The 126930-nt window shown below is 39.9% G+C and overlaps 5 protein-coding genes and 1 pseudogene across 6 annotated transcripts; 3 read left to right on the top strand and 3 right to left on the bottom strand.

Annotated features, from left to right (window-relative positions):
- Positions 1–19972: 19972 nt before the first annotated feature.
- On the top strand, positions 19973–50995 carry LOC137296048 (protein jagged-1-like). Of its 2 annotated transcripts, none has more exons than XM_067827693.1 (11): positions 19973–20999; positions 34908–35062; positions 37606–37738; positions 38327–38481; positions 39094–39230; positions 39676–39801; positions 40742–41023; positions 45221–45371; positions 45839–46016; positions 46520–46632; positions 47107–50995. In XM_067827693.1, the coding sequence occupies exons 1-11, from the start codon at positions 20940–20942 to the stop codon at positions 47642–47644; spliced, it is 2028 nt and encodes a 675-aa protein (XP_067683794.1). In that variant the 5' UTR covers positions 19973–20939; the 3' UTR covers positions 47645–50995. The 2 variants fall into 2 exon arrangements, with proteins under 2 accessions (XP_067683794.1, XP_067683795.1); XM_067827694.1 differs by having other exon boundaries at positions 20573–20999; positions 40742–40957.
- A 4400-nt stretch (positions 50996–55395) lies between these two features.
- LOC137296210 (uncharacterized) lies at positions 55396–65041 on the top strand. The gene is made up of 11 exons (XM_067827944.1): positions 55396–55502; positions 56625–56770; positions 58311–58446; positions 59136–59287; positions 59907–60040; positions 60956–61084; positions 62175–62432; positions 62699–62846; positions 63018–63207; positions 63797–63912; positions 64187–65041. Exons 1-11 carry the CDS (start codon positions 55440–55442, stop codon positions 64692–64694), a joined length of 1980 nt encoding a protein of 659 aa, XP_067684045.1. The 5' UTR covers positions 55396–55439; the 3' UTR covers positions 64695–65041.
- Positions 65042–69101: 4060 nt separating this feature from the next.
- On the top strand, positions 69102–79239 carry LOC137297269 (uncharacterized). The gene is made up of 14 exons (XM_067829283.1): positions 69102–69439; positions 69697–69760; positions 70005–70326; positions 70982–70989; positions 72901–73055; positions 73702–73837; positions 74521–74672; positions 74930–75063; positions 75449–75577; positions 75947–76204; positions 76619–76766; positions 76883–77048; positions 77658–77773; positions 78168–79239. The coding sequence occupies exons 1-14, from the start codon at positions 69102–69104 to the stop codon at positions 79237–79239; spliced, it is 3198 nt and encodes a 1065-aa protein (XP_067685384.1).
- A 1950-nt stretch (positions 79240–81189) lies between these two features.
- LOC137296065 (protein jagged-1-like) lies at positions 81190–100764 on the bottom strand. Its single transcript, XM_067827718.1, has 11 exons — positions 100500–100764; positions 92178–92323; positions 91653–91791; positions 91376–91527; positions 90860–90990; positions 90466–90594; positions 87028–87285; positions 86621–86768; positions 86130–86322; positions 83230–83333; positions 81190–82998 (listed from the first exon to the last, which is right to left on the bottom strand). The coding sequence occupies exons 1-11, from the start codon at positions 100563–100565 to the stop codon at positions 82617–82619; spliced, it is 1848 nt and encodes a 615-aa protein (XP_067683819.1). The 5' UTR covers positions 100566–100764; the 3' UTR covers positions 81190–82616.
- Positions 88332–90273, bottom strand: LOC137296450 (uncharacterized; annotated as a pseudogene).
- Positions 100765–104749: 3985 nt separating the features above from the next.
- LOC137297268 (delta-like protein C) lies at positions 104750–110006 on the bottom strand. The gene is made up of 8 exons (XM_067829282.1): positions 109950–110006; positions 107814–107952; positions 107504–107655; positions 106650–106780; positions 106352–106480; positions 105933–106190; positions 105212–105359; positions 104750–104939 (listed from the first exon to the last, which is right to left on the bottom strand). Exons 1-8 carry the CDS (start codon positions 109970–109972, stop codon positions 104750–104752), a joined length of 1170 nt encoding a protein of 389 aa, XP_067685383.1. The 5' UTR covers positions 109973–110006.
- Positions 110007–126930: the final 16924 nt, after the last annotated feature.

The following is a 126930-nucleotide window of genomic DNA, read 5'->3' as shown; positions in this document are numbered from 1 at the left end:
CCGCTCTGATTGTTTGTCGTGGCAGAGTGAATGCCGTTTACTACCGTGACAACATTCTTCAGAACAACGTCGTTCCCTTCTTTCACCAGCATCAAGATCTGCACACATTTCAACATGACAATGCACGAGCCCACACTGCACGTGTTTCGATACAGTATCTGGCTAACAACAACATTCCTCTACTTCATTGGCCTGCATTGTCACCAGATTTGTCACCCATCGAACACTTGTGGGATTACATCGGCCAACGCCTCGCACGTCGTCCGCAGATCAACAACCTTGGGGAACTCGACAATGCCTTGCAGCAAGAGTGGAATGCAGTGCCTCAGGACTTTATTCAGAGACTTATCCGTTCAATGAGGAGACGTTGCACAGCTTGTGTTGCTGCTAACGGGGGTCATACACGCTACTGACTTTCCATTTTGACCCCATCTTTATTTCATTGTCAGCTGCATTAAATCTTCACTGTTTTGCTTGATTGTTCTTTGCTTCTTTTCTTTATCAAACATTGGTCTACACAAATATGTAAAATTTACATAGATTGCTCACTTCTGCTCTTAGAAATCCACAATATATATACATATATATATATGTATATATGTGTATATGTAGTCTTGTCGCATGGTCCTCGTGCATTTTATCAGCATAAGGTTTGCAGCTGGTTTCCGCAAAGTTAGTGGAGAAAGTCGTCTTCGATATAACCATACACACACACACACACACACACACACACACACACACACACACACACACACACACACACACACACACACAGACACACACACAGATATGTGTGTGTGTGTGTGTGTGTGTGTGCGCGCGCTTACAGTGACGGGTAGTATACAACAAACATCAAATAATAATGCGGGTGTGTCCCTTTTGGTAAAACGCGGTACCCAATCAGACTGCTGAATAGAAGAATCCACTTAACACAACCGCCTTTTTCGAAAACCCCCATTCTCTAATGACGTCAACATCTTCATCTGTAACATCGTTTCTCAGGTGACGTCACACCAGTCGTATGTAATGATATCATTGGAATGACGTAAAAAAGGTCAACGTGTAATGTTTGTGGTCTTATGTAAATGTGATTTCAAATGTGACTGACCTACATGTTACCAAAGGGGCATAACCCTTTCTATACCCACAGAATCGAATGTTGTTTTCGACTATATCACGAGGGTCATACCAGGTGTTCGCTTGGTGAAAAAAAGTCATAGGAAAAAATACTATGGGAAGAAAAAGTCATCAGAAAAATAACCATTATTAAACATCCTGTTCTCCAGTTATTTACTTATATTTTACTGTACTTTATGAATACTATTTCAGTTCATCGTCAGTAAAAACTAAGTCAACAAAAACGTTACAAAAACGTCTTGTCCCCCATTTTACCTGGTACTATTTCACTTTCAAGTTAATTATTCCAGTCACTGTGATGCTGTAAGCAACTGGATCTTATCAATGCAGGAGAAATTAACGTTTTCTTAGTTATTTAGTTCTTAAAGGATTGTGGGATTGATATAGTGTTATTGCAGGGGATAGTGTTGTGATCAGTTCATTCTATGACTTTACGTATTATACTTGAATAATCACATTAATTTTATAGGATAGGTTCAAATGTGGTTCAGAGAAAATTATGTAGTGACATTTATATTGTTATGACTTGTTAAATGAATGTATTAAACACGTCACAATTTAATTCTGGACTCACAAAAGTCCAGAAACTCTCAGCACTGTGGCCACTCTCTCACAGGGGATTTCGCAAAATTAAACAGGCAGCTGTTATGTATATGTGCTAAGGATGAAAAAATGAAAAAAAATTTGTCGAAAACTCAAAATTTAAACTCGCTCGCCCATGGGCACGCCCATGGGCACGCCCATGGGCGAACAGTGGCCAATGGGTAGGCCCATGGGCAGGCCCATGGGCGAAAGTGTTTAATTTCATCCAGAATAAATGTTTTGGAGGTTGTAAATGAATGAAAAAATGTTGATAAGTATCATGACACAAATTTCAGCTTGTTGTGACTTGACTCTGCTAACTGACAGCGATTTTAAAAAATCTCGCCCATGGGTGAAAAACGTATTGGCCCATGGACGAGAATAATTAATTTCATTGAAACTACATGTTTTTTACCAGGCTTTGCAGCTTTTCAATGAATGAACGTGTATTTATTATTGTCTTGACACGAAATTAAGCTTATTTTGACTTAATTCGGCTAATTTAGAGTGATTTTTCAAAACGCCTCGCCCATGGGCGAAAACCATTTGGCCCATGGGTGAAAATATTTACTTTTACTCAAAATACACCTTTTCCCATGTTTTGGAGGTTGTGAATGGATGAAAGTATGTTCATAAGTATCATGGCACAAAATTCAACCCATTTTGAATTAATTCCGTTAATTTAGAGCTATTTAACATAATCTCACCCATGGGAGAAAAACATTTTGGCCCATGGGCGAGAATATTTGCTTTTACCCCAAACCCATCTTTTCCAATATTTGGAGGATGTAAATGAATGAAAGTACATTTATGAGTATCATGACAGAAATTTCAACTCATTTTGACTTAATTCCTCTAAATGAGAGCAATTTTGAAAACTCTCGCCCATGGGAGAAAGACATTTTGGCCCATGGGCGAGAATATTTGCCTTCACTCAAAATACATCTTTTCCTGTGGTTTGGAGGTGTAAATGAATGAGGATATATCTATGAGTATCATGGCACAAAATCTAACTCATTAGGACTTAATTCTGCTAATTGAGACCGATTTTCAAAAACATCTCGCCCATGGGCGAAAAACATTGGGCCCATGAGCGAAAATATTTCCTTTTCACTCCAAATACATCTTTTGTAATGTTTTGGAGGATGTAAATGAATGAAAGTGTCATTGTGACTATCATGACACAAAATTCAACTGATTTTGACTTACTGTTGCGAGTTCAGGAAGATTTTTAAAAAATATGCCAGAATAATTACTTTTACTCAAAATACATCTTTTTCTGTGTTTTGGAGGTTGTAAATGAATGACGATATATTTGTAAGTATCATGGCACAAAATTCAACTCATTTTGACTTAATTCTGCTAATTTTGTAGCAAGTACAAAAATCTGGACTTCCACTTAAATTTTCATAGTTTTTTTTTAATTGTCTTGGGGTTGTAAATTTATGAATGAAATTGTGTTTATAAGTATCACGACAAAAAAAAATGAAATCATTCCGGTCTTAATTCGAATAATCTCGCTCGTGGACGAAAATATTTTCGTTTGCTTGTTTTCTTTATTTTGCAAACATATGGTTTAAAAATAGATGAAATTCTAATGAAAATTCAGTTTAATTTCGTGAGTTTAGTTTTATGTCGCACTCAGTAATATCCCAACAATATGGCGGCGGTTTGTAGATAATCGAGTTTGGATCAGACAATCCAGTGATCAACAGCATGAGCATCAATCTGCACAATTGGGAACTGATGACATGTGTCAGCAAAAGTCAGCGAGCCTGACCACCCGATCCCGTTATTCACCTCTTACGACAAGCATAGTCGCCTTTTATGGCAAACATGGGTTGTTGAAGCCCTCTTCTACTCCAGATCTTCACGGGTCCCGAACACAGAGCTTTACTTCCAGCAACATATACAGTACACTTAGAATGCTAAGCCTTGAGATTCTTTTGAATTTAGGTATTCAATAAATATAACAAAGTTCAACCTATATCTATGAAGCCCTAATCAAGAGTGACCAAACTCCAGTGACTATGTTGGGACACATTAATAAACGGTGTTGTGAGATCTTTAAACTGTATTGAAATATGTCTTGTCAAATTCCACTGACATTCACCAAATGTACCCACCTAGTAGTTTTAAGTGTACCTACCCAGTTTAGCATGTTTCGTTTTAATAGTGTGGTCTCCATTTTTAGTAATTCCCGTTTGCCCGTCCCGGCTTTTCTTCGTCCGAGGTTTTATGGGGTATTCTCCTATTTGTCAGACCAGAAATAATCTACAACAGGGGTAGGTCACTCCCTTGCTTTCTTTACCATTTGTACTAATTAGTATGCGCCTCCTCATGCTCCAATGCACACAGTGACCTGATTCGTCTCCATCGCAACTTAGGCTGCGTTTAACAGTACTTCAGCCAGTTTACTGTATCAGTTGAAATCTTGCAATGAATGAATGAATGAATGAATGAATGAATGAATGAAGAGCAAGAAGTATATGTGAATGAATGAAAGAAATGATAAAAGAAAGAAGTGCATATGTGAATGAATGAGAACGATATAATAAAAGAAAAAGGTACATATGTGAATGAATGAAAGAATAAATGATACACCACTGCCATCCCTTCCAAAACATGCTAAAGAACGCAAAACTATCGTTAGATCACATGTGTTAACATCAGCTTGTTATTGTCTCCCTGGTCAGACGTAACAATTGTCAGACAGGTTAAAACAACAAACTCTCTGGTTGACTGCACAGCTGCCTGTTGACGTAGTCTACCCACATCACCTACTTTTCCTGCGTAACCTTCATCTACATCACCATTCTTAATATATTGAGCAGAGAGCACAGAAGGCCCTATAGCTGTAACCACTGAACCGTGACGTCTCTCTGCTCCCAAGTTCCCAAGTGGGGGTGTCCTTTTCTACCTATTCCATTAATCTTTAACACATCTAACAAGCTCAACGCATGCATTTTTTTTACTCAAATGTGATGTTATACATATCACAAGAGTATTTTTTTATGTATTATTCAGTTGATAAATTATTATTTCATGATACATATATGTACAATATTTGGTTCGATTCTGTAACTACCCACATTATGACGTTGAGACCATTTTGTTTTATCGAGTAAAATACGATTGTATAGTTTTGAGTTTGAATCTTGGCATATTTTACCGGTTTCCACTTTTGCACTCTACCTTTTAAAAGGGGGCGTGCATATTTTGGTGGTTTTTAGTATTCCATCTATTCATTTGGATTTATTAATTTATTTGTTTTTGTTTTGTTTTGTTTTTTACTGCTAGTGGGCCTGTTAGTCTGCTTTGATAACTGTAGATTTATTCTGACGTTTGAGGAGCGGAACATGAAGTGTTGTTATCATGTATGTTATGTAATTATATTATTGGTATGGAGCGGCATTGATATGTATGTTTATGCTTGCCAATCCAGTCCCGATTTTTTGAGGAGATTGGTATAAACTATAGATTAACGTATCCATACTATTAATGTGTAATCATTATATGGGGCTATGAGGGTTTCGTAATGTAATCAAGATTGACTTTGTATTTACTTTTCTATTTTTTAAATAAATTTTCACTATTTTTGCTTCACTCGAAAAGATTTACTTTGGATTTCGTGATTGTGGTCTCTAAGTATTTTAGAAATTATGTTGTTGAGACAACTGGAACTGTTGATCTGCAGTCTTTCAAAATTCCTTTTCACGAGATATATTCTCCCTTTTTACCAGTTCTCAAAATGAACATACAGTTGTTCACACGAAGGTATCTTCCCGTAAAAGAAGTAGGACGAAACGTGAAGCATAGCAGCGCATTTGCCATAACTGAAGTTGTTAAAATGATCCTGAAAACTGTCATTTTCAACATTCACCTCGCAGGCAGTTTTATCAAGAAACTAAATAACTCATTACTAATGGAAGGAGTGAACTCAAAGCCCATTTTATTAACTGAAGTCACTGATTGAACTCGCTAACATCGATTCACTTACATTCTGGTACACGTGTCTTATTTCGTTTCCTGAGGACACACATTTTACTATTTTTATAGAAAATCCGTATAACCCGTAATCTAATCCCATAAAACAACATCGTTGTCACTACACCAAACGATTTTGACCACGACCCAAAACAAAGGTTTAACTTACAGGACTACCTGTAAGATATCCATTTCTTGATAAAGAGTTTAACAGCTACGCCGAAATGCTGCTTACCTTATAAGAAGTTGTACATCCATAGAACTTTCGTGGTTTTTTTCAAATGATCATGACCAGAACAGATATTACTTTGTCAGAGACTTCATGAGTGATTTTCAAGTTCTAATCCACACACTGATTTCCACTTTTTCATCATTTTGACTTTTATCTCAGTTTGTTGAGTATCTCAGCATAACTCGCAAAGACAATGGAAACTGAGCGGAACGATGACACATTCTGTTTCTCCCGCGTTCACTTATGTAATTTCCGCAAAGCGCCTACGACAATTTGCGCCGAAAAAGTCATGTCTCGTCCGCTGGTCTTGTTTATTGGAGTAAACAGCTGCCGCTTTCAAGTGTATTTTACTTGTCATATACAAAATTCATCCATGGATCACATTAGGTCATTAGGGGACACCAGCTTTGAAATGAACAGGTGTTCGTGAGTGTATATGGATGAAAAAGACTGATTGCGCAAGACGCGCAGCCAAATATCTCACATTCAAAGGAAATCTCGAATTGATTGTTTTATAAGGCGTCGAGCTGACCAGTTGGTTTTGGTGTTGTGTATAAACCTCCTTTGCAAGAACTTTGTCAAGCATACCTGCTTTGTCCTTTTGCAAGATATTTGCACATATTAGTCTTTGAAAGACATTGACATTTATGTGCAGGTGCTCTGGAAAACCTTGTCCGGCACGATATTCCTTCCAATTTAGTTATTGTGTGCATGCTGCATTTCAATTTTGGAAATGTGCTTAAAACATATTTTGATTCTCAAAGAATGTGGTTCGTTTTGCAAGCAAAATATTGCTTTGATTAACACTTCACCAGTACCATACAATATTACAGAATACACAAAAACGACAAATTATAGCATTGGAGTTATATATATGGAGTTATAGGAGTCCCTTTTTATCCACCGAGACAAGTCCTACACGCCCTGGTGGGGTGTGGATTCGGGGAGGGGGTAACGGAGGAGATGACCAAGACACACGTACTCCATACGCTATCACGGTCTTCCTTACTGCTTGAAGATCGACCTTTTCTCACTGTGGTCTATGATGACTTCGGTGAACGGAAAAGAACTTATTCACTGTGAAAACCAGAAAATAGTTGAATCCGTCCACGAATTTATCATAAAACACAAAGCTTGATTTTTAATTTTTTAACAGGAAACTAATTAACTTGTCAAAAACCTTCTCACAAATGTTCAGTGTTTCTACAAAGAGCTAGTCAGACACAACGAACCATAACTCTATTTTTCATGTTTACTTATATGATAGATGTATTTGATGAAATGATATGTATGTATATGTTATTATATGATAGTTCATATGGATGACGACACATGCTTCATTTATATTTTGTATTATATGCTGTATGGGTGAGGTACAGTAAAGCTTGTTCACCAGTCCCAATCAGAGTTACAAAACACACAAATATACAACAACATGGAGATGTGTGGAGAAAATAGAGGCATATGGAGAACAGCAATGTCATAACTGAACAGAAATCATTCCCTCTATTAGGCCGTGTGGGATTAGTTAAACAAAGAAATCTAGTCGACCATGCTCCTAATCCTCTTACTCCTTAAACAAACGACTTGCCTGAGCTGTCTAAAATTGAAATGAAATTTTTGTAAATTCGATGTTGCGGGTATTACGGGTAAGGAGGTAATCAGGTGTCAACACTATGGCGTTCGACGCTCCGGACATGAAGGAAACCCAAATAGGTTATAAAGTACAGTAATGTGGTCACTATGAGCGAGGCAGACAGTCTGATGAGCACAGCTCATTACGGAAATCTCTTGTCTTTGGAGCTGCTCGTTGAGACGCTGAAGCCTTCTGTCAAGTTCTTCTTTATTGTGGCCACTGTGTCACAATATGCAGTTTACATGCTCACAGACCCTCGATTCACGATGACGCCAACTTTCTCGACTACTGTTCGTGCGACGACTATCATTCAGGAATTGGTTCCACAGCTCATTCTTTCACCGATGTCTTTGTGTATGTGTTTTAGCTCGTTAATTAGCGTAGAGACGAGTCTTCTGCTATTCTCGGGCACAAGTTCTCCAAGGTCGTCGACGCTCCGGGTGTAATTAGAACAGTGTTGAGCACTGTCACACTCCACTGCTTTTCGACAGTCCTGTTGTGTATTTGATAAAACAATCGACAATCCGGGTGTGAACCAAAAGAGGATACCACCATTCTCATCGGTGGATGAAATGGGATGAAGAAAACCCGTATACTCTTCATCACATTGCTACACCGTATTTACCATAACGGATGTTTAAATATCACGTTATGTAAATAGAGCATCAAAACAAGCTGAAACCATGTATTATATTAACATGGTACTAACTATAGTCAGAACAGAACAGAACAGTTTATTCTCGGAGAAGACCCACCTACGGTGGTACATGAGAAAACATTGTGGATGGAAATGTATCTTCAATCAAGATGGCGGATAAAGCATCTCATAAATTGAAGTGCAATAACTACAATTTGAGCATGCTAGAAAGAGTATTCAAAAACTTAGAGAGGTTTTTAATGTGTTTTGTTTTCTGTACTGAGAATAGTTTTTTTAGTTTGAATGCATATGGCCATTTATAGAAGTATTCTGGGGTGTACATCACCCGCTGTTGGAGAAGAGCTTCGCATTTAAAAAGATAATGGAATTCGTCCCCAAAAGACGGAGAATCACAAAGTTTACAAAGTCTATTTTCTTTTGGAGTATTGGACCAGCGTCCTGTTTCGATGGGTAGATTATGGTTAGACAGCTTGAATTTAAGAATCGGTATATATATTTCTTTAGGAAGAAACAGATAGTTATCAAATAATATAGTGTCTTTAACAGTTTGATAGAATTTACCTTTGGAACTGGAGGACAGTTCAAAATGCCAATATTGTAGATACTGGTCTTTTAATGTTAATTCTATTTTAGATACCAAGTATTCAGTTGAGCAAAGAAAAGGGTTTTTGTATATTTCTGAAAGTCCACAATTATCTAAAATATCTTTAACACGTTTAAACCATTGTAATTGGTTTACAACGTTCGGTAAAGATGATGTTACAAAGTTATATAACATAGTTGACAGTTTCATATTGAGTGGGTTTATAGCTATTTTATGCCAGAGTGAGATAATTCTTTTATATATTTTAATGTATAGAGGATATCTTCCAAATTCTCCATATACCATATAGTTGGGAGTTGAGTTTCTAAGACCACTGGCGTATTTTAGAAATTTCAAATGTGTTTTTTCAATTAACAATAAGCTTTCATAACCCCATATTTCTGAACCATACATTAATATGGGAGCTATCATTGTGTCGAAAGCTGACATCAAACAGTCTAAAGGTAGATTCAAATTACGTGCTCTTTTCAGAAGAGAGAACATTGCTTTAGTTGCATTTTCTACAAGACTTTTGATTGCATTTACTGCTTTACAGTTCACTGACTGCAGGCTTTTCCCACGTGGCGGGGTAAAACTTAATGATCTATTCTCCCTCGCAAGGCCACGTGAACCAATCAGAAATGGACATTCTTAAATGGGGTAGGAGAAATGTGCCCTGTACGTTCTTATGAACCTTGATCTTTCAGGTACATTTCATCAGCTGTGTACAAATACTGGTCTAGAATAATGTTTCAAACACTTTAATACGTATTGATGCAGGGGCTCCATATATGTTCTTGTTTACGTCTCGCTCGTCAAACGTCAGAATAAATTTACAGGTATCAAAGCAGACTCACTCGCTGGGCCACTAGCAATAAAAAAAACCCAAACAAAGCAAAAACAGATAAATCAATTAATTTAAACAAATAGATGGAATACTATACTAAATATTATTATGCACGCCCCATTTAAAAAGATAGAGCGCTAAAGTGGCATGATTCAAACTCAAAACTATTCAATCGTATTTTACTCGATAAATCAAAATGGTCTCAATGTCATAATGTGGGTAGTTACAGAATCAAAGCAAACTATTTTACATGTTTATGTACGATTTATTTAGCAAAGCCAGAAAAATCCGCTACAAACACGGCCGCTTCTCCTCAATATGTGGGTTTGTGAGAGTGAGGGTACTCCCTACAAGGCTCACTCCCATTAGTTAACAAGGCGTCCTCCCATTTTATGTATTATTTACTCGATAGGTACGGAAAAGTAATTAGGCGATGTGGGTATGTCATGACTGGTTGATTTCTCAGGATAAGGTGAACTGGGTATGGCAGAGTCGATATACTATGTCTTTTTTAAGCATTATGAAAATGGGAATGGTAAATTAACACAAAATGCCCTAGACCTGTCCAGCGTGTCATACATACATACATACATACATACATACATACATACATACATACATATATATATATATATATATATATATATATATATATATATATATATATATATATATATATATATATATATATATTGGTTACAGCTATAGGGCCTTCTGTGCTCTCTGCTCAATATATTAAGGGTGGTGATGAATGAATGAATGAATTTCTTTATTTCCTCCAGAATTTACATCCGAAGATTTACAGCATCTCTGATGTTACTCAGAACAAACACATAATGTTAATATATAGAATATGAATGCTAGAATATAAATATGAATGCTAACGTCATAAGCTGTGCAAATAACTATTCAATAACATATGTACACAGACTGCCGGTTATTGCTGCACAGAAAAGAGAGGACTGTCCAACACATTCTTGAGATGAAATACATATTTACAAAATAATAGTGACACATTTTCCCAAGTGCTCAAGCTAACAATTCCAGGTAATGTTTGATATTACTGAGTGCGACATAAAACTAAACTCACGAAATTAAACTGAATTTTCATTAGAATTTCATCTATTTTTAAACCACATGTTTGCAAAATATAGAATACAAGCAAAGGAAAATATTTTCGTCCACGAGCGAGATTAGTCGAATTAAGACCGGAATGATTTCATTTTTTTGTCGTGATACTTATAAACACACTTTGATTTATAAATTTACAACCCCCAAGACAATAGAAAAAGCTATGAAAATTTAAGTGGATGTCCAGATTCTTGTACTTGTTACAAATTAGCAGAATTAAGTCAAAATGAGTTGGATTTTGTGCCATGATACATATAAATATATCCTCATTCATTTACAACCTCCAAAACACAGGAAAAGATGTATTTTGAGTAAAAGTGATTATTCTGGCATATTTTTAAAATCTTCCTGAATTCGCAAAATTAAGTCAATATCAGTTGAATTTTGTGTCATGATACTCACAATGGCACTTTCATTCATTTACATCCTCCAAAACATTACAAAAGATGTATTTGGAGTGAAAAGGAAATATTTTCGCTCATGGGCCCAATGTTTTTCGCCCATGGGCGAGATGTTTTTGAAAATCGGTCTCAATTAGCAGAATTAAGTCCTAATGAGTTAGATTTTGTGCCATGATACTCATAGATATATCCTCATTCATTTACATTTATGAAAATTTAAGTGGAAGTCCAGATTTTTGTACTTGCTACAAAATTAGTAGAATTAAGTCAAAATGAGTTGAATTTTGTGCCATGATACTTACAAATATATCGTCATTCATTTACAACCTCCAAACCACAGGAAAAGATGTATTTTGAGTGAAGGCAAATATTCTCGCCCATGGGCCAAAATGTCTTTCTCCCATGGGCGAGAGTTTTCAAAATTGCTCTCATTTAGAGGAATTAAGTCAAAATGAGTTGAAGTTTCTGTCATGATACTCATATATGTACTTTCATCCATTCACAACCTCCAGAACATAGGAAAAGGTGTATTTTGAGTAAAAGTAAATATTCTCGCCCATGGGCCAAATGGTTTTCGCCCATGGGCGAGGCGTTTTGAAAAATCACTCTAAATTAGCCGAATTAAGTCAAAATAAGCTTAATTTCGTGTCAAGACAATAATAAATACACGTTCATTCATTGAAAAGCTGCAAAGCCTGGTAAAAACATGTAGTTTCAATGAAATTAATTATTCTCGTCCATGGGCCAATATGTTTTTCACCCATGGGCGAGATTTTTTAAAATCGCTGTCAGTTAGCAGAGTCAAGTCACAACAAGCTGAAATTTGTGTCATGATACTTATCAACATTTTTTCATTCATTTACAACCTCCAAAACATTTATTCTGGATGAAATTAAACACTTTCGCCCATGGGCCTGCCCATGGGCCTACCCATTGGCCACTGTTCGCCCATGGGCGTGCCCATGGGCGAGCGAGTTTAAATTTTGAGTTTTCGACAATTTTTTTTTTCATTTTTTCAACCTTAGCACACATACATAACAGCTGCCTGTTTAATTTTGCGAAATCCCTTTTGAGAGAGTGGCCACAGTGCTGAGAGTTTCTGGACTTTTGTGAGTCCAGAATTAAATTGTGACGTGTTATTATCAATACTGAGTTTTTTGAGTGTATGACTTTTTTCCATGACTTTTTTTCTATGACTTTTTTCTAAAACCGTTCGAGTATACTGAACCATCGGTAGCACTCTTCGATTTCATTAATGGTACAATGCAAACATGCAATGTCATTACAGTTATATTAGCATAATGTCACCATTGAATGTCACGTTTGACGTCGTTTCTAATTTGACGTTACAATAAGAATCAAATGACGCAGAAATGATGGTATCACATTTCCGGATGGCGAAATTAACACACCGTTCCACGCGAATGTGCCCTACTGCACATACAATTGTAATCCCACTTGTAACCCGAATACACTTGAATATCAACGAACTACTTACGATTGTAACAGACTCTCACAGCCGGTAGATCAAATACACTTCTAACCAATTTATCACAAACAGTACAGTCCCATGTCCGGATTTGAAAATTGAAAATAATCTTAAATGATACATAAACGTGTCAAGCAACAGAACCCAATATTAAATGGACAGACGTCATGGAACACAAATAAAATTTCGCTTTAAACGTAGAAACACAACCCATTCTCTTTGCATGAAGAATTTTTTTATTTACCCTTAATTCACATTACACAATGTAGCTCAGCTCCATAATATATAGGTTAAATGAAACATCTGTAGCTTGATCTGGTCGTGCACAGATTGCCGTGACATCTGAAACATTAATACTCAAATCCATAGGGATACCGCCAGATGGTCTCAACACTCTATATTGTTACACGTAGAAGACAGATAACCAGCGGTTTATATATACATTTAAATGTCAATGATTATAGCATCTTTATTTATATTTTTTTATTTTATAATTATCATTATGTGAACTCTAATTGTGAAAGAAATCAATCGCACATAAGACAACGTGGGAGGTATACAACGCATGGAGTAAGTAGATATTACGTACACACGCTAGGTATATGGCACAGTGATTAAGCATACATTCGCATTTTCATTATACGTACATGTATATGACACACAGCTCAAACACGAACTGCATTAACATAGTAAGTGTGTGGGGTAGACGCTGAGCAGGTGTTGTATAAAAATGAAAGGGAATTACATTTTGGCAAACAAATATTATATAAACATATCGGCTATATGACTCATGGAACGGGCACATGCTGTTCGAATACTATGGCTGTCTGACATTGGATAGGCAGATTTGTACTAACATATTGAGTGTATGACACATAGAATGTGCAGATTTGTACAAACATATTGGGTGTATGACACATTGTATGTGCAGGTTTGTACAAACACATTGGGTGTATGACACATTGTATGTGCAGGTTTGTACAAACATATTGGGTGTATGACACATAGGATGTGCAGGTTTGTACAAACATATTGGGTATATGACACATGGGGTGTTCATGTTTTGAACAAACTCACTGGGTGTATGACACATGGGATGTGCAGGTATTGTACAAACATAATGGATGTATGACACAGGGGATGTTCATGTTTTGAACAAACTTACTGGGTTCTATGACACACTTGTGCAGATTTTGTACAAGCATATTGGGTATGTTAGACAGATGGGGTGTGCAGGTTTTGTACAAACGTATTGGGTGTATGACACATGGGCGCAGATACTATCCAAACATATTGGGTGTATGACACATGGGGTATGCAGGTTTTGTACAAACATATTGGGTGTATGACACATGGGGTACGCAGATGCAGTACAAACATTTTGGTATATGACACATGAGATAAGCAAATATTGTTACAGTATAAAGACTTTGGGTGTATGACACAGAGCAAGCAGATAATGCACAAACAGACTGGGAGTATGAAATTTGGGGCATGGCCTAAATATCTTGGGTATATATCACACTGGGTGCACTGTTACTGTACAGTTGTGTCGACTCGCCTGCACTACAGGACACGCGTAACGGGATTGTGAGAGTTCAGAAAAACGAGAAAAATGACGAATTGGGTAAAATGCGCAGAAAAGATCTAAAAAATACCAAACTGAAAGGAAGGTGTGTTAACAAGTTCAACAAGCCCTGACAACCTTGTTGGGCGCGACGTCAGCTTCATTTTCTCCACTTTTTTCAAAGACCATCAGCGCATTCCTCATTTGCTCTCCTAGAGACGCGGAGGCGTTTAACTGCATCCGGCTAACTTGAAGATGGCAACACTTGGAGACCTAGATACCATACTGAACCAATATGGACAGTGCCGAATGTCATTTGACGCCGCTGTCATGTCTTCAGCATTGGCACGGCTATCATTTTATGAACGGAACTGATTGATTGTTTGATTGAGTGAGTGAGCGAGTATACCTTTACGCCGCTTTTAGCAACATTCAGGTTTTATCGAGCTTGGGATACCAGAAATGGGCTTGTCGAAATCGAATGTAAACCAGACAATCCAGTCATCTACAACATGCGCATCAATCTACGCATTTGGGATACTATGGCTATTTACTCACCACAGGATTAGGTTAGTCACCTCTGAAGACAAGTATGGTTTATTGAAGACCAGTTCTAACCCAGAGACGGAGGGTGGACGGTATTAGTCAGTGTTATACCGCCGTGCACATATATATGGTGCTTCGTGAAACAAAAATGAAACAAACATGTTTTAAGGTAACATGGAAAATCACTGATATATTCCTACTCGTGGAGTAGCTGAATTGGAAGATTATCAACATAGACTTGTTGTTTTGTTTTTACTGGCTATGTAGCCACGCGGACTAGTTGTTCATAGATGTTGCCAACTGCTGCGCAGTCAGCATATAACCCGCTGTCTGAACACAGACCTGCATGACTAGGGTAAACAGAGTAGAGAGGCGTGCGCAGTGACGGCATGAGTGCAAATATAGTGTGTTGTATGCGGGCGAGCTATTATTTACTTTGTCAGAGTAAGCTGAGACTAAGTAGTAACTCCGTGTTTGGAGAGAGAGAGAGAGAGAGAGAGAGAGAGAGAGAGAGAGAGAGAGAGAGAGAGAGAGAGAGAGAGAGAGAGAGAGAGAGAGAGAGAGAGAGAGAGAGAGAGAGAGAGAGAGTGAGTGAGTGTAAGAGAGAAGGGGAGGGAGGGTGGCGGCAGATGTATCTAATTTTAGGGGGCCATAGCTATAGCTATACATAGGTAGCTAGATTGATTTTTCCTTCTAAAACACATTTCATCGTCATTATCAGATTTTATGTCGATATTGAATATTGTTGATAGATTCTCAGGGAATGTGAAAAATGACATAAACACCTACAGCATCACGCACAGAAACAGGAATGTGTTCATACAGAGATATGCTGTCTCAAGAACACACGTAGCTTACTTCAAAATAATCATAATGTTTTGCATAATTCATACACTAAGTCCAGAGCAAACATCCTCATCCACAGCCACAGATGTTACACAACCTCGACAAGCCGTATGATCACCCTTCTGTTTGCACGGCATTGCAGCTCAAGGCACTATAAGGTAAAAAAAGATAGAACCATTTTTATTACCTTATTGCACAGCTATGAAAAGTGCGGTCTGTCTATTTTCTTTATTACGAGGTTTTGCTGTATCAAAGTTATATAGTGACGAATGAATAGAAAGGCATTTATTGTTACATAGGTTTTATGTTTTGAATATATATGACGTCATTTGCACTAACTCTCTATTTTTTGTCACTATCAAGAGGGCGGTGGGGTAGCCTAGTGGTTGAAGCGTTCGCTCGTCACGCTAAAGACCGGGGTTCCAGAAGTAGAAGATAGACACAATGTGTGATGTCCATTTCCCGGCGAGATACTAAAAACTCATTAACTCACTATCACTACAAAGGAGACTCAAGTCTCAATACATGGTACATTCCTGTAAGGAGAAAATATATCGATTGAAATCACATATATGTTTCATATGCAGTATGTTGACTAAAACTACCCGAGATATTGTGCAATATAGAGGATGTGAAGCTTGTCTTGAAACATATTCACTTTTTATCTCCATAAATCTGAAACAATATAATTATCTTATAGTGAAAAGGAAGGTACTTAGATATTTGCCTTGCCGTAGATCCTGTATAGTTTAATACTCATTCATTTGCATGATCCTGTCTCAACCTTTGCAATATCAGTGGCAAAGACGAATGAAATCTATGACAAATAACTCAGTTCTTTATCTGTGACAGGACTGATACTGGACTAGAATCAAACATTCAATCGGAGTATAATCATTGCTTTCTCAGCAATACACCAGTTGTCGATTTGTATCATTAACGTGATATTAGATTCACATCTAGGTCAGTTATTTTCTGCCTGTCTTGTGTACTTTTTGAATACGCAATACTCACCCACATTAAATCTTTACAACTTGAAGCCTAAGTAATCAAAACGAAATATATGCGTAGTGAGTTTGTGAAACAGTATATGTAGTTTTACAGAGTACGTTTTGGCAGAATATGTAGATGGAAAAGATAGACTGTAGGCAGAGTGAGTCCTGCAGGCACCATAACATGACAACAACTTGATACAGAGTGAGTCCTACAGGCACCATAACATGACAACAACTTGATACAGAGTGAGTCCTGCAGGCACCATAACATGACAACAACTTGATACAGAGTGAGTCCTACAGGCACCATAACATGACAACAACTTGATACAGAGTGAGTCCTGCAGGCACCATAACATGACAACAACTTGATACAGAGTGAGTCCTGCAGGCACCATAACATGACAACAACTTGATACAGAGTGAGTCCTGCAGGCACCATAACATGACAACAACTTGATACAGAGTGAGTCCTGCAGGCACCATAACATGACAACAACTTGATACAGAGTGAGTCCTGCAGGCACCATAACATGACAACAACTTGATACAGAGTGAGTCCTGCAGGCACCATAACATGACAACAACAGAGTGCTTGAAACTGACATTTGGATAATGTCATCTATTCAGTCCAGGTTGTGCCTCAGAAACTAGGTCAACACTTTCGTGTACACCGTACAGTTTGTTTATTTATAGTTACCTCCAATCGGGCTATGATATATAGCCAGGAGTCAAGTCTGTGATCTGGCAACGGTTGCTATGTCGCAGGAACCCAAGCCATTGAATTCATAAATGATTTTTATTGAATGTAATGTGCTTGAGTACATAACAGTAAACCAAGTGACAGCTACTTCTACAGAATATTAAGGCTACATTGATGATAGCAATGTTTACTACCACATCAACAAAAAAACCCAGAGAATACTGCAGGAATGTGATAGACGTCATACGGAACTCGTGATCATTTCAGTATCAATACCAATCCTGCCTCGTCGTGTCGTCAAGTAGTTTATGCCAGATATAGCTCTTGGGGTGCACGTGTTTATATAAATATTGCATATACATGTATATTCAGGATATACGAGACACAAGCGTGTGTCAAGAATTAATCGTAAATTTGCATTGTGATAAGTATGAAATACTACGATACTGTCTATAATATAACACTTTCTGATAGTTTAATTGGTACATAACCCACGCTGCTTTTTGTTTCGATAATGTCTATGATTTGGTCTTCTGTCAGAATATATCTCATACTGTTTTCTCATTAATCATATTGTGAGTGAGTGACGTTAGTTTTACGCCGCATTCAGCAATATTTCAGCTATATGGCGGCGGTCTGTAAATAATCGAGTCTGAACCAGACAATCCAGTGACCAACAACATGAGCATCGATCTGCGCAATTGGGAACCGATGACATGTGTCAACCAAGTAGGCGAGCCTGACCACCCGATCCCGTTAGTCGCCTCTTACGACAAGAAGGGTGACCTTTTTTGGCATAATCATTCGTGTGATCACATATTGGTATACTAGTACATCTCTATAAGATCCGAGAAGACCCGGGTTAGAATTAGTCCTCAACAACCCCATGCTTATGGCAAGAGGCGAATAACGGAATCTGGTGGTCAGGGTAACTATCATGATATGATATAGCGGCTGCGTAGATAGATGCTCATGATATCAGTCCCTGGATTATGTGGTCCAGACTCGATTCTTTACACACGGTCGTTACGCATCTGGATCGTAGTAGATCGCGTCGTAAAACAACAAGTAAACAATTATATGACTTAATCTTTTCATTTTAAACCTGTCTGTGATAAGGTCTAGTAATGTATCTATTTTATATTATGTTCAAGCACAATGATATCAATTTTAATCGTTCTACAAACATTTTTAAACAGAAAAAAGTGGTATTCATATAAAAGCTGATATTTAATCAACTCGAAGACAATGACCACACAGTCAAAATAATTGTTTTTTTGGGGGGAAAACAACAACAATCACCACCCAACAACAACAAGAACAACAAAAGCGAATATCCAATGCCTTTTAAAAGTGGTCAAATGTAAGATATATTTTATATGGGATGGCACTTTCTCAGTACAGATTCTAGTACTTGTATCTGGTTGAGTTCCGTCATGGATTCGGACCCAACGCGTTTAGAATCAACACCTAATCGCCAGCACACAAAGTCAACCCAACAAAGTACCAGACACTGTACCTTACTAGGACAGTTTTATGCCAGTCATAACATATGTAACAAGAACAGCAGCAGCAACAACAACAAATTAAAGAACTCCTCAAAAACATCAACAATATCATCATCATCATCATCATCATCATCATCATCAACCATAACATCAAAAACAAGAACATCGTCAAATCTTTATCCGTTTTAAGCCTACCTCCACCCCCCTGCCCCCCCCCACCCCAAAAAAAAAAAAAAAAAAAAAAAATTACATATTGCAGTAATACATGACTTCGTTATAATTTACATTAAACTGTTAGAATATCTATACATTTAAGTCTCATTTCATAACTACAGGATAGATATTTACATTAGTTTTCCCAGGAACCTCAAATCGATCCAAGACAGAAGCGTGACAAGTTGTTCACATTCGAGTTGTGACAATACATTTTTGGCGGATAGAAGCGTCTATCAGTTGCGCCTCGTAGAACCACATTACCTTACTTTCCCCAAATTAAACAAAGTAAAGATTTTTTCCTTAATGAGGCTGAATATCAAATCTCCCTGGGGCTCACTTTAAATGTAAACGGAGAAACAAAATGTTATATTTTCTGTCACTAAGAATTAGTCTACATACAGTTGCTCTGCGTCTACTATTTACATTGTGTACACCACAATGTTTATTTGTTCGTTCCTTTATTTGTTTACATGTTTTCGCATTTGAGCTGGTGATCTGGATATTAGCGCTATATTAAATCTGAAGGACGGTCTGTAGTAATGAAGTTAAGATCGGACAATCCAGTGAATGTCAATATCGACATTGATTTCCGCAAATTGGTTACCGAGACTTTGACCTATGCATACGAAAAGGTGTCAAATATAACACGTTTAGCTTAAGGTCGATACAAAAAGTAGAACTCGAGAAGGATAAGGAAACGAAAAGAAGTTGGATAACAAGAGTGCGATGGGATGGGCTTGACTCAACGGTCACGCAGAGTCACAAAAGAAATTTGTTCCTCTTTCCATTTACGTGTTTAAGACCTGAGCACCTTTAGGTTCTCCGCCACATAATGTTATTTTGAATCTCAATCGTCTACTTCTAATTGTGCTTTCATGCACTCGATTATCGACCTGAAGCACAAATATGTTCATCGCTGTTCAAGCATACAGGCGACAGGCTGATTCTCGGCGGGGCCCTAAAACACAGAGACTGCTGCAAACAGTGTATCAGTTATCACAACAGCTGCATCAACTAAATACAAATCAACGATTACAATTATAATGAACTCTGAACTCGGAAAGAAGCACACGGTCACACACGTGGAAACGGTTCCCGACTGATCTGACATACTGGCTTACATTCATGTGATTTGTTGACATTACGTGTCCTGTGTATAAACAATCATTTATGATATTTCATCTGCCAGTCACATGTTGTGACATTACGTCTGTAAGTCTGCTACTTAGAGTAATTCTTCTTATACCGGCAGCAGGCCACACTCGTTAGTACGTGATGTGGACGGGGAAATGTCACGCAAACTGTGACACGGGGTAAGTCTGGTAAAGAACGGAGTCGCGCGGCAGCCACATTTACCATAAGCGAGTTTACTTGCAACAATCACGTTCAGTCGAGCGTGACCATCACACTTATCACAGGTGGTTATCGCAGTCTCATGCCTTGTTACCTATCGACTGTGACGTCACGGTCACGTGATCAGCGTGACGGGAAGTGACAAATGAGCCTGTAAACTCCGCTGTAGCGCTGTCAACAGAGCCGTGCTGGATTCGGCTGATTGACCGAGGGCCGTGAGAAAGAGACGCGGCATTCTTTGTCTCGTCGGTGTTTTTGCTACCTGTTCATCATCGTCTAGTTACCTGACCCCCTTCCCCGTGTGTCCTGGGGGTGATCTGTGGTCTCAAGGTGTGGGTGGATGTCAATCGGCAACATTGTCTAAAGACGTTTCTGCGACTTGGAAAAGTGTTGTGACTTTCTCTACCTGTTCGGTGTGACACTGATGTGACGGAGGTAACTCGGGGTTTATACAGGAACTATCGAACTTTGTGTTCTATATCGTGATAACTGACGCAGGAACAGCAGCAGCAGCAGTTGAAGATGAGGAAGGACGGTCGTGGATGGAGTGTGACTTTCACACTATTGGTATTGATCCTTCATGTAAGTAACCAACTGTACCTCTTATGATACACACAGATACAGTCACTGTCAATATTCCGACTGTCCTGGGGTGTTTTTATGGCCTCACTGAGTGGATGACGATTTTGGGGATAGAAATAATGAGTATGTAACTATCCCGTTGCTTTTTAAATGAGAGAGAGGGGGAGAGAGAGAGAGAGAGAGAAGAGAGAGAGAGAGAGAGAGAGAGAGAGAGAGAGAGAGAGAGAGAGAGAGAGAGAGAGAGAGAGAGAGAGAGAGAGAGGATGGGTGTTGAATTTAAGGAAAGTGTGAATATGTTGAGCATAAAAAAAAGAATAAAAAAAAGTTTACAGAGGCATAACATTAGTTTGCCCAGGGGTATCAGTTTAAGTCTCTCCCAGGTGATAGATGTCGTGATAGAATTCTGAAAGTGGCGGTTAGAGATCTCAATAAGAGGCTCTGGCTGTCAGTCAGAAGAAAGCGTCTTTGTTGCGAGAAATTACGGTGCAGGTATATGTGTATATATAGGTTCTGAACGTCGTATTTGGAAGCTAGGGTAAGCATTCAGTAACAAAATCAGTCAAGATACGCAGTCGGCCGTGACGACTAGATCTCACTGTGTGACGTATATGAGTATACTGAGGTGTTATGGAGACATTTACTGATGGTGTTTTTGTGCTGGTTACTCAGTGGACTATCAGTGGTACTTTTATAGATGCGAGTGTGGTCAGGATTTGTCACGGGGAGTTGGAGGGGAGGGGGGGGGGGGGGCTTCAACTGGAAAAGAGTGAATGTGTGATATGCCAGAATGAATGTGCGCTCGCGATGGTTTATGTGTGAAAGAACAGAAGTTTTGTGTGATAGGTTAGATGAATGTGTGATGTGACAAGGTGTGTCTGTGATGTGACAGGGTGTATGTGTGATGTGAGAACGTGTATGTGTGATGTGACAGGGTGTATGTGTGATGTGACAGGGTGTTCGTGTGATGTGACAATGTGTATCTGTGATGTTACAGGGTGTATCTGTATTGTGACAGTGTGTATGTAAGATGTGACAGGGTGTGTGTTTGTGATGGCAAAATGTTTATGTGTGAAAGAACTTGACTTTTGTGTGATGGGGCAAGGCGTTTGTGTGATGGAACAGTTATGTGTGTGAGATGTCAGTTAATGTGATATAAACCAGGAAGTGATTTTAACGTTTCAATCGCCGTGTCTCCAATTTATCTGATTTCAATTTGGCGTGTAATCCGTCTAATGACTGCTCTCCAAATATCCATTTAAACCCTCGGTATAGAAGTAAGAGTTAAATGAGGGTGCCATCAGTCGTTCCCCACTGCTGGAATCAACAACAGGGGTCATGTTTCTAACCCAGACCTTCACCCACACTGACCCTGGTATACACTTCCTTCACCCTGCATGTGCTTCTTCAGATCTTCACCCAGCGCTGACAAAGAAACAGTCTGAGTGGAAACACAAAATATCCCCGATACCTAAAGGTTTAAGTAGGTCAGACATGGCCAAATTGTCCGCTCTTTGGGTGTGAGGGTTAGACCCTGAGGGCAATGCCTTTCACTGATGATGAAAATTCGACGATATATGTAGGTGAGAGTGGGATGGGGCGATGTTGACATACATTCGAAAGTAAAGGGACACATTTGCGGGAAGCGATGCTGAATAAGCTGTTTAAAACTATTATTACTATTATGAATACGCTATAGGTGGGACCTACTTCTAGATACAGAAAATTGGGAACACGTGTATAAAGGAGCGCTGGGAGCTTGATAAAGGTTAGCTAGGGATGATGAATATGGCAAGTTAGGTCTAAAGATGTTGTGGCTCCCGCCATATGAATGCTTACAACGAGTATTGTATAACTGAATTTAATAACTGTTTGTATTATAGAAGTTCGTGTTAAATAAGATCACATGTAGTGGGTAGCCTTGTGGTTAAAGCTCTCGCTCGTCACGCCGAAGACCCGGGTTCGATTCCCCACATGGGTACAATGTGTACAATGTGTGAAGTCCATTTCTGGTTTCCCCCACCGTGATATTGCTGATATATCGCTTAAAGTGGCATAAAACCATACTCATTCACTCAGTGTATTGGTTTTAAGGACATATAACCATTATTACATACATGCATGGATGTAATACAATTCTATTACATTGTACTTGTATATTTCCTCTGATCTTAAGTAGATTATATTTGAGTATTTGATATATTTTGACAGCTGGAATATGTTCTTGAGACTTTAACAAACTATTGTTGGTATAGATTAGCTTTCTCCTTCAGTGAAACGACACAAAGCACTGGCATACAGAGGATATCCAGTTACAACGTCTTACACATGATTTAGAAAATGAAAGTTGGGCAAGCCTTCAGAGCCATCTAAATATAGACCATTGCAACTTATTGGGCTCACACCAGGAAAATGGCTTGCTACGCGTTATTATTGTCCCTGTTCAAAATTTCAGCGAGGCGTTTTTGTTATTAAGCACATCCAATTTCAGGACATTATTATTACCAGTATCAGAAATTCATTAGCTTACATTCAAAAAGTCTGTTTACCATATTGTTATTACGAGTTTGCTTGAAATGTACATACAAGCAGCGTTTTGGTGCAACCACAGCACTTTTTCTGGACTGATGTACACAAATCAATATTCTTAAATTATCGTAAAAGAAAGGTAAAAGAACACAAAGTAAATAGACGAAAAATGACCAGTTCAAATTAAGACGTCGTGGCCCCATGAAACCCGAATACACGTATAGATAAGGAGCTTATTAGCAAAAACGTAAAACTTCCCGTCCACGCTGTTCGCCAGATATTCTTCCAAAGTCACCGACTTGCGCCGCACGCCCTGTTGTATAATGCCTACCTGTTGACTCACATAGAACGTGTCAGGGAAACTAAGTCTTTCAAGAGAAGTGGGTGTTGTTGAATCACTGCTGTGGTTTTCTCACATGCACGGTAGGATAAACAAGTCAGTGTGACAGGTACATGTCACATTCATATCACTGTACGCCCCCTCTCCCCCCGAACCCTCTCCGCCTCTGACTTGATGATGAGTGCGTAAGTGCGTGAGTTTAGTTTTACACCGCTTTTAGCGTTATACCAAGACGGGGGACACCAGAAATTTGCTTCACACATAGTACCGGTGTGGGGAATCGAACCCGGGGCTTCGGCGTGACGAGCGAGCGCTTTAATTACTAAGCTTCCCCGCCGTCTGACTGATGGTGATGATGATGATGATGATGATGATGATGATGATGATGATGATGATGCTGATGATGATTGTAACGACGAGGACGCCGATGATAATGATGATGATGTCGCCATGGTTTTATTGTTAAAAAATGACACATATCAACTTTATACGCAAAAGTCGTATGTTATTTGATGGATCGACTGGAGATACGCCTCAGCAGTGAACAATGATTGATCGGTTGAAACGCCATTTGGATAACATCCTCCTGAACTATCGCTCAGTAGATGTTTGACAAAGCAACATGATACAGAACTAAATTAAAACTACCAATTAAGCTTTACGCTACATTTACATTTACAGTTTCTCATTTTATTTCCTTCTTGGAACCTGGAAAATTCCATTTAGTACTAGTATTTATGTTGCGCTTTGTTAAAAAGGTAGGAAATTCCAAGAAAAATGTGCACGTGTGACCTTCAACCCTCCTTACAAAATCTACCTTGAAATTCTGAATTTGCGTGAAATTATAATCAGATTAAGTCATTATTCATCCTCGTTGCATTAAGCGTCCTGGTCATTATACCACCATATATCTCACTGGTATATCAGGTACCTCATGCAAATACATCACGCAAGAAAGTCCACCGCACAAGTACAACGCTAAAGTACATCACGCAAGTACATCATCCACGTACAACACTCATGTACATCACACAATTACAACATGCAAGTACAACACGCAAGTACATCACACAAGTACAACACTCAAGTACATCACACAATTACAACATGCAAGTACAACACTCCAGTACATGACACTAATACATCACACAAGTACAACACTGTAGTACATCACAGAAGTACTCCATCAGGTGTACATACATCCTGTAATCAGCAGCTGAGTACAAGCACAAGTGACACACACGAATCTGCCCCCTGACTCCGTGTTCACGTCAAACTATACATAGCCAGCGGTTATATTACAAACATACTCATTCCCACCGTCATCGCGATCTGGTGTGGCGTGTGTGGCTAATGCCCCGAGACAGAGATTTAGACACGAACATAAAATACGGGGCAACCTACACACCTACATACAGGACGATTATGATTATAGAGTAGTTACCTTATGTAACTTATGCAGTTTAAACCAGTCGATCACATTCAAGGAAGTTTTTAATCATGGGACTTGTATTTAAGAAGAATGTCATGTTATATGTGATAAATATTTTATAACTGAAGATTAATGACGATCATGCTGGTGCTGACACAATATTGTATTATTTTATTTCATGTGTAAAGGCAAATAGGAAATGAGGGGTGGGGGTGGGGTGGGGTGGGATCAGTTCCACACGATCACATGTATGGGTCCTTACACAGTACCTAGAAAACAGACAGCTAGGTATTGAGAGAGGTGCCTCCACAAGACAACAGGTACCTTATGGAATAGTCTCCCAGTCGGTCTAAGAACAGAAACATCAATCACCAACTTGATAACCTATACCAAAACGTCGCCCTCACAGCAGGAGAGAAGGTGTTTATCCATATGTTGTATCACTGCCGTTACTGAGAGCAAATACGTGATGCTAGTATGTGCATATTAAACGTGCAGGGGTTAATATTTTACACAAAGTTTGAAAAAAACAAGGAAAACTGGATAAACCGATTATGTCACGATGCTGGAAAGCGATTACATACAATATACACAAAGTAGGTACAAAGAAATAACCGCGTATCGCCATCCAATGTCGTGTTGCGTAATACACCAACAGAAACATTACTCCCTGTGCAGACCTAGTAGCTTATCTGATGTCCTCATACCGTAAACAAGGCATGCAAAGAATCGTTTCAATAAGCCAGTAATACCATGGAATATTCTATTGAACTGATATCAGTAGGACTGCAAACATTCACCCAGACCTCGATTATATTCGATTTTCGATATTGGACTCTGGATTCGATCGATCATTTTTCGATTAGATTCTTCATACAAGTAAAAACATCAGATTTCATTTTACTCTTAGAGTCCTAGATGTAAATAAATTCCGTCTCTCCTCAGTGCAGGATAACAGTGTGCTAGACCAGACTATATTCCTGACACCTGCACGCATTGGCACGCTTAACACATGTATGCCTACACCAACAGCTGATACTGACAAACAAACAATGGCGAGGGAACGTCTATATGTCATTGTATGTTTCACACGTGTCGCATGCTATTGATAAACTGCTCTGATGGCGAGTGAACGGTTATCGTGGAGTGATTGAGTGAGTGAGTGTAGCTAGCAATGTTCAGGCAATAACACGACGGGGAGATACCACAGATGGACTTCACTCATGTGAGGAATCGAACCCGGCTCTTCAGTGTGATAAGCCAACGCTTTAACCATTAGGCTACCCCTCCGCCCCAGTTACTGTAGCAATGATGCAGCAGTCATTATGTGTCAGTCACTCCGTCACACCCTGATTTCAGACGAAAGTGGTGGGTGGTGGTGGTGGTGGGGTTGGTGGGGTGGGGTGAACTGATGGGTGGTGGGGGCTAGGGGGTGGGGTAGTTCCAATTCTTAGTTTAGCAAATAATGGAATCGTGATTCTGACATTAATCAGACTGACTAAGCTACTTCGTCTAAATTTCTGGGCCGGTGGGGTAGCCTAGCAGCTAAAGCGTTCACTCGTCATGCAGAAGACCTGGGTTCTATTCTCCACATGGTTGCAATGTGTTTCTGGTCGTGATTTGGCTGCTAGGAAGATATTGATAAAAGCGGCGTAAAACTATATCCACTCACAAGCTGCCCTGAGCTTTACTCACACAAGAACGCTCACTCTCTCTCGCTGTCTTCCGCTCCGTTAATAACACTCGCTGACTTCTTCATTGTGTCATGTCATCGTGTCCCCGTTGCTTGGTGCTCATGACGTCTATCACTATTTCAGTTTGGTCCAGGCGCTAATATTTGTGACCGACGGCTTACAGCTGGAATTTACCTGTATAGTAAGCACGGCGTTAAGCAAACGCATTCGCCCGCACACACACATACACAAACACACACGCGCCTAACGTCATCTTTTCGGGCAGAAGCGCAGTTTTGCCTGAATTATTACTCGAAATATACGGCCACAGTACTACCGCAATCACCTTAAGCGATGTACCGATTCAATCGAAACTAATCTAGAGCAGTTTAACACATCACTGAGTTACTGTCATTTAGAACGCACAACAGTCAGTTAATGTCATTTACAACGCACAACAGTCAGTTAATGTCATTTAGAGCTCACAACAGTCAGTTAATGTCATTTAGAACGCACATAATGTCCAATACACTGTGGTTATAACAAAGTCAATGGGGTCGAAACTTGTGTTGCTATAATCACAGTTCGTTTTAAACCTTTCGGCTATTGGACTGGAGCTAAAACTTCATTATACCGCTATACAATTTGTTATATCCGCCCGTTCGTCGCGAACGCAGTTCAGTGTACTAATAAAGTTAATTTAGGTATACTATGTAAAACCCATTTCTGATCGTCCCCGCGGTGATACTGCTGGACTGTTTTCTAAAAAAAACCACGTACAACCCAAATCACTCACTCACTCAAAATTAATATTTCAATTTCAGGGTGCTTAAATGGCGAGGAAAATACAGTATAGTAGTACACGATAACAGTATAAAATCAATGAAAATTAAACTTCCTGATTTCAAAGGAAAAAGATAATCAAGACCTGATTGGTCTCTATACTAAAATCCACGTAACTGAATTTCCCATGGTCTTTGCATTTATTTATTGACATGGTTTCACCCATGAATACGTTCCGGAAACACACGGGGAATTCCAGACGTTTTGAAACAACTGACTCCCACACTGTTCACGTGGTACTAAAATTAGCTCTTTTTGATTGCAAAACAAACACGAACTCATTCAGTTGTACAATTGTTTCTGTGAATCGGAACGATATCGAGACAATACACCTTTCAGAAAGAAGCACGGAAGTCATTAATCAGATCCAGGTGCTCGAACTCTCGATCCTTAAAATACCGTGATCACGCTTGCAGTGTGTAGTTCGAAAGATTGTTAAATGTGAGTCGGGTATCCAATGACTACTGGTAATTAAAAGCGTTTAGATGAGATAATCGGGGAAGGAGTGAGTGTGTTCTTCAGGCTAGATAACCGTAAAGTTGGTCATATTTAATAACTGTTAAATATCTGTTTTTTACAAATGCGTTACATATCAAGAGTAGATTTATTGATTATTGGTTGTTTTACGTCGCACTCAGTAATATTCTAGCTAGATAAATAATCGAGCCTGGACCAGACAATCCAGTGATCAATAGCATCGATCTACGCTGACATGTGTCAAACGGTTGTTCACGTGTTAGATCTAGAGTAAAAGATTGTTTAGCAGTTCGGTTCATGGTGACTGATGTGTTACTAAGTTCTTGTCTCCATCTCTCCTTCTCCATTACTCTCTGTCTGTTATTTTTGTTCTCCCCCCCCTCCCTTCTCCGTGTCTGTCTGTTATTTGCTCTCCCTTTCTCCCCCTTCTCCGTGTCTGTTATTTCCTCTCCCTCTCTTTCCCCCTTCTCCGTGTCTGTTATTCTCTCACACTCTCTTCTCACACACGTCATCTCTCCTTTCTGCTTCTCCCTCAGCTTTCTCAAGCTCTTTCACTCCATCACTCATCCGCACGCGCGCACACATGCACACAGTGGCATTTGTTCAACAATTAAATCAGCTGTTTTGCTACAAGAAACAGTGACTACAAACACGACAGCATCGCAGCAAACAAAATTTGCACCCCGTCCTTGCAACAATTAACAACAACCAAACGAACCTAAATCATTTAAATAATCCTCAGGTATCACTGTCCCCAAGTGAGAGACCGCATTACGTAATACAATATATTGCCCGATGGACTGGGCACTTTTACAGATGTAACAACACAAAAGCATTTAAACCACAATGGTTCTTTTCTCTACTTTTTCTGGTACATAGCCTATATAAAATGCTGACACAGGAACCTCAGTGCCTCACCAGTGCAAGGCTAGTCGTATATTTTTCTGTGTTTCCCTTCTCCAGTTGATTTGAATGTTCATTCCGACGTTAAATAATTAAAACCTCTTCCCCACCACTGTGACAATATATGCCCGGATTGAAAAAAAAACACTTTTGCCTTTGTACATTCATCAAAAAGTCATCATGATCATTCGTCGTTTCCCAAGCTAAACGAATCAATATTTATAAATAATTTGAAGATTATTACCAAAATGAACCGAATTTTAAAACTTCATAAAACATACTTAGTGAAAATCATGTATTTTTCTGTTTTAACTTGTTTGTCGCCCGGCCGATCTAGTGCTGGTTGGGGTTTTAGATGAAAAACATTAAAAGATACGGATGGCCTAACAACCATCAGTCAATGCACTGGCGTTGACACAGCTGTCTTTCTCGAGTCAGGTGAAAGGTTGCCCCTTGTTAAACGCTTGTAGTTATATGTGATCGCTCTTACTCGAGAGCAATGGGCGCTCTAACCTGGTCTGGGATAAAAATAAACAGACAACCGTGATAGTGTTGACGTAATGGTTTGACGTCATTCCTACTGGGAAGTTCAGACCAATTTTGAAAAGGTCCATTGCAGAAATGAGTGAGTTTGTTTGTGACTGATGGTTTTAGCAATGTTCCAGCAACATCACCCTGGGGAACACTCGAAATGGGCTTCACACATTGCACACAAGTGGGGAATCGAACCTGTGACTTCGGAGTGACGAGCAAACGTTTTAACCACGAGGCTATCCCACCATTCCATTATATGCCTGTGAATCTAAAGGCGATGATATATTTACATGCCCACATGTCTCTCTTTACTATGTTTACTGTCTTCTCACACGTCTCTGCGATCCTAAAAGTGTTAAGACGATTTATTGCTGCTTAAATATTGACCTGCTTGTTGTAGGTCTTTGAATGTGGGACCCGTGAAGGTCCGGGCTAGAATAGGCCTTCAGCAAACTTTTCTTGCCATAAATGGCGACTATGCTTGTCGTAAAAGGTTACTAACGGGATCGGGTGGTCAAGCTCGCTGACTTGATTGACACATGTCATCGGTTCCCAGTTGCGCAGATCGATGCTCATGCTGTTGATCGCTGGATTGTCTGTTCCAGACTCGATTATCTACAGACCGCCGCCATAAACCTAGAATATTGCTGAGTGTGGAGTAAAACTAAACTCACTCTCTCACTTTTTGAATGTGCGTGTTGTGTGTAGAAGCGTTCTTATGGAAATGTAGACACTACAGATAGCCTGAGTGCATTGTATGAAGCGACGTCGATGGAACAAAGAGTTAAACGATTCCAGTGAGTCCATGTCAGTCGTACGAAGCCGCGTGCGTATTCTTAACATGTTACCTGAAGGCGGCAATACATTTGCAGGAAATTCAACTTTGATCTGCTTAGTGCCTATAGGAGGAGTGGGGGAAAGGGGGATCTCGTCATAGTTTGCCAACGAATAGTAGATGTTTTCTAATGAAATATATTGACCATGACTAATGAACCTACTTCTTTTTCTATAGAAACAACACCCTACCTCCTGTATGACTGCATAACTAAACCTGACTTAATCTCTTGATCTCTTGATCTCTACCCTGCATATTGGAGCTCATGTACAACTGTGAAATGTTTTGAAAAATAATTAAAAGAAATAAGTAAGAATATAGCTACAGGTGACCTTGTCTTGCAGATCTTCCAACCTCAAGAGAGAAAAAAGCTTGAGTCTTTTGGGTCCGTCAGCCCTCTACAGCAAACACAAATTGCACATTTTCTTCTCAGAAAAGTAATTGAAAACGATGTATTCAGACCTGTTTGTGTGATTTTCTTAACGCATTTTTACTTCTATTTTTCGTTTGAACCCAGTTTGTCTGTTTTGTCATGAACGCATTGTATGGATACTAAGAGCCAAACGGGTGAGTGGTGACAGGCATGATGCTACGTTTATGATGCACATGTTTGTGTCGAACTGATGAATATAACGAACTGTTTCTTTGTTCTCGCCCTCTTTCTGTAAACACGTGACAATTTAATTCTGGAAACTCTCCACATTGTGGCCGCCCTCTCGCAAAAGATTTGACAAAAAACAAGACGCTGTTGTTTAGAATTTACGAATATGTGCTAAGGATGAAAAACAATTCAAAACAGTGTTTCTAATTTATAAATGTCATGGCAAAGAAAAAAATAAGCAAAAGAAAGAGAGAAAAAATACTCACTGTGAATCAGTTCGGCTAAATTAGAGCGAGAATTTCTTCTTTTGCTTAAATTGCATGTTTGTTACAGGTTTGAAGGTAGTGAATGAAGGTATATTTTAGAGTATGATGACATAAAAATTAAACTCATTTAGACTTAATTAAGCTCATTTAGAGCCATATTAAATAACCTAGCGAAAAACATTTTGATCCATGAGGGAGAATATTTACTTTTACGCAAAATACATGTTTTTCATTGTTTTGGAGGTTGTAAATGGATGAAACTATATATTAGTCGAAATGCATTGAATGAACTACGGTATAAGGAACTTAGTGGTGAATCGGTGTGTTTCTGCTATACTTACAAGTCATTAGTGTATACGTAAGATCGATGTTCATTCTCATGATATCAGTCACAAGATTGTTTGGTCTCGATTAGATTCGTTACACGCCGAGGGATCATAATTTCCCCTGAGATTTGATCTTTTAAACCAATAGATTCTCGGATACTATAGACCTACGTGACGTCTCTAACAAAACGGGGACGGTAGGGTAGCTTAGTGGTTAAATCGCTCGCTCGCCACTCCGAAGACACGGGTTCGATTCCCACCTTTGAGAATGTTGAGAAGCGCAGTTTTGGTGTACCCCGCCGTGATATTGTTGGAATATTTCGACGTGAAACGAAACTTACTCACTCATTCAGAGAAACAAAGCAACCCGTAACGAACAAAGTCAAAACTGCTTTGCTATCCGACTTGCACTGAAATCTTATAATGTACACTGCCAACCCTTCAGTGCTATCTGCTATTTAATGCATTTATCTTCGTCCTTTTGAAAACCATCTTTTGCAGATATGTGCATAAACATTAAAACCTATGTACATACCTCATGAATCCATATACCCCTGTAAGTGGAGTAATATACTTCTCTGTCTGAGACAGTGGGGCATTAAAAAGCTATAAACCTGATGTATTGCTATGGCATAAAACCCCACCCACTCACTCACTCAAGCAGTGTCGATACTCCACAGGACCCTAACATCGTCCTTAACAACCCTACAAGCTCCATATATTACGTCCATACTTCGTAAAGATTTGATCTTTCAATATATGTCAAAGGGATATTAAAGTATTTTAGGGTGTATGATATATTGACCGCAGTTGCCAGGTTATCAGACTGAGTGTGTTGTTTAAAATTCACGGTGTTGTATGAAGGGACTGTGCGTACAATGAATTCCGTGTTTTTTTAAATAATAAATAAATGAATGAACGAACGGTCGATTTTTACGAACGAGCGATATTCATGTTAAAGTTTTGGTTGTGAAATACTTACAATCTCAACATCTGGGTATTTAAAATTGGTTTAAAGTCCATTTACATACATGATAAATTAAAAATTCTCACTAAAACTTTTGTCACCAGTCGGTGAAAATGATAAGTTAACGAAAGTCATAGGTTCGTTTTCGTATTTTCACATCTTTAATAGTTTGTTGTCTTTATAAGTCATGTTTGGTTTCTTAAGAAAATCCAATCTATTATTTCAAAATAGTTCAAACATTTAAGAATCTGATTAATTGCAAAGTCAAAAAGGTTTACCTACTGACTGTGACATGATGGATATAATAAAACTTTCAGTTCATCTTGTATCATGCAAAGCCGTTTAACGCCAATGTGACAATCACTGTGTGTATTAAAAATGAAGAAAAGATTTAAAACAGAATCAGCAAGATGTATACCATTAAGGTGACTGCAAATACACTTTTTCACTATGACTGTCAAAATCATTGTGTTCCATGGTTCCCCAAACATTCCCTTCTGGCACAGATCCAAGGGCGTGTTGCATCTAGTATCTCTTACAAAGGGGTTTAATATAGCAGGACGCACGACCTTGATTTTTTTCTTTGGTCTTTGATGGCGGCGCCGATACATAATCACTTAGTAATGTGTTAATATGTTTATATCTGTTGCCTACTATACAGACAGTCTATTGAAAAACTCAAGCCGATAAATAACTATAAACAGCGAAGACAAAAGCCGTATCCAGTGGAGAAAGCATTGAGGTAGATAATAAGGTTTTAAAGAGTCACGTTAATGATATACGGTCCTAGAAGATAGTCTTCGGCGGGGTTATGACTTATGATACGTATTTCTATATGCCATTCAATTCCTGTTAGACGTACCACTGGATAAGCAAACGAAGAATGATTATCGTTTTGTCGACGGTAAGCGAGGCACTGTGTATTAGAAGTTTGTGTAGGCTTTACACCATTGTTGTTGTTGTGAATACCGAAATTACGACTCATATATATAAACCTGAATGAAACATGTAATAGGTAAACGTAACTTCCAACAATGTTTCAATGCTACATCCACATATGATTATATATAGCTGCCAACAATTGTGTTTCGTTCATAGAGACTAATTTGAAATAATAGTATTTAATTGAGATAGGAGTCAATTAGTTTTTAGCGCATATTTTTCCGAAGTAATTATTGGCAAATCCGGTCATAAGAAATGCTAAGTTGACCTACACAGATATACTACGTACTGGACAATGCCTCTTTGCAATTTATTATGCAGAAATATGTTATCAGTGGGTTTCAATCCACGCCTTGCCCTACCTGACTCTCATTCGCATACTCGCACACGCTGAATGCTTTATTCATACAACAATCTTGAATACGGCCCTGTTCTTCGTACAATTGTTGATTTCAACTCAGGTGGAGGAGTCACCTATTATTTAAGCCCCATACTCCGTAGCTTCTGTGGTTGTGGATGGTACTTCTGATGTTACTTTAATCAATGCTTTTGGTTTCCAAAGGCCGCCGGCAGTCATTGATATTCTTTAGGATAGGGAAGTAAGATCTGTGGAAACAAAATTTACATGTATGTAACATGAGAGTACTGTCGGAAATAGAACAAACACTGTATCCCTATAATTAACGCTAATTTGCATAAAGTCATGGTCTGTTCTAAATAAGTCTCTTTGCTCGTATCTGCACTAATTTCTCCCCAGCAGAGCTTTTTCCACGTTTCCCATCCCTCTGCGACTGAGACTGTAGTTTATCCGAACATAGGTTAGCATTGAGATATTAATCACATTAACTAAGAACGTTGTACACATAAATGTGAAAAAAACAAACATTTTTTAAAAATCTTCATGCGCTAAAATAACCAGAAACCCAACTCGGTAAAAACTGATCAAATCGTACCCTATTTAAATTCAGTTTACTCAAGGTGACAAATAGTTTATGGTATGTACCAAGTTATCATTCATAGAAGAGGACACTTATGATGTTATCATTCCTAAAGGAGGAAACGCTACATGTTATCATTTATCAAAGAGGAAACGTTACACGTTATCATCCACGAAGGGAGCGATGGAGTAGCGTCGTGGAAGCCTATTTCTGGTGTTCCGCAGTGATACTGCTGGACTATTGCTAAAACGGCGTAAAACCATATTCACTCACTCCAATTATTCTATCGTGTGTCTAATTTACAGGAAGTCAAGGCTTCTGGGAAGCTGGACCTGAAGTTCCACAGTTACTTCTCCAGTGGTAAAGGGTCCAACGGGAACTGCTGCGAGTCAATTGTTTCTTGGCTTGGTTGTGGCAACCAGTGCGATCCAAAGTTTACTCTCTGTGTAGACGAATCAGAGTGAGTATGTCAACCTTCTTGAACAGTTTGATGAAATGATCGTATTGATAAATCGAAATACACATACTTGGTGGAGGAGATTAAGAAAATAATTGTCATAAACATATTTATCGAGGAATTCAGTGAAATGCAGATTGTTAGATTGTTGTCAAGTCCTGGGTTGCTATGACAATAAAGTCACTCTGTCTCTGTTATGCCCTCTTGGATGCTCCTCCCAATCACCCCCAGTCCCCACCCCGCCCCCCCAAGACACGGGCTACTGGCTACAGCAAGAATAGCTGGTACGCAAATGATAGGTTTTCCATAAACACTATGCATCAGGGAGAGTTGTTTTTATTCCACTCCAGAAATACAAAAGTAATGTTTCGTTGAATGATGCAGTACATCATTACTTTAACTGGCGGGTGTGCAAACGCCAGCCGAATGAATATTTCAATATTACCTTTTGAACAGGTCATATCAATTTGTGTCGATATATTTGATATCAAGAGATTAGTGGGATTTCATTCATTCAATCTCGTTTTCAGTCATATTTATATCTGTTTATGTTATATCCACGTTGCAATAGTTGGGAAAACATTTCTCCTATTATTAAACTAATTTCAGTAAGAGTCGTTAGACTCTTTGGTTTCATTTGGCTCTGGATTTGTATTTATGGATATATTTTAACAAGGCTATTAATTTGCTTTTTTCTAATTTTCACTCCTGTAAAGGAAAAGAATCAAAAGGTATGCATTTTATAGGATATGCATGCATATCCCGTGTAGAGAATGGAGCATGATCTGTCAAGATTTTCATCCTTTGTCTTGAATCATCGCCAGTTTCCTGTATTTTGTCTTTAATCACCTAAGTCTCAGAAACTCGTTTCTGTGTCTTTCTCCAAGGGAAGGTAACACCTCAATCAAAGCATTGTTGTAATGACGCCACATGAAAAATCTGTGACGTGATGAACATTGTTTGGTGACGTCATAATCAATTTAACTTAATGTTTTTAACTTATTTGAGTGCATATTTATATGCACAATGCCTTTTAGAAAGTAGATAATTGTAACAAAGGTTATATCTGGGACAGCAAGACCCCATGACTGAGTCTATGAGGTACAATTGTGCCTCCTACGTAGAAGGAGTCAGTGAGTGTTATTTTACGCCGCCTTTAACAATATTCCAGTCATATCACAGCGGGTCACCGGGATTCACATACTGTGACCATGTGCGAAATCAACCACGGGTTTTCGGGGTGACGAACGGACGCTTTAGCCATTACATTCATTACATGCATGCTTGTTGTTGGCATGTTTCTGTATGTTTCACACGATGTTCAATACTGCCACATTCCACCCCTTGATCAGCTTGATATGTTATTCAGAACCGCTTAATTCTATTCCTTTGTCAGCTTCACACCATGTTCAATATCGCCAATTTCTAATCCTTGGTCGGCTTCACGTTATGTTCAGTCCCGCTTAATTCCATTCCCTGATCAGCTTGACATGATGTACAGTACCGCCAGATTCTATTCCTTGGTCGACTTCATGTGATGTTCAATACCGCTTGATTCTATTCCCTGATCAGCTTGACATGATGTACAGTACCGCCAGATTCTATTCCTTGGTCGACTTCATGTGATGTTCAATACCGCTTGATTCCATTCCCTGATCAGCTTGACATGATGTACACTACCGCCAGATTCTAATCCTTGGTCGGCTTCACGTTATGTTCAGTCCCGCTTAATTCCATTCCCTGATCAGCTTGACATGATGTACAGTACCGCCAGATTCTATTCCTTGGTCGACTTCATGTGATGTTCAGTACCGCTTGATTCTATTCCGTGATCAGCTTGACATGATGCACACTACCACCAGATTCTATTCCTTGGTCGGCTTCACGTGAAGTTTAGTACCGCTTGATTCTATTCCTTGATCAGCTTGACATGCTGTACAGTACCGCCAGATTCTATTTCTTGATGCTTCACGTGATGTTCAATACTGCCACACTCCATTCCTAGATTAGCTTATATAGTGAATGAATAAGTGAGTTTTGTTTCAAGCCGGTTTACGCAATATGTCCGCTATATCACGGCATGTGACACTGGTTTCACTCATTCTACTCATGTAGTGTCTTCGGCGTGACGAGCGAACACTTTAATCACTAGGCCACCCTCCCTTTAGTCAGCCTGTATATCAAATGTAGACAGAACATTAACTTGTAATGAGCATCGTCCTAGCTTTAATATATGGTTTTGTTTCGTAGGCCTGACTTTGAATGTCAAAAATATCATCCGCAATGGCCATGCATTACACTGTTCTTGAATATCATTGAAGAACATTAAAGATGAAGATCATTGTCAGGATTGTCAGTTAATGTAAATATTAACCATCGAAAGATCATTGTCAGCATTCCCATTAAGCCATAACTGTGTTTACATTTAGTCCGCTTTTAAATTTGTGCCAGTGCCTGCTGGTCAGGCATATGTATAGTGTATTGTATGTTTTGTTTCTTGGTCAAGCTTGTATTGAAACTGATGTCATGGTCATTTAATATTCCAGCTCCCACAGTATTCATGATTGCTCCTTGCTTAAAAAAGCAACAGGCGTAGTTCATGAAAAGAACAACATAGTCTTTGGTACTGACATCGGAGGGACGTCAAACCGTTTTGTCATACCCGTGACCACAATTCCTGTAAGTTTCGTCATTTTAGTGTTTCCACTGGTCTGAGATTTCAGTCATAGCTTTTATCATATCAGTAACGACCACAGGTTTTATCATACAATATAAGCAATAGTTGGAGGTTTGATCATAACAATATCAGCAACAATCACCGGTTTTAGCATATCAATATCAGCAACATCCGCAGGTCTTATCATGTCAATATCAGCACCATCTGTAGGTTTTATCATATCACTGTCAGCAACAAGAGTTGGTTTTATCAAATGAATGTCAGTAACAATCGTAGTTTTTATCAAATCAACATCAAAAACAGGTTTTATCATATGAATATCAACAACAACCATAGGTGTTATTATATTAACATCAGTCACAGGTTTTATCATATAATTATCAGCGACAAGCGTTGGTTTTATCATATCAATATCGGCAACAACCGTAGTTTTTATCAATGAGATCTGTAAGTCTTTTCATATGAATGTAAACAACAGTCATATGTTTTGTCATATCAATATCAGCAACAACCGTAGCTTTCATTATACTATTAGTAAGTTAAACACTATGACATTTTAACATGCCCAAAGCATCGTTGTTTGTTCTCAGTCCAAGGTAAAGGTGAAGGTCGAGGTTTATGATGACGACCCCGGCACCGGTGACGATCATATGGACAACTTACAAAAGGTGTTAGAAGGCTTCGTTGTCAGCCCTAAAGCCGAGGAGAGCTTGTACGAGACATTCACCTTGGCCCACAGGACAACGTGAGTGACAGGAAATTAGTATTTTTGTGGAAATTTGTTGAATTGTTATCTGGAAAACGTTGGATAAAGTTTTGAAAGACGCTGCAAAATGGGAGTGCCAGAAACCTTTGGCCGTGGGTTCGAATCCCAGACTGTGTCTTGGTTTGTCAAACCATATTCATGCTTCGTAAAGGGCTCTCTGGAGCTTTTCTCCGATATGAAGGTGTTCAAATGGGCATAATTTAGAAAATATTCATTAGGCTACATATTGAAATTTGACACATAATTACAGTACCACCAGTAATCAGTGAATGAGTATAGTTTTACATCGCGTTGAGGAAAATTCCGATCATTTCATGGCAGGTCACCAATAAGCGTATTGCTAGCATATGTGATCTAGGGTATTACTATATGCCAAAGAAAGTGATTCAGAGGTACATTTGTTGCTGTGAAACGGTGTTCGTCATATCAGCCTCCAGTTTGTTAGACTCAACGTTGCGCTTAATACTTTTTTGTGTTATATTTCTTATTTAAGAAGTTGGATATAGGAGTAATGTTTCGATGTCAGGTTGGCTTTCGACCATGCGTCATTATTTTATTATCTATTTCATCACTGTTTCTGTGCGTCTTCAGACTGAAGATACAGTTCCGTGCCTATTGTGACCCAGACTGGTACGGTTCTGTGTGTGAGATATACTGCAAGGCACAGAACGATGAATCAGGTCATTATACCTGTCATGAACATACAGGACAGAAGATATGCAATATGGGTAAGCATTCTCCAAGACTTCTTGTTGGTCCTGACCTCAAGCCAAAACAAATGTAAGTAATTTTAAGTGAAGGGAATTAAAACGAAATGATCTACGGAAAGACAATTGACAGAGTGTATTGTTAGAAAAAAACACCATATATGTCGACATTTCTTCTTTTTAATTTTTCAAGTTTTCATTTTTGTTGTTCTTTATGTTTAATTTCATATATTTTTCTTTTGTCTAACAACATATTTCTCAATATGTTGTGAGAAAAAGAAAAATATGTTTCAACACGACGAACTTCTTTTATAAATTTTGTAAATTTACATTTGTTGTTGTTTATGTTCATATTAATGTAGGCTGGAGAATAATATTGTGTTGTGAGAAAACATTATACATTTCGACTTTTGATTTTTGCATTTCAATATTCAACTTTTATTGTTCATATTTAATGTTCATACAGGCTGGATGGGCGACAACTGTGAACAGAATATCGATGAGTGCCAAGCAGGTGGTTACTGTCAGAACAGCGCTGTTTGTGAAGATTTACCGGGGAGCTTCAAGTGCAAATGTCGAGATGGATTCGGAGGTAACATCTTCATTTTTGTACATTTTACGCAAAAGGATCACAATATACATGTACAAGTCAGTTAATTCATATATTTTGTATTGAAAATAGTGTGAGGAACGTTCCAAAACTGTCATCACAATTAACTAAATATGTATCGATTATCGACATATGTAGAAGAGGTGACTTTGAGGAAAAATGCCTAAATATCAGAACGAAATGAGTATATTTGGCATCATTTTAACAAAACAACGTTCTTAACGTAATTTTGAAGTAGATTATAAATAAAGTCCTTAATGTGTATGTTGTGTGCGAAAATCAAAACTTTTTCCATACATCGAAGATATTTCCGATTATTCCTCACCAACCAGCCCTAGTTATGGCCGTGGGACAGCCAAGTGGTTGAGACATATTCGCCCGTTCAACAAGAAGGGTCCGGTTCCGCATGGAGACAATATTTGCAGCCCTTCTCTTAAGACCACTTTCCTTTAATTTCTCAATCGGCAATAGTTTAATGTGCCTTTTTGAACAAACCTGTGGTGATTCTGGACAAGGGTGTAACTCTCTAGCACCTCATGTCGTAATAGGCGCATATCAGGATAGGACGGCCTTAAAACAACAAATATATGTACAAAAACCCCACGCAGTTCTGTTCCAGTTCCTATCACTGAATTATCTGGACCAAGTTCACCCACTTACCGCTTTCATAAGAGTATTGCTAAATGGTTAATCTAGCAAAACAATTCTCAAACCCAGCGAGCATCACCAGGGAGGATGGGGTAGTCTGGTGGCTAAAGTGTTTGCTTGTTACACCAGAGGCCTGGGTTCGATTCTTCAGAAGGGTACAATGTGTGAAGCCAATATCTGATGTCCAAAGCCGTATTGTTGTAGGAATATTGCTAAAACGGCGTAAAACTAAACTCACACTCTTCTCAGCACTACATCCTTCATTCATTTTCAGGAATGTTTTGTCAAGACATTACTCACCAGTGTGCCACGGATCCATGTGTGAATGGAGGCGTCTGTTCCGGAAACGAGACAACCTTCAACTGCACATGCCCAATAGGCTGGTCGGGAGATACATGCGCAGTGGAGGTTGACCCCTGTGAGAGTAATCCTTGTGAAAGAGGCACTTGCTTGTCAAACAACGTGACAGCAACTCGGTTCTCATGTTCCTGTGAGTCTGGATGGAAGGGAACCCTATGTGAAGTGGACATAGTGGAAGCAATACCAACTGACGGTGGTGGGTGGAGGTTTGGTCAATCTAGCTGTGACAGTCATAGTATCATCCTCGGCACACAAGGGCTTTTTACACGTTATGAACTTTAGAATGTTCGTCAACTCATTTTTCAACTGATCGGTGTTTCTAGGTTGCTTTTGTCACGTTCAGGATCGGTACAGTGTGTACTCAGTTTCTGGTGCCCACAAATGATATCACATGGATAATGCCGAGAAAGTATTATAAAACCACATATACCCAAAATTGTGGGGATGTGTTCTGTGCAAATGAACAAAAATGCAAACCTTTTCCACCTCATCTAGCATTAATACTACATGTAAGCAGATAATGTAGCATAACTATCACACACACGCACACGCAAACGCGCGCGCGCACACACACACACACGCGAAATCCCATTAGGTATTGAAGTCGTATTTTGAGTGTAATCTATGACTGTCAAAGCGGATGTTTTTTGTGTGGTCTACTGGTTACTAATATTTAAAACGAGTGTAGGGGTTTCTTTCCTTGCAGCATAACAAAGTGTCCTTTTCGTATTAAAAAGGTAATTACCATATCGCGTGACTGTATTACCAGTCAGTCGATCACCTGATTGTCTGGTTTGTTTATTGTCGACCCGTCGAGGTTAGGGTTAGAATATTGATCTTCAGTAACCCATGCTTGTCGTAAGAGGCGACTGACGGGATCGGTGGTCAGGCTCGCTGACTTGGTTGAGACACGTCATCAGTACGTAATTGCGCAGATCGATGCTTGTGCTGTTAATCACCTGACTGTCTGGTCCAGGTTCGATTATTTACAGACCGCAGCCATATAGCTGGAATATTGCTGGGTGCTGCGTAAAACCTAACTCACTCACTCAGTGTTTTATTGTATCATGACAAGTGTACTGCAGTCCTATTGAAGGCAACGAATGTTTGCTTTTTTATGCAAATTGTGTCTAGTAAGATAAATTATGCTTACCTTTTCTCACAGACACCAGGTCATCGCTGATTTTCAGTGACCAAATTATGTATTTTCATCTCTATTTGATGTTTTTGCACAATGCGTTCGGAATCTGCGATGATAGTGGGACTGATCTTCAGTAACCCATGCTTTTCATAAGAGGCAAGAGACATGATGGGATAGTCACGGTCGCTGACTCAGCTGACACACGCCACCTTATCTATATAGCACTGATTGATGCTCATGCTTTTTGTAACTGGTTTGTCTAGTCCAGACTCGAATATTTACAGACAGCCGTGATATATACATATGGAAATTAATTAAGCAACACCAAATTCAAAGACACATAAAAACTTAACAAAGTTTAACGAAGTAATTTTGATGATTGATTATTCAATTTTGATGTATTGACATACAGCATGAGCTTTTCATGGGTTGATATGACGCGCGTGAAGCTTGCACAGCGCACGTGCATTGCTTTAACCTCAACTTTCGAAAAATGCACTTTTTCCCTGGGGTGTTTACAAGCGCAGGTTGTCGATTGCATTCGGTTTTTCATTCATTTCAATGTCATGGCACGTAGGAAATTATCAGAGGCCACTCGTTGGCAAATAATCGGCATGAGGAATGCTGGTATGTCTCTAAGACAAATCGGGACTCAAATCGGACGACATCATTCCATAATTTCAAAACTTTTGAAAAAATACCGGGCCACTAATGAAGTTAAAGACCTGCCTAGACCAGGAAGACCCAGGAAGACCACAGTCCGGGAGGACAGAGCTTTACTGAGACTTGTACGGCGCAGGTCCTTCGACTCGAGCTCTCGGTTGAGACAGGAGTGGCTTCCAGGGAGACCCATCTCGAACAGGACTGTTCGGAATCGTCTGAAAGCTGCAGGATACCGGGCAAGGAGGCCAATCAAGCGACCCAGACTGTCTCCAGCCCATAAGGCAGCCCGACTGGCCTGGTGTAATGACCGTTTGCACTGGAACACTGCCTCTTGGAGGAAGGTCCATTTCTCAGATGAGAGCCGGTTCTTGCTGCACATGGTGGACGGTCGTACTCGGGTCTGGAGGCAGAGGAACACAGCAATGGCTCCACGGAACATCCAGGAGACTGTGGCCTTTGGGGGAGGTTCCGTTATGGTATGGGGGTGCATTTCCATGAACTGCAAGTTGGATATCATTACCATCCGTGGCAACCTTAACGGTGTTCGTTACCAACAGGAGGTTCTTGACAGGGCTGTGGTACCTCATTTTGAGAACCATCCTCTGGCAACGAGACCCATATTTATGGACGACAATGCTAGACCTCACAGGGCGCATGCTGTAAATGATTTTTTGCGGCAAAATGCAATTGACAGAATTCCATGGCCTGCCATGAGCCCTGACCTCAACCCCATTGAACATTTGTGGGACTTTATTGGCCGTCGTGTGAGGCAGAGAGACCCACCAGTCCATAATCTCAACGAATTGACGGCTGCCCTGCATGAGGAGTGGAACAGGAACCCCCAGAATCAGATCCGGAGACTCATCCAAGGAATGAGGAGGCGTCTGGAATCGGTGGTGCGTGCGCAGGGAGGACACACTAGATATTGATGAAAGTCGGTGTGCAGACTCTCAGATGACTGTTCTTTCTTTCCATGTGACATTTGTGTTAATACACCTGACAACAACGTCTGTGGATGAATAGTAAATTGTGTCCATTTTTTCATGAATTTAAGACAGTTTTAAGAATTTGGATTTCGTTGCAATAAAGCAAAGTCTTGATACTTTTTCCCTTTAAGTTGTTTGTCAGAGATCGTCTGTTGAATAAAAAAGTGTCAAACTATATCAACCCGGCATATTTTGATTGTCAGAACACTTCAAAGTTGCTCCAATAGAAAAAATTGGGGTGTTGCTTGATTAATTTCCAGGTGTATAGTTGGAATATTGCTGAATGCGACGTACCACAACTAACTTAAAACCAATCTAAGCCCTAATCTTTCACACACAAACGTACATATCAGGCAGTTCAGCTCTCTACTCTAGGTTGGCATCGTCCTGATGGTAGAATAATTAAGCCATGTATGCTTTGGATTTGATTGTTCCGAGGTTTTCTGAAAATAGGATGCAGGTAAAGAATTATATATCTAATTCCACCCAACTTAGAATTTTTTCATACTTTCTTTTAAAACTAAAACTGCATGTGTATCATTTTTTTCAATATCACTACATGGTTTCAAGGTCATATTTATTCAACTAATACCGTCATCAAGTTACAGGGACACTATTTCCGTTTGGAATATGCCTGGGCATTAACATGTTAACTTCCGTGATAGTTAGCGTTTTGGTGAGGGCAGTATCATCAGACTAAAAACGTAATTTTTCTGTGAACACTTGTCACATTTGTAATTTGATGTGTTTCCAACACAAAATCATTTTTTGTAGCGCTTTTGATGTGTTGGGCTTTCACATTCCTACTTTTGGGTAGTTTTGCTACTTTTTCTCAGAATTTCTGGGTTTATGATAATGACGATTTATGCATTTGACACCAGCAGAGGTGTCTGTATACACCATGGCAGTCACATTGAAAATGTCATTGCTGCTGTTTTCCCTTGACTAGGTTTAACCACCATATATTTATGAATCTGATATGAAAATTAATTATCTGCTTCAACTATTTTATTCCTTATAACACAATAATATACAGTAAGTTCATTTCGTATATTTATTAAAACTTCGAACTTGGCATCACATTAGCCCTCTACTTATAATTATTCATCTACTCATAAATCAGTAAAAAGATATTCACAGAATCGTCTTCATGCTTGTACTACCTTCCACACTTTAAAGGCAAGAGTTTAATGGATGACAGCTTCTTTATTGTGAAGGGTCGCGACGTTTTGAAGTTTGTTCTTACTCCTTCATCATTCACTTGATGAAGGAGGAAGAACATACTTCGTAACGTCATGAGCCTTCACAAAAAAGAAGCTGTCATCCATTAAACTCTTGCCTTTATGTGTATCACTTCTAAATGCCCTTCAATGATTCCACATTTTAAATAATTGTCCTGAAAGATAGGTGAGCTACAGAGCCCTGTTCCGTTGTGACCTTTATGTTGTATGTACTGGATTCTGTTTTGTTTGCCCCACATGGGTGCAATGTGTGAAGCCCATTTTCTGGTGTCCCCCGCCGTGATATTGCTGGAATATTGCTAAAAAGCGGCGTAAAACTAAACTCACTCACTCACTCACTCTGTTTTGTTTGCCTTGCTCAGATCCCGCCGCCATTACGCTCCTGGGAGTCATCGACGACAGCAATAGAGACAATCTGACCAATGGCTTGATCAAACTGATACAAAACCTTGGAGGTGTTCCGGAAACGGTTTACGTCAAGGTGAACACAAGGACAATACCAATCAACAGCGAGTGAGTGATTCGTCCATGCCCTTTTAATTTTATTTTTGATGATCAATTTCGGTGACGCCATGTCAGATTTTCCTGTTAATATTTTATTCACCACCTGCGTAACCATATGTCAAGTAACGTCAGGACGAATAGAAGGCGATGAAAACCTGCAAACTCAAATATTAATGTCCTTGTCCAAACAACGGACCCGGATCCGGGTCCGGGATAGAATAGGCCATGCTTGCCACATAAGGCGACTATACTTGTCGTGAGTGGCGACTAACGGGATTGGGTGCTCAGGATCGCCGGCTTGGTTGACACATGTTTTCGTATCCCAATTGCGTAGATCGATGCTCATGTTGTCGATCACTGGATCCAGACCCGATTATGGACAGACTTCTGCCATATATCTGGAATACTGCTGAGCGCCATATCGCTAAAACTATTACGGACTGCGGCGTAAAGTTAAACTCACTCACTCGTTTCAGAATAACGACAACACGGGTGGAATTTTACTCGTCGCTTGCAGATGGGACAGTTCTGGACAATGAAGCTGTCAACCGCATATTTACCACCAACGACGATGACGACATCAACCCCTATCTACCACTTCCGCTGTACCCACCAAGACCCAAGTCAGGAACACTGGGGCTAACAGAAGTTGAGGTTGTCACGCGTTCAAAATATTTTTCACAACTGCGGTAAACGTCTGGCACAATTAGGTCTACCTCCTTCAGTCTCTTACCTTTAGACGCTGTTGTCTAACTGTTCAAGGCGGCATTAAACACTTCCTCCTACGTAACCCGTGAAGATCCGGGCTAGAATTGATCTTCAGTTACCCATGCTTGTCGTAAGAGGCGACTAACGGGACTGAGTGAAAATGGTTAACGCGTCATCATATCCCAGTGGTGTAGATCGATGCTTTTGCCGCTGATTACTAGATTGTCTGAGCCAGACTCAATTATTTTACAGATATATGGCTTGAATAGTGATGAGTGTGGCTTAAAACTAAACTCACTTCCTTCTGTATAAGTCCGATTTCCACCCTTGCCGAACTAGCTTCGAATTCTGTGACCTGATCGTAACCCTAGCTGTAGCTAATGTCTTGTTTCTTCCGACGTAATTTTGGTGGGATTTGTTATATGCAACGTACTCATTTACTTTTTCAGGTGCGGAAGAAAAGTTGGCTGACCAGTAACTGGTATGCGATCGTTCTTCCTCTCCTCATAGCGGTAATCCTGGTGATCCTCTTAGCGATAATCCTCATCCGTCGACGACGATCGTAAGTATTGATCACGGAACTGAACAGTGGGTAATCGGCTCTTATTATATAAAGAGATTGGAATGGAACATGTTGTCAAATTAGAAAAGACAAATGTATAGTTCGTTATTGATATAAGTATATATTATGAGTCACTGAAGGAACGAAATATACAGCGAATTGAATAGTGATGACATTCATTTTTATTTCCTTCGCCGACTACGCCAATCACAGCTAACAATATCGAATTCCGTGGTTTTTAATAATGACTGTCGTGAAGCCCATTTCTGGTGTCCCCAACCGTGATATTGATTGATGATGGCTAAACGTTGCGTAAAATAAACTCACTCACTAATAATGGCTTTCAGTTCTGCACCAATCTCTCAACATGCATTTACCCTTTACGGTTAATGTCAAGGCAAGAAAGCAATGAGTCCAAAGTTTTGTATGCGCTAACTATCCTCCAAGGCTTAATAAAATATTTTGAATTTCCAGAGACAAGTCCAAGGAACTGATGCGATGCGAAAGCAACGTGATGGACGCAGAACCTAACCACATGGCTTTTGAGAATGTTCTGTATCGCGAGGCGAACAAGGAGAATATGCAAAGACAGGACAACGATCAGGCTTTTGACGGCGAACCTACGGCTAATGGCGTACTGGCGACTGGCGGCGCCTGCAGCGATGAAGCAAACCCCTACTGCCAACCAGTGCAGTATGACACGCTTCCAAAACAACCCAACACTCTTTGCAATAGCGCTGGTCAGTACGAGAACAGCAATCTGGCCACTCTGGACACCCGCTGCGAAGCAGGAGCTAATGATTACACGGACTTTAATGACCTAGAAGGGGACAAGGCTGGAGCAGAGAATCACTATCAGGAGTTGGACGAGGTCCTCCAACAAAAGGCGGCCATTGCAGCTGGTGACGGCGCCGGTGGTGATGTCAGCGACGTCTCTGCTGGCAACAGTGACATCGAGGACGACATTGACAAAATCAAAGAAGAAATCAGGAAAACCTATAGTGAAGCGTGATGAGAATTTTTGATAATATTGCTGGGCCCATGTAACTAGGGAATGTCTCATCTAAACAGTTGCAGGTTCGACGCTATTTATATATATATAAGTATCGGTATGGCTCTATACGAAAAGACAGAGTTGGAGAGACGTTTATTTTCAATTTGGAACTTGTGATGAAATTACATATTTTTGTACGTTGCCCGTTCTGAAAACGCTTTGCATAGTCTAACATAACATGTTCTGTTATGGAGTGGAAATATTCTTGATGGAACATTACTTTAACTCACTGTATAAAACATATTGCAGGAACGGGCGAACTGAACATCTGCTACAAAGTTTGCCCAATTACTGAATAATACAAATCGCCAGGCAAAGGTGTACACTTGAAAATTAGACTTGAAAGAAAAATAACAACTTTACTTGGCCAGAAACAGTGGCCAGAAAATTACAAACTCCTTATGTCACACTAGGATACCGTAGAGCATACATCGCCATCTTTCAACCACTTTGGGTTTTGCTTACAGTCCAGCCACCATCAAAGATGTATGCTTTATTTTTCTCGTTAGTATATGTTTATTGTAAATAGTTCTTTCTACAGGAATAATAATATAACACGACTATGTATATATTTTAATGTCACAATTTCGATGTGTCCGGGATTGTATCATATGAGGCAATAATGACTCGGACAACATTGTGTGAGGGGATGGGTTGGGGTCGGGGATCGCGTTGGAAGATTTTGCTCTACTATAAGGCGTTTTAGAGACGGTGGGAAGAACATGGAGCTTTTCACTCGTTACGCCAGAGACCGGGTTCGATTTCACTCATGGATACAGTTTGTGAAGTCAGTTCTTCGTGTCCCCCACCATGATCTTGCTGCAGGCGGCGTAAAACAATATCCACTCACTTATCTGTCCAATTTCCTGTTGGCGTTAGTCTACCGTATTTTCTCGTTAAATGGGCGTGAAGAAAATATTCACCCTGACGTCACACAAAACTACATTTATTCTGTCTTACCAAAGTGCATAGTGTTATGACTACTTCAGTTATAGTGAGCTCAAGTCAATAATAATTTAGTTTGTTATTACTGGAGATCTATACAGGCATTTGTTTACTGATATAAATACGGAAAGGGCGGGACCTAAAACAGTTTTTTTTCACTTACTGTAGCGTCTACTGTAATTAACCTTTACAGAGGGACAAGTGTCTCATTTAAAAGCGATTGTAGCTCTAAGTTGTTCTGAGACTGTGGAAATTTCGATAATTGTAGTAGTAAGATCTCTTTTTGGTGCGAAGCCTTTATGCCGAACGGCAAATCGGATCTGGGCACCAAGACGATCGTGACTGCTCTACTTAACCATAGATTTAGCACCGAGATCAATTTGCGAAACGGCGGTTCGCGTGCTGCTCCGCGGAGCAACCTTAGTTCCAGGGTCCACGTTCCTCAAGGCAATCGTAGCGCTGCGACAGTCGTAAATCTATGTTAAAGTATGGGACTTACGGCCAGCTTAACGCTACGGTCGCTTTTCAGGAACTATTAAAGATCTAGATCATCTTGTGTGTTAAGGGCGCTTTGGGCATGCGTACCATGACCTCTAAAGTATTTCTTGCCAACTGATCATTATTGCTTTTATAATATATGCAGATATTATGTTGTATTGCTGTTTTTCACAGATATAATCCACAGATGTACATAAATCATTTTACAATGAATACTCTTTAATCCGAACCACTGTGAATACTATAAAGGTCGATACTTAACGCTGTACTCTATCCCATTCATTGTGTTGTTTGGATTAACAGGGTTTCGTTGAAATGTAGTTTTGATACCACGTGACACATCTTACCAATTTAGTGATATATAATTGTGTTTCAGTGTAGAACTTGTGATGTTCATATGATTGTGATATATACTTGAATAATATATAAATACTGATTACATATATTCCAACAAAATGTAAAAAAAAGTTTTTCGAAACATGAAAATGTCTTTTTTCAGATTCACGCAAACCTCAATTCATGATCATATTTTACATTAGCATAATCGCATTTTTACTCATATGAAGCCTTTTCAATTTTTATATTATTATTATGTAAATATTTAGTATGGTACAAAAGTAAATTGTCTCTTCCATTCCTTCCCTATATCTATATGATGCACTGTTACCTTGTGAAGAGATTATGAAACAGACTGTCCCATAAACAAATGATATTATGCAAACCCAGTCAAGAAAGCAAAGACGAGTGCCCCTTTAAACCAGTGCTATGTTTTCAAATTCGTGCATTAACTTCATTTATTTGATAGCACCGAGATCGATATATTGAATGTGTCCACCGTGGTCAGTCTGATTGTTATTTCATACGGTGGCGTGTAAGACAGGTGACAACTACACTATGGTATTGAGAATTTTCAAGGACGAGTGACACACGGTCACTGTATTATCAAATCCACTGACATATTTAGGCTAAGCACTTGGCTTCGCTCAAACATAATAAGCACATGATCTGCGCAAATTTACATTTGTTGAATCTACTGTTATGATAATGTTAAATGACCCTGAGTGTCATTATAGCAGTCGCTGGTCATTCGTCGCCATTCGTTCATTTCCGCATCTCCTACCGACGCTTCCGGAATAACACGAGTGGTTCCGTATGTCACAAACCGTAATATTGTGGCTGATGAAAACAATCTGATCTGTTTGTACCAATGCAGTGTAATACTTATGTTCAGCTGTGTCTTATAAGCACTTGGCATGATCCCTTTTATTTCTACATTAATGCACACGGGTGACATTCGTGACATTCATTTTATTCCAGGGCCAACCGAACAGGCATTGGGGTCCATCTAGACATTTTTTAGACTGGGACCCGTCTAAGAGCAAACGCTTGTCATCTCGTGGGACTACCTTTGCGTCAAAGCTTATGCACAAGTCTCCGATAAACTATATAAAATGAAAAAGTATTGACAACATGTTTGGATTGTTGCACAGTCAACAGTATCTTGGAGTATTTTTATGTACAAGACGAAAGTGAAACAGAAATTTATTCCTGAAAGGTTTTTTGACGTGTCTCCTTCTGGGTTACCGTGAGGGTCGAGTGTTGACGAATGAAGTGGCGACGTTGCCATTCATGACGCTTTAGACGTCGAAGGCTGTATTACAGCAGCAATAACGCAGTTCACGGAGAGTATTTAATGAGAATTCGTGGCATGTTTACATGATATTTACCTTTCTACAGAACAAACACTTCTAACAATACTCGGTATATTTTTACTGTTTGTATATATTTACTTGACTGTTTTAATACGTATTGAACAGTGTTATGTGTCTACTGGATGACACATTTCAATAAAGTTTGTTCTTTTCAGTGCGCGTTGAAATTATTTCATGGTTATGAGAAGACAAATGTAAATAGTGAGTGCGCAATATTCCAGAAGTATCACAGCGGAGGACACCAGAAATGGGCTCCAACCATATATACTCATGTGGGGAATCGAACCTGGGTCATGGCCACTTTAAGGGGATTAACATCAAATCATTAATACATTTAGGGACGAAAAGTGAAACGTTACCTGTAAGAAATATCTAAGAGTGAGTAAGTTAAGTTTTACGCCGCACTCGGCAATATTCCAGCTATATGACGGCGGTCTGTATATAATGGACCAGACAATCCACTGATTTACTCATCGATCTGCGCAATTGGTGGTATTGATATTGATGGAATATTTCTAAAATCGGTGCAAAAAATTAACTCCGTCACACTAGACCTCGTTACTGGGAATCACAGGGGCGCATTATCTGTGGATTAAGCATGTGTGATGGAAAGAAATTAAATGAATGAGTATGATTTTAAGCCATATTTTGCTATTATCTAGCAATATCGCTGCGGGGGACACCAGAAATGGGCTTCACACATTGTACCCATGTGGGGAAACGAACCCTGCATGACGACAATTGTTACGGTTAAGAATTTACCGTGACAACAATTTAAGAAATCCCCTTGTAAACCAGCAAAACAGAACAAAGACAAGTTGTTTACGTTCAAATCATGTTATTGTTATATGACGAGAGCAAGATATACAGAGTCATAAGTCAAAATAACAATGCTGATTACAAATACATTTCAAGAGAGACAAAATCTAAGTCAGTGGGTCACAAAATACAATATAGCAAACTCACCAAAGTCTTGGTGTGAGAGAGAATCAACTATAATGGCAGAATGTAAACACAGCGAACGGTGCGACAACAGATGATGTAGACTCAGGCCTTGAGGGGATTTCAAGCGTGTTGGCAGTATATCCAACAAATATGAATGAATGTCAGTGTGTGTGTCGCCCGCAACACGGCAACCAGCCTTTATATATGTTCACAAAGTGAAGTGAATATCAAAACTAGGAACAGACAAATTCCGGAATGCCAGAATGCTAAAAGTGTTGACCAGGTATTACAACGAAATGTGACCCATGATATTTACTATTCAAAACACGAAACATTGTGACACAATAATAATTATTACTGATTTGATAACAAAAATATACAGGAAATACACACTCGTAACACAATGATAAGTTAAGAAACGAGTTTGAATGGAATATGATATTACGGAAGGACATTCCAGTGTAATTTACTTCAACAAACAAAATGACACAGAACATATACATCGAGGCTTTGTAGACATCAAATATTAAGCGCATGATGATTGCAAGGACTGTACCTCAGCGTGAAAAGTCAAAACAGGATCAGCATCTCGTATTCCTCTATATTTCTCTTTAGAGTTTGTACGATATATTTCATCAAGGTTTCGCTTCAGCCGGATTGTGTCTACCTATTTTGGACCTTTGTCTGAGTTCCTTTTTGACTTTTAAACGATATATAGTTTTTTTTTTTTTTTCATTTTTTATGTTGTTTATTTATTACTTTTTTTTGTTTAGTATGCGAAATTTGAAAAAGATGCCTGCAATTTAGTATTCTGTATTTTTCGGTGTGATAGACCTCGAGACAATGATTCAATTGAGCTCCAGGTCAAAGGTATTTACTTTAGTGTTTGTGGAAATACTTTATGCAAATCAGGATATATTTTATATACAGTTTCTTCTCCATTCGGACTTTTGGACGGTCCATGGGCACTTTGCAACAAGTGAACCCACCAGAGTGTCACAAGACACAAGTCATAATATTTTATGACCGCTTCTGTCAGTTACATTACCGAATCCATCCTAATTAATAATGTTTATTTGGTAGTCGTTTTAAGTTTCGCTCAGCAGTATCCAACTTATAGGGCGGCGGTCTGCAAATAATCGTATCTGAACCAGACAATCAAGTGATCAACATAATAAGCATCTATTAAGGTTATTAGGTTGGATAATCTGTCAGCGTACCACCGCTACATAGCTGGAATATTGCTGAGTGTGGCGTTAAACAAGACCCACAATCCAATCTCAAGACACGGTACGAAAAATGATTTCAGTTTTAACTTGAAAAGTATAATTGGACAGACAATGACACGCTATTAAGACAGAAATGATGTGTTGTTCTGGATATCAGCATGTTAGGGTATTATACATAATGAGCATTTCATTTTCATATGCAAACTTAACTGTATCCCATTCTTACCCCTACCCCTTACCACCCGCCGCTACACGAAAATAGTTCTGACTTCCCTGTCTCTGTCTGACATGACGTTAACCTTGAAAACTGCACGTGAATTGGTCTTCAGTAACCAATGCTTGTCACAACAGGTGAATAATAAGGTCGTTTAGTAGGGCTTGCTGACGTGGTTGATACATGTCATCGTATCCCAATTGTATAAATCGATGCTCATGCTGTTGATCACTGAATTTTCTGGTCCAGACTTATTAGGTACAGATCACCATCATAGAGCTGGAACACTGCTGAGTGCAAAAATAAAAACCTTGTGTGGCTTGCAGGAAATGATACCAGTGCATATGGCACTCCGAGTTAATGCAGGTTTGCTTGACAGTGTTATGGGAAAGAGAGTTCTCCCTTGTTGTTTCCGTCTTTTTGCACGAACGAGGCCGTGTTCAGTTTGAGTATGAATGAAAGCCATAACGAATAGATTTTTGTGTCTTGTCGAGTCACAAGTGATACTGTACCCATCACACAAACTGGCGCGGCGGGGTAGACTATTGGTTAAAGCGTGCGTTCGTCACGGGACTATATTTCTAAAAATTATGACTGGTTATTCTCTGGTATTTTGTATGTAATGTTTCCAGGTGTCTTTTATGTGTATGTGCATATGAAATTAATGCACATGCCAATGCTAGTTTGAAAGTGAGTAAAAGGTATGAAAAGTAACATGGGTTACCAGCTGAGGACATCGTTCTAATGTGAGTCGTTTACCACTTACAAACAATGAAGCTTGGAGATATGAATTATATAATTGAAAACGGGTTATACAAGGGAGCTAATATGGCAAACAACATATGCACCAGAGACCACAAAAGGCGACTTTGCTTGTCGTAAGAGGTGACTAACAGGATTAGTCCAATTGGCAGATCGATGCGCATGTTGTTGATCCTGGATTGTCTGGTCCAGACTCGATTATTTACAGACCGCCGCCATATAGCTGTAATATTGCTGAGTGCGGCGTAAAACTAAACTCACCCACTCACTCAATCCATGCTTATGAGGTTTTATAAATTTCCTTGTATAATGTCTAGAACTGACATTTTTTTCTATTACAGACTTGAGTTCTTTTACTATTCAACAAGTAACTAAATCAAGAGAATTTTCTCTTACATGAAAAGGTCTGTTGAAATGAATGCTTGAACATTTCCATGTATAATTAACTCAAGAAAGATGACACATAAAAGTAGGATGTACATGTAAGACATTATATGTGTGTAGTCATATGTTTAAAGTTTCCTTGCATATATGATTTCCGCTTGATATCCGTGTTCGCAACGGGCGCTATGTCATGTTTGAAACTAGTTTTTGTAATGAAATAACACGTACCTTTGTGTGCTTGTATTGAGCTATTCTTCTGCGAAACTGATGCAATATTTCACAAATACAAGTCAAAGAGATACAATCATCAATCATCATGTTATGTTTATGCACACTATACCTTACAATACTACTCAACATTTCAACATAGCTTCTTGGCACTACCATTATTGTCAGTATCATGTTAACCACATGTTTTATCGGTACAGTTATTACAATAGTGCCACAAGGAGTCCCAAGAAACAGATGGTTCTCGTTAGAAGCGACTACGCGGATCATGGTCAGTTTGACCCTTACAATATGAATTTAAATGGTTGTTCGGTGCAGACTTTTTTATACTGCGTTACTCAATATATTATTGACAATCATTATTTACAAGCTTCTCTTAAACATTTGACACCCATTGACTGACACCGTGGTAGTTCCGCAAGAAACAATCAAACCGAAACATGACAATATGGACAAGTAAATATACTGTAATGAAAACGTGTCACAGCTGTTAACAAAAATATCCTCACATAATCACAGATTTGTTCGTTGCAGACTCTATTTGTTTACTAAATTACTTAATACATCGTTTACCTACACTATTTACACGTTTCTCTATTTACTATTCAGTTGCTGAACCACTCCATGGATTTTTGAACGAAGCAATCACATCGAAACCTAACTTTATACCGTAGGAACATAGGGTAGAAGTGAAACTAGAATACAAACAAGTGCCATCAATTAACAGGAAGTGGTGAACACACGTTAGATGAGTCAGACAGCGGTACATATATTACTGTATTTGGTACACAATCCAAAGCCGATGCCCGTGGCAAACCTTATTCTTAAGCACTTTTATGATGAAGGCGACGGGAGGACGTCAAGGTGTGATGCTACTTCTTTGGCTGTTAATGATAAGGGTACGTAGAAATTAAGGTTAAAATACTAGAGGAAGCGTCCATATATCTCAATATAACAGTGTCGTTTTCGTGACATACTGATTACATACGTGAATGTCCTGCCCTGCATTAAGAAGGACGACGACTGGAACCTTGTAATCATTCCCTTGCAAGGTTGTCTCTATTTATTTTTACTCTATTGTTGTGTATTTACATATGAAACAGTAATTATATATTGTGTTACGTTTTGATGGCTAATTCAGTGGAAGGGAATTTGCTCTGGAAACTGAACGATACTATAATACCGATACACTTGAAACTTTCATTAACATACTTGTGTTGATTTTGCCAACCCACAATAGAACTCAGAGAGACATACATTAGTTTGAAAGGAAGCACAATTGGTTGGTTGGTTGTCTACTCCCTGTGCATGTCCTATCCGTAAAACCCGTGAAGGTCCCGGGGTAGAATAGGCCTTCAGCAACCCATGCTTGCCATAAAAGGTGACTCAGCTTGTCGTAAGAGGCGACTAACGGGATCGGGTGGTCAGACTCGCTGACTTGGTTGACACGTCATCGGTTTCCAATTGCGCAGATCGATGCTCATGTTGTTGATCACTGGATTGTCTGGTCCAGACTCGATTATTTACAGACCGCCGCCATATAGCTGTAATATTGCTGAGTGCGGCGTAAAACTAAACTCACTCACTCACTCACTCACCTATCCGTAAACGATACACAGATGTTATCGACGCGGAAAGCAATGTTATTAGTAAACTTGAAAAGTGATGACTTTAATAGAACAGTAAACTGTTAATCAAGGAACAAAGAGAAATGTTTATTGTATAATGTTCTTGAAAGATCATGTTCAAAAGCGTCTGTACAAGGTAAGATATCGGTCACCCACTTTGATGATTTAACATCCCACACCCCACCCAATCATTCACCGCATCAAGATTCCAGGTTAGGCTGAATCAAACAAACCTTTCCTCAGTAAGTATCGTCTTGACTTGACCCATCCATGTTATTATTCCCAAAATGGATTGAGCACAGTTTTTTGGAACTGTTTGTGTTTCTGAGACAAGTAATACATTATATTGGAATTTATGGTCTAATTATGAAAGTTATCTTCTTGCTTCGACAGCGTTCGACGTCTGACGGCAAACTGGACATTCGACTCATCGGTTACTGGTCAGATGGCAAAGAGCTTAGTGGGGATTGTTGTGACAATTATCTACGCGTAGCGTGTTATGACAAGTGCGACCCAAAGTTTACCATTTGCATTGATGGGTGAGGAACGTTTAATTTTTCAATACCAAATGTACTAGTAAGTGAAACACATTTTGAGTGAATGACTGAATAAGCATTTTACGTCATATCGGATCCGTCATAAACAAAAAATTAAGAATGAATGTAGGAAGAATTTATAGAAAAGATGTCATTCAATCACAGTATAACAACTGGATTATCACATATTTTCAAAATAGTTTGTAAGCAAATGTTTGTACAAAATGAAACTATCAGTTGTACCGAAGCTACACCGCTCTTTCTCAGACTTCAGTATGAAGAGCGGAACCTTGTATGTAACGCGAAATCTGTATGGCATTCTCTTTGAAAACCATACTGGCTACATAACGTTGTGCCCCAAAGAAAATATTACATAAAAATCATCCTTTCCGGAAACAAACCTCGAAACAAGTCGTAGATACGATGTTTTTCTGATGTATGATGAGATGTACGTGCATGCTGAGGTGTGAAACAGGCTACGCGACACGTCAGCACCACAGTAGTAAAAAGAATAGAAAAAATGTGACACGCTAAAGAAATGAATTCGCCCAACAGGGACCAAACCATATCGTCATTGCCAGAACCTTCAGCTGCGCCCCAGAAATTGACATCAGACTGATGCAACGACTACGTCAAACAGGCGATACGTCTAACATACATAGGCGAGTGAGTTTAGTTTTACGCCGCACTCAGCAATATTCCAGCTATATGGCGGCGGTCTGTGAATAATCGACTCTGGACCAGATAAGCTAGTGATCAACAGCATGAGCATCGGCCTGCGCAATTGGGAACCGTTGACATGTGTCAACCAGGTCAGCGAGCTTGATCACCCGATCCCGTTAGTCGCCTCTTTCGACAAGCAATGTCGAATTTTATGGCAAGCATGGGTTGCTGAAGTCTTACTCTACCCCGGCCCTTCACATGTGTAGGCGGTCGACCACGTTCGACAACGCCTGGTGAGGATCGATGTATCCTGACAATTCATCTGAGAATTCGTTTTGTAAGCAACGACTCCATGACGCTATATTTGTCGACAAACAGTGTATCGGCGAATATGGAATGGCTTCCGAACACGTTTGCCCGACCGCGGAATACATCTGACATCGTCGATTGACACGGGCAAGCGAGTTCGACGCTGGAGACGTGTTGTAGACGTGTAACGCTCAACGACGAGAGTACACCATTGACTGATCACGCCCAATGGTAGTCACATTTGCTAGTGATTGATGAGATTTCGCAGAAAAAACGCCATGTTGATTTGTGTAAAAGTTCAGACTATGACACCACGTGTCTTTCAACGTCAGTCACACGGTAACTTTCGGCTTTGTATGAAATGAAACAGTGTAGTTTGCTGGAAAATTGATCTCACGAATACTCTTAAAATAAGCAGATGTTCATTTATATATCCTTTTCTTTTCAAGTTTGGTCAGGCACACTGTATACTTTCTTTTCATCACTAGTATATGCATTAAATGTATGTCTTGTCTTGTACAGAGTGGCAGTAACTGTGACAGCGCTATTATATCACCTTATATCATTCCAGCCCTGTCGAAAGAAAGCCGTGTTCTGTTTACAAGACGACCACACACTATATAGACAACCATGACATAATCCAGTTTGGAAGCAACATTCAAGGAACACCGAATCCTTTCATCGTACACGTACCCAAAGCAATACCGGTTGGTGTATTGCCCAAATTTGAAACTAATTCAGAGTCGGCATTGTGTGAATAGCATCCGGTATGTGAGTAAGCGTACTTTATATTCTAGCTATATGACAGCGGTCTGTGAATAATCGGGTGTGAACCAGACAATCCTCAACAGCATGAGGATCGATACCATGACAACCAATTCAGTGAACATGGCCACCCGATTCACAAGCATGAGGTAGTGAAGATCAATTCTAACCCGGATCTTCACGGGTCAGTACCGGCATGTCTGACAGACTTGACCTTAACATGACTGCGAGATAGCATGATATTACTGACTTTTGTGTTAAACAACGGCCTAATGCAAAGAAAAAGAACCCATGAAGATCTGGGTTACAACTGATCTTCAGTAAGTCATGACTGTTGTAAGAGGCGACTAACGGGGACAGTGGTCACGCTGGCTTGATTGATACATGACATCGTATCGATGATCGTGATGTTGATTACCGGATTGTCTGGTCAGAGATCGATTATATACAGACCGCTGCCGTATAGCTAGAATATTAAGTACGGCGTAAAACTAAACTCACTCACCCAGAGAATAACAATCTAATGAATGATTGATTTGCATAACATCCACATTTTATCAAGAATATTGCCGCTTATGGCCTAATCAGCAATGCCATGTTTGAATATACATGTACATGTTCTCTTTTCAAGTCCTCGATAAAAATAACGGTGCAAGTGTATGACAACGATGACATCTCCAGTGATGACCACATGGACACACTCTCTAAGCTGATCAACATCCAAGCCGCCGCTACACAACAGGAAGCTGTATATATCCCATACACTGTCTGGGGAAGAACGAAGTGAGTCACATTTTGATTTTGATACAAGTAGGAAGAATCAGGTTGAGGGATCAATAAAAACGAAATTCTTCATGTTTAGTCATAAATGCATCAAACAGCACCAAATAAACAGCACCAAATGAATCCTTAGTAAAAGACAAAAGGCTAGGTATAGACACATTCATATGAACAGGAAAAAACAATATTGACTATTTAGTGATGAAAACTCCTTATATTTCTTAAAGTTATGATAACGTAAATGAGAAACGTTCATGTTTTCAATCAAGTTGCTGTTAAGATGGACATTTAAAAGCTTTGTGATCTAGATCTATGGATCTCGATACAATGGTCTGTTTGTAATGGCCGTAAATGTTTCTGTATTACTCCGACTGTGTCAGTGCTCAGGATTGTATTTGTTCTCCATTACGACGCTAACTGCTCCATCTTAAACGAGGTCTAGAAACACAATGCAAACTCTCGTTTTATCCATTTAAGCATTAAATGGTCACTACTAAAAGCGAGGACTTTCTGAACATACAAGTGACCGGCGTGTGGAAAAACACAGTTTCACATTCAGTGTGTTGTGAAATTACAGCATCAGTCTAGTCGATAAAAGAGACGACGAGTTTTTCATTTCCAGGTTAAAGATTGAGGTGCGTGCCTACTGTGACCGGGACTGGTATGGGTCAGCGTGTGAGAGACACTGCAAGGCCACTCCTGACCACAGTCACTACACGTGTCACACGCACACAGGAGCTAAAATGTGCTTCGAAGGTTTGCTCAGAAAGCTGACGTTATCATAGATAGTTACTACGGCCGGTTTAGTTTTTTCAACTGTAATTATGTCCGCTTATTGCATTATATCATAGCCTTGTGATGTGATGCGAAAGCACGCTGAAAACAGGATACCGTGTGTGCCCGAGCTCCTTCCTTGGTAAAGATGTATGTTTTCACTTTCACTCATTGAAATATGATAGGGGATTGCTCATGAAAGTAACATCATAATTTACTAGAGATTACAAAACGATTCATACATTGAGTCTTGGGATATCAGTTATGCGGATTTCACACGTAATTATGGAACTTCCACTAGGGATAAATATCACGATATCTACCAAATGTTTATGAATAGCTTTTGATCTCTAAATGCCAGCGAGGTCTATTAATGATCTTCTCTCCATAGCGACCGTTCATAACTGATGGGCTGGCGGGGTGGTGGTGGTGGTGTTGTGCATAACTTGCTGGCGGGGGAGTTTTATTTTAGGAATTTTTATGCGTCTCCATAAATCACCCCCACCCCCCAGTCCCCAACCCCCAACCCCCACCCCTCTCTCCAACCACGTCAGCAACCCATGCTTGCTATAAAAGGCGACTATGGTTGTCGTAAAAGGCGACTAAAGGGGATCGGGTGGTAAGGCGCGCTGACTTGGTTGACACATGTCATCGGTTCCCAATTGCGCAGATCGATGATCATGCTGTTGATCACTGGATTGTCTGGTCCAGACTCGATTGTTTTACAGACCGCTGCCATACAGCTGGGTTTTTGCTGAGTGTTGCGTAAAACTAAACTCACTCACTCACCCTCAAACCACAAAATCCCTAAGTTGCACTTTGTCACCCCCGGAGAGTTGAGTAATATATGTCGTTTTGTGTAAGCATATTCAGTTCCTTTCAATCGTGAAATTGCAGCATGGAAGGGAGACAACTGTGACCAGGATATCGACGAATGCACTGAAATTAACAGCTTGTGTCAGCATGGGGGTAGTTGTACTAATACACTCGGAAGTTTTCTGTGCAGTTGTATGGAGGGGTTCACTGGTGAGTTGAAACCATCTCCTATTAATTTACGAAAAGACACAATTCCAACAGCAATTTAGGTTTAAAGAAACGCTGGAATGATTAAATGGTCTATAAAGTTTATAAAAATGCCTTACACCAAGGATGATATACATGAAACCATATCATTCTTTTTCTGCATTTGAATTAATCGTTTGGAATCAAGATTCGAACATCGGTATTCAGTGACTTCTGTATCTTCATTGACCTTGTTTACATCGCTTATTGTTGATTTCTACTCTTAAAATAACCATGATTTCCCTTTTCCCCAAACATCCAAGGCCCCTTGTGGTAAAACAGGTAATTTCTGTTCGACAATGTGTTTTACTGAATTACTCGCCGCAGAGAGCTATAATTAGTTGTTATACAGACTTTCAGTGTTAAAACCTCTTGACTAAGCACGTTGTGCCATACTTGTAGCATCCAATATACGACAAAATCTTATCGATGTCTTCGACTTCTTTATTGTTTTCACGTTTCTGGGCGAAGGGGCAAGAAATAGCCCAGAAACGTGAAAACAATAAAGAAGAAGTTGACATCCATAACATTTTGTCGTATATTAGAATACCGACTTCTAAATGCCCCTCAAAAACCTGGTAGCATCGGGTTTTTAAGAACAGTTGTCATACGAACACAAACGTTTGCAAACAGGTTGAATAGAAGGGGTGAAAGAACACATCCCCAGGTTTGTTGTTGGTGATCGTGTTCCGTTTACACTAACATTGTGGGATTACGCTTTCTCAGATTGGTACAGGATCCAGGAGTTTGCGTCGCTGAATCTCGTCGAACGCACACTCTCAGAGTGAGGAGTCAGCGATCTAACTCACTCAGCTATCGAGGCTTAAACAAAGACAAAGTCTAACTGGTTGTCAAGATAATGTACTTTGTGTGCCCCCCGGCAAGTATTGCAAATTAACATGCGATAAAGCACTTGATCTATAACACAGGTAAATTTTGCGTATAATTGTCCAATGGTTAAACAACGTCAAACGCAGTTTTTACTCAACCGTCATGCTTGGTTTCTATTACGTGCTGCTTGTTTCTTGTCACATACTTCCTCAACTTTGTCCAGGAACACGGTGTGAAAACATCATCAACCAGTGTGCACTGGCACCATGTCTGAACGGAGGGACATGTGACGGAAACGAAACAGCTTTTAACTGTGCATGCTCTGTGGAGTGGACTGGCGAAACGTGCGCAGAGGGGGTTAATGTCTGTGACAGAGCCCCTTGTAACAGAGGAACTTGTACACCAGACTTCCTGTCGGTAACTCGGTTCAAGTGTATCTGTGAGTTTGCGTGGGTAGGAGAAAGATGCAGTCATGCTGTTGGTATGTGGAATGTTATAAGTCAGTTATCAGTTGTGAGTTTCATATGTTGCTGGTTTTCAACTCTGAGCTGTAATTATGGATAGTTTTCTTTCACTCTAGCGTCATTTTCAGTATCATGAACTATTGCACAATAAACACAACTTAACTTGGGATCACTCTGCCTATGACTCCATTCTAAATGAAATATTTTTCTCATTTTTTTTGTTATCATGTGGAGATGTTCATATTCTTTGCCAATTTTAAAGAACTGCATTCTGTGCATTCAGATCTGTTCAACATCACACTCCTGGGTGAGATCGATCATACAAATAGAGAAAACCTGACTGTTGGCTTGAACAGACTCATCACTCAACTCGGGGAAATTCCAGGAAAGGTGGATGTTAAGTTTACAACAAACACACAGCAAGAAAGCAAGTAAGTAATAAACACAAGTGCTGTGCCAACACAAAATGACCTCAGCATTTGAGTGTCTTACCTCACAATGAATGACACTTACAATGAATGGCCAACTGTGAAACAGACAGCGGCCTACAATGACTTCAGTGACATCAGAATGCTCCTGCATATGTTGAATTTATGTTTCAGGTACACTACAACGTACGTACAATTCTACGCTGCTGTGGAGAACGGCTCCTTTCTGGGGAGTTCTTCATTAGATAGGATCTTCGAATCCAACCCTGATGAAATTATCAGAGAATATCTGCCTCTTCCGTTGTACCCATGTCATCAAGATGAGAAGACGAAGATTGCGGTGATCCAAACGATGGCAATAGAGGTGCTTTTCGACACTTTGCTAATGCCGCTAACACCATATCTTATGCATTATTTGAATTTAGTTCATGACATAAGATGCTGTTTATCCTTTGTAAGAATGTTTGTTTGTGTGATGCTGAGTAATACTCTGTAACAGCAGTCTGTAATATACTACCCATCAAAAGGATAGACTCCAACTTTTCAAAATGTGATGCATGACCCTCGTGCAATTCTTCTACATAAGGTTTGTTGTTAGTTTCCCCAGTTTAGTGGAGAAATTCATCTTTGATATAACCATATTTATATACACACACTAGTGCGTCTAAATAGAATTAATTGTCATGTAATCAGTCAAGTCAACAGATCACTCAAACCAGATAGACGTATTTTTCGTCGACATGCTTAGGTTGCTGGGAACGTTGTACAACAGAACAAAAACTGGTTCTGGCTCAAAGATTAAAGTATACCTGCTACTCCTTAATGTACAGTTTTAAAGCAGAAAGCAATGATACGGTCGCATTCTCAATTCCAATATTAATATACAAGTTTATGGTGAAACCCCATGTGACTATATTAGTTTGACTGCCTACCAGTGAAACCTGCTGTTTCAGAGATCGTATATCAGTTTGGAGAACGGCCATTACGAGAAGACCATTGGAACGTCTTCAGGATTTGTCCTTATGACCATACTACTTTGGGTTTCTTTCTGGGTCTGGAGAAGAAGACCGTACGTTGAACATATCATTCCCTTTGATTATTAAGGTGCAAATTTGAATAAGGCAAGGACGACAGACATTCTTAGGAACGTAATTAATCAAACACACATGCACGCACACACACCCGATATATGCACGTGGTTATTATTTTGTATAACCATGCTGTCAACACATGTAACATCATTTCAAATAGTACTTTGATGTGTGAATGTCATATCGAGAGAGCGTTAGGGGATATCATTCAACAGAAGCACACAATTTATTGTGCTATTTTCCGATTTCCAGACGCAACTCCGACCAACTTTTGGAAGACGATCAAATCAGTCCATTTGTAATGGACGCTTCATGCAACAGGAACCTAAACAGCTCAGGTAACGCCATAGGCACTTGCCAGGGTGCAAGCGTATCTCCAGAGGGCTACACAAGTCTTTGCTTCCATGACCATGAAGGATCACTGAGTTCTGATGACACATCAAACATCCGCGTTGCAGCTGAAGATATGATATTCGAACCAGCTGCAGTGCGTCTAGATGACAACAGACGTCCCTGTGACGAGGTGAAACTAGATAACAGCCTCCACATTGCCTCGTATATCCAGCCAGTCCCCGAAGGTGTGACTCTTGACCCGGGGAGTGTAGAGGAAGAGGAAGATGAAACAGAGTACGCTGTCATCGATGACAACGATTTTGAGGACCTCTTACAGGAAAACCCTTATGAAACGATAGAATCTTTCGAGGACAGCGATGTTGAGAACGACTCACAGACAAACTATTACGAAGAGATCAGTTTTTAGCTCCCTTGAATGATATATCGGTCAACCAATAATGGTGTACGATGCATATCGAAACACGAGTCTGATTAACCTATTCAGACAATGAGCTACTTTTCGGCCGATCCGAATTTTCTCGAGTGAAAGTGAAAATTGACACCACAAACAACTCAGGTCAAAATGAATTCCAATGACTTGTTTCATAAGAAAATGGTATTTGCACATGAATTTTAAGTTTAAACTTAAATAACAAGGTCTTTCTATATAATATGTCGAGGTTCAGGCAGCAAACCTCAGCTATGGAATCACAGACTGCCCTTGTTTGATGAGGTCGTAAAATAAATCACAATGTATCTGGCTCAATGGTTAAACCTGTTATGTGTGTTTTTTTGCGTATATTCAGCGTGGTTCTGTAACTCACAATGAAGTTGATGTAATATCACTTCCGTACCAGACCGCCAACGTTTCTAGCGGCAGAGTCTCGTTTTGAGATTTCCAGGTTTCCATTTGTCAGAGCTCGTTGTACGACAGAGCACGCAGTACGACGTGTTTGCTATGATTAGACGGAGCGTAGCGTTGCAATATACAAGTGTTTAAACTTTTCAAATCATCCTGATTAATATAGGCACCCAGTTACATGGCATAGTCTAAAAATTCTGGACTGGTTATCGCACTAAGTTGCGCAATATGACGGAACCGCGTAAACAGGAAACGAGACAGTTCTGTAATCTGTCAATGTTTTGACATGCAATTGCTTCTAGGCTGTGAGACTGATTGATTACTGGGAGTGTCATAACAAAACTGCAAACGCAGGTGGTCCGAGTGCAGCAGATCAGTGGTCAGTGTTGTTTTGCTCGTGGGTCGACCAGGTTTCTGGTTCCCAGCAGAACTCCATGGATGGTCATTTAAGAATGATCTAATGACTGTGAGTAAGCACAGTGTAAATACCAAGGCCATATACCGGGTTAGCTTGAGCACAGGTTTAGCCTCCAGTATCCTGGGATACCAACAGATGAATTTTAGTTACCTTAGACATCACCTTAGACATCACCTTAGACATCGCCTTGCACGTGTTGGACGTTGACCGGGTTCTAATTTCAAGTCCGGTTGTGAACACTAGATGTGAGATCCACTTACAGTGATCTGATGAATCACTATATGTGAGGTACCCGTGAAGGTCCAGGTTAGAATATGGACCTTCAGGAACCCAAGCTTGTCGTAAGAGGCGACAAACGCGATCGGATGGTCAGACTCGTTGATTTGGTTGACACGTCATCGGTTCCCAATTGTTCACTGTACTGTCTGTCCAGACTCAACTTTTTACAGACTGACGCCATATACCTTGAATATTGCTGAATGCGGCGTAAAGTCCCCATTGGTACAACGAGCGATGCCTATTCATCATGATCCCACCGTAAGTGAATGAAGTATTGTTCAACCTCACACCAACGCTTCATGGTTATAAGCCATGACATGTCTACATCATTTTCTATATTTATGATACAGACTGAGATATGTTTGTCACTATCCATAATTGAGCTATGTATATTCTATATTAGCCTCTTCACGTTTGACTGACATTACAGATTAACTGGTGGTTCAAGTTTGCAAATAAAATTACTTTTAAGGCTTGTTTTATTCACTGTTATACACAATATTTCTCTTTACTCGTTATCCGTTCTAGACATTTTAAATATGAATGATAATACGCAAGCTAATAACTAGCCTAATGCTTAGTTTCTGATCGTAACAAACAAAGCTATTTAAACTGAAAAGGCGTCCAAGGTCGACCAGAGATTCAAAACCTACTTAGAGCCTTAGCACTGCAGGGAGGGCTAGGTTGTAGGGAAAATAACGTGGCTCAGGGACTGTGAGACATACTAGATAATAACCCTCTATTCCCCAAACAGATTACACATTTGCGAAAAAAATTACATGGCTTCAAGCTTTTATAATTCTGTGTTATTTGCCATACCTATTTCATTCACCTTATCCACCTTTCCAGATAGGTTGGGCAGACAATACTGGCTATGGACCAATAAATTTGTGATGACACCGGGTGTTCTTGAAAAGGCTACCCATGTCCTGCCCATAAAATATACCTTCTTTGCGTGACATTAATAGCCGTACTCCTAAACCGTGGTGGTGGTCCATAAATAAACCAGACAATCAAGCGATCGACGGAACAGAAGAAGGAATATTTAGCTATTCGCTAACTTTACATCACTAGAACACCGACCAGCTCAAGTAAACATAAAAGCGCCACTGCAAGAGAATAGACCGTGTTCCGAATATCTTCCGGAACAGATTCTATTTTGCATTAAGAGATAAACAGTTGTGCTAGTTATGTGAATGAATCACTGCAGGTTACTGATGGCTTGTAATCACAGAATGAGAAAGCATTTTTCTACCCTGCCTTAAACACCCCGCACGAACAAAGGGAACGCGCAGCGAATACCCAACAACTAGTAAGAGGTAATACGCTTTCACGTTATTGACTAAAATTTCCTGTTTCCTTGATATAAGGCAATATACTTAAAACAATCGACAATGAAAGAAGTGAGAAAGCACGCAGTTTTATACATTAGTGTCCGTAATGCGAACCAAATTAGATTCTGTGATATGTATAGAATAGTGTCAACGCGACTCACTTAATTTATAGCATAAGTATAGGTTATTTGGGTTGGGACAATTTTCAGATATTTGTCTGTTTGGTATCCTGGAAATAAATATATTTCATTCATTAAAGTCCTTACATGTTTGATTCCAGTATTCATCCTTTAAGATGCAAGGAACACATTTCCAATATCCCACATTGGTCAGTTTACATAACTCTAACTGATTCAAAGTACTGTAAAATTATTGTCCTCATGTGGGTCCTGAAATGTAACTCCTGAAACATTCATTCTTTGTTTTCTGAGTTATATCTATAATCACCAACGGAAGAGGGGATGATATAAATCTATCTAGGGTCCATGCAGGTAGCCAGATTATTTTAGGTCCCCATGGTCATTTGTATGGTGATGTAGTTTCCGTTGCTGAGGATCTGTAGTCCGTCTTTTATTGTATCGTCTTGCATTATAACATGCGGTTTCAGTTACATATCTCTGTCTGAGATATTCGAGTTTTACTTTTAATCGAAAACAGTTTTATAGCTTCTAATATTATTGATCGTTACTGAGAATTAATTGTTCTCGTCACGATATGTCGATAGATACTCACTCACTCACTCACTCACTCACGCACGCACGCACGCACGCACGCACTCACGCACGCACTCACTCACCATTACTGGTTCATGTAAAATAAGTTTCTTATATCAGTGTCACATTTTCGTTGTATTTCCGCAACACAAAGTACAAGTAACATATAAAGGACACATGTGAAACTCGATGCATGTCACTGAAGTTAAAAGGCTATTACGACCTATTTGCCGGCAGATCTGCATCCAGTGCCGTCGGTTTGCGTGTACTCATGCCACCATCGAAGATGAAGACGAGGGCTTTTGTTCTCTGGTTGTTGATAATCAGGGTAGGCATTTAAACATCTCTGAAAGTGATCCAGCTAGTATATTTACAAGTTAGAGGACAAAAGTACAGTCCACATATATCATTCTGTGATTTTATTCTCCACGTTTCAAACTGATTGACGTGCATAGTCTTTACCATGTTTATACATGCGTGTGTGTATGCCTTTTGGCAGCCATGACATGAGTACCCGAAGTAATGCAGATCTCTTGTGTGAATTCATTAATTTTATCGTCATCTGTTTTTAAACGACCAACATTATGGGCTGCATGTTGCCCCCGCGTCGGAGAAAAAGGCATACCCGAGAGACTCGCCGTACATTTAGCATGTATCTGAGTCAGGTGTATATAACAGCATTGGAGTTTCAGCCCAGGCCATGTCTCTAAGAGTCCTATATAATTACGAGATGACAAACATTATAATTCTTTCTTGATAGAATGAGCATTTACTTCCTCAAATCGATATCATAGAGCGTATAACAAGAGAGGTTAGTGGGTGTGTGGCTTTTAGTATCTAGGATAACTTGCATTTGGGCAACATTTTCAACACACTGTCTCATGTTGGTCACCAGACGTCTTATTCTCTGTTGGGAGATCTGCGGCCACTCATATTGCAATGCAATGATGGGTGAATTATGTAAGGTTTTGAGCTGGAGGACCCCTTGCACCCACCCTAAGTGCCAAAATGTCCGACAAAAGCTCAATAGGATTCATGCCTGGTCTTCTGGCTTCTCATGGTAGTGTCTCAATGGCATTGTGTTGGAGAGCACGCTGAATTAGAAAATGAAAACTACCCATCACCAAGTTCACCCAGTTACAACACCCTTCCACCTCCAACATTCCTGTAGCAAACAACAACACCAACCTCAAGACAGTCATCAACCTCCTTGCCAAAGGCCTGAAGTATGTCCCAGTCCCCGCCAAGATCAACACACATGCCTTCATCATGCCAACTGGCTCCCAATGGCAACGTAGACTACCTCCGACACCAGATCATAGACATCATCAATGAAGCTTCCAAGCTCCGCTCCAACATCACGCACGAAGAGAGACAGGCCATCACCGAACTCAAGAATGAGGACAGCATCACCATCACCGAAGCTGACAAGGGCAAAGCAGCAGTCATCATGGACACCCCGGAATTCCTCCAGCTCGTCAACAACAGCCTCTCAGACACCGCCACATACCTCAACATCAAGAAAGATACGACGGCCAAGAAAACCATGAAGGACGTCCATGAGAAGTGAGAAATCAACGACATCATCTTCAACCAGCTGAACCCTATCAACTCCCAAGCTCCGTACGGAAGAGCTACCATCAAGATCCACAAGAACCCGCCCAAAGCCCTGATCCTAGTCTGCTCAAGAGGTTCATTTTTCTACAAAATCATCAACCTCGCCCGCAGCTGCTTTGACACATCCTACTTCACAGTTAATGGTACGATATACAAGCAGATCCACGGTCTCCCCATGGATTCACCCCTTTCTCCTCTTATCACAGAAATCTTCATGACCTCCCTCGAGGAAACAGCCCTCTCCACAGCTCCGTTCCAGCTCCTCTGTTGGTACCGCAAAGTCGACGACACCTTCACCACCATCTCCAATGACAACGACCCCAGCGAGCTCCTCAACCACCTCAACGACCAACATCCAAGAATCAAGTTCACGATGGAGACTGAGACCAACCAACACCTGCCTTTCCTTGATGTATCCCTCCACACCACAGACGATGGACGCAGAACCTCAGTATACCGCAAGCCGACGCACACCGACCAGTACATCCACTACAACTCCTGCCACCATTCTCAGATCAAGCAAGCTATCATCGCCACCCTTATCAGACGTGCCACAGCCCTCTGCCATCATGATGCCCTAAGCAGTGAACTGGACCACCTCAGAAAAACATTGACTACACTCAACGGTTACCCTGCCCAACTCGTCACAGCCACCATCAATAAGACCCTCAAGGACCGAGAACCCCGCCCCAAGCCTTCTCCATCACCTATCAGAGTAACAATACCCTACCTTGGCCCCATCAGACATAAGATATCACGCCTCATCAAGACCAATGCCGGCATCGATGTCACCTTCTCCAGCGGCAAGACCATCACGACCTACCTAACAGCCAACGGTAAAGGACCCAGCTGTGAACACCCTAACCCGAAAGGATGCATCTACCAGATCCCTTGTAACTGTGGCGACCTATACATTTGAGAAACGCTGAGACCAATCAACACCAGAATGAAGGAACACCAGACCTTCGTCAGCAAACTCGACCAGAAATCGGCCATCTCTGAACACATTCCCAAGAACCCTGGACATTCAATTCGATGGGAGGACACTAGGGTACTATCTACCAACAACAACTGGCGCCAAAGGAAACTAAAAGAGGTCATCTAGATCCGAAGACAGAAACCAGCAGTCAACCGTGACTAAGGAGTGTACCTACCAAGTGCCTGGGACTTGTTCATAAATTAATCTATCTGTGTACATTCCATCTATGTAATTCATTAGTGTTTACACAACAGTGTACCGATATATAGCCAATCTACCCGTGTACATGCCTACCATCATCCCTAATCATGCAGAGATTGTGTTATGTAAACACAATCCTATCATGTGTAATGTATTACCATTGGCTTCCATCATTATTATCATAACCGTCGGCTTCCTATCAGTGCTTGTTTATACTGGCTCCCAGCTTTTGTTAATTCATCCCACTTGTTACTTTGATATCGTTTACCTTAAATATAAGTATAGCTCTGTACCCCATTCTCATTCACCAGATGAAGGAGTAAGCATTAACTCCGGAACGTTGTGTTCTCATAATAAAGAAGATGATATCCATAAATATCTTCATTCTTCTGTATTTCACTTCTAAATGCCCTTCAAAGACCTCATGGTTGGTCATACGAGAGCCATTGATGTCATGATGATTCCACATGTCTCTACCTAGATTACCCTCTACCCAGAACTCGATTACATAGTCAATGAACTGGGATACCTTCTGGGATTACCCACCGCTCGTCACTTACCTGTTGCTACTGGCTGGAACAAGGGGCAACCCAGCAGGACGCAGGTCAAAGTCTCCCCAGGCTTACATATTATCATTTGTCCAGAAACGCGCTCATAAATTTATTGTCACCAGACCTTCATGTGTCGAGGACAAGGTGATAAAAGAACTCTCAAAACCTAGAGTGAGGGCATATCTCTCATCCATTCACTGATTTAATGTTAGTAACGTCTTTGTAAAATGTTTGGGCAGAACACTTTCACAACATGTAGATATACCCGTGTGCACTAACTATGCTTCCCATGATCTGTTTCCATTTGAGGTACAACTGAGCAGGAGATGACAAAACGGGGTATAATCAGAGTGAAAACTGGATTCAAAACCACGATCGCAGGATAAAGCCAGACAGGAACTGACAGAACGGGGTATAATTAGAGTGAAAACTGGATTCAAAACCACGAGCGTAGGATAAAGCTAGATAGGAACGGATAAAACGGGATATAATCAGAGTGAAAACTGGATTCAAAACCACGATCGCAGGATAAAGCCAGACAGGAACGGATAAAACGGGGTATAATCAGAGTGAAAACTGGATTCAAAACCACGATCGCAGGATAAAGCCAGACAGGAACTGATAGAACGGGGTATAATTAGAGTGAAAACTGGATTCAAAACCACGAGCGTAGGATAAAGCCAGACAGGAACGGATAAAACGGGGTATAATCAGAGTGAAAACTGGATTCAAAACCACGATCGTAGGATTAAGCCAGACTGGAACTGACAAAACGGGGTATAATCCGAGTGAAAACTGGATTCATAACCACGATCGTAGGATTAAGCCAGACAGGAGATGACAACGGGGTATAATCAGAGTGAAAACTGGATTCAAAACCACGATCGTAGGATTAAGCCAGACTGGAACTGACAAAACGGGGTATAATCCGAGTGAAAACTGGATTCATAACCACGATCGTAGGATTAAGCCAGACTGGAACTGACAAAACGGGGTATAAACCACGATCATAGGCTTATCTCTAAGATCACGACCTTAGACCTTTACTAAGTTTAGCCTCCCGTTGCACGAAACAACCATACCTAACGTAAACTTTAAGTTAAGGTTGAGAACTAAAGTTGGTCCACTGAAACTTTAGCGTCTCTAAGGTTGGGAAGGGAATATGGCGACTGCTTTTATTTTTTTACAATGATATTGAGGAAGCAGAAAGTGTGCGGCTAAGGTTGGAGTCCGAGTTAAGGTTGCCCTAATGTTGTTTTGTGCAACGTGAGTATCTTTTTCTTAAGATGATGGTAACTCTAACTTTAGTGTTTAAGATTGATCTTAGCTAAGGTTGTTTTGAACAACGGAACACACGTATGTTTACACATACAACTGTATAACACATAACAGCAGGTACCCTTAATACACGGATGATAAGTGAACGCCATAAATAAACAGTTACATGTGAGACAGATATGTGGAAGGGTACATACTTGAATGAGTGGTTGAGTGAAGATTCTAAGTCAAATCGGCAATATTTCAGGAATATCGCAGGATATCGAGTACTTATTTACCAAGAATTAAGATCAGCTGTGTTTTAGAAACAGTATAGACAGGTAGAAAGTCTTGTTGCACCATGCTCATTCTGCTACATCATATTCGAGGTTACCAAAAAGAATACATTTACTGTTTTACAGCGTGTGAAGACAGACGGTAAACTGGACATTCGATTCATACGTTACTGGTCAGATGGCAAGGAAAGCAGTGGACGTTGCTGTGACAATGAGCTCACTGATTTGTGCATTAATAACATTGATAAGTGTGATCCTATGTTTTACTTGCTCATTGATGGGTAGGTAAATATAACTTGTTTCAGAGAAACAGCTATGTTCAAGAGGGTACAGTTTCCCATAAGGGAAACGTGAGGGTCATGGTTAGAACTGATCTACAGTAACCCATGCTAGTCGTAAGAGGCGACTGACGGGATCGGGTGGTTAGGCTCGCTGACGTGTTTGACACAATTGCGCAGTTTGATGCTCCTGATGTCAATCACTGGATTGTATTTTCCACGTTCGAATACAGCTGGGACATTGGTGGGGCGTTAATAAACCAATGAATCCTCTGACGCAATTGTAGGCTAGTGTATTTATGTCGTTTAAATGTGATCAAGGCCTCTGTTGCTATGAACCTGAATCAAATGATATTTTATTTTTGTCGTCTTAATCCTTATTTGTTTATGTCCCTGTATATTTTGCATTATCATCATGTAATGACAATACTACTAGGATGGCAAGGTATGTGCTTTAAATTCGAATAATCTTTTGATTGTCACGTACTAACAGCCTTCTCTGCGCCATCTGAAGCTATTTATGAAAAGAATGAATTCCCGCCGTCAATACCACATCTGTCTTCGTGACATTCTGGCTACACAGAATTCCTTGTTTTCAATGTAACCTGTAGATCTAGTGGTGAATAACAATAAACTCATGCTATTCCAGCCAAGACGGAATAATGTCACGCTCTCTTTATCATAGCACAACACACTATACAAAGAACCAGAACAAATTCAAGTTTGGAAGAAGAATTCAAGGAACACCAAATCCCTTCATCATACAAGTGTCCAAAGCACTACCGGTAGGATTTACACATGAATCTGTATTTCACCCAGAGGGTGCATATCAAATTGCTATAATTCAACAAACCAACTCACATGAAGCCTAAACTGTTCCGAGGTAGAATAGGCCTTCAGCAACCCATGTTTGCCATGAAAGGCGACTATGCTTGTCGTAAGAGGCGACTAACGGTAGTGGGTGATCAGACACGCTGACTTGGTTGACACATGTCATCGATTCCTAACTGCGCAGGTCGATGCTTATGCTGCTGATCACTGGAATGTCTGGTCCAGACTCGATTATTTACAGACTACCGGCATATAGCTGGAATATTGCTGAGTGCGGCGTGAAAATTAAACTTACTTACTCACTCCTGAACTGCCCATTAGTCAATTAAACTAAAACCACAGTTCTCATGACACGCTGTCACTGACATAAAGCTCAGACTGACAACGAGCCATTGCATGCTGATGAGAACCACGGGTCCACCCTTAATGATTTACAAGTCATGAAGCAGTAATACCTTGGACGTTAGACAACAAATAGAACGTAAATTGATATGCGTGTCTTCTCATTGATTCAGGTACAGCACTGTATCACTGAGATATTGCTGAAGGCCGCGTTAAACAGTACACAAACACAAACAAATCCGTTCAGGTGCATTTGATCAAACTGGACAGAGTATATTCAATTTCATGTATCCAGTCTTCCATAAAAGTAATGGTTCAAGTGTATGACAACGATGACACCTCCAGTGATGACCACATGGACACACTTTCTAAGCAGATCAACATCCAAGCCGCTGCTATAGAACAGATAGCTATGTACACCCCATACATATTGAAAAGGAGGACGAAGTGAGTCAGATTAAGACATGTTTATGATGATGCAGGCAGTTGAATTGGGGGGCTTGAACTTAACAAAACAAGAAGAGAGCAAATACTTTTTATCTTGTTAATTCACAAGTACTTCAAAATAATTTAGCACCAACATAATGTTGGCCTGACTGATGAAGGTAAAGATCATGACCATTCGAGCAGCACTCTGAGATTACACGTATTATGTAAGAGTTTGATTAGGGGTCTCAAGCTGCATTCTGTGAATTATTTTCCAGGTTAGAGATTGCTGTCCGTGCCTACTGTGACCCGGACTGGTATGGGTCAGCGTGTGAGAGATATTGCAAGGCGACGCCTGACCACAGTCACTACACATGCCACCAACACACAGGCGCTAAAATGTGCTTTGAAGGTATGCTACAAAATGCTTATGTCAGTGTTGATGTGAACAGTTAAAAAACCTCTATGATGTTGAGAAGGAAAAACGAAACCTACTTACCAATTGTCCAAACATAAAAATATGGGTTTATGACTTGTGTTGTATAAGTTTCTTTCCACTTTAAAGTGTAGGATATGTACATTACGACCCGATTTTCCAGACACCATCATTAAAATGCTCGGATTATTGAATCAATAGCAATGATTAATATCCATTTGCATATTTACACATTTAGACGTTCATCATCTGGTGGGATACCGGAACTGTCAGATTAACAGGATTTCACTGTTAACTCTTTCTCAGACACTGTGCTATTTACTGAATAGATTTCATGTAATTTCAATAAAATATATTACAGGTTGGATGGGAGACAACTGCAGTCAGGACATTGACGAATGCACAGAAAGTGGCCAAATTTGTCAAAATGGGGGCAGTTGTACAAATACACACGGAAGTTTCGAGTGCAAGTGTCTGGAAGGGGTCACCGGTGGGTACACTGTGTTCTATCCACTGACAGATTGTCAGCAATATAGGATACATTTCGCAAATGTATGGCAGCCTAATGGCTGCAGGAATTGTATGGTCACCAGGAAGTTGAGATTGATAAGACAATGTACCATTTGAGATTAACGTCAAAAGGAAAAAAAGCGCCTTTCTGCAGGTGATCTGGATATTGCTGGTGTTATGGCCGTGAAACATCGGACAGAGTACGTAAAATAAACTCCCTAGAATAAATCTCCATAGTAGTTGAAGGGTTAAAATCGTTAAATGCAACTGTACCCGATAGCAAGAAGTCTGTATCTAATACGTCGTGTTAAAAAATTGGTTCACTGGTGGGTTTTTTTGCCATGTTCAGGAACGCAGTGTGAAAACATCATCAACCAATGTGAATTGGGGCCATGTTTGAACGGTGGGAAGTGTGACGGAAACGAAACAGACTTCAAGTGCGCATGCCCAGTTGAGTGGACTGGAGAGACATGCGCAGATAAGGTTAACTTTTGTGACAGTTTCCCTTGTAACATGGGTCAGTGTACACCGGATCTCTTGACGGCAGCCCGGTTCAAGTGTGACTGTGATTTTGCGTGGGTAGGAGATAGATGCAGCCAAAGTGTTGGTAAGTGCAGCAGTGTCATATACACTCTCCTTCATGTTCACGAATGTTTTAGTGTTTTCTTAACGGTGGGTGTTTAGTGTTCAGTTACCTGTAACTTCTGGTAACATCATGTAAAAAAACCCAAACAAACAAACACCCCCTTCCCCACGAAAACAAACAAACAAACAAACAAAAAACCAAAACAAAACAAAAACAAGCAACGAAATAACAAACAAAAAAGAAAACACCCTCTAGGGACCCGAAACATTAATAAATAATGATTGAATGAGGTATATTGAACGAGATACGATAAGGTTCATACGTTATTTCAAGCCTGATCAAAATATCTACAATATCATGAAAAACCTGTAAGTACTGTCCAAATTCATAATAAATAGTTCAATCTGAGTGGAATTCTTGTTAATCTGTACCTAGATATTGTCAACATCACGCTCCTGGGTGAGATCAACCGCGCAAATAGAGGTTACCTAGTTGATGGATTGAACAAACTCATCACTGAACTTGGGGGAATTCCAGGAAAGGTGGAAGTCAAATTAACGACACACACACAGAAAGAATGCAAGTAGGTGGTGCAATGTCGTAAAACAAACAGTCAACACTCTCTTTAGTGTTTGAGAACCCTGTCCTTCAAGGAATATCATATTCGTGACCAACTTTGTGTTTTAACATGCATTTCAGTTATACTAGAACGTACGTGCAACTCTATTTCGCCGGGGAGAATGGCTCCTTGGTAGAGACCGATTCATTGGATAGAATCTTCGAATCCCACCCTGATGAAATCATCAATGAATACCTACCTCTTCCACTGAACCATCTCCGTGAATACGTGAAAACAACCATGAAGGTGACTCCCTCACAACGCCAGCAGTGATGTCTTGTTACTGTTTCTGTAACCAATACGTGTACTATTATTGGTTTTAGTACCTCATATAATATTTAGTGAGTTCACATCATGTCTTTTGGATTTGTATGTGTGCAACGCCACATTCAGCAACATCAACATCGGTCAGTGGTGTACTTAGTCTGTGTTAGGAAGAAGTTGATCGAAACTATTTTCTTACCTGTAATACTAGTCAGTCTCACAGTCCCTTAAACACATTACTTTCCCAACTGCCTAGTCCTCCTTGCAGTGCAAAAGCTCAAAATGAAGCAAGTCTGGCTCCAATTCTACTTTCAATTTAAATGGGTTTATATGTTACTACCGAAATGATATGTATATATATATGTATATGTATATATATATGTATATGTATCATGGACTAAGCGTTAGTCTACAATAATCCACACGTGGACAGTAACTAGGCTCATACTCCTTAACTTTGCATTCCAACTCGGAATCACCAAGACATGAAAGGAAAACATGTGGGCACCGATTACAGTAACTTTTGACATCACAATGCAAACGTATATGTATATGTGTGATAAAATGTTCATTGACGTGAGTGTGTTTCAGATTCCACATGATAACTGGGACACTAACCAACACGTATCTGCCATTCTACCTCCTGTAGGACTTGTGGTGATGACTGTACTGTTTCTGGCGGCTTTCTCTATCTGGAGAAGGAGATCGTAAGTGGTATATGGCATTAGCCATTGATTAACATATATATGTATGAAATATATTCTAGCAGTTGGACTATATTATAGTATTATATTATGACCCGACGATTTTTACTGGAATTGTTCTGAAAATGGGTCTACGTAACCAGCGCGTGTTTGGAAAAATAATATTTCTTATCAGGCAATGCACATGATGAAACAGGAAATTATTAGGCGACTTGTGGTTGTGTGATGTGGTTGTAGACAGCCATTGTGAAGACACGCATAACCCCAAACAGTTTGAACTCGAAATGTTAAGCTGACAAATTCAAATTAAGACATATAATTGATCAGTTACAATATACTAGAATTTCGTAAAGATTTTAGCATTTGCGTTATCAGTCGTTGGAATTCTTTTTTCAAGGAACACAATAGAACGATCCAGAGACGAAAATCATCTCAGTTCATTGGTATTGGACGTACCATGCAACAGACGTACACCTGGTGCAATGACGGAAAATATCCAGGAGGCAAGCGTATGTCCTGATGGTTACACAAGTCTTCGCTTCCTTGAGGAAGATGAAGGATCACTCGGCACACTCTGTGATGGCCCTTCAAACGTCAGCCAACCACCTGAAGATATTACCCTTGACCCAGACCGTCTACAGGGTTTCGGTGGATATCCAGATGACAATGGATGTCTTGTTGACGTAGCGACAGTTGGCACACACGTTGGTGCCACATCAAACATTCTCCTACAAACTGAAGATATGGCACTTGATGAAGTGATTGCACATTGTTTCGGTGTTTCTCCAGGCAACGCACGTCTTGGGGATGCTGCAGCACTTGACACAAACACATCAAACCTAAATCTAGCAGCTGACGACATGGCTCATGACCGTGACCGTGACCGTGTGATTGTACAAGCTTTTAACGTTTCTCCAGATGTCAAGATAAGTCTTCCTGACATGGTGACACCTCGAGTGACTGAAGATCTCACCTTTGACTCAGTAATACTACAAGATCCTAGATGTTCTCCATATGAACACGCACATCATAGCGACGAAGGAACACTCCATGACGTACCTCTGGAAACACTCAACACACACTGTGATGAGACACTAACAACTGAAACTAGGACCCTTGACACTGTACGTCTACGGAGACCAAGAGAATGTCCAGATGGTCACGTACGTCTTGGTGAAGTCGGGGCACGCCGCCATGTTAAGACCTGCATCCAGTCAGTCACTGGAGATATGACCCTTATCCCGGGGAGTCTAGAGGCTGAGGTAGAGGATGCAGAGTACACTGTCATAGATGACGAGGATGGTGAGGAGCTCCTACAGGAAGACCCTTATGAAACGATAGAGTCTGCCGATGACAAAGATTTTGAGAACATCTCACAAAAGGACCCTTATGAAACGATAAAGTCTGTCGATGACATAGATGTTGAGAACGTCTCATTGAAAGACCCTTATGAAAAGATAAATCTGTAGCTGCCTTAGACTTTGCATTGAACAACCAGTAAGAAAAATGAAAGGAAAATGCCATAGTTATAGATTATAGAACCTCTGCTACAACAGCGATATGGAAACGCCATACCAGCTATACAATTGTTTTCGCAGCTCTCCGAATTAGTTAATAACTTAATGCATGTGCCAAAGAGTAAATACCAGATTATATGTTGACGCACCTGGAGGAATTTCATACCTTATTGCGAATATTTTTACAATTCCCCCATGGGCACAAAGTGTGAAGCCCATGAATGGTGTTCACTGGCCGTGATATGAATGGAATAATTAAAATGATTTATCACCTAATCAACACAGATATGGATGTCAGATAATACTAGTTTTTCCTTCTATTTGCTGACACAGATGGACATAAAAAGATGAGTTTATACATATACTTGATTACATAATGTACATATTATCGTCTCTGCATGTTTATCTCTTACATTGTAGACTAGTAGTTATGTTTTCAATATTGCAATAAAATAAAAATAAGTTTTACTTATTATTCATTGTCATTCCCGAGAATTGATTCACTCCACATAAATAGTGTTATACACAAGTTTTCACTGATTGCTGTCTGTACTGCGTGTAATGAAAACTGCAAGGTCACGGCCACTACACGTGTATCCCACAGGCAGGGCTGAAAGTGTATTTTAAGGGTATGATCAGACAGTTGATGGTGTTGGAAATGTGAACAACAGCATGTACATGTACCAAAAATGGTATTTAGACAGACCAAGCACATTAAAAATAAAAGCAGTTCCTCAAACTGGTGCATTTTGTTACCTCAAAATAGGTGTTTAATGTTCTGACCACGATGAAGTCTTAGTTTGGACTAAAGTCAAAACTAATCACATTGGAGAAAACACAGGAAAACGATTTTCCCAGAATGAACGGAAATCGATGTTAACCTCAAACATAGAAGACAATTTGAGTTTGGTCGAGATATTACTTACTTTTTAGGGGCGTTTTCATTTTGTAAAACACAGTAAAAATTTAACTTGGATTCGAGAAATGGTAAATCTTGCACTGTGTTTAATGCAATTTTACCTGACCTGCTCGGGATTTCGCCCAAGACTAATAAAAATAATCAAGTTTGTTAGCTACCATATTCACTATACTTCAAAACAATACACACCCCGCTCTGTCCTTCCCATTTTAGTTTTGCCACAGAACATTGAAACCTGGTCATATGCGAAGTCCTATCAAACTGACATCGATCGTCCATACTTATTTCATGATGACTGAATTATGGGCAAGGAATAATTGTTTAATGCCTATCTGTATATTTAGAAAATGGTCATCGAGCAGGGTATAGGAATGTTACAGGGTCCAGGTCGAAAATGTCCGCAGCCCTAAGAATTCTTAACTTTGATCCTAGACAATGTGTTAAGTGGTCTAAGACGTTAACAGGACTACGGGCGTTTCGGGAATAGCTGGACAGAATATTGGCATTTCATCCCCACCTTTTCCTAAAACATTTTGCTATTAACTGGAAAATATTCTATTCATTTTAAAGATGACATTGCAGGTTGGAAAGAGGACATCAATGTTTGCACAGAAAGCAGATCCGTGTGACCATAGGGAGGAGGTTATAGAAATAACACGGAAGTTTCAAGTGCATTAATTTTCTATGGCAGGGATCAAAGGTGAGTAGGTTTTATGTCCACTTAAACAATGAAGGGATTATATAGCAAAATATATCGCACTCTCCCCCATCTCCCAACCCAAAGTGGAAACTTTAGTTTTAGTCCACTTTCTACCAGGTTTCCGTATTTTGCTGTGCATGAGTGCCACTGGAGTTGAAATCAACCACAGGATAAACCAATCCGCTGTACAAAGTATTTGTGGCGTCAAATTATAGCTTTCTCACTCACTCATCCACGTGAAGTAATATGTTTGGTATAGTGTGTGTAAACATAGCACCATGACTGATTGTCTCTTTTACCTTTATTTCAAAAATATTACATGGTTTTCACAGCAGACATATTCAATGCAAAATCAGAAAGACATGCTAGATATGATACACAAATCTTGTTTCAAACAGGACACAGTATTCGTCACGAATACCGGTCAGAAATAACAAGGGGAAACATGGATTCAAATATGCAAAAAAGCTTTTCATGTATGAGTCCTCACATATAATATGTGTACAGGAACAAAATATCCCACTGATATGTTTTAATTTTCATAAATCAAATATACATAGATATATTCAAGTATTTGTTTCAGTAGGCGTTTTGTAAAAAAAGACTCTTTTAGTTATGTTTTGAATAATACACGACTATGCTCTGTGTTTATTCCACTATCACAGTGCGTTGTGCAGTTGTAACTGGATGAAGTCAAACGTCAATAGAAAATGGACAATAGCCTACACATCGTTGAATATACTGAAACACGTTGTGTTGATGTTTTCTGACTGTTCTCATACGGTTTGGCTACCACTGGTTGAGGCGTTCAATAGCAAGTCATTTCTACTGGTATGCGTCACGGATAACGCAAGCTTGCTTCATATACAATTTGACTGTAAAATGCTGTGAACACGCGAACGAGACCAGTGTAAGTCTCACATCACATCACTGATAAAAAATATCACGCTATATACATTTATGTAAATGTGTTCAAGAAGTAACTTCGCGTCACTGAGACGGGTAAATACAAAGTGGAACTACTGTCTTCAGTTTAGTTTAATTGAGAAAACCATTTCCATGTCCGGGATTAGGATAGACTGCACTACTACTACTACCACTACCACTACATCAGCTTGTCGTAAGAGGCGACTAACGGGATCGGGTGGTCAGGCTCGCTGACTTAGTTGATGCGTGTCATCGGTTCCCCATTGCGCAGATCGATGCTCATGTTGTTGATCACTGGATTGTCTGGTCCAGACTCGATTATTTACAGACCGCCGCCATATAGTTGTAATATTGCTGAGTGCGGCGTAAAACTAAACTCACTCACTCACTCACTACCACTACTACCACTACTGTTGTTGATGGCAAAATGATAGTGTATTTTATTAGCGCTTCATGCAATTTGTCACTGCTTTCATGAGAGGTAACTCTATTGTATGTATTTATTATTTTAACGAGGTGAGATGGGTGTAATGATATAGATTGTAGTGAGTGAAACTGTAGTGAGTGAAATGGGTACATAAAATGATAACTCATATTTCAATGCCTATCTAACTAGATTCATTTAACTGATAAAACTCTTTCCACGTCCAGGAGAATTTGTGCTGGGAGTAGGATCGATTGCACTGCTGCTTCTACTGCAGTTTGTATTTCTCTTAAAGAAATGAGCACATAGAATGTTAGCTTATGCTTCAATACCCATGTAACCTTTGCGAAACACGTGTATTAAAAATATACGTCCTCATAAGGATGGTCCTCTGTTGCCCCATCTACATTAACGTAATTTATGACAGTGTAGTCGTCGGATCCTTTCTGACAGGAACTACCAAGAGTTGCATAGTTGCTGTTGTCTGGTGTAGGTGTAGCTAAAGGAGAATAATGGTTCTCGTCAGGAAGTGGGTCGTGAATGGGTTGGACGTAGGACGTGACCTCTTGACGCGAGCTGAATCTGGCTGTGGCTCCATGACGTGTGCATCCGTCTGTGGATGCTCTTGTGTCCTCCTCACAGCCTGTGGTAGGTCTGTGCTGGTCTAGCACGGTGTTATTTACAACGTCCATTTCAATGACGTTTCCCTGGATGTCCTCAAACAACTGCCCTGATTCGTGCCTTGAACAAAAAAAAAAATCCAACAATTTCATATAAAGTTAAATACATTGAAGAGTAGGTTCAATTTTTGGTCATGACATTTCTACTTACTTACACCAACTACAAGAGAAAAGGATAAAAGCAACAATTTCTAACATTTTTAAACATTAGTTTTCAAGAGTAAACGTGTAATAATTAGAAAATTATTCTGATAGTTAATGTCAAAATACCCAACGCGGACACAATACTCACGAGTTTCTTCTCCACATGAAGAATGCTGCACACAATGCCACCAGCACTAGTCCAGCAGAGACAGGTGCAACCACCGTATACCAGGTTCTCCTGAACCATCTTCCCTGTTGTAATAGACACGTTGATATCAATTCCATGCCACATGCACACACAAATGCAAGATGTCAGCTTCCCTAATGTGTCAGGTATTACATATGCGTCATTCTCAAAATTCGTGCTTATTTCATGTAGGCGAAAATTGTAAATTTTGTTTCCTTTTTTAACTTATAAATTTTGTATAAATTATACATTTACGGCGTTTCATTTTTCATATTATTACACTTTTTAAAAGAAATTTCGTGTAATTGCGTCACAAACGTGACGATATTTGCAACGTCTAAAGATGATATACATGCAATGTGTATACTGTAGATATATTATAATAATATATAGTTTTGCAGTATAAAATGGCTAATGAGTTTGAAACTTATGCTTAATGTTTAAAGGTGGCCGACAAGCCAAAAGACCCTTTCATTTCTAATTTTCAAATCTAAAGTAATGTGTCACAAAAAATTCGAAATGCCAATATGACTTATATTACACTTACTTGAATTTCTATTACCTAACATAATTACACTACAAATCCGAGGCATAGACAGTTAATCAATGTTAATTAAATAAGCAGATATTTAAAACAATGATATTGTTAAAACATGGACATTGGAGTTATGTGTTTAATAATGGCCGGTTTTATATGTATATTGTAATGAAAATTTGTCTGTCAGATATGTCAGAATGTGTAACTGGCAAAAGGGACATTGGGACGATATGTAATGTCACTACCCTCACGACCCTATTGCAGCGGTTTTCTTCTATGTAATCGACCTACACTCTCCTGTCCTTACCGTAAAAAACAAATCATATTTATATGATTGTTAATTTTATACAAAAATGTTGAATAAGATTCCAAAACATTGATATCTTAAAGTTTGAACTGAAAATTTAGATACAAACAACATTAAACTAGAAGCATGCCACTGACGGCACAAAATCTGCCCTTACCTCATGATAACGGCAGTGAGCGTAATGGTAGCGAGCAACAAACAATATCAGTTTTAAAACAATATCTAGTCCCCACAGTTTGCTGAGCGCATGGTTTCAAATGATTTCCCTTACTGTCCAGGGTACTTGACATTGTTTGGCTTCACAAAATTAATTGGCCTCAGCGGTAGGCACCGTAACAGTTAGGACATGCAAAAATCCCACACATCAGTTTGTACAAGCATGTAGCCGTAATATCATTGATAATGATAATGTTAAAACTTTCTTTTGAAAAACATGAACCACTGGAGTTGTGATACATGAAATCAGATTAAACTGCATGGTTTCAGGGGTTTAAAATAAGTACCAAAATTCCCAATTTAATTACTGTAAAGTGTAGAATAAACTGATATAAATTAGTTACCAGAATAAATGATTTTGACTTATTTTTGTCAGGTACAAACATATGACATCAATATGCACGAATTATGAGAATGACTAGAGTACTCGTACACCTTTTTGGACGGACGAGATTTAAGGAAGAGTATGTATGATGTAATGCTGGTGATTAATTTGTGTGTAATGCATTCATGATATCATTCGGGGAAAATATGTATTACTCTTAAGAAACAGAAACTTGACATACTGTTTTAGATTTAACTTACTGATAGCATATAATTGATTCGAACATAACGCCAATGCTCCATTCTGATAAAATCATCACTCTACAAATTTCCAAAACATGTAGAACGTATATGATAAAACCAGAGAGTTACGAAAGCTACATGGTCAGAGTAAAATGTGAAAACCTGTGTGATCACCATGAGCACCAGTTTGGCATAAGTTACCCTTAGAGGAGGGGAGATGCCGAATGCTGTCCTGAGAAATCTTTTCACTCTTGGGGAGTGTTCCTGGAGTGCCTGAGGTGGAGAATTACGGGGTAAACGTCGCTCAAGAGTATCCCATAGATGTTCAACTGGGGACAAATCGAGATAACTCATGAACATTGTTTTGCTGGAGGAAGTGCTGTCAAACAAGTGCAACGTGAGGTCGAACATTTTCATGCTCCAAATTTCAACCGTTGACGTTGATGAAGGGAACGGTGTGATGTTGAATTGGTCTTCTCACTAAACGTCAGGCTTCCCATAACCAAGTGTGCACTGTACACGTCTGGTCAGAGATTCGGCGCACGCAGCAGTCCAGGGACTGAGATTGTTGTGGATGATGCGGTCTTGATGTTTGAACGAAGATGTCGCAACCAGATGTAGCGATCCTGGGCGGAAGTGGTAATTCTAGGTCGACTTGACCTGGGTCTGTCAGTAGCACTCCTCGTATTGTTGTATCGGTTCCATAGGTTTGAGATGGTGTGTCTGGACACGCTCAAATGCCTTGCCACTTCTTGCTGCTATGTCCGTCCTTGTAAACGGCCGACGGCACTATCGCGTTGTCAATAGTGGCTTAAAGCAATGCATGCAGAGTACCATTGATGTTGCTCTATTTAAAGCCTACGGTCATAGAGTTCAGCACAGGGTGAAGCACAATTTCATGATACACGCGCATTTCATGCAGGGTGCGTTTTAGCGACTCAATATAATCGTGAATGTAACGTTACGTTTTTTGTTCAGCGTTTCTGTTTCTAAACCTTTTGTCGTCACCGACCTTTCCCCTACATGTCTGGATTCAGCATGGATTGGTTTGTGTCAAATATGTTCCTAAAATTCAGATGGTTCTAATGTCAAGTTTCTTTTCTGAAGAGTATATTTCAACCTGATTTGAATTAAATTTAAAGACGTGATAACTTAATGTTTGTATATAGGCAGTTTTTAAAGTTCATATCCACTACATATTTATATAACCCGGCATCAACAACGTGCGACAACCTCTCTTATCTTTTCTTGGGTAATGATATCGGTTTCCTGGTCATCTGTGTCCGACGCTGGGTAGAGTGGGAGGGGAAGATGTTGGTTGATGTCGGCATCACTGTGTGATGAAAAGATCTCTCTTACAAAGTCACTTGTCAGGAAAGTACCATTTTCCAGTGTCGCATAAAACTGGACCTGTGTTGTGATATTTCTGAAATTGGAATAAAACGTTGTTCGTATAGAATTGAGTTTATTGTATGTATGGCATACCTTCAACAGAAAGAATAAATGTTGTCGCTATTGAATAGAACAATGTTCAGTGACTCTTAAGCCTTCGTTGATTGGCTTGAAAATGTTGTGTGCTTCCAAGATATGGAATTATATATATATGAGTATATACTGAAATAAACCCTGATACATCTTCAGTTTGAAATCATCCGAGGGTGTGAAGGTATGTTGGTGTTCAGATGTCATTGTGGAATAATTTGAAACACCTTTGATCAACATACATGCTTTCACTGTAGATACATGTCGAGATCACGACATTCACTTGCCCATGTATTCCACCAAGATCGCTGATGATGTTCGTCAAGCCAGTGGTCAAACTACCTCTGTTGTTATCATCAATCACTCCCAGGACGGTGATGTCTGTAATATCTTAAATAATAGGAACAACACTATTCTTCATTTTCTGATCACTGTCCAAGACAACGGGGGTGAATATTTGTTATGAAATCTAGGGTGTTAGAAAATATACAGCATTATGCTTGATAAAAGATAATCCTCTTGTTATATAAATGCATGTATACTTTCAGAGAAACACAATGAACGTAAATTCATAAATCATATTAATACAAGGCAAGCAAAGAATAACTGAAACATCACGGGACAAACTACAAACACCTTATTCACTTACCAACAATCACATCACACGTTTCCCCAGTCCATGGAAACTCACAATCACATTTGAACCGTGCTGAGATCTCGGGTTTAGGTATGCAGCTTCCCCTGTCACAGGGGGCGCTGTCACAGAGGTTTATTTCCTCTGCGCATGTCTCTCCAGACCACCCGAAAGGGCACGTGCAACTAAAGTGTGTTGCGTTTCCATTACAGGTCCCTCCGTTCAGGCATATATTCAGGGCACAGCGGTCTGTTACAAGTTCACAAGTCCTGCCTACAACAGATGCTGTTTGTCATTGGTTGGTATCACACTTTTGCTTACCGGCTAACTTATTAAGTCGACATGTGACCATATATACATTATCATCACTGCTAAATTATGGTGTATAGTTTAGTAACTTTGTGGAAGTACTTTTATATTCTAATTCTCTTCGAGCAACCGAACATAAAATATTTATTTTGCATAACAAACACACAACTTGGGTTATGTCTACCGCAGGTTACAGGCGAGGAGGTTTATTCACAAAGTACACGTTCAGTGATGTTTTCACGATATATCAGAACGCAATCTTCTTCCTGCAAAACAATGTATGATAAATCAAATAACTGTTAAAATTGGAAAAGAAACAATAGCAGCTATAAGGAAATGATTATAAACACAAATGTGTAAACATAAACCTTTTATGTATATATATATATATATATATATATATATATATATATATATATATATATATATGTGTGTGTGTGTGTGTGTGTGTGTGTGTGTGTGTGTGTGTGTGTGTGTGTCTATTTCTATATTACACTTTATATATGTATATCTACACATAATTTTAGAAAATTGATTATACTCATATCGTCACAGACTGGTCTGCTCCGCCGTCCGTGGTCTGTATATGGGCCTGTCACATCACAGCTACATACAAACCTCACTTTTCCAAAAGGATTGAGCATACACACAAGTAACTCACGGTTTTAAATGCCAAACAGCATTACCTTCCATACGGAATCATTAAATCGATGTAAATAAAACTGCTCGCCTGCACAGTGCGAAGACCTCGAATGATTGAACATTCTTTTTCAGACACCAAGAAACCCCTCTCACGTGACTTCGTGACACCACTTTCACGTGCAACTCATCACTGCTGCGTTAGCCAAACCTTTACCGTATTTTACCCAAACTAAATTCATTTATGTTCTAATTCTCTTCGATCAACCGAACATAAAATATTTATTTTGTATAACAAACACACAACTTGGGTTATGTCTACCGCAGCTCGAAATTAAAAGAACGGGTAGATGTTTTGCGACGTTTTATTATTACAGTCCCAACAACGATGTAATACTCAACAATTGTTTTACATTATCTTTCACATATACATCTTTTGCAGTTTCAGAGACCCAGCGGCCTTGTCTTTTGAACAAACGGTCTGGTACACCTGCGCTGGCAGCAGTAGTAGCGCCACCAGAACGAAAACTGTGCAAGCCAATTTTCTTAACATCTTCCCCTACAAGTTTGAATTTTTCAATAAATATCTCTCTGGCTCTGGAATATGAAATATGTGCGTCTCCCCTCAGAATGTGGCATCCACGTTTTTCACAAAAACATGTGAACTTTCAGAACAGGTGTATTTCAGAACAGAATATTCGCAAATTCCAGCTTTCTCTATGTAACGCCGAAGCATAGTAACAGGACAAAGTTCGGATCCAGAAGCTGAAATCAAGACATATTTACCGTCTCTATATACATCAGTTTTGCTTTTTTCTATAAAAATGCGCATGTACCCATCACAGAAATTTACATCTGACCTTCTTATACAAACAACTTCAGCAAATATGAAAAAAAACTTGCAAACGAAATTAGTGACATTGCAAGAAACCTTAAGTCTAACAGTGAACAATCTTTTTTACCGAACTCAGAAACCAGCTTTCGCAACATGTCAGTATCAATCGGTTCTTTCTTCTGTACAGGCTCGCTGTAATGTATCATAGCTGCCTCTCTGATGTTTTTGATAAGATCATTCTGGCACGGATCCTGCAAACACGCCATTCTGTGGGTCCAGCTTATACCATATATAGCTTCAACTATAGTTGGTGAATGTTTACCTTGTTGAATAAGGGAGTTAAGATACAATCCAACATGAAAAGAATTTGCCGGTAAACAGCTCAATTCATCAAACGCTGATGCCCACTTTTGCCATAATTTAAATGCTCTTTTGTATTTTTGAATTGTCGAAGTTGCTTTTGATTTATAAACAAACAAGGCATTCTCGTGGACAGATTGAGCAAATCTTCATAGACCAAAGATTCCTGCTGCTTCCATATGCCAACCGAAAACAAATCTTCAAAGTCCGCAGTATGTCCACCCTCTGTTCCACGTTCATGCATTTGACTGTTCCCCTTGTCCAGACTGAATCTGCTTTTCTCGTGTGACGCTGCTGACTCTGACAAGCTTGTGAGACGATCCGACGAAGTACTACTTTTTAAGAGTTTCTCTTGGCTGGTCACGCTCGGTTGATCTGCATGTCTGGGCTGCACGTTGTGACGCTGCAAAGGGGCAAGACGCCCTCCAGTGTCCAAATCCACCGCAGTAGAAACATTGTTGGTTAGGGGAGGGGCCACGTTTGATAGAACGAAAGGGCTGGTTCTGCACAGGGTACAAGCTTGATGGGTTAACACTAACATCATTGTTAGGAGAAGACACCGTAGCAGACACATTCTGATACTTTCATCTAGGTCTAAAGGAGGAAGCACGGCATTTACGCAAGGCATTCGTCTCCGCTTTCTCAAACCTACGTTCTTCCTCTGAACCTGAAGCAATTTCATCACCTTCCAACTCTGATACAATACCCCAACCAGATGGAGAACGATCAGCCAGCCTGATATGCGTGTTACACCTTTGATCGTCAGCAGAAAGTGATTGCAGAGACCCTAAACTCTCTGCGTAACGCTGTGTTTTAATAAGCCTGAAGGATGTGTCTATCTTATCCAAAAGACCAAAATTGAACTTGTTCTGTAGTTGATTTCCTTTGAAACGGAAAGAAGGGATTTCAGATTCCTTGTAAGCTGTTTTAAATGCAGTGATAGATCTCTGTACAGTCTCTTCTATAATCTCTCTTTGAAAAGTTTTTAATTTTATGTCCATATAGTCTTTAAACAACTGAAATGTTTCATACCCTTCTGCTGTGTCCTTTTGCGTTCCATTTCGTTGCTCGTCTGATTTCTGGGGACTTGAAGGGTGTAATACTGCCTGTTGAACCATTAAGAGACACGTAGTAGAGAAAACTGCTTGCCTGCACAGTGCGAAGATCTCGAATGATTGAACATTCCTTTTTAGACACCAACAAACCTCTCTCACGTGACTTCGTGACACCAGTTTCACGTGCAACTCATCACTGCTGCGTTAGCCAAACCTTTACCGTGTTTCACCAAAAATAAATTCATATCCTCTCACCTGTGATTCCCTCCACACACTGGCACTCAAAGCTTCCAGGTGTGTTCATGCAGCTGCCATCATATTGACACACGTCTGATCTTTCTGTACATTCGTCGACGTCCTGATCACAGTTATCTCCCTTCCATCCTGCAGTAAACAATACATCCAGTTCATAAAAACATTTTTTGTAAAAATACCAAGAATAGTTCAATTGCTCTGGCTTCTCGTATGCGAACAATATTCCATCCTGGAGTAAACAATACATTATTCATACAGTTCATAAAACATGTTTTTTTGGTAAAAATACCAAAGTAGTTCAACAGTTGTAGCTTCTCGTATTCGAATTATATCGCGCAACCCGATGCTAATATACAAACAAAAACAATATGCAATAAAGCTGATTATAACATACCCTGGAAGCATAGTTTGGCCCCGCTCGAAAAGTGGCAGCTGTAATGGTCAGTGGTTGACGCCTTGCAGTATGCCAGACAATCAGTACCGTACCAGTCAGGATCACAGTAGGCACGGACACGAATCTCTAAACTAAAGAAACATTTCATGTGACTTTGTCAGGTTGCTTCATGAATGTCTTATCTGTTCTCGTCTATAATTCAGACACATAATTCATATTTTATCTGTTCTCTCCAGGCATGCTTATTCAGTAAAATGTGTGTTACATACAATGGATAAAGGGTAACTATATTTTAGAATCTAATTCGTTTTTAGCTCAATAACAGTACTCGATCCTCGGTGTATATATGCATGAGAGGGAATTAGATGGTGATGGATGAAAGTGAAATGGACCTACTGTGTTCTTCCTTGCAGGAAACATGGCTTGTACAGGCACATGATTTTGTTTGGACATCCTCGGTATATACATGCATGAGAGGGTATTAGATGGTGATGGATGAAAATGAAATGGACCTACTGTGTTCTTCCTTGCAGGGAACACGGCTTGTATACAGACATGATTTTGCTCGGACTTGCAGAAATGTTGATGAGTGTTGCCAGAGTATCCATATAATCATCTCCGCTTACCAAATCATCATCATCCACAGTCACCTGTATCTTTACCGATGACTGTTGAAACAACATGTGTGCATGTATATAAGACATAAAGATATGTGTACATTTAACCCGTTGCGAGAAATACAGACAGACAGAAAGTTGTAAGTATGTTACATTATTTAGAGTGAAAATCATACCGGCATTGCGTTGTGTATTTGTACAAAAAAAGGATTTGGTGTTCCTTGAATGCTCTTGCCGAAAACCACAACATTACTTCCAGTGTCCATCCCCGCTGTAGTCTTATAGTACAGAGAACATAGTTTCGTATCACGAGGGCTGAAATAGAACAATGGTTAAGGTATGAAAATGTCCATATGAGAGATCAAAATGAAGAGAATCACACAAAGCCAGTTTCATTTGAGTTATAAACAACCGGACTGTGCGAGAAGAAAACCAAAAATACATAACCTGATGCAAAGCGTTTGTACTGAGGGCATGATTTAGCATTACCCTCCGTGTTCATACACACAGTACCTGAGGTAATATTTCAGAACACAGTACCTCAAGTAATCTTGTATATTATAAACGAACCAACTCCCCAGCGTAAAAACGTATGCCAAACTATAAGATTCAGCAATTGTCTTGGATCGTACGTCATGTTTTAATCATCCTGCTTGGACTTAAATTTCATTGAGAAAAAAACTATCTGGTTAGATACCTACTCATCAACGCACAGGGTAAACATCGGATCACATGCATCACTGCATGGTGTTTGTAGCCACACTTCACAGCATAACCCACTTGGTACCGTTCCGTCTGACGAATATCTGATGAACCAAATTTCCAATTTGCCTTCATTCTTTACCTGCTGAAAGATGGAAGTCCGTAACATACATGGATATTTTGTGGTCTCAGATATTTTAATCCTGATATAAGATTGTCTCTAATTAAGTATATTACATGTACAAGGACAATCCAGACATACCAAATATCGTACACACTATAGACCCTTATTCTTTCGTTGCTTACGATATATGGCGAACTGTAGTATAATAATGGTCACAGTGTAATGGGTTTAAGAGAGTAGTGAGTGAGTTTTAGGCTTACGACGCACTCAGCAATATTCCAACTATATGGCGGCGGTCTGTAGTCATTCGAGTCTGTACCATACAATCAAGTGATCAATAGCATGAGCATCGATCTGCACAATTGGGAACCGATGACATGTGTCAACCAAGTTAGCGAGCCTGACCACTCGATCCTGCTAGTCACCTCTTGCGAGAAGCATAGTTGCCTTTTATGGTAAGCATGGGTTGCTGAAGACCTATTCTACCCCGGGACCTTCATGGGTCCATGGGTTGCTGAAGACCCATTCTACCTTGGACCTTTACGGGTCCACGGGTTGCTGAAGACCCATTCTACCCTGGACCTTTACAGTCCTCATAGACAATATTCCAGAGTTATGGTAGCGGTCTGTAAATAATCGAGCCTGGACCAGACAGTCCAGTGATCAACATCATGAACATCGATCTATTCATTTGGGAAAAGATGACAATGTCAACAAAGCTTGACCACCCGATCCCGTTTGTCGTCTCATACGACAGGCATGGGTTACTGGAGATCAGTTTTAACCCGGATCAAGCGTCGCTCCATTTCCACCAAAGCGTGAACAGGTGGCCAGGGAATGGGAATTATCTTGTTGAAGAGTGAAGTTACCTCTCTGTCCTTGAAAGGACTCCTGCATCATCAACAAACAAAACATTAGCTCTACACCAGTTTAAACATCTTTCTTGTCCACCTTTCATCACAGGGATTTTGCATCTGTTACACGACAGAAACATTCAGGTCGTAGTTTCTATTAACAAACATATCAGGACTAGAACACCTTCGAAAGTTCCATCTTGTATACGACGGAGAATGAGATGGAATCACTATTTTATTTCTGAAAGTATTATAGGTCCACAAAGTGGTCCACAAAGATATTTATACCTAGTAAAGTAATCAATTTCAAGTGCCCTAACAATGCATAATGACACATTTCGAAAACACGTATTCGAGTTTTGGTTTAAATATATTCTGAATACTATGCAAATAGCAAATTTCTGCATCTACCTGTGTTTGTGAGAACAAATTCAACATATACTGGGATCTGACAATATGTACAACAGGATCCTAATAAATGTGAGAATAATGGTCATTGTATCCATGTCAGTGAATGCATATTGACAATAGGTATACTAGGCTTGCCCTAACAGAGAAAACTAGAAGGATGCTGTTTTGTTTTAACGTCCTTTATTGTATATATTTGTCCGAAATAATTTTAAAATAGTATTTTCGGTTTCCTCGATGCATGTGCTCATGTGAGTCATACTTTCATACGGAACTAAAACTAAAGGTTCAAGCTGTAGTCAACACAGTTTCTTGTTATACAGTTTCGTGACATTTCTTGACATTTGATCAAGCTACCTAATTACGGCCAGTGCGTTGTGTCAAAGACTGACAAGTGCGATGTCAATACTTTGTGACGTTACCAATAGCCAAAATAAAGCTACTCCGGCCTCTAGAAACGTGTATTTGGTTACTAAATACTATGCTGAGTGAGTGAGGTTGGTTAGTGCTTTTAGTGTTGTTTTTCAAACACAGGGAATTGTAAAAGTCCTAACGCGTGTAGCGACATGTATATATCAATATTACGTTTATGTGAATGAAAGAAAACATTCTTCAATATGGAATTCTTCAAAGGGGTTAGAAGCTGGTGTAGTAATACAAGAAAAAAACTTATGGATCAGAACTTATTGGTTTATTTTCCACACTGTTTGTTGGCAAGTTCTTGCCCCTTCGTCAGATAAGTTGTCAGTTGTCATAAAATTAGGGTAAAGAGAAAGGAAGAAAGTATGAAAGTATTTTCAAGTAGAATTACAAATAGTAGTGATAGAACATCCCAGTTGTATCCCAACCATGAGTTTCATTCGTGTATTTGTGGAGATGATGATCGGCATTACGTTTTCTCCATAAATGAGCATACAAACATGCCGATCTATGTGTAATGTTTGTATGTTCATCAGTTTATAGGCTGTGTCAATTTTTTTTGAGCTTTCAACATGTAATTCAACACTGCAATCTTATGATAAGGGTGTGTGATTAAACACAAGTTATGTATGTTACAACAATAGTAAATATTTCCTTCACTTTGTCCAATATTTTTAAAATAAAAACATTACTGTTGTCCGGTAATGTCAGAAACTGCTGCAAGTTTTATTTTCCTCATAAACTACTTAGCCAGTTAAAAATAATATAAATGACTTGCGTAGTCTCTTGCACATTTGTCATTCCTCCAATGACCACGTGTCACATGTATGTTCATGGAGAGAGTGGTTCGTTTAGTAGACAATACTTCTTGATGTTTCATATAGAATGTTCTCGAACCCGAGACAAATCTTTGTGAGAAACGTAAGTTTTGTCTCGCCACAGTGTTTACTCGAAATCTTGCTACAGTGTGCTGTACTGCCCTGCTACCTTTCCGTTCCAGCATCTTTCGGTTAAATCTACACTTGAAATTCATATTGCTAAGAATACACCTCCATTACCTGATAGATAGCTGAAGATACCTTTCCACAGATAGCCGCAAGAACTGCCCCACGTCAAACCATGTGCAGCAAATGACCGGGCAGGCAAATAGCCACTTGCTCTGACATGTGAATTTAACATTGAAAACACACTACAAAACATGTCATTATGTAACCGATAACCGCATCAATAGGAACATGTAACTTTCATAATAGTGTGTATACTTGTAATATCTATATAATACAGGACCCGTGAAGGTCCCAGGTTAGAAAAGGCCTTCAGCAACCGACACTTGACATGAAAGGCGACTAACGGGATCGGGTGGTCAGGCGCGCTGACTTGGTTGACACATGTCATCAGTTCCCAATTGCGCAGATCGATGCTCATGTTGTTGGTTACTGGAGTGTCTGGTCCAGACTCGATTATTTACAGACCGCCGCCATACAGCTGGAATGTTGTCGTGCGGCGTGAATGAATGAAACGTGTTTCACGTAATCATTTGCAAAAAACATCTAACCGATCCTAAGTCAAGAAGTGACTTCTCCGTTTCAATTTTGGATATTTTGTAACTTTCCTGTCAGAATGTATTCTTCCAAAACACAGAGATCATTTCAAAGATTTCTGAACTTTTAATGCAAATTCTCACCACATATCATATCAAGTGTTAAGTTATTTTCACAATCAACAGACAGTCGATTTGAGGTGAGACTTCACAAATTTAACTTCATTAAGGGATTAGTGTAACACGGGATATATATATATATATATATATATATATATATATATATATATATATATATATATATATATATATATATATATATATATATATATATATATTAAGCTAGCTTATTACAAGTGCATATCATAACTCGTTGACAGTCTTGAGGTAATCAGCTTCACGAAATTAAATTCAGCAATCTCGCTGACATGATTTCAAGAACTAAAGACAAAGGGTCCACGGTGTGTTTATCATCTCAAGTAGGCTGACCCTCTGTCAACGGATGAATTAGACACTGCAAATATATTGGGTAAAACGCTGCCCAAATCTCTTCATTATTCACTCAAGGGCTCATACGCTGCCCACGGAAAAGCTCGAAATACTGTAACAAAACCTGACAATATTGTATTATATGCCCCCGAAGTATTGTGCTGATTCCTATAGAGGCCAGACTGAAATTCAAAGTTCTGTGTCTGACTTACAAGTGCCATGCCATGGACTGGCTCCATCAAACCTATCCTGTTTACTCAGTCACCACCGGTCCCAGCGTTCACTACGTTCAGGTAACCTCCACCTGCTGGCCATTAGTCAGTACAGCTTCACAAGCTTTGGTGATAAATCATTCTGTGTTAATGGTCCCAAGATTCTGGAACAAACTGCCTCTAAACATAAAACGCTCCCCTTCATTTGACTCCCTCAGATCCCAACTACAGACATTCCTATTTCGTGAACACTATGACTGTTGAACTATGTGCCGCTTTGAGCATATACGAGTGTATGGGCTATAGCGGGATACAAATCTACACTTTTGGACATGTTCAGTGTCGTATCATGGATCCGGGGTCAAAGCCACAAGCATGACGGAGACGACAGTAAAAGCAGCGAGCCATGCCATCGTGCCTTTTAAGATATGCTGTTTGTGCCAAGGAAGGGCATTCGCTGACAAGGTGTCAGACAGTCTCAGTGAATTTGTGGCACAGTCGACATTGCATGTTCACATTTTGGTTAAGAATCACATTTTGGCGAACGCGAGTGGGAAATGACTAGTCCTGAGCAGCAACAAGGAACCCCTCATTTTCACATTTGAGACAGTCGACTTCATCCAGGCGAAGGATTGCTGTTCCGTTCCACACACTGCATGTATACACGATGCAATGGTTTCTCAGACAGCTTCTCCACAAAGGACAGACTCTGGGCAGACTTGGTAAAGGACTTCACCTGGTTTACTCCCATCGCTGTACCGTCCAGCAGTTCATCACCATCAACAGAATCAACTTCAAATTTCAGATTGTGTCCAACAACCTCGGTACGCTTAAAATAGCTGTGAAATTCCTTGTTTTCAGAATGAGTCTTGATATGCATCACCAGAGGATCATCCGACAAATAAATATGTGCAAAAGTACACGATAATATCACGAAGATCCTCCACATTAATCAAACCACAACCTCCTGAATTGATTGGCATATATAAACGATTAAGAGAGGAAAGAGGGTGGTGTGCTCTGTTATCAGACATGATCCTTCTGGTCAGGCGGTCAAGACTGTGGATGTCTTGTTTTGTCCAATCAACTACTCCAAAGGAATAGAAGAGTACTGGCACAGCAAAAGTATTTGTGGCTTTGACTTTGTTTCTAGCATTTAGCTCGGAGTTCCAGATTTTCTTCAAACGAGATTTATACTTGGCCCGAAGTTTATCTTGAATCTGGGCATTCTGGAGCTTGCCTCGAACTTGCATTCCAAGATAGGTGTAGGCATGATCTTCCACAAGATGCTCAATTACTCCTTCCCCTTGTAACTTGACCGATCCATCATTGGTTACCTTGCCACGTTTCAATTAAAAAGTATTACATTCGTCGAGTCGAAACGTCATGCCAATATCATAGAAAAAGACTCAACAAGGAGAACCTGTTCTTTCATATTAGTCTCTCCTTTGGCAAGGAGGTCGATGTCATCCATGTAGAGGAGATGAGTAAGAGGTGTTGGGAATCTGTGCTGAGGAGGTCCAGGGTGGTAGCCCCTCTCCCTATTGAGCAGAAAGACAGACAAAAAAGGAAAATGACAGACGGAGTCCCCCTGGTATATTCCCCTTCTGATTGGAATAGATTCCGAAGCACCTGCCCTTGTGAGTACATTTCAAGTTGAGTCGATCAGCAACTCATTAAAAACTTGAGTAAATCAACCAGTTGCTCAGGGAGGTCAATACACTGAAGAGACTTCAGAATGCATTTGTGTGAGTCATATGCCTTCTTGTAGTCAATCCAGCACGTGGAGAGGTTGTGGTAGTATGTTTTAGCCTTTTGCAAAATCATTTTCTGTACAAGAGGTTGATCCTTGCAGCCCCAACATCCCTTTCTCGCCTCCTTCTGCCCTCTGTAAATTATCTCATTTGAAGAGCAGTAAGATGACACCAGGTTCGTCAAACACCCTGTGAACAATTTGTATTGAGTATTTAGACATGTGATGGGACAGAAGTGTTTGGGATCAATCAAGTCTCCTTTGTTGGGAAGAAGTATTGTGGGACCTTTGCAGAACCATGGAGGAACATCACCTGTGTCCACAAGAGAATTAAAACAGTGTAGTAATGGTGTTTGAACACACGGGATCAGTTTCCAATACCGGTTTCGAATACCATCAGGCCCTGGAGCTGTATTAGATTTGGACTTTTTATAACAGTCTTCAGGCAATCTGCTGCGATGTAACAGACAAACGACCTAGTTACCTTCTCATGCTTTGCATGGCCATAATCACACACCCATGGTGCCTCCAGGCTGCAGTCGCCGGGTATAGACCTCAACTGTTTCCAGAACCTTTCATTTGCATCCATGGGAGGCCGTTTATCATGTTCATCAACACCACTTGCCTTTAAAATTGCTTTTCATTCTTTCCGTCCGAACTTTTAGTTTTACGTTCAGGTAATCATGAATATGGAGAAGTACCTTTTCTTTCGTTGTCTTGTATTGTAGCTCTATCCATGAAATGTTTCTGCTTCTTCTTCTAATTATTATTTTACAGATTGATATAGAAATGAAGCAGAGAGGGTTCAGGTGATCCTGGCACAGTCAGGCCGGTAATGGTCATCATCAGGTCAGGGCAATCGCCCCCTCTACACGCAGCCCAGACAACGAATAGGACTTCTCCCAGGAAAAACTACCTAGTCGAACCCACTAAGAACTTTCCGGAGAATATGAAGGCTCCCCAACACTGCAGCCTTCTGCATAGACTAACAGCTAGCCTCTGAAATGAACATATTTAACTGACAAAATGTTCATAGTGAAAAAAATAATATAATGAAATGGAGCCCTGAGACTTTCTTCATTTTCAGTAAAGAAATCTAGACTTGCCACATTTTCTAGACTTGCGTGGGCTTTTCAGATTGTCAGAAGGGCGGTGGAGAGCCCAGGCACTCCACTCTCCTGATCTGCGTCAAGAGATCAGGAGGTACCAAACCAAGGGCACCGAGAACGATGGGGAGCCTGACGACAGTGTACTTAGGATGCAAGTGAGACATTTCAAAGGCGAGGTAGGCATATTTATCATGCTTTTCCTGAATCTTGCCAGTCACATTGCTGTCAAAAGGGACAGAAAATTATTAATATTATTTTTTACTGATTAAGATAGATATGCAGCAGAGAGGGTTCGGGTGGTTCTGGCACAGTCAGGCCGGTAAGGCTCATCATCAGGTCAGGGCCCTCGTCCCCTCTACACGCAGCCCCAGACAACGACTGGCACTTCTCCCAGGAAACACTACCTAGTCGAACCCACCAAGAGCTTTCCGGAGGACGTGAAGACTCACCAAAACTGCAGCCTTCTGCATTGCCCAGATTGTCAGAAGGGATGTGTTCTCGGTGGAGAACCCAGGCACTCTCCTAATCTGCGGCAAGAGATCAGGAGGTACCAAACCAAGGGCACCGAGAACAATGGGGAGCCTGACGACAGTGTATTTGGGATACAAGCGAGACATTTCAAAGGCTAGGTCTGCATATTTATCATGCTTTTCCTGAATCTTGCCAGTCACATTGCTGTCAAAAGGGACAGAAAATTCAATGACATAAATAATTTCATTGGCTTTATCAAAAAGGACAAGGTCAGGTTTGTTGGCTGGAATTCGTCTCAGGCTGTATATTGGCCTATCCCAGAGAAGTTTGAAAGCATCATTTTCCAGGACGCCCTGGACATGTTCAGGGTCGTACCATGGATGGACCTCGGGGTCAAAGCCACAAGCATGGCGGAGACGATAGTAAAAGCAGCGAGCCATGCCATCGTGTCTTTTAAGATATCTGTTTGTGCCAAGGAAGGGCATCTTGAGACGTTTGTAGATATATTTGTGCAGACCTTTGCAGAAGGTTTTTTTCCTTTCTTTGCGTCATGCCATAGTCGTTTCAACAAATAAACATGGCAAACACCATTCGTATCCCTCGAGTTATTGATCAATAAGGATGCTAAAGGGAGACCAATTTGCATAAAGCTGAAGAAAATTAAATAATCCGTAAGTGTAATCATGTCTGTCTGAAGATAAAACAAGGACCTGAAGGTGAACAGGGGATTGTGTGTGTGTGTGCGTGCGTGCGTGCGTGCGTGCGTGCGTGCGTGCGTATGTAGATAGTGCCCATGACTGCTTGCCCCTGCCCTGAATTGATGACCACAGTGATCACAGTGATTACAATATATCCGATTCAAATATACGTCTCTTAATGACCTGTCTTCGCCAGTTGATTTTATATATCTCCAGAGTTTCAGTAAGAGAATATGCGCTTACCGATATCAACAGCAGCCATAACAAGAAAGAAACACCCAAACTGTATGTGGGCCAAGAGCACCTCATGGCTGTATGTAGTTATCTCAGCTGTTTTTGGTGGAGGGTTGTTTCTCATGTCCCGTTCACGGTTCAATCACCTGCGATTTCTGGAGCAGACGTTCAGGCGCGCTTCTGTTGTAGTACGAATGACATGAGACCAATGCATTGCAAATATGCGAATCACTTTCGTAAGAATTGACCAACGCGTGAGAATATCCGTTTCAAATAGTTCCTTTAACTGTCCTTGTAAGTGCCGCTTAACACAAGGAACTATTTATTCATAATGTATCTTTAGAATACATGAATTGACATATATGAAACAGGACTGTTTAGCTAACTATCAGCTCGGGAGTACTACTTTTGAGAGACTACCGGATATACCAAATACCAGACCTATATTCTGAACGTCCGTATATCCCCGTGATAGTTCTATATATGACACTGATCTCATTTCCTGCAGACTATAGCTCATATCAGATAGAAAGTGAAAAAATGGAAATACACGGGAAGTCGAATTACCATTCTTGTCGACGTGTAACAGTATGGTATTATAGCATACATACATCACAGTGTTTGTTTTGTGTAATTACAATGGCATTTTTCGACTAAACACTTATGTGCTGTCAAAATTGGACTTTGCCTAAAGGGAGAGACCGCATATCATCATGGACAAATAAGATATGTGACGATACCATGGCCTTTCACGAAACGAGACTGGACGAAACATAGTCACCAAGATGGGCGTGAATAACACATGTAGATACGTGCACATGGCTCAACAAAATATTTTTAGATGTTTTTGAAAAATCAACCAAAAAAACGCGTAGTGGTTGTTATACTACATTTCATATGGCCGGCTATTACAACGAATTAATGAAAAACGTGCAGGAGAAATCCCAAGCTGTAACATACAGTACATTAGAAGGAATCTGAACATTTCATAACATATACTTTTCAAAAAAAGTTGGGGAACCTCATTTTTTTATTTATGATTAAAAACATTTAGGAGATTTATCGGAGTCAATCAATAATGATATGATATTATTGAATGTTTTGAGAGTGCATCACCATTTGCACTTCCTTACAACCATAGTTATTTGGAATGTAGACGCTTTTGAAAGATGATTGGTGTATGGCATGTAATTTGTAGTACTACGATTTTCATTTTAACACAAACGACTAGAAACAAACACAAACAAATGTGTGACGCAAGATGACTGTCAAAATTAATGTTCTAAGTGACTTCTCGACCTTCTTGAAAAAACGTCCAAATCAAGAATGGGACCCCATGCACGCGTATGGGGCAACTGCGTTGTCCGCGTGCATATCATGAGTTGTGTTTAGGGGCGGTATTAGAGGGAAATGGTGGTGCGTTCATACGATGTCTGTCCTTGAAACGCTTGTTTACACTTCCTATCCAAATTGAAAGTCCATTAGTATATTTACTGATGAAATAATACATGAAATATATGCCTGTGTGAAATTATCGCAGGTGACTTGTAATTTCAAGAAAACAAGCCAACAAAACATCCTAACTGTGCAGTTGAAATGGAATTTCCGCTTTTAATTCCACTGACATAACCACCGACACTAAACAGAACGAGTCATATTTGCTTACATAAAAAAATCAGCCACGACAAATACACTGTATGATAAAAAAGATGACTTCATCTCCCCAATATTAAAATTTACTCGTATGTTGTTGGGTGGTGGGGTAGCCTTTGATTAAAGCGTCCACTCTTCACGCCGAAGACCCAGGTTCGATTCCCCACATGAGTACATTGTGTGAAGCCCATTTCTGATGTGCCCCGTCGTGATAGTGTTGGCTGTTGGGCCGCGCCAGTAGATGCATTACATGACGACCCTGTTAATCAATTATTTTGGCATTACCGCTAGTGGCCAGGGACTATATTTCAAATGTAAAGTATTATGTAAACATAAACATACCACGATGAATGAGTTTCTCTGTTGCTTTTATTTTCCGACATATTACACGACTTTTACATTAGAAATACTCAAATCATAGAGATGTGTTAGATATGTTAATAAATCTAGTTTCAAACAATACACTCTATTCGTCACGGACACCGGTCAATAGTAACGAGGATAATTATGCAAAATATATATACATATAAATATATAATACATGCACGCGTACAAAACATCGTTCTGTTACGTTTCAACTTTGGGGAGTCAGTTATACACAGAAATGTTCAAGTATTTGTTGCCACCAAAGACGACTATGCTTGTCGTAAGAGGCGACTAACGGGATCGGGTGGTCATGCTCGCTGATTTGGTTGACACAAGTTATTGCGCAGATCGATCCTCATGCTGTTGGCCACTGAATTGCCTGGTTCAGACTATTTACAGTCCTCCACCATATAGCTGGACTATTGCTGAGTGCGGCGTAACACTAAACTCACCCACTCACTCACTCACTCAAGTATTCGTTTCAAACCCCCCCCCTCCCCTCCCCATTTTCCATATCGTAGTTATCTGTTGAATATTTAAAGGAAAGAAATGGAAAATGGAAAGCGGATAACAGCCCCCAAAGTACATCTTCGTCGTTGATAATTTTCCGACAACTCTCATATGGCTTGACTACAGCTCAGTGAGGCGTTTAACATTAAATATTAAACACGTACACATCTTCAGGCTGAAAATTATCTACCGGCACTCATTACCGGTTAAGCCAGTTTATTGCATATACAACTCGTTTGCTAAAATGTCCTGACACACGAACGAGACTTACGTAAACCGTGTTAGTTCTGAATCTCACATCACTACCCTGACCAAATATATCGTCATATACAAAATATATGTATGACCAAGGGTACTTCTTAATGACATGTCACTTGTATGGGTCAATACAAGGTGGAACTACTGTCTACAGATTCATTTAATTGACAAAACTGTTTCCACGCCCACCAGAATTTGTGCCGGGAGTAGGACCGATTGCACTGCTACTTCTACTGCAGTTGTGTTTCTCTTAAAGAAATGAGCACATAAAACGTTAGCTTATCATTCAATACCTATTTAAGCTTGCGAAACACGTGTATTAAAAATATACGTCCTCATTATGATGGCCCGCCGTTGCCCCACCAACATTAACGTCATTGATGACAGTGACGTCGTAGGATTCTTTCTGACAGAAACTACCAAGAGTTGCATAGTTGCTGTTGTCTGGTGTATGTGTACCTAAAGGAGAATAATGCTTCTCGTCAGAAAGGGGGCCGTGAATGGGTTGGACATAGGACGTAGGACGTGACCTCTTGAGTCTGGCTGTGGCTCCATGACGTGTGTATCTGTCTGTGGATGCTCTTGTGTCCTCCTCACAGCCTGTGGTAGGTCTGTGCAGGTCGTACACGGTGGTATTTACAACGTCCCTTTCAATGACGTTTCCCGGGTTGTCTTCAGACAACTGTCCCGATTCGTGCCTTAAACGGAAAACCAACAATGGGCGATCTTTCTTAATTTACCTTCCCTTTACTAATCCGCTAGGTGCGCTGATCCGGACGTCCAACCTTAAACTGACAGCGCATGCCGTATGCGCGATAGGAGCCGTACGTGTTACTACTACACTTAGAGACAGTTAACCAGTATAGCCTTCACCGTCACTGGGAACGTTCACGCTGGTGCATGGACAGTATATATAATGTTAAATGCATTGGAGAGTAGGTTCAGTCATAACATGTTTACTTACTTACAAACAAGAGAATTTATGCTGTGAGACATAGATAAAACGGCAAATATTTTGTCTGTATATTTAAACATTAGACATATATTTTGTTATAATTAATGTCAAAAGCAGTTAATACCCAACCCGGACACAATACGTACGACTTTCTTCTCCACATGAAGAATGCCGCACACACTGCCACAAGCACAAGGCCAGCAGAGACAGGTCCAACCACCGTATACCAGGTTCTCCTGAACCAACTTCTCTGTCGTAATAGACACATTGATGTCATATTGCTATCACATCCATATCACATGCACACATAAATCTAAAACGTCAATTCCTTAATGTCGCTTAACTGGTAAAACACAGTTGATCGACTTGTATATAATGTTATGATAACATGCGGGGAAAGTGTTGTCACCTGATTTTAATGCGTTTTACCTTTGCTATAATTGAAAGACGGAACTTCATGTAAAGGCCTAGCGAGATTTTTTACGTTAATAGCACGACATATTTGTGTAACACGGTATCAACAACCTTCACAAACCTCTGATGTCTTTCCCCGGTCATCTGTATCCCTCACTGGGTAGAGGGGAAGGGGCAGGTGTTGGTTGATGTCGGCATCACTGTGTGATGAAAAGATGTCTCTAACAAAGTCACTTGTTAGAAAGGTACCATTTCCCAGCGTCACATAAAAGTGGACTTGTGTTGTGATATTTCTGAAATTAGAATAAAACGTTGTTGACATAAAATTGAGTATATTTTCAACAGAAAGGAGAAATGTTACTGTAGTTTTTAAGCAAAAAAGGCCCAGTTACTTGTAAGCCTGCTTGATTAGTTTCAACATGCTGTTTGTTTAAAATCTACAGGAGTATGGGTATATAGAGAAATAAACCCTGATACCGAGTTAGGAAAACATCTGAGGATGTGAAGGTAGGTAGGTGTTCAGAAGTCATTGTGGAATAATTTGAAACAGCTTTGATCAACATACATGCTTTCACTGTAGATACGTGTCGAGATCACGACATTCACTTGCCCATGTATTCCTCCAAGATCGCTGATGATGTTCGTCAAGCCAGTGATCAAACTGCCTCTATTGTTACCATCAATCACCCCAAGGACGGTGAGGTTTGTAAGACCTTAAATAATAGGAAACATCATTGTTGTTTATTAGCTGATAATTACCCAAGGCATTAGGAAAGACTACTTGTTAAGAACTATTGAGTTAGTCTTATTCTTTAGTTGCTTACGATATATGTCGAATTGTAGTATAATATTGGCCACAGTGTAATGGGTTTAACAGAGTAGTGAGTGAGTTTAAGGCTTACGACGCACTCAGCAATAGTCCAGCTATATGGCGCCGGTCTGTAAATAACTGACTCTGGACCAGGCAATACAGTGATCAATAGCATGAGCATCGATCCGCACAATTGGGAACCGATGACATGTGTCAACCAAGTGAGCAAGCCTGACCACCCGATCCCGTTAGTCGCCGCTTACGACAGGCATGGTCGCCTTTTGTGCAAGCATGGGTTGCTGAAGGCCCATTCTACCACGGACTTTCACTGGTAATTAAGAACTATTGGGTGTTGGAACATAGCCAGCATATGTTTCATAAAAGATAATCCCATTTATATTACACAAAAACGTGATAGTTTAAACAAACCACAATGGACAAAGTTTTAACTAGAAATACCGCCCTATTCACTTACCAACAATCACATCACACGTTTCCCCAGTAAATGGAAACTCACAATCACATTTGAACCGTGCTGAGATTCCGGGTTTAGGTATGCAGCTTCCTCTGTCACAGGGGGCGTTGTCACAGGGGTTTATTTCCTCTGCGCATGTCTCTCCAGACCACCCGAAAGGGCATGTGCAACTACTGTGTGTTGCGTTTCCATTACAGGTCCCTCCGTTCAGGCATATATTCAGGGCACAGCGGTCTGTTACAAGTTCACAATTCCTCCCTGAAACAGATACTGATTGTCATTGTTTCACATTTAAGCTTTTCGTTAATGTGTTTGAGTACACGGACGATATACATTACCCATACTTTTGTATCTTTGTGTGTAGTGTAATGCAAACAATTTGTTGTAAGTTGGTCTTGTGGAAGTACCTATCATCTCACCTGTGATTACCTCCACACACTGGCACTCAAAGATTCCAGGTGTGTTCATGCAGCTGCCATCATGTTGACACACGTCCGATCTTTCTGTGCATTCGTCGACGTCCTGATCACAGTCATCTCCTTTCCATCCTGGAGTAAACAATACATTATTCACACAGTTCATAAAACATGGGGTTTTTTTTGTAAAAATACCAAGAGTAGTTCAACAGTTGTAGCTTCTCGTATTCGAATTATATCGCGCAACCCGATGCTAATATACAAACAAAAACAATATGCAATAAAGCTGATTATAACATACCCTGGAAACACAGCTTGGCCCCGCTCGAAAAGTGGCAGCTGTAATGGTCAGTGGTGGACGCCTTGCAGTATGTCAGACAATCAGTACCGTACCAGTCAGGATCACAGTAGGCACGGACACGAATGTCTAAACTAAAGAAAACATATCCTGTGACTTTGTTAGTTTGCTTCATGAATGTCTTACCTAGCCATAGTTATAAGTATATTGTCGATGTGACGTTAAATAGTAACTCACTCACTCGCTTATACCTCAGATACATAATTCACATTACACCTGTCCACTCCAACTTTGTTTATACAGCAAATCGTGCGTCGCATACACTGGATAAATGAGGCTAGCGTCAAACCCTAATTTGTTTTTATCTCAATTACAGTACTCTATCACCGGTATATACTGGGCGCCACCCAGTATATGTTGCCGATATAGGTTGTCTCATAGGAAATCTTTCAGAAAAGCAAACAAATAAAATAAAATAAAGAAAAATTGGTTTAGTCGGTTTACTTTAAAACAAACCATTTTTGAAATTATATATAACAGATGGAAACATGCAAATTCAGGAATGACTGTTATATGGTCACTTTTAAGTGAGACCTAAGCTTGATAGTGTAGTGATAGATTTCTTAGAATAAGACTAGTTATGTTAAAAAGCAGTACCATCATATCTTTCACAATATTGCCTTTGATTGTATATAAGAACGAACCTTCTGTAAATATGGATTGGTCTTCCCAATCATATTAGCCTAACATTTCCACAACTTCACATGTTAGTTTTGAAACAGGCTGGTGCTATTTATTCTAGTCTATGTGCTTGAGAAGGTGATGGTTGGTCATGGACGAAAGTGAAAGGAACCTACTGCGTTATTCCCTGCAGAGACCATGGCTTGTATACAGACATGATTTTGTTTGGACTGGCAGAAATGTTGATGAGTGTTGCCAGAGTATCTATGTAATCATCTTCACTTTCCAAGTCGTCATCATGCACAGTCACCTGTATCCTTATCGAGGGCTGATGAAACAACACGTATGCATGTATATGAGACACATAAAGATGTACATTCAACCTTTATAAAAATGTAAACAGATTGGCAGTTATTGTTATATTATATCATGTATCTAGGAGTGAAAAACATTTAATTTAGATCAACTTAAAAATCTTCTCCCTACCGGCATTGCTTTGTGTATTTGTACAAGAAAAGGATTTGGTGTTCCTTGAATGCTGCTGCCAAAAATCACTTCATGAATTCCAGTGTGCATCCCCGCTGTTGTCCAGCTGAACAAAGAACATGGTTCCGTATCACGGGGGCTGAAATAGTACAAAGGTTCAGTTATGGAATATATCTATATCCAAGGTCGATGTATAAAGAACCTCAGAAAACCTGTTTAATTTGAGTTTGCACACAACCAAAATGCGGCAGTAGGAAACCCGAAATATATACACCTGGAAATTAATCAAGCAACACCCCAATTTTTTCTATTGGAGCAACTTTGAAGTGTTCTGACAATCAAAATATGCCGGGTTGATATAGTTTGACACTTTTTTATTCAACAGACGATCTCTGACAAACAACTTAAAGGGAAAAAGTATCAAGACTTTGCTTTATTGCAACGAAATCCAAATTCTTAAAACTGTCTTAAATTCATGAAAAAATGGACACAATTTACTATTCATCCACAGACGTTGTTGTCAGGTGTATTAACACAAATGTCACATGGAAAGAAAGAACAGTCATCTGAGAGTCTGCACACCGACTTTCATCAATATCTAGTGTGTCCTCCCTGCGCACGCACCACCGATTCCAGACGCCTCCTCATTCCTTGGATGAGTCTCCGGATCTGATTCTGGGGGATCCTGTTCCACTCCTCATGCAGGGCAGCCGTCAATTCGTTGTGATTATGGACTGGTGGGTCTCTCTGCCTCACACGACGGCCAATAAAGTCCCACAAATGTTCAATGGGGTTGAGGTCAGGGCTCATGGCAGGCCATGGAATTCTGTCAATTGCATTTTGCCGCAAAAAATCATTTACAGCATGCGCCCTGTGAGGTCTAGCATTGTCGTCCATAAATATGGGTCTCGTTGCCAGAGGATGGTTCTCAAAATGAGGTACCACAGCCCTGTCAAGAACCTCCTGTTGGTAACGAACACCGTTAAGGTTGCCACGGATGGTAATGATATCCAACTTGCAGTTCATGGAAATGCACCCCCATACCATAACGGAACCTCCCCCAAAGGCCACAGTCTCCTGGATGTTCCGTGGAGCCATTGCTGTGTTCCTCTGCCTCCAGACCCGAGTACGACCGTCCACCATGTGCAGCAAGAACCGGCTCTCATCTGAGAAATGGACCTTCCTCCAAGAGGCAATGTTCCAGTGCAAACGGTCATTACACCAGGCCAGTCGGGCTGCCTTATGGGCTGGAGACAGTCTGGGTCGCTTGATTGGCCTCCTTGCCCGGTATCCTGCAGCTTTCAGACGATTCCGAACAGTCCTGTTCGAGATGGGTCTCCCTGGAAGCCACTCCTGTCTCAACCGAGAGCTCGAGTCGAAGGACCTGCGCCGTACAAGTCTCAGTAAAGCTCTGTCCTCCCGGACTGTGGTCTTCCTGGGTCTTCCTGGTCTAGGCAGGTCTTTAACTTCATTAGTGGCCCGGTATTTTTTCAAAAGTTTTGAAATTATGGAATGATGTCGTCCGATTTGAGTCCCGATTTGTCTTAGAGACATACCAGCATTCCTCATGCCGATTATTTGCCAACGAGTGGCCTCTGATAATTTCCTACGTGCCATGACATTGAAATGAATGAAAAACCGAATGCAATCGACAACCTGCGCTTGTAAACACCCCAGGGAAAAAGTGCATTTTTCGAAAGTTGAGGTTAAAGCAATGCACGTGCGCTGTGCAAGCTTCACGCGCGTCATATCAACCCATGAAAAGCTCATGCTGTATGTCAATACATCAAAATTGAATAATCAATCATCAAAATTACTTCGTTGAAATTTGTTAAGTTTTTATGTGTCTTTGAATTTGGTGTTGCTTAATTAATTTCCATATGTATATAACGTGATGCAAAATGTTTAGGTCCAAAATCATTAGGTCCACAGAGTATACCTGAAGTAATCTGTCAGAAACATTTCTAACAGTTGCAGCAGACGCTGCATATTAGGAACGAACAATTGACTTCTCAATTTTCATGGATCGAATACCATGTCTGGACGGGAGCAAGATGGTACCTTCTCTGATCCTGTACTGAGTGCACTTGAACTGCCACGCGAAAAGAATTTGTGATACATTGGTAAGATACCTACTCTTCAACGCACAGGGTAAACATCGGATCACATGCATCACCGCATGGTGTTCGCAGAGGCACTAGTGTTCGTAGAGGCACATCACAGCATAACCAACGTGGTACCGTTCGGTCTGACGAATATCTGATGAACCAAATTTCCAACTTGCCTTCATTCTTCACCTGCTGAAAGGTGCAAGTCCGTAATATAAAGGGAATATTTTGTGATCTCAGTGGATGCTTCAAACCGGACAATAGAATGCTGATACAAAAACAAATGGCCTCTTACCTTCCCATGTATGTCTTGTACTAGTACTTCTTTACTTGTTGACTATGTTTGTGGAACTGGATCACAGTTTAGAGAGAGAGCGAGTTAAGATATATACTCACATCGGGACTATTTCAACCATATTATGACCGCATTGTAGTGGTTTTAAAAGAATAAGTAAAGACAAGCGGAACATTCTGCATACAATATGCATACATTCGATCTGTTTGTTGACCATACGCATGGGAAATTATGCAGTCCGCATATAGCCTTTCTAACTATATCATAATTATGTTTGTTTGTGCTAGTATTTTGATCCTTGGGGAGCACCATACATTGATCATAGATATTCACAAGCTGCGATCAAACGCGAGCATCACGTGTAACACGTGTACCCTTCATTATGCAAATATCAAAATTTTCTGTAAACTGATGTTATAGCTCAATAACATGGAAAAATTAATTGATTTCGTAGGGCCTTCTCAACTGTTGCTCATGATAGGTGGCTTCAACATTGTCGTTTTGCTGAAGGTCAAACTCGTGATTGGCGGAGGTTCGTTGATACATTGCGGATGTCTCCCACTGTACACTTGACCTAATGACGATCAGACAAAATCTGAATGGGCCACGGGTCACTACCACTTCGATCACCAATCACTAAACATTAAGCCAGCCTTTGTGAATGACAATACATGAAAAGGATGTATGTATCTGTTCCACAGCTTGCAGAGAATCCAAATCTCAAGATGGGTCAAAGAACGTACCAGATCTTGCAATTATCAGAACAAAATTTCAATCAAGAACGGAACGCAATACCACATTTAACGCCTGATACAGTCATTATCCTCGATTATTGATGTACTTTCTTGGCGTTTGCTTACCACTGGAATAAAGTAACGATGCATTATTCTATGTTTTACCATTTTAATGCAAAAGGCAAGAACACGACGTGTGGTGTTTTCTAAATAATTATTTAACTGTTGATAATATCGAAATCTGTGATTTGAACCAGGCAGTGAGAAAAGTGTCAAATGTCGAAGTGTAAAACAGTTCACAAATTCCATTACGGTGTCCACCATTGACGCTGACGCAGGCTTGAGAACGACGACACCTAGATGACACTATGCGACTGACGAAAGCTTGGGAAATGTCGTTTCATGTCTGAACCAACGCTTGTCCCAATTCAGCTAACGTCAGTGGGATTCTGGGCTTGACGTAAACGTCGCTCCATTTCGTCCCAAGTGTGCTCGATACGGGACACGTTTAGAGACACGTGGCCTTGCTGTCATATCCCTGTTTTTTTTAAAATGAATTCGCTGAAAAAAGATATGAATGGCCCCCAAAGAATCGAACTAAAATATTCGCAAAGAAATATAAGCCTAATGTTAGGTAACAAAGTTTATCAGTTACATATAGGGTTTCGAAACTCGTAGCAGTTTATTGGGGTGAATGGTCATCATCACTCGTCATGCCGAAGACCCGGGTTCGAAACCCACTTTCTGGTGTCTGGAGACACTGCTAGGTTATTGCTTAAATCGTCATAGAGCCATACTCACTCACCAAACGATTTATAAATTAAATTATATTTTCTCAAATTGTTAGAAAAAGTGGGAGCAACTCTTATTTGGGGTTACGGAGAGCTGCGAGTGATGACAAGTGAAAGGGCGATGTTTTCATTCCAAAGGGAGACAACAATCCTCTTGAATTGACGTAAGCGAGGGTACAGCTTCTCACGTCTCTTGGGGCCGAACCTAACAAATATAATACAGCTTGTCCAACTTGATCTGATCAAGTGAATACTACAGTTTGTTCAGCTTGACCTGATCTAGTGAATACTACAGCTTGTTCAGTTGACCTGATCAAACGAATACTACAGCTCGTTCAGCTTGACCTGATCTAGTGAATACTACAGCTTGTTCAGTTGACCTGATCAAACGAATACTACAGTTTGTTCAGCTTGACCTGATCTAGTGAATACTGCAGCTTGTTCAGTTGACCTGATCAAACGAATACTACAGCTCGTTCAGCTTGCCCTGATCAAGTGATCAATAATGCATTTCGTGACCGTGTCACAACTGCTGGGTCTATTATTGAGGCGAAGGGGTGATTAGTCGGCTGATTGGTACCCAGTGTTTGCAATACTTTGATTTACCAGCTGGCTATCAGGGCCTGCTGCTATCTGCAAGCGTTAAAATCTACAGCCCCTGAATGAAATCTGCAGGCCCAATAATTGCAAAACTGACTACACTGTACAGTTTCACACTGTTCCCAGAAGGTCAAGCGAAGCCTATGGTACACAGAGCAGTTTTTCTATTTGTCAGACCGGTGTTGACAATCCTACTCCACGCTGAAATACCAGGAAGTCAAACTTATAGTCATCATAACATGATGGATCGTGGATGATTCCCGAACGCTGATAAAGAAAAAAATGGGAAACATTCCAGCTGAAAAATAATTGACAGATAATTTACTGAAGCCATGAGAGCCTGCACATATTTATAACTGCAGACCCAATACTATAACAAGGGCCTTCGGGTCGGGGGTTATTTCGTACACTGTTGGCAACATCTCAGAACATAAGAGACAAGACCGCCTTTAGACATCTCCGTTTCGAGAAAATGTGAGCAATGTCCGAACTTTAAGAAATACGCTACAGATGGTTTGATGTTTCCGCTTCGGGCTTTTAGACAGCAAGCAGCAGCAACTGGTGTTTTTTCCAGTGCAACCCCGGACCGAATAGAACTGATGCTAAGCAATTCGCAAATGAGAGATTTCTTGAAAATAGTATTACAGTAGAAACGTTGGCTGATTGCTGTGGCCAAGACTTTTTTTGATTGTTGAAAAAATAGTTGGAAACTGGGGCAGAAATGTTGCAGTTAAACATGAAATAGGAAAACAGCTAAGAAAACTGGGTGTAGAAAGTAATAATGAGAGTGCATCAGATTGTGAAAGTAACTGAAGTATGTTCCTTGTAAAGTTAGTGTACCAAACTATATAGATAGCATGATCTATTCATTTAAAACATTAATTGTGTGTTTTTTCAGAACCGTTGTTTTCCGGGAAAGTTCTGTAACGAATCCATATATGCGTGTTTTTCTCACGAAACATCGTAAATAACATTCGCTACTCCCCTATTTATTAAAGTTGCCTGCCGTTTGTGCCATTTGACCTCTCGGGTGATGCATATATAGAGCAGCTCAGGTCAAGCTGAACTAGCTGTAGCTGTAGCAACTATCTAGTTGGCTCTATTATTGTGAAGTGGTGCACCTTTGTCGGGTTTTAACATCCTCTGCTCCCCTATACAATGAAGTTAACCCGACCTGCGTTTGTGCCAATTGACCCGCCGGGTCATGTATATGTAGAGTAGCTGTAGAATCTTAATTTTCTGACAAAGTGTTATCCCAAGGATAACACGACTGTTATATTTCTACTTGTGTTGGTGTGATCAAACATATGCTGGCAGCTGACACCTTATGCATGTGTGGATTATCTTCTTACATTCATGTCCGTGTGTAACAATTCACAATCGGTGTATGTGGCCTACTGTGCCACAGGAAATGGGATGTAGTGGTTCATGTCAAAATGTTATTCTCGGTTTCCTCGATTCATACAGATATAGCCACGCGGAAGTAAAGGCAATGGTCGGCGTCACTCAGTAGTCAACAGTTTCTAGTTTTAGACTTTCTGAACTCGTAATACAAACGGACAGATTGTTTTTAATACTCTGTCAAAGACTGTCACCTGATTTCTAGCATTTAAATCGCGACAGTAAGACAGCTATAGCCTTTAGATTCTAATATTTGGTTACAAAATACAACGCGGACTGTGTGAGTGAGTGAGGTTGGTTATAGGCCGCTTTTAGCGCATATTTTCCGAACAGTGAGTGAGTTTAGTTTTACGCCGCACTCTGCAATATTCCGGCTAAACGGCGGCGGTCTGTAAATAATCGAGTCTGGACCAGACAATCCACTGATCAACAGCATGAACATCGATATCCGCAATTGGGAACCGATGATATGTGTCAACCAAGTCAGCGAACTTGACGATCCCGTTAGTTGCCTCTTACGACAAGCATAGTCGCCTTTTATGGCAAGCAAGTGTTGCTGAATGCCTATTCTACCCCGGGACCTTAACGGGTGTTTCCGAACAGAGGCAGTCAGTATAAGTCTTTATGTAAATATGTAAAGCGTAATATGCAGTTCGCAAACAGTAGATCTTTCATTTATGCAAATTGTATTGACTATGAATTATAATTGGGGCATGGAAGATACAGTCACATCCCCCTAATATTATTTCTACATGATAGAAATTCATAACGCAAGCTCCTGATTTGTACAATCGAGTGCTATTGGCACACATTTTCTTTTCATAATGGAATTGGTTTTGTTGCCATTATATACAACACACGGTGGAAGGTGATGTGATCCTTGTCAACCATCTTGTCGGCAACCAATTCTTCTGTCAAAACATCAGTGCATGTTTAGTCAGATCTACGTTCCAAACATGTAAGTGTCATACAGCTACTTTTATGTAATTAGAACAGGGATACCGCTTTACATGACTTTGAAAACATAAAGTTAAAAAAATCAAGCTATAATTGTCTAGCCACGAATGACAACTATTACATACCTTCCCAGAATCACACATCCTCATGGTAAAACAGAACAGTGCCACATTCACCTAAAATCTACCGTGTATATGCCCAGACGACCCATCAGACGTGCCAGCTCGAAGTCACAGGACTTTGACACAGTTTGAACTGTTTTATTGGTATGACGATTTCTTTCGTTCATGACTAGTGGCTGAGCTTGTAGTTGACGCTGTGTCGTATTTATGGCAAGAGTGTGTATGGTAACAGAAGGTGTCACGTAATTTCGTGTAGTAGTGCCAGGAGTGAGCAGTGGACGTATTTTGCTTTCCACGTTATTCTGATTTTCCTACTCCACCTACATGTGGGCCTGTTAACTATCACCGATAGAAAATGAAACAACAAGCATGATTCTTATGAATATTTCTGCCACAGTGTGTGCGTTAACCTACATGTATACAGGGCAGCCGCTTCGCCCGATGATCTTAGAATTCCTCAATGTCAAATGCATTTCTTCTAGTATTGCCTTAACTGGCGTATTTTATTAATTAGTTAGAAACGAATGATATTTCCAGACTGACTCAAGTGTCTGCAAGTTAAGGATGTGCTTGTTTACATCAACATGTCCTTTGTCAACATAATCTAACACGAGAAACGTGCGATTCATGAGGAAATATTTCTGCAAAAATATTCAGTTTTTCTCTCGGTTTTGCCCAACAGCCTCATATGCATGACAGTGCTACAGCAGGATTCACTTTCTATTTCCGTATCTTCTGAACACATCTACACATGAAATGCAGTTGACTTGCTGAGTGTTTATTCACAACCATTACCTGGCAGAAACATGTCCCCAAACAGTGAATGTTCTCCAGATGGGGTGGTCAGGTGGTGAAAGAGTGCTCGTCGCGCCGAAGGTTCGATTCCTCACATGTTTACAGTGTGTAAAGGCCATTTCTGGTGCCCCCCGCCGTGATGTTGCTGGAATATATGCTAGAAGCGGCCTAGAACTAAAACATACTCACTCCCTTAAGATGGTCAGAGGGACAGTTTCACAGCATTCGATGCAGATTCAGTACATTATTTAGTTATTTCCATAGAGGTATCATTGGAACATTATAAAACAATCCTAAAACATGTCATACTGTAATCGATTTGGATTTCTGTAGTTCAACAGGAATTTGTAACATACAGGAAAGGTATATGATCAACATAACATAAGGGAACTAAACCAGGAGCAATGACAGTAACTTTAAACTTCAAACAGCAAAATAATATATCGGATTCCTCAGTCTCGACTATTTTCAGTGCAGATTCCTTTTGGTGTGAAGGGGAAAATGGCTGTGGGAATTATTGTGCCACACTACATCGTTCCCAAGTGGTCAGGAATTATTTTCGACGAGAAAGCATGCCAGACTGCTAGGCCATATGACACTTCCCTAATCGAGCATCTGCGCCATGTTCTGTGCAGTGTATGAAACTCCTAAATAAAACAGGAACCCCACAGAGCTGATAACTGAAAAATGTTGCAGGCCCTGTTAACATGTAGCCATGTTTTTAAGACAGGAAATTAAGATAAGGTGTTACAATCATGGTATTAATGATTTACTTGTAGTAAGGTTTTCTTAAACAAGTGCAAAAGAAAGTACCGAAAACATAACTTGGTGGTCACTGTTGATTCATTTGTGTCACTGCCATCTGAATCAGGAAAACAGAAAAGAACAACATTGTTCATTGGCTGAAAGCATTCTCTAGACCAACCACAGTTAGCGTTAAATAATTGGTAGGCTGATATGTGGAAGTTGTGGTTTGATAGATCATGAACTGTACACCACAATTGTAAAATCAGTTTCTAAATATTCCCCGTGGTTAATGAGATGATCAAACATATACCCTTGGAAAATAAAGTTGTCCTACAGGGCTCGCTATAAAATAAAGTTGTAAGCCTGCCATGTAACTAGCAAGCAGCGGGCCGCCGGGCAGGTGCTATTTCATATACTGTTCTATGAAATATTGTCTGAAGACAGTGAATTATAGTGTTCAAGTTCTGGGTTGCTCTTCAGACGGAATGACGTGAAGTACCACGGTCACATACATATAGTGAATAATATTCCATAAGGTGACCGTGCAAGCATCATCCGATAATAGAAGACAAACCAGGTATTTTCACACGCCTGAAAATGTTCACAGCCGTGTATCGTCAGCACATCTTCATTATCATTTCATGACTTTGCTATTAACAAAAGTTAAGTTTATGTGAAAGAAAATACTCCGATAGTGGTAGACGCTTTGCTTTTTACTGTATTCGATAAAAGATATGCGTGAAACATATACTGAGTCAAACACGAAACTTCACGTTCTTTCTTCACTATAAAAGAACAAGAGATGATAAGATGGTTAAATTGTTATTATTTCATTGCTGAGATGAGTGTGATGTACTCGATATACTGACAGTGCCACACTCAGTTCCATTCAGTCACAAAAATATAGATTCGAAATTTCTCAGTTCAGTATTGTGTCTGGCCGCCCCGCGGTTTCACCACTGCAAAACACCTGATGCTTGTGAACACGTGGTTAGGGATTCTGCGCCATTGCTCTTGCAAGGCAGCGCCAAGTTCCTGCAAATTCTGAAGTTGGTTCCTAAAAATCACGAAGCCCAAGTGCATCCCATACGTGCTCTATTGGATTAAGGTCAGGGGACCTCGATGGCCAGTCCATGACGTTGATTCCAGCATTTTGAAGGAAATTTCGTGTCAACACGGCGGTATGCGGCCTAGCATTTTCATGCTGGAACTGTCGACCTGGGCCATGAGCCGCCATGAAAGGAATGAGTTCAGGGGTGAGCACCTGGCCGCAGTAAGCAGCAGCTGTGAGGTTTCCACGGATGACCACAGAAAACACCCCACACCATGCAACTTCCGCTCCCGAATCTGTCGACTTCCTGTTGGGCATACCGTTCACGACGTCGTCTCCACACTCTATGCCTGCCGTCCGCGAATCTGAGGGTAAACCTGGATTCATCGCTAAAGATGACTCGATTCCAGTCTCTCGGGCTCCATCGAGGTTGACGTTGGGTCCACAACAGACGCTGACGTTGATGAAACGGCGTCAATATTAGCCCACGATATGGACGTCGAGAATGGAGATTGACAGCCCGCAACCGATTTCGAATAGTGTGTGAGGGCAGTCAATCTCTAACATTTCAGCCCTGGTTCGTGCAGCCGGTAGAAATCTGTCACGTAGGTGACGCAGGACGATTTGACGGTCTTCTGCTCGTGACGTCACCGACCTTGGGCGATCAGAAGTGGTGCTAGTTTGTTGTAGACGACCTCACAAGTCATACACAGTACGACGGCTGCATTCCATTGCTCTTGCGACGTCAATAACTGATCTTCCCGCTTGCAACATGCCAACGACACGTTCACGTTGCACATTTGACAATCGTGGCATTTACGGTACCGTTAGAACTGTGGTTTAAAAGTGTGTTTTTTTTCAATTCTTGAAGCCAATGCAAACACGTGCAAATGAAGAAAACTTCGATGCGAAGATCACGTGACCAACTGCACGTGCAAAACCTGTTTTTGCACTAACGTCATTTGCACGACGAATGGATGGGTTTGAGCGTTTTCTTGCTAACGCTTTTCTAGAGTCAAAAGATAGGGATCCCATTTCGGATACATAGATGTATCATCAGAGAAAAAATATTTTTCAAAATTACATTTTGTAAAGTTTCTTTTTTAACTCAGTAATATATTATTCCTGTATACATCAGATTCTACTGACACAAAATGTTATCATACAATGTAGAGGTAGATTCTTCAAGTTAATTCAAAGTATGTTGTTACGAGAGTGTATTTTCTGTAAATTGTATTATTTATTAAGTAATAATGATTTTTTATAATTTGTGTCACAATGTTTATTGTTTTGAATAATAATTATTATGGGTCAAATTTCTTATCATAAATGTTCAGCGGTATTCGTATTTGGGCAGCAGGCTTTCCGGAAGTGCTTTAGAGTTACTTCTTCTCGAGTTTATGTTTCGATTAATTGTTGACTTCCGGGAGACGTCTAGGGCATTCCACATTAGTGGCGATGGTCGTATGTTCTCGAACGTTTAGGAAATGACTGAATGTATACATGTTGTCGAATGTATAAGGCCTGTTGTCGTGTTGTCGACACGGAAATACACACAGTTCTCTGGAGTATACATCATCAACATCCGTCAACGTTTGACCTACATAACAGCTGTCTGACCACTTGCTGTGTTTCATTCTGCATAACTGTTATAATTGTAATTACATTATAATTGTGACCCGTTACTGTAGATTCGACTCATTTGCATTGTATATGAAACCTCTCTTGTGAATCTGTATATTTTTGCCTTTGTCTTCCTCAGTATAAAGAATTATTGAAAATCTCAAACTTCTCAGTGTTATATATTTGGCCGGTTTACACCTTTTGTCACGGCAAATTTTTAACCGTAACAATGTATGGCAATATGAAATCTTGTGTTATGGTTGACAGCCAAATTCGATCGCGGCCCATTATGTCATTTCGGACATCGAACCATCATTTACCAATAAAGACTGGCGGCTGGAAAAATATACCAAGAATAAGCAGAAATTGTAATCTTTGGAATTCACCGGCTATAGTCGACGAATTCCACCGTCCATTTAAATGTTTGTTTTTTGACAACATACCTACTTTTTACAGTAGATTGCCGAATCTTTAAAAAATGAAACTACTGTTTACTACTGATGATTATTTGGTTGTTAAGAATATTTCAAGATTTATAAGAAGTATCAATAACACTATCAAAAGATAAACAATTCTCATAACAATTTATCATTTAAATCATAATTTTATTTGAATTGTTCCTGTACCACCAGTGGTGGTTTGTCGGAAACAATATTGAACTGAAAAAGTTGGTACTTATTCCACTTTTCCGTCACTGATATCCTAATCTTTTCAACAATTTGAAAAGTATTCCATATAAACTTTACCCTGAACTGTTCCACACAAAAATATTATCTATGCTATACATACACTGGTCAAGTTGACCAAAGACCTCAAAACAAGGTGCATCTACACAAAAGACTCATAACTGCTTGCCTCTGTCCTTTGATCATGAGAACACAGTGTAGCAAGATTTCTTAATCCTTATTTCTTCTTCCTCCAACAGACAGATGATTTTATTTTGTCTCACTTGTCTGTACAACCATTGGCTCAGCGATTTATGAAAGACACTACTATATCAATATCACACAAACTAAAAGTAATAGTTTTAAATTTTAAAGCACTATAATATATTCAAAACAACAAAGCAATCTTTAGATTCCTTTAGAACACATTTTCAGAAAGTTCATAAATATCACTTCAGTTAAAAGGACAGATTGTGGGAGATGGTTCTTACAAATTTCAAAATGTCTATAGAGTTTTTTTGTCAACAACACGTACAAGTCTTTTGGCACTGTCACGGAAGGCTTATCGTTTGTGGGAGGTAACTCGCAGCTCAAAACATTTAATTCAGTTTAACAATCCTATCAAGATGGAAACCTGTTTCTTAGAAAGAATGCAATTAAGTTGTCATCTTTTTTAAGTTGTTTACTTTATCACATACATAAATATGTATATCATGTGTACAAATATCACGATTATATTATTTCAAGCCCTGGTGCTAGCACATGCTGAAGCGGGGCTAGTAAGTGAAGACTAAAACTAGGTGATTCTTTCAATCATCAAAGAGTGATCCTTAGCTATTCGAGCAGTATAGATGATCGTGCTGCATGTATTAAAGAGGGGGTGGTGGAGTAGCTTAGTGGTTACGGCGCTTGCTCGTCACACTGAAGACCAGGGTTCGATTCTCCATATGGGTACAATGTGTGAAGCCCATTTCTGATTTCCCCCGCCGTGATATTGCGGGAATATTGCTAAAAGTCGCGTAAAATCCGACTCACGCACTCTCACTAAAGAGGATCCGAATCAAAATTTGTGCATGCAAATACGACATGCGCTTACCGATATCAACAGGAGCAGTGCCATGAAAGAAACGCCCAAATAGTATCTGGACCAAGAAGACATCATAACTTCTTGTAGACATCAGAGCCGATCTTTGTGGAATCTTGTTTCTCGTGTCCCGTTCCACGTTCCGTCGACTGCGATTTTTGGTGAAGACGTTCAGCTACACATGTGACCAAAGCATTTCATAAATAGCGAAACACTATGCTAAGGAAGGAAGGCGCGAGATTTTCCGTTTCAATTATACTTCCTCAATTCTGGTGTCCCCATGATATTGGTGGAATATTGCTAAACGCGGCGTAAAACTAGACTGACTCACGCCTGTAAACAAACACCAGTCCGTTTTTCTGAACGTCCGGTGTTCTTCCGGATACATGTACATGTGATACTGATTTCATATCCTTCAGGCCTTACATAGACTCATGGGCGACCCATGTAGGTCCGGAGTAGAATAGGCCTTGAGCAACCCATGCTTTCCATAAAATTCGACTATGCTTGTCGTAAGAAAGTTTATGAAAAAGACCATTGACCCCCTCCTTTCTCAAAAAGATGTATAAGCCCCTGAGACTTGCTCGGGTGAGAAGAAAATTAAATATACATAGAAAATTGAAATTGGAGGCACGTCAAATAACTATACGTAATGCAGCATTCGTCATACAACAAAGCCAAGTAAAGAGGAACCGATCTGGTAGTGAAAAAAACCACACATGTGAACAACTCGCGATTCCCACAGAAAGGTTCAGTGGTATGTGTACGTCCCTGAAACTAAATCAGGAAGTGTATGCTGATTCCCCAGCCATAGACAGCACAACATGTTCATGCTAAGCATCCAAATGCCCTCAACCCTTTTCCAAAGAAAACGTATACGCTCTCCGTTTCAAATTTAGATATGTTTAGAATCCGACAGATATCTGAAGAACTACCAACGTAATGGTACGGGGTGGGGGCTGGGGGGTGGGGTAGAGAGTTATATTCGCATAAGGACAGCGAATTCTACCCAAGACATAAACAAACGTCGCTGTTTTCACTTTGACATTTAGAAAAGCCGAACACTCCTTCATTAATCTTTGCTAAACTGAGTTGAGGAATGTCCACTGTGGCCGTTCTGTATGGTTTTGACTTATAAATGTTAACAAAATTTGATAGTCACATTCAGTCCAAGTCTTTAAACATACGTTATATTTAATGTCTGACCACTTTCATTCCTCATTCAGGGTGAATGTAAGTTCGAAAGAGAGTTAAACAGAGATGCAAGTTTCTTTTGTACCCCAATAAACACCGATTTACCCTACCCTGGCTTGACAATTGTTTTGTTACGCACACAGGATACTGACATATACAAAGAGTATGTTTTCAGATCGACTGATCGACCAATGATCACCTGAGAATTAACTACTGGTAAACACATATAAGATGATCCACGACCTGACAAATGACCCCAATTTGCATACTTGGGAACGCCCCACAGAACGATCCACTTGAAACAAGAGGGAGACAGGTTGTCTGATAAATATCGAGAAGTTCATTTTCCCCGTGCGTTTCACGCATGAATTGTTATAGCACACTCGATTTGGGAACAGGTACAATCCCAACGAATTGAATCAACACAATATACTGAGCAAATATGTTTAGGACCACCGATCCATTTCACGAAGCAAATGACATTTTCCTGGATTTTTTTAACAAAATTGTTGAATATCTAAAATGCTTGTCAATGCCCCAATCATCTATTTGTCTTCGTCTTAACGAAAGGTTAGCGTGGAATGTCAGTATCTTATGCCTGAAATTGCAGTCTTGTCATTCGAAGGAATATGCGGTGTTGTTTTAATGGGTAAAGTTGACTTTTCGTCTGCTAAATATTAAATAGATAATAACTACATTTAATTAATTGTGTTTCATTTAACTATTTAATATGTTAAAAGCTATCTGTTACTGAATGGTGGTGACTAAATCAGAATAGCAAGGGGGAAATATTTTTTATCCCATAAGTTTGTTCCTATTTCTCTGTACGGGTTGATTTTCGTCCATACTTCCGCTGGTGATCGAATACATGTCTTGGAAATTCATATAACCGGTTCCAGAGAAATGGTTAGTATTCAAACAATATTTCCAAATTTCTGTCATATTTTTATTATGGTCACCAAAATTGTGTTCAGAAAACTGAAAATACCTTTTGACATTGATAAGTCAGTGAGAAATATCTTTGTATACAAATTTGTCGGTTTGGGGATTACACAGTACCAGACTCAGTAGATTTATCAGTGACTATAAAACATAAAATACAGACAAGTCACCAAAGATTACTCCTTTTTTATGACAAAGTATAGGAACAGTAAAAACCTGATATAGTATGTGTCAATTATTATACAAGACACAAAAATGCTGGAAAAATAGGCGGACTTACTGATGTATGCTTTACTTATCACTCTCTGAATCAGTCTCGGTGTCTGAATCACTTGCAAGTCCTAAGTCAATCACTAGTCTGTCAATTTCCCTTTCTACTGCGATTTCGCGTTGCCAGTAACCATCTTCAATTCTTTTAACATGTTTACAACATTCCGACCATTCTTTTGCACCGATTGCAGACATCCTTTCATTTATGGCTACTGTTAAGGAACTTTTTGTGAACTGCAAGTTTTGTGAAGCGACATAATTTTTCACATTTGCCCAAATTAACTCAATCGGGTTTAGTTCTGCGTGGTATGGAGGGAGACGTAATACGTCATGACCATGTTGCTTCAACATCGTGTCTACACTGTAGACAGGGCCCGATTTGTTGGATTTTGCAAGAAACAATAGTTCGGCTTTAAGCATTTTCTCATCAAATGAGGTACTGTGCCTTTGTAGCCACGCTTTTATGTCATTCCTTTCTGTTAGCGGTTGTCGGACATTTGTCCACTTGCTTGCTTTGATATGGTGCATTATCCATAACGATGACAGTGTGCAGTGGAAGGTTTGGGATCAACTTTTCCTGGAGCCATTTGGAAAAATTATCAAAGTTCATCTCGTCATGATAGTCTGCTGATTTGAGTTTGGAATCAAAAACAAGCACAGCATTTGGAACAAAACCGTTTTCACCCCCTACATGAACCACAATAAGCCGAGGTCCGGTACCAGACGGAGGTTGAACCCCATTTATTACAACTTCACCCTCAAGTTGCCAACACTTTGGGGCAATCTGGTGTACATGCAATCATGTTTCATCGATAAAGATGAGTGTTCGATTTTCTTCTCTGTATTTCTTTATTGCACGCAAACGCTTGGAAACAATGTCTTTACGTTCCATTAACAGTTTACGGTTTGACTGCGTTTTTCGCCACCTAAAGCCCATGTCTTTGAGATTTTTTCTGCCTTAATGCGCTTTAAAGTTGCCGTTGAGAGTCCAGTAGCAAGGCTACTTTGTAAAAGAGAATCTGCTTTGGTTGCACAATTTTTGTCCATATACATGATAATATTGTATGCTATCTCCCTTGCCTGAGAATGAACTATTTGCCCATGTTTTCCTAACTTGGACATTTTTTACTACAACTGAAATCTGTTTAACAGCATTGAGACAGGTGTAAAACAGTAGCGAGACAGGTGTTAATCAGTAGCGGTGTTGATTTCATGTCACGGTTACCATGTATTGCACGTGCATAATCGTCAAGCTACCTGTAGCAGCCAAGTGTACTCGCCCAATTCGTTGTACCGCCTCTCTTGTCACAAATGCGTTTAGTGCGCAGGATCATCTAATATGTGTCTAGCAGTAACTCGGGGCTCTTTTGAGTGAGTAACCACACGCTGCATGGAAAGTCTGTCTTCCACATGCAGTAGGTTGTTGTCTTTGGTATCTGAATTAAACATGGTGCCGGCGTATTTCAGCACCCTTGTTTTTTCGCTGTTTTTGACAATGTTTCACTTCACTCAAACGGATTCTTTTCTAATTCCTTGAATTTACGCACCATGTGTTTGCAACAGTCGACACTAAAATAAGCGAGAAAGCAGGCACATGGCGACACAACTGACATTTGCCAAGTCGTACTTGAGACTAAATTACAATTGCTGTTTTATAAATGTCAAAAGTGTCAATAGCAGATTAATTACTCATGTAATAAAAACTGACATTGCGCATGGTTTGTTGGGGTTGGAACTCATTACAAAAGCTGTGTCTTTGACAAAAATGTGTTTCATTCATTTACCTGTTAACCCATAACACATTCAGTACTTATATCCTTTGCCATGCGACTGACATATAGATAATGCTAGACACAAGTTCCCATGACATACTAATTGTTTCAAACGAGTGTCCTTTTTATGGTCAGATATCATAGGAAGATCACGAGTCTCGTATAATTCGTATGTCATGAGACCGAGTATTTTTTTTTATTTATTACCCACGTCTTACATTTATTAAACTGACAAAACAGCGTACTTTTGTTACTCTATAAAATAGGTTGCGGGAGAATTTTGTACAGTTGTACACCGCTTGCATGAGGCCAAATTGTAATGACGTCACTACGCCTAACCCCTTGGCAAACGACGTCAGTTATCGCCTCGCACAGCCCCCTAACACTAAACTACTCCGTAGCACCGTGTTTCTTTGATTTGCAGCCGCTTCGCTCGGTTAACATCACAGATGGAAACATTTCGTTTTTCCACAGATATGTCACTGTTCGACTCACAATTAAACGGCGACACGACAACGTTTATTATTGTTAGTATCAGCGTCTATTAGATGTAGAACAATACTTGAATTGTAACACTTATTTAAATTTGAAATCTGCCCTTTAAAAATTCAGATGTGGAAATGTTATTAACCTATCAATAGAGGCTGGGAGATATGAAAATATTTGCTTGTAATGAAAGGTTTTGTAAATCAAAAGGTATTAATGTTGCCGAAGCGGATGTATATCTGAGAATGCTTTCCTGATGTTCGAGATAAATATATTGTCAAATATTTCAGTTAACCTCCATCAATAGACAACGTTATAAATATTATACAATATACCACTGGTCATGTGACTGAATTCACGAGAATTCATATTCACATGAATGTTAGTCTTCTTAATGTATGTCACAGCTGATTAAGGCGCCAAGAATCACATGACTCGCTGTAGGTGGGTGAAGGGTGGCTTATTCAGAAGTTACATATCTGTAAGCGTAGGCCATGGAATGGCATAACATTCTTATCAAAATTTGTACAATACATGATGTTTGGCATAGGCAGCACAAGCAGTTTGCCACAATAAATTCTGTAATCCAACAATTACATGTAAGTTATTTAACATAACTGAGCAAGTGAAATAATTACATGATACATTGGTTGTGCCACCAAGGGAAATAATTCATTGACCAGTAACACAGTTTGCCCAACAAACTGTTAAACTTAACAATATGTACACATATATTGAAAGACAATAACGTTAACAACTATAAAGACATACAGCCAGATAAATATTTGGTAACCCTTCCTAGATACTAGAAAGCTGTACATAAAAAATAGACATATATGGGGAAAGAGTTCCGCCCGTAACCCCCATCTGTTTACATAGAATATTTCCACCTTCCTCGGTGTAATATTCCAACACAGAAATAAGTTTATTGAGTGTTTTTCATATCTGTTCTAGTTTACGGAATGTATATTTAGGGTGAGGTATGCATGTCAGTTTGTAATTTTGGCTTTTGATTGAGGTGGGGGTTACGTGCAGAACTCTTACCGAGTTGACAGGTGACCTGCCAAGTGCTAACATCATTCATCATTGTGACAACACATTCACCATCACTAACGATCTCCATTCACACAATGCAAATAAACCCATTGCATGCCCCATGCATAGACACGGGGAAAGCTGAGCACAATGGATGCAGATACAAATCATTCAGAAATATGAAAACGCTTTCATCTGTATCTCTGCTCAATCAAACAATCAATAAACCCATTGCACATATATACATCTAGTAAACTGTGAACCATGGTTGTAAATAATCGAACAATACTTGCAATACTATTTGATTTTACACAAGAGCTATTATACAATACGACATGAACTTTGGACTTAAACATAAGTTATCAACTTTGTCTAGTTTACAACATTACCATATGTAACAAATTACCAAATAACATTTACAATGTACTCAATTTAATGAAGTAGT

The sequence above is a fragment of the Haliotis asinina genome, chromosome 9 (genome assembly GCF_037392515.1).
Source record: "Haliotis asinina isolate JCU_RB_2024 chromosome 9, JCU_Hal_asi_v2, whole genome shotgun sequence".
Lineage (NCBI taxonomy): Eukaryota > Metazoa > Mollusca > Gastropoda > Lepetellida > Haliotidae > Haliotis > Haliotis asinina.
Note: the sequence above shows the minus strand (reverse complement) of the source record. Positions and strands in the feature narration are given on the sequence as shown.

Coding starts and splice junctions, on each gene's coding strand:
- LOC137297269 (XM_067829283.1), top strand. CDS start 69,102: ATGTCCCAGTCCCCGCCAAGATCAACACACATGCCTTCATCATGCCAA. Junction 69,761..70,004: donor CCGTTCCAGCTCCTCTGTTG/GTACCGCAAAGT, acceptor CACCATTCTCAG/ATCAAGCAAGCTATCATCGC. Junction 73,056..73,701: donor TTTTACTTGCTCATTGATGG/GTAGGTAAATAT, acceptor ATGCTATTCCAG/CCAAGACGGAATAATGTCAC.
- LOC137296065 (XM_067827718.1), bottom strand. CDS start 100,565: ATGAGGTGCTCTTGGCCCACATACAGTTTGGGTGTTTCTTTCTTGTTA. Junction 90,595..90,859: donor GGCCAAACTATGCTTCCAGG/GTATGTTATAAT, acceptor TGTTTACTGCAG/GATGGAAGGGAGATAACTGT. Junction 86,769..87,027: donor AACGTGTGATGTGATTGTTG/GTAAGTGAATAA, acceptor CTATTATTTAAG/ATATTACAGACATCACCGTC.
- LOC137296048 (XM_067827693.1), top strand. CDS start 20,940: ATGAGGAAGGACGGTCGTGGATGGAGTGTGACTTTCACACTATTGGTA. Junction 37,739..38,326: donor TACCCGTGACCACAATTCCT/GTAAGTTTCGTC, acceptor GTTTGTTCTCAG/TCCAAGGTAAAGGTGAAGGT. Junction 41,024..45,220: donor AGCAATACCAACTGACGGTG/GTGGGTGGAGGT, acceptor TGCCTTGCTCAG/ATCCCGCCGCCATTACGCTC.
- LOC137297268 (XM_067829282.1), bottom strand. CDS start 109,972: ATGTTTACCCTGTGCGTTGAAGA. Junction 106,481..106,649: donor GGCCAAGCTGTGTTTCCAGG/GTATGTTATAAT, acceptor TGTTTACTCCAG/GATGGAAAGGAGATGACTGT. Junction 104,940..105,211: donor CGTATCTACAGTGAAAGCAT/GTATGTTGATCA, acceptor TTCTAATTTCAG/AAATATCACAACACAAGTCC.
- LOC137296210 (XM_067827944.1), top strand. CDS start 55,440: ATGATGAAGGCGACGGGAGGACGTCAAGGTGTGATGCTACTTCTTTGG. Junction 60,041..60,955: donor AGCTAAAATGTGCTTCGAAG/GTTTGCTCAGAA, acceptor GTGAAATTGCAG/CATGGAAGGGAGACAACTGT. Junction 63,913..64,186: donor TGGGTCTGGAGAAGAAGACC/GTACGTTGAACA, acceptor TCCGATTTCCAG/ACGCAACTCCGACCAACTTT.